Source organism: Dermacentor variabilis, chromosome 7, assembly GCF_050947875.1.
Source record: "Dermacentor variabilis isolate Ectoservices chromosome 7, ASM5094787v1, whole genome shotgun sequence".
Classification (NCBI taxonomy): domain Eukaryota; kingdom Metazoa; phylum Arthropoda; class Arachnida; order Ixodida; family Ixodidae; genus Dermacentor; species Dermacentor variabilis.
Window position 1 is genome coordinate 148,384,869 of NC_134574.1, and position 144,179 is coordinate 148,529,047.

At 47.0% G+C, this 144,179-nt stretch overlaps 1 protein-coding gene across 1 annotated transcript; it reads left to right on the plus strand.

The window, feature by feature from the left end:
• Window positions 1–44,082: 44,082 nt before the first annotated feature.
• Window positions 44,083–99,753, plus strand: LOC142588885 (uncharacterized). Its single transcript, XM_075700702.1, has 6 exons — window positions 44,083–44,116; window positions 58,269–58,331; window positions 65,347–65,442; window positions 80,507–80,623; window positions 87,201–87,305; window positions 99,734–99,753. Exons 2-6 carry the CDS (start codon window positions 58,271–58,273, stop codon window positions 99,751–99,753), a joined length of 399 nt encoding a protein of 132 aa, XP_075556817.1. The 5' UTR covers window positions 44,083–44,116; window positions 58,269–58,270.
• The last annotated feature ends 44,426 nt before the right edge of the window (window positions 99,754–144,179 follow it).

Here is a 144,179-nt window from a genome sequence, read left to right on the forward strand (position 1 = left end):
GTTGACACAAATCCTGTATGAAGGGTTTCAGTCAGCTATGAAGCTAATGTTCTGGTTTCAACAAAGCAGATTTGTCGGGGTAAACTGATGCTTCGAAAACTTTCCTTGGCTGAGTCCTTAAAGAGCACCGACTTTTGGGCTAGTTGGTTACGCACAGCAGGTCACGGTCAAGCACGCACAAACAAGGACAGAGTGAAGAGTAACCAACACAAGCGCTTACTTCGAACTAATCGCATATTTACAAAATTGCATCATACGAATAATTTCCTTCAAGACGTCACAAGTACGTCACGAAGCTGCGTGCAGAGAATATGCCTATAAAGACGTGCTTGGGGCCGGCGCCAGAGTGGCGTAGGCCCAAGCGCGGCTTTACAGGGATCTTCTCTACACGCGGCTTCGTAATCCATCGAAGCCATCCGGTGGTATTCATGATCTACGCTCCTACTTCACCGTCGTTGACCACAGCACAGAATGTATTTGGCAGCAAATGCTGAAGAACCATCGGGGCAGCCAGCCTAAGCGGCCAAATACACAGAAGTGTGAAGTGAAGACTATCAGTCAAGTTCGTCTACCGGAGAATGTGGAGCACATCCTCAGTCTTGGACTGTTTGGATCGGACTGCTGGTACGATCTGTTGGGAACTCGGCGCTGACGCCCGTGGTTGTACCTGGGTCGCAAGCCCCAAGGGTAGCGTTGGCCTGGCGGCCTGGGGTACAACTGCAAGCATCCGAAGGTCCCGGCAAAGCATGAGTCGACTGGTAACAACGAAACAACTTGTTTATTTTAACATCGCAAAGAGTTGGTGGTCAGGTTTGACCGAAGTAGAGAGACGGGAGAGCACTTCACTCAACGGAAGAAATCGGAGCCCTCCTCTGGCGTCCGGGGGCAGCTGTTTTTATACTCTCGCAGTTGAGGGCAAGAAGGAACCCCTCAAAAGACGAGCACGTGAATGTACAATGGGCTAATGGTGACGCACACTGTCGTAGCGATGCCGTAGCACCATGTCGTGGCGCTGCGCACGATCTCGTAGCACCTGGTCGTGGCGCTGCGCAGCACACTGTCGTGGCGCTGCCGGTCGGACACAATGACTGTAACGAGAAGATGGTCCCTGCTTTGGCATCGCCTGTTTCGGGCACAATGACTGGAACGAGATCCCTGCTTTGGCATCGCCTGTTTCGGGCCCAATAACTGGAATGAGATCCCTGCTTTGGCATCGCCTGTTTCGGGCACAATGACTGGAACGAAATCCCTAGGCGGTCGCATCGCCGCAGACGCGCCTGGAAACACCTGGCGATGAGTGTTGCGGTGACGACGATCGGGCCAAAATGTCCGCCGCCCCGCCGCCGTTGCGCCGGCAAAACCACGTGTCGCAGGCGAAACGCAACAGGACCCAAGTTCCCTCAGTCTTGGACCCAAGTTCGCCGCAGAGCCAAAGTTGAGTGCCCCGCAACAACTGTCGCTAGTTCCACTTGTTTCGTGGCATGCACATAGCAGTGAAGCTGAAGGATGTTTTTCGGAAGGAATCGATGCGTTGAATCGAAGTAGAATTACAGCGCCATGTATATATTTAAGGCGTACCGCTTCAACTTCGCGTAAATATGACCTGTGCCTTCTCCCTTCTGATAAAGAAGGAGGGTGTGGGGTTTTGAGACGGAACCAATTTTGTAAAAATGAATTAGATGGGATTTGAGCTGTCATGCGTGGATCACAAAATGTTTCTATGAAAAAACTTAAGTCCGCAGGAAAAAAACCCTTTGCCAAAAGCTTAACCTTACTAAGTTGGCGGAAAACATTGGGAATAGCAATGCTTCTTTCTTGACAGTCATGTTCACCGTGAAAACCCATAAAGTGGAATGCCCCCTAAGGGTGATCGTCACCGAGATTGGCACGTGGCGGAAATCGGTTGCACTCTTTCTACAAAAGAAGCTATATCTTCTAAAAAAGTGATTATCCCTTCAAAATCTAAAATTCTCAAAAGGTGCTAGGTTTTTTGGAAAATAATCTTGACAAAAGGTTTCTGCTCTCCTTGTTGGACATAAAGGAATAATAGTGCTCCTTGCCACAAGAAAAACTCCTTTACGTAGAAGAGTGCATAAATAGCTGTTGCTCCGTAGCATTCCAGAATGCAGTAGGCACTCCCTTAGAAGGTTTCCTTGAATTGCTAAGCTTTTATATGAAGAGTACTTGCGTTGAATGGAATGACCAGATCTTCATTCAAAGGGAGGGTTTCAGTTTAGGCTTATGCATAGCTCCTGTTCTTAGGGACACTTTATGACCCATTGTGATAGACTAATTTTTTGCCACCTCAAAGATTTTCATAATGCGAATGTAGTTAGATATGTGTACGATTTTTTAAATTTTAATGCAAGGAAGCGAAGATGGTTTTCCAGCCTGTCAAGCTCACATTTGCTTAGCGTACTGCGTTTCCTACCACTCGTGGCCTGATATTCGCCTCGTTTCGTGGCGTGTAAAAATACAATGGCAAACTTCAGCTTTTACATGCGGCTTGTTTGTGTAGCCGTCACAATAGCACGTGTATTTTTTATTGCTTGAAAAAAAAATGGATATCCAGCATGCGTAATGTACGGAAGACATTAGAGCCTCGCTGGGAGTGGTGATTCCAGCCGATGTAAATCAACTCGTAGATCTTTTTCGCGAATTTCGCAATCGTTTAATATTAACGAATGAAATTCCAGAAGATGTTGTTTTACGGTTTCTTTATTTGAAGCTAGAACTTTCTAAGAAAGATGTGTGCTGGGAGCACCATCCAAGGGCATATAAACAGCTGTTACATTATCATTCATCCCATTCGAAAGTTCTTAAAAGAGCAATAGCTGGACATTGCTTATACAAGGCCCCGATTAAATATTATTTCATTCCATGGCAAGAAGTTTCGAGAGGCAGGTGACACGACTTTTGTCAGCAATGTATCCTGACAGTGTTCTAGTATATATAGCTGAGGAGAAGTTAAAAAAAGAAACAATAAAAGAACGATGCTATCAAGAAGGAAATAGATTCCACACTGTAGTAGTTCCGTACATGCACAATACCTCGCACCGCCTAAAAAAGATAGGAAATCGCAGTAATATCAGAGTAGTACTTTCCGCCCCTGAGAAGCTTGGTAAACTTTACCAAATGACTAATCCTTTCCAGAAAATAAAGAGCCTTGCACTGTAAAACATCGCGATTCTTTTGTAACGTGAGCGTCTGGCTTGGTATATGAAGTTGCCTTAGCGTGTTGTTCCAGCTATATTGGCCATACTAGAAGGTGTCTGAGTGAAAGACTTCTAGAACACAGGTGAAAGGTGTCGAATTACCCCTATGGGAATTTTGCTGTGCATTGTCATGAGTGTGGAATAAAGAACAAGAAGCCGCGTAAACCCTTGTTCAACATGTGTAGGATAGTAGCCAAAAATAGGAACCAGGATGGTGGGAGATAATTGAAGCAGATTGTATTAGAAAGGCGGGTCGATCCTGTGTCAGCGCACCTTTTGTTTTTCTGTCGTCCAAGAAAACTAAGTGAAGAACGGTAAAAAGAAGGACTCCGACCACTGAAAGAATACAAGAATACATGTGGCTACCCGTGATCGTTTGTAAACTCGGTAGAACGCCATTTGTCTCAGCCCCCAAGGCCTGACTGTGTGCTCCCAAGAAAACGCGCCCCCATATTATATGTGCCCGGTGTCAGCGAGGGCTTAGCCTGCGTTATACGCGGCTATGACGTTCAGGTAGCTCACCTGCCATCCTGCCCCCCCCCCCCCCCCCAAAACAGATATTACGCCATCGGCTGGTAAACGTGAAAGACAAGCTTCCGAAGACAAAGTCCCCTGGCATCGTCTACGGGATTCCATGAGAAGACTGCGACTGCGTATATATAGGCGAGACAGGCAATTTGGAACAGTGGTTGAAGCATCATGTCAACGATGTCAAAAAGAGGGCCCAGTTTAGCAAGCGGGCCCAGTTTAGCAAAAAAGCGCCCACTTTAGCAAGCGAATTGACCTTCGTGCTGCCTCTGTCTTCAACGCGAACTAAGCGACGAGAACACATCGTACACAAAGCTATCAGCACTCGGGACACTCTGTCCCCATCGCAGATTGCTTTCGAGACAGGGCTCGCGCGGCCCCGCCATACGCAGCCGCTGCAGCAGTACGCTTGATCACGGTTGATAACAGTTCGCATCGAGAGCAGGCAGCGTCATCGACCACGTCTACGTACGAGCTCTACCAAACGTGACACTGTCTATTTACGTCACGCACTATACAGCCCGCATTGGCCAGTGCTCATCTTCCACGAAGCAACCGCCGTGGTTGCTCAGTGGCTATGGTGTTGGGCTGCTGAGCACGAGGTCGCGGGATCGAATCCCGGCCACGGCGGCCGCATTTCAATGGGGGCGAAATGCGAAAACACCCGTGTGCTTAGATTTAGGTGCACGTTAAAGAACCCCAGGTGGTCAAAATTTCCGGAGTCCTATTGCCTCCGGAAACTATTGCCTAATCTTCTGAAGTGTTACATAATTGATTTAAAAAAAGTGAGTAAGCAAAAAAAACACAAATTACGAAAGAACATTTAAAGAGCTATTCGTTTAGTTGATTGTATGTAGCCGCAACCAGCATCAAACACGTCCCTGTCGCTGACCCCTATAACTGACGCACCGAAAGGTAGTATGATTTCTGACACTAGCATTAACCCTAATTTAGCAAGCGGAATTTCTAGATATCTTTTTCTTAAGGCTTTGTATCGCCGACATTACAAGCGATAGTGATCTAGGGATTCTGTTTCTTGGCAGTATGGACACAGAGGCAATAACGTCAGACCAGTCCTGTGTAAATATGTATTTAATGGAGGGGCATGACAGCGTAATCTCGTGATCCCTACTTCTGCTTGTCTTGATGGACACCACTTGGTTTTCTGCGGAAAATTGCGGCGCTGAAATTCTGTTCATGTTATTATTGATTCATTGACATCTCTATGGGAATACTGCTGCTGCTCGCCTCTTCTTCGTCGTCTAATGCTGGTCTCAGTTCTTTGTTCTTTCGCGCGGCTTCTCGAAATCATACGAAACACAGCGGCATACAACCACGAAACAGCAGGTGATTAGTAGCAATTGCTGAGGCATCATTTAGACGCCGCGTATTCCACAGCATATTACCCGTGTATTTTTTTTCATTGAACAGCTTTGCTAAGGTTAACTTGGACACGCGGTAGAAGTTTGTTCTATACCGCATGGGCAGAGCATGCGGCATGACCAAGCGTAGTCTTATTGAAACACAGCCTGTGTTTTTTTTTCTTCCGTTTTAGATGCGAAAGCATCAAATGGCCCATTGAGCGCCTGTCACTTGCTGGTGCCTATCGCCTGCAGCAACGAAACGGCATCTAAACTCGCGCTGTCATTAGATGTGACCCCACGTCACGAGCTGCGCCGCGAGGGAGTTGAGGGGGTGAAAGGGGAACAGCTGCTGCTTCGATAGCGCGCCGGGTGTTCCGTGAGGGGACACGTATCGCCGCGATGCCACGTCATCCTACCTCTCGTTCTCGGAAGCCTGTGTTATACGTGCGTTCCTTGTTCGCACGAACTGTCGCCTACGTTCTAAGTACGCCTCAGCAACGTCAAATCACAACGCACCAAGCAATGTCCACATGCCTTAAAAGGGTAATGCAGTTTTTCTCGTTCGGTATTTTTTAGGCCTCCTTATATACGATGGACTAACCCGTCTCGCGAAGATGTAGTTCGTGCAAAACGCCGTCACAAGTTTTTTATGCGATCCGTTTTTGATATTTCTTCTTGAAAGGGAAAATAGGCAATACCGAAGCATAAACGTTGTATACATATTAAACGTCACGTTATATATATATATATATATATATATATATATATATATATATATATATATATATATATATATATATATATATATATATATATGCACTGCGGGTACCTGCCCGCCCCCCTTAACCTAGTTTTTGCATGCCATCCACCCTTGGACATTTTGTAGACATTCCACGAGAAAGAAAGCACCACCATTGAATACACTAGGCAGTTATATTGCCTTATGAATCCTACTGACCCTTTCCGGGGAGCAGTTTGTTCTAGAAAAAGGAGATGGCGCTTTCGGCGGCGCGCCGCTCGTGACCTCAGTCACTACCGCTTCCGCCTTGCTTCTATGCGATCAGCTGTCGAAAATGCAACTGAGTTTTCGCCAACGCACTGTGCTCCAATCATGATGGATTGGATCATGTGGACTGAGTGAGTGAGTGAGTGAAGAAACTTTTATTGCAGGTCCGGCGAGGACGCGAACTCGTCGCGCACCCGGCTAGTCCCACGTCGGGACCGGCAGGTCTAGCCCACCGGCCCGGTCGCGGGCACGCCGGACAGCCAGGATTTGCTTTTCTAGAGCGGGGCTACGCAGAAGCGAGTCCCACTCCTCCTTGATGAACTTGGGGTATGTGGACTCGCACTCCCACAGCATCTGCGCTAGAGTGGAGGTCTGCCCGCAGGAGGGGCAGGCGTCGTCGCGATACACGTCCGGGTAAGCCTCGTGGAGAACGGACAGACACGGATACGTACTGGTGTGCAGAAATCTAAGCGAAACGGCTTGCTCCCTATTCAACTTGGGGTGAGGGGGTGGAAAGACCCTTCTAGACATGTAGAAGAATTTAATAATCTCGTTGTGAGTAGCGGGAGCGTCCCTGTGGCCGTAGGGAGGAGGGGAGTCGGTGCTTCTTGCAGAGGAAGCGCGGTCGGTGAGGTCACGCGCAGCCTCGTGAGCAGACTCATTGAGGTTCGGGGGAGCACCCTCGACCGACCCTACGTGAGCTGGAAACCAGTGGATTGAATGATGCGTGAGAGCACATCGACTCGAGCTGCTAAGAAGACGAGCAGCTTGCTTGGCGATGCAACCCTTCTGAAAAGCCCTAACTGCCGTTTTGGAATCGCTATATATCTCGGACCCACGACCGTCTAGCAGGGCGAGGGCGATTGCGGCTTGCTCGGCGACTCCGGGGTCTGAAGTGCGAATGGAGGAGCAATCTTGCCGCTGGAGTCGACCACAACGATGGCAAAGGTCTTCCCATCGCTGTACTCCGCGGCGTCGACGAAGCTTGCTCTAATGTCTCGTTGTTTGATCTGTTTGAGGATGGCTGCTGCTCTGGCCTTGCGTCTGCCCTCGTTATGGACGGGATGGACGTTTCGGGGCACAGGGGCCACTTCGAACTTGTCTCGAATGCACCTAGGGATCGGGGTACTGACCAACGGGAATCCCGCAGGTTGGTAACCCAGCTCTTCGGTAACCTGCCGCTGTGGTGCTCAGGCGAGTGAGTTGCGCGCGTTCTTGAGCTTCGGCAATCTCCTCGGCAGTGTTATGCACCCCCAGCTTGAGGAGATCCTCGGTATGGGTCCTGATGGGTAGCCCGAGAGCCCTTTTGACCACTTTGCGGATGAGAGCGTTGAGCTTGTCTCGCTCCGCTCTGAGCCAGTTGTGCATAGAAATTGTGTACGTAAAGTGACATAGTACGAAGGCATTGATAAGCCTGAGGAGGTTGTTTTCCTGCATTCCTCGGTGCCGGTTTGCTATTCTGCGAACGAGGCGGAAAGTGTTGTCCGTCTTTGCGATGATCTTGCGGAGAGCCGTTCCGTTGCCGCCGTTGAATTCGACAAACATGCCCAGGACCCGAATAACGTCGACCCTGGGTATCACCCCCCCCCTCCCCGTCACAAGTCCGAAGACTGATGCTGCTTTCGGAGACTGGCTTCCAATCTTTGGGTCTGCCTTCCTTCTCTTTTCTGTAAAGCAGAAGCTCCGACTTGGCGGGGGAGCATCGAAGTCCGGTGGGGCGGAGATACTCCTCGATCACGTCGATCGCCTCCTGCATGGATTCTTCGACTCTGCCTTCGCAGCCGCCGGAGCACCATAAGGTGATGTCGTCGGCTTATATGGTGTGCTTGACGCCCTCTACGTGTGCCAACCTCTCGGAAAGACCAATCATACAGATGTTGAACAGGGTGGGTGAGATGACGGTGCCCTGAGGAGTGCCCCGCCCTCCGAGCGGCACATCGTTGGAGCGGAAGTCCCCAATGCGAAGCTTGGCATTCCTGTCCGTTAGGAAAGAGCTGACGTAGCTATGGAATCTAGAACCGAGACGCAGGTCTGAAATGATCTTTACGTTGAAGCTGTGGAGCACGTTGTCGAAAGCTTTCTCGAGGTCCAGACCGAGCAAAGCCTTGACGTCTCTGGAACGGCCATCACCAATCTGATGCTTTATTAGCTTCATTGCATCCTGCGTCGAGAGTCCGGCGTGGAAGCCGATCATGTTGTACGTGTAAACCTCGTTATCTTCCAGGTACCCGTTGACCCTGTTGAGGACGACGCGTTCCATGACCTTGCCGACGCAGGAGGTTAGAGAAATCGGCCTGAGGTTCTCGGTGTTTGGGGCCCTGCCGGGCTTGGGAATGAGCACCGTGCAGGCCATCTTCCATTCTCCAGGAACAACGCCGCTATTCCAGGACTCGTTGATTTTGTCGGTAAGAAAGACGATCGACGTGTGCTCGAGGTTTCTCAACATTCTGTTGGTGACTCCGTCTGAACCCGGCGCAGACTTGCGGTTGAGCGCGAAGATGGCCTGTCTGACCTCGGCAACGGAGAAGTCTTCATCGAGCTCGGGGCGTGGAGGGCCTCGGTAGTCCAGCAGTTGGGTCACTGGATCTCCGTCGCGACGGACGGGCAAGTACTTCTGTACGAGTTTTGAGACGAGCTCATCGACCGTGTGAGACCTGGTGGCTTCGTGGAGGGCCCAGGCCAACGTATGCCTCTGATTTGACTTTGAGCCGCTTTCGTCGAGAAGGTGCTTCAGCATACCCCAGGAGTTGCCGTTGCGCATCTGTCCGTTGATGGATTCGCAGAGCTCGTCCCACTGCTGCTGGCATAGCGCCTTGCAGTGGTCATCGATGACCTTGTTGAGCTCCGAGATCTTTTTTCGGAGTCTGCGATTGAGCCTTTGAACCTTCCATCGGCGGAGCAGGGCGTTTTTGGCCTCGATCAGGTGGGCAAGTCTGCTTTCCATCCGCTCGACTTCGAGATTGGTTTCCACTTTCTTGGTAGCCTCTGAAGCGTCGTTCCGGACGCCTTCGCACCATTCTTCGAGGGTGGCGGGTGCCCTGGCTCTGCCGGGTTCTTCGCGAATCTTGCGAAAGCGGTCCCAATCGATGAGCGTGAACTCCTTGATCCTACTCCGAGACACCTTGAAGTTGGTCTCGAGAATGTAGTGGTCGCTGCCGAACTCCATGGCAGTGTTCTCCCAGCCCACGTCCTCAACGTTCCTGACGAACGCGAGGTCGGGTGTCGAGTCCCGGCTGACGGAGTTGCCGATGCGCGTAGGAAAATTCTTGTCAGTGACCAGAGTGCGATCCATCTCGTTGGCGTCTTGCCACAGGTTGCGCCCCTTGGTAGTACCGTAGACGTAACCCCAGATGCCTGCAGACGTGTGCAATAGTTGGCTGGGAGCTAGCTACTGTCAAAATAGCTAGCTACTGTCATAATAAGGAATGGAATTAATCTGTGTGGCCAAGTTCGCGGAGCGCTGCTGCAACGGTCAGTACGGGTTACCGGCACTTCCAGATGTATGGCCTTCCTCGAGGATACAAAAATTTGCTCATCCGCCAGCGTTGTATCGCTAACCTTAAAGAAACTGCTTCAGCCCTGGAAAGTCGGCAAGAGTGAGTACCGCTCGTTAAACAATGACAAAGGGAATAGCGCCGCTACCAGTCCCAGTAAGTTTCGCGCACAGAATCAACACACATCTACCTCAACTGGTAGGGAATCTTACGCGCACTCTATGGACAACATGTGAATGAGTGAGCGGGCGCACACTTGAATGTATGCGCACCATATACGCACAATAAATGACGGACTATACACCGATAGCGTACGAATGGTCGAAGCTGTATGTTTCGTGACGGTCCACAAGAGTAAGCGAGTTACTAGCGATGATGCATCTTTGCTAAAGGGCATTGCAAGGTACAAAGCAGGTACGCTTCAAGCCTTGCGTGCAGCAAGAACAAATATATCGGAAGTAAGCACACCCGCGAACGATAAGGCAGAAAATAATCAGGGTTGTGATCGGCCGTTCAACCCGCGACACCCCTCGGTCACGGCTCGCACGATCACGGTGAAAGGGCCGACGGCCTCGTCAAAATGGTTCTCGACACGGAGGAATTATGACCAGCGCGGGAATACCTCGTACAGGAGAGGTTTCAGCAAATAACAATGATAAGGCTGTCACCTGTCAGCAGAACAAACTGGCGTGTCCAAGCCAGAGACGCGCTCAGTGCGATGATCCGGCCATCACCTCTCAGAGTACGATCGGCGTCGGCGAAAAGGGCAGCCTACCTCCGGATTGGTGGGACCTGATGTCATCGCCCTCCTGACACCGGATTAGGGGAAGTGACTAAACAATAATCACGCAAGGCATAAAAGGAGCTAGGGACGGCGGGAGTGACCGCGACTACAACTTCACCATGACTTTTCTGTATTTTTTGCATTATCTTGTACCTATGTAAATATATACGTGTTTGTCCAACGTCCTGAATATCGGACCCAGTCTCCCGTTCACTTACCCCTCCACGAGGAAAGAGGATCCCACGTCTTCGAACAGCCAGTCGCAACGTCAGATAGTGACCGCACCGAGGAAGAAAGAAATGTGACAAGCCGCGGCTTCAAAATATTTGCCAAATAAAGAACGCAGAGGAAAACACGCTAATCCTGATTCAATTCATGAGCGGAAAGTGTGGATAGCTTGCAATACAGATTTAGCCTCGCTTTCAGAACAAGCACGATATAGGATGCTCGCGCCGTTGGACATAGGTCAATCAACTTCAAGCGCGTTTGCATGTTCTCTGAAGCCGTGGCGAAAGCTTCCTTTCAACCACCAAGTAACCGTCTACGATATCTCCCAAAAGAGAGGTTTGTAAAGGTGCACCAGCGTCATACACGCCCAATGTAAAAGCGGAGGCAACGGGGGCAGTTGAGGCAAGCAACGGACGCGTCACTACGTGATTAAACATGGTAGCGCCGACGGGATTGCCGCGAACAGGGTCACTATTGTAGTACATTAGGCTGTTCTGCAATGTTTACTTACTTAAAATCACTATACAGTATCACTATACAGTACGCACTAGAATGCCAAGTGGTGTAAAGACGCAATATTATTCTCCCTTTTTTGTACCGCTAAAAGAGAGAGAAACAAGGAAAGACCAGACAACCGGTGAACCAGACAAACGCCTCCTCTACTACCCCACTTGGGGAAAAGGGAATAAAGGATTAAAGTGCACAAAAGAATGTGCCTTATTTAAGCATGCCCAGCGGAGGGGGGGGGGGGCATGGCCCACCATGTCTGAAGGCCTATGTGCACAGTGCCACAACATTCCGCGAAAGATTGTTAACCTCTGACGCTACCAGGTCACCCAACCCCAAACCTCCGTAGGTATACATAAGCGCTATGACGTAAAACTATTCCGAACTTTTCTATTCGGATTATGCGATCAGCCCTCCGCGATTGGTGAAAAACCGTTTTGGACCACCCCCGCTTCACCTGTCTGTCACGCGACGTCACGAAATCCGCGATAGCTCCCCATCTCATATGACGTGTACACACTGATTATGCATTATTTGACCGAACAAAAGAAAGATAGTTATTTCTGATTCGACGCTTTTCGCCATTATTCCTCGGCCATTGGTCAAAAGTTTTCGGGCTGAACCCACTTTACCTGCCTGTCACGCGACGTCACAAAACCGCAAAAACTCACTGTGTCAAAGTGACGTGTACGCGTTAAAGATGAATTAATATGCCGAACAAAACTTAATTTTCTTCTGGATAGCCACAGGCAGCCCCGTTCCGAAAGGAATAAGATATGGCTGCCGCCGATCGTTCAGGCACTGGCTACTCGCACCTGCTGCAGAGCATTGGTTTATTTGCGTGTATTAGATGTTTTTACGTGACCGTGTAACGTTTTCGAGCACTTTGGGCACGTTTACTACCTCCTTCTTCCAACTTTTCTCTGTTGAGGATCCGTTTTAGCGTGATTGCTAAGCTTCCGTTGCATGCCGGCGTGATTGTCGACGAGCCACCGCAAGCTAAATAAGGGAAAGCGGACCAATCGCAGTCGCCGGCACTACCCCCTTCATCCGGTTATCAATTTTCAGTGCACTGGCTCGGCCCCATCGAATCCCTCTCCATTTGAGCGTGCTCCTCGCCTCTTGTCAGCCAATTAGATTAGACAAGCCGCTCATTGTAGGCAATGTTATTCGTGTTTCAAGCGTACAAAAGGGACCTCCTATGAACGAAGAGAGCGTCTGATTGGTCTGTCCAGGCTTGCCTTGGCGGTTACGAAAAGTTGACGCCAGGAGATTGGAATAAAAACATATTGGAATAGTTTTACGTTATAGGGCCCCATGTGGCATTAACTCTGGCATCACCAACGCCAACAGCAGGAAACAGTATGAATGCGGCAGTATGTTTAACTATATGACACTATCGTCATCAGCCTATATATAGTCCACTGCAGGACAAGGGTCTCTGACAGGCATCTCGAATTATTTCTGCCGTGTGTCAACCCAAGTGACCTCGTGCATGCAATACCCCTTATCTTATATGTCATTCTAATCTTCTGCTGCCCTCAATTGCATTTCTTATCACTTGGCAACTATTCGGTTAAACCACTGAACAGGCCACCACTTATATCTTCTGTACATATCGTGCCACCTGCCCGACTCCATTTGTCCTCATCTCACGTGGAACATTATCTACTGACATCGATCTAAAATCCACATAGCTCTTTTTTATGTCAGCCTTACAGCTGCCATTGCCTGTTCTACTAATTGTGGAAGCCCTCGGCTCCTTTTGTCATCCTGCTAGTCTATAACAGGTAATTGTTGGTACAATACAGTGATATTTGGTTTCATGAGCTATCGGAAAGCTTTCATTCAAGGCTTGAAAGCGTCATATAAATGTACCCCCACCCTTATTTAGGTCGATTTATTCTATTTAGTTCAACATTATAACTTGTCACTTGCAAAATATTGTCCACCTTAAACTAAAGGCTGCCCAATTCACAGCTTTTGCGCATAAATATATATGACTTGCTGCAGCAGTTAACGATGTGGTTTTTGGCATCGTATCACGCAGGTGAGAAAAATGATAGTACATGCCTCTTTATTTGCATCTACCCAATTCATGGAAGTCGCACAATAGTACAAGCACACACTCTTGTACGCCTTAAAGGGGCCCTGAAACACTTCTCAAACTAATCACAGAATGACCTCATTATTAAAGGACGTAAACTTGCGGAAGTTTTGTCCCACGAGGTGGACGCTAAGGTCCACTTCTCTGAAATAAATTGTTCAGAATTATAGCCACATGATCTCGTTTCTTGATGGCCTAGCATCAGAAGAACGGAACGACGCCGGAGCCAAAGCCAGTGGATTTTTGAAACCACAGTCAAAATTCAAGCCATACTTCATCCTCAAGGTCCTGACACTCGTGTTTTCGCGATTAGAAGCAGTGAGCACCACATTGTAGAAAGTAGCGCTGAGATTTTATCAACCAGAGAAAATGGTCAAGGCCGTAAGCAGGGAGAGTCTTGGCGGTGTTAGATACGGGACCGTTTCCTGAGCCTACTTCGAGTTCCTGAGACCTCATCGAATCGCACCACAGCTAATTGAGGAGCGCAGAAATACGGATGCCACATTCCTGAGGCACGGCACGTGCAAACAAGTTGGCGGACCATCTTCGTGTGCAGCCGGTGGAGCTATTCACTGCTTGGCTCTTCGCAAAAGTGAAGGGAAGGGACTCTTCCGTCCTGGCACTGTTGCGGGTAAAGTGGGTCCCGAAGAAAGACGGCTGTAATGCGCCGTGACAACCTGGCGCCGTCGCCCCCTACCCTCTATGCTGACGGCGCATTGCAAGTCAGCAAGGCAAGACCGCAGGGAGAAGAAAGCACTCGGACAAACACCCGAGCAGCGACTCTCTTCGCCGGGTGTGACTCCATCGCACGGGCGCCTACCATTGGCCGAAAATGGCCTCACCTGAGCGGGCTCTCCCATTGGCCGAACGTGACGTGTCTTCGAGGCACCGAAGGGCTTAAAAGACGCAGACTGGAAGCATTCCTAGAGCATTCCTTGATTCATCTCTCTCGAACTTCTTGCGACGGGCCGCAGCGTCCGAGTTGCTGCCGGCCCGTAATGACTCTAAGACTGTTAATTGACTCTCACTGTAAATAATGTAAATAAACCTCCCAAGTGTTTCATCCCGCCGTCCTCCTCAACTCCTACAGCGGACTTCGGAAGGAAGGATTTTGCCGATATTCGAACGAGACACAGGCAGAGGCGCGTGAATTGGACCTTAATGTCATAGAGAAGAAGCTCCTGTGCCAAGTAAAAGGACTTGAATATAACGATTCCTGATATGCTGTCTTTGGGAGCCTTTTTTCTGGAAAATTATCATTGGGATGATGGTGCAGCTGTTGTGGGGGATAGGTATAATTGGATCAGGGTGATTTCGTTGTTAAATTCTTAAAATTTATCTGACTAAATTTCTTTAGCCATTCAAGTTTTCTCGATAGTGATCCTTTTCAGACTCGGATAATCTTTTTCTTAAATCACTCCATTCTTGGCAAATCCTTCATAGTGGGTGTGAGCCACTCTCGGAGGAAAGCAACTCAAAGCAAAGGCAAAGGAAGACTCCACGACGGTATGACTACGGGTCTGTACCTCACGTATTTCCTGCGGCCGAGGACATATACCGCGAGTGGTTCCACGACTTATTGGACACACTAGTTTACTCGCTGGACGACAAGTGTCCGCCAAAAATGTGGCAGCACGTGACACTAATAGAGCAGCATTTGACTGGGAATGATGACAGCACGTACCGTCAACGAAAAAAGTTTACAGACAACGGGATATCAGAAAACGTCCGATTTCCTATAAGCCCGCATTAGTAGTCAGTAAAACCAAGCTTAACAATGCTGTTCACATGCACTGGTAGAAACTGCAAATACGAATACTAGTCTGCGTTGTAAGGCTGCTCGGAAATTGGACGTTTTCTGAGATCCCGTCGTCCGTAAACTTTTTTTGGTTGAAAGTACTTGTTGAAGTTCTTCGGGCTTGATCTTGAACACTTAACGGCTCAGCGTTCACCGTATTATGCTCGTGGATATAACAAGGTAGCTCTGTACACCCTTGAAAACGTTTCATAATGTTGTAGAGATGATTTCGGGCTATAACTGTGAGCAGCTGCGAGATCTTTTGTCCGAGGTTGCTGAGGTTGTCAAAATTGTTTAGACTATCCCAGTTACGTCATGAGCATCTGAGATATCGTTTCCATGCCTCCGTCGCGTCAAATCGTACCTTATGTCAACAATGCGACAAGCGCAGTTAAATCACATAGCAGTTGTCCATGGGCACAAAGAGTTCGCGCGCAAAGTAAATCTCTGTGACATCGTGGACGGGTTTAGTGAGAGATCAACTGATCGTAGAAACACGTTCTCAATTAGGCGGTAGCCTTTTCTTAAAAGAACAGTGGACTTCCTCATACTTAATGCGTCAGCTTTATTCAAGCCGTCAGAGCTCCTGACCTTAAGAGGAAGCTTTAGCTCGGGCCCAACTCCAACGCGGCCTATTCAAATACATGTAAAACGCAAAAACATTTTTATGAGATAACCCCTGGACCGATTTTGATGAAATTTGTCGCATTTGAAAGAGAAAGTTAAATTCTAGTGACTGTTGGAAGCGGAATTTCGATTTAGGGCTTGAATTTTCTTAAAACGATTTTCAAATATTTGACCGTTTCAAAAAAATAGAAGCACGACGTTTATAAATTCATAGCTCTGCATCAAGAACCGATATCGCGGTTCTGTAAACGTTATCCATTAGATCATTCAAAGCGGACAAATTCAATATGTCATTTTACATCTTACGTGAATTTGTTACGTTGGTTACAACGGTTTTGCAAAAGTTGTATTTCTCTATGATTAAATTCTTTTTATATTCATGTGTAACATATCAATTTTGTCCGCTTTAGATGTACTATTAGATGCAATTCACAGAATTGTATTATCATTTTTAGTGGTTAAGTTACATAGTTGTAAACCTGATAGTTTCGTTTTTTGAAAATTTTCGATTTTTGCCAATTTTTAATAAAAAATTGACGATCTAGCTCAAAAATTCGAAACCAACAGTCACTAGATTTTAAGTTTGTCTTTTAAATGCAACAAACCTCGTCAAATTTGGTGCATTGGTTGCCGAGAAAAACGAATTCTCCTTTTACATGTATTTAGATAGGAGCACTTGAGCTAAAGCTTCCTCTTGCGTTACCTCTTCCCATAAAACCTGCATTTGGCCGCTTCGTTATTAAAATCTCTGCCCTTCAAATTTTGTTCTTGTGTTTTAGTTTTGTATCGAGTTGGTCTTTCGATGACATTCTTCAATGGCGAAGAGTTTTGCCCGGGCTAGAAGAAAGTAGAAGGCACTATATTAACAAGCTCATGTAGCTACAACCGCGGATGAAAACAAAAATCATTTAGTGAACCAGCAATGGTGTCTTAATGGTCTTCATAGACTTGCCACGACCGTTCTAACGTGCCATTAACCAAGTAGAAGCAGTGGTGACGCCTAGGCGACCGACAAAGCGAATAAGAAATAAGTTTCTTCGACATAAAGATTTAAAACTCTTTTTAATTTTTTTAATGGCTAGCTTATTGTGGAAATGTTTGTATTGTCCAGCGGTTCTTATAAACGGAGGTTTTGTAATGAGGTTGTAATATTTGAACAGTTAACTTGTTGAGGAAATTTTCGTATTGCCCAGTGTTTTCTCGCACTTTCTAAGTTTTCGTTTTCAATTATTCATTCAGCAGTATGTTGAAAACCATGCGGTCATTCTTTTTAGAATATTCGCTAGACTTTAGAAACAAATAAAGCTGATGTTCACATATATTGCCTCTCCGCCTGTGTACATCTTTTGACAAGGAGCATGCACGGGGGGAGGGGGGGAGGAGGACGAAGAAAAGAAATGGTAGGCGACCCTAATCTCGCACCTCGGCGTTGGTGTTCTTTAGGTTAACTTTAAGCGAACACAACGCACAAACCTAACTCGGAGGTAGGCGTTTATTAATTAGCCGGTTAAATATCATGCCACCTTCTTGTGTGTGACGGCATTACTTCCATTTCGACTTCCGGGTTTCCATGAATTTCGCCAAAGTCGTGCTTACGTGGCGGGTCTCTAAAGTCTACGATTGTATGCTTTGGTGGGCGGTGATTTCTTATTCTAATTTTTACAGACACTTCAGTCAGCCTCCTTGTAACTAAACTTATGCTCTGATATCATATGTGTAATAGAACTCATAAATTTTGTACGGTAATATTTTTTTCAATTTTTGTTTCTGATTTATTTTGAATTTCGTCCCCACTCGTCTCATTGATGATTAATTAATTATAATTATCTTAGACACTTCAGTAACTCACCTTGTAACTAAACTTACGCTCTGATATTATGTCTGTAGTGAAACTCATGAATTTTGTACTGTACTATTTTTCTATCTTTTTTTCTGATTTATTTTCACTTTCCTAGCCAGTCGTCTCAGGAGGTGAACCGGAAGTGCTGCGCAAGAAACAAAGAGTATCACTCGATGCTCCGGCCACTAAAAGAGCGGGTGCAAATTGTAATGTTTGCATTACATGTACACAGACACGTTTATATTTCGAGCAACGAACACGTGTCTTAGGACGTTTTAAGGAGTGTAAGGACGCCTGCGAGAACTGGAAATAAATCTGTTGTTTAAAGTTAGCGCTGTATATTTTTCTAATTTGCCTTTCCGTGTCCCTCTCATTCAGCCTGGGCTACAAGAAAGCAGTAGGCACCATATACCGGGTGTGCGAGCTAAATTGGACGAAGATAAAAAAAAAAACCCAAGAGGTCTAGAGAAATCGTACCCGCGGCATAGTAGCCGAATTCGTGTGTACTTACAGCCAGTATCTTTGTCATCCCGTAGTATTACCTAATTGCTTATGATTAGTGAAGTTTAGTTGATTGGGATTTCGAAGCCGGGAAACCGTGGCGGCGCAATTGGGACTGTAATCTTGCGCACTACCTTTGTTCTGTCGATAGGCGCGCCCGGAACGTGTGTTCCTCTTGTTCGATATAGAATAAGAGATAAGAGAAATAATAAGAGAGATAATAATAGATAAGACAAAGAAACGTTGCGCAGGCTATGTCCATCTAATGCGTTTGGCGGATCTGTACGGCAAGCATATACTGTTGTCGATTACGTAAATCATTTTTGCTTGACGTGTCAGTGCGCAATAATGATAGACGCCAGTACGTACCATGTACATCTTTAGTAAACAATCGAAGATCGAAATTTTGAAAACAGACTTGACTCTGCCAATTGGATTTTCACGAAATGTGAAGAAGAACCGGACTTTCTCACTCGTGTGCTTTGGACGGATGAGACTAATTTCTCCAGAAACGTACACTGAGTTAGTCTTCCCAACTCGCACAACTGGAGTGATGGGAATTCCCACTGGCTGGCACAAACACGACACCTATACCACTGGTCGTTTCACGCGTGGTGCGATATTTTTGATGGAAACATCGTCGGACCCGTATTTTTCGACAACACACTAACGGCGCAACGCTACGTCAACGAAATCACCGAGGGTCACGTGAACGACGTCTGTTGCAACGTTCCACTTGCGCACTTTCAGTACGCCTGTTCAACACGATGGTGCTCATGCGCATAGTACTAGTAAGTCTCGAGCGTGGCTCGACAAGCTTTTTCCTGGACAGTGGATTGGCCGGCACGGACCTGTAGCCTGGCCAGCAAGGTCGCCGGACATGACACCGCTAGACTTCGTGTGGGGCTACATGAAACCACCACACCGGGCGCCCTAAACGCAAAGATAAGCAGAGTCAGCTGCGAGATTTCAACGTCGTTGGTCAAAGCTCCAACAGCATGAGCGTTGGAAAGAAGCAAGTATTGTATTCCTTCAGATGGTCCCCTGTTTGAGCACGTGATATACAGGTGGCAGTGGAAAATAACCATTCAAACCTGCTGTCAAACGTGACTGTTAAAGGCACCTTCATGATATGTCACCCTATCCTTAAATAAAGAAAAGCTTGCCACAAAGACATGAATAGGTAAAAAATTGCTTTGTTTTGCATCTTTTCCGGAGTTCAAGAGACAGAAAGGGTAAATGGCTAAACAAGTTTTAGCTTTGTATGCTTCTTTGTGGGTGGCTGAGCCGCCTTATGTGCTTTTGGTTATGTTTTATTGAAATAAACTCCTGAGTGGATCTTTCTTGTTCTTCCGAGAGCTGCTTTGTTCGTACTCTTTTGCGAGCTGTTTTTTTAACAATGGTTACAATGGTTGAAATTCTTTTGCAGCTTTCATTAACGCGAAGGTTAAAGCTATACCGAGTGCCTCATGATCGAGCACAACAATCTTGCGTCCGCAGATGCTGACGCTTATCGCCGCACGCTATAGGCCGCGAAACCTCTCGTGCCATTCTGCATGACGAAGCCTTGTATGATGCGGCGATAAACGAATACAGGCGTATATCTTTCAAAGGTTGCTTGGAGGCGCTTGAGTAGCGTCGCGCGACCGCGTCTATTTCACATTTCGCGTATTTTGCGGGCTTTTGTTTTTTACGACTGCCGCTACTATGCAGTCGATACGATTTCTCTAGAGCTCTTGTTTTTTTTAAAAACTTGGTCTATGTTTACTGGGGCACCCGGTATAGAAGCTGACGTAGCTACCTTCGCCGATGAGAGTGTTAAAGAAAAAAATTAATTCAGTGAACCAGCGTACGTGCCTTTATGGCCTTTATAGAGTTGCCACGACCGTTCTAACGTGCCGTGAACCGCGTTGAACCAGTGGTGATGTCTAGACGGCCGAAAAAGGGAACAAGTGAAGCGAAAAATAAGTAAAGAAAAGAACAATAGAAACCAACAACAACTTCGAATGAGAATGTGAAAGTAACTGAATAAATGTTTGGTGAGTGCGCAGGCTTTAACCTTCATCCTCTTTAGCATATGTCGAAGTGACTGTCATCTTTTTGATGACACTTTTCTTGATCCCGGCCAAGACAGTCGCATTTCGATGGGGACGGCTTGTTTCGACCACGTGACGTCTGTACAAACAGTCTTTGAATAGTAACAACTTCTGCACTGCATGCTTTGTCGGAAGCCGTGGCACATGAAACCCCGCGTGCAGAAATTCCTTGTATTCTATGAAGTCACGGACTCTTCTTTGTTCTTTTTATTGACGGGTTTGAAGGTGACCCACGATGTCTGCTAAAGACACCTGCTTTGCAAAAAGCTAGCGTCATCACTACCTTTTTCTGCAGCCGATGAGAATAAGCTCGGCGCGCTACGACACTATAACGACACGGACACGTTGTCGGTGATCCTGTGGCGGCCATCATGAATAGAGTCACTGGAAAAAATTTCAGAGTACCGCATTCGTTTTCCCCGCGCCGCCGATGCGTTCATTGGCCCAACCGTATCACGTGACTTTGGGGTGCCATATACCTTCGAAGCGCCGGGCGGGCGAGCTGAGTTAGAGCGCAAGCAGCGCAGGTTCCCTAGGTTTTTTGTGTTCCAATTGTTGCGCTGAGGGTGCCTGCCGTTGGGCTACAGGCCCTTCACAGCCATCCCGGCTAGTGGAGTGTGTCCGTTCTGTAGCGCTCGTGAGGACTCGGTTCATGCCTTTACGCAGTGTTTGCTTCCTGTAGCTCTTCTCTGTAGGATTGCTAGTCTTTTTAATCTCGCAGGCATTCCTTATCAGACAGTTCGATTTTTGCACCCATTGCCTAATCAGGCGGTCAACCAGTTCGTGCTTCTCCTCGCCGAGTGCTCCTAACAAGTTTGGTTGGCACGCCGCGATGCAGTTTTCGGGGGGAGGGAACCGGGCCTTCACGAAGTCCTTGCGAAAGCACGGAAGGAGGTCTGGTTCCATCTCACCCGGGAGCGGCACCGCTTGGGCGAGAAGAAGTGTCTCGAAGTGTGGGCCCGTCCTGCGGTGATTTTTGATGAGTCAGGTGGAAAGCTATCCATTAAGTTGTGATGCATGCTGCTAAGGTCTCTCGACTCGGCCGTGTGCGCCAGTCGATCTACGGGGTTTTGTTTGGCTCAGTGGAACCCAGAGCTGGAACCGGTGGTGGCGCACCCTTGGTTGGTCGCGCTGCCCCGCGGACAGCTTTGGTGCTCTCCATGGTTGTGTGCCTTGGCCTCTTTTGCGCCGAGGCAGTCCGAGGGTCAGTCAGGCTTGAGTCCTGTAAGACCGACATGGCTGTTTGTGTGTTGAGTGCGGTAACTCTGTGTTGCTGCACCACAACAGCCCCCTTGTCCGGGAAGGACCGTTGGCCCGAACCAAGTTCCCCCACCCAGTCAGCCCGGGTTGAGGAGGAGAACCGGGGTTAATGTATCGGACGATGCTGGGTTGATGAGTACACGAAAGCTCATGGACGCGACGCCTTCAAAGGTGCCAAGTCCTCTTCCCATCTGACAACGGTTCGCATTTGACTGCAATGAAATCACCCCTGGCTGCTGCGCCTTCGGATGCAGCAACCAAACTGAGTCTGGAAAGACTTTTATCTAGATTCCGGCCGGGAAAAATGACCGAGAGCGTCGTTCTGCATGTTTACACAGAATCGGCCTGGAGAACTTCAAGCATACAAAAAACACCCGCGTCTGCGAGGTATAAGTACACCTTGCTGCTGCTTTTCGGCACTGTTTTAGAAGATATTTAAGCGAAGTGCACGCGGTGTTAGCGATGCTACGAAAATAGGAGTTCATTGCAAGGATCGTTCGCGTCTTTCACGCTTGATGCGGGTACACGTGTACGCGTTTGTTGCTCAACACACGCGGTTATTCCGTGCTCGTGGCACGCGAAGGCATACTTGTCGCGCGATAAATCCGCGTCCTCACGTGCACCTGCAGGTACTCGCATGATTTCTCCGCGCACGTGAGCGCGCTCTCGCCTCGAGTCACTCCACCCATATGGCGCTTGCTTTTCGCAGATCGTGACGATCGCAGTCAACAAAAACATGGCCAATACGAGGCCCATGATACTTCCTTTTTTCCACTTATCTTTTGCTCATTTATACATACGCATCTAGAGCTTGAATCCAATGACCAGCGGATATTCGCAACACATGCTTCAAATTTTGAGCTTGTAAGCCGAGCACATGCAATGAACTGAAGTCAGCATACATACTATGTTTTATGTTGAAATGCCACGGTGCATATCCAAGTCATGTCGTGCTTGATGCATAACAAGAAATGCAAAATAACAGAACACCCCGTAGCTTTAGTTTCACTCCTTCACTATGCAGGTTACATAAACCGCTCTAAAATCACAAGAATGTTGTGCATCACCTATGTAACTTAGAAAAAAAGAGTGCTGCGTCACCAGCGGGCGTTCCTGCTTTTTTTTTTACAGAGGCAGCAAATCTTGGCAGTCTAAGAAAACAGTCATAAATAAGTTGAGAAGAGTAGCCGCTCATGGAACGCACTAGACAGCCGCGCTCATAAATCGCAATGTAGCAAACTGTCGCTCATTATCAGTGTACAGAAGTACATATACGTTGCTGTAATTACGCAAATGGCTCATATTCCACCTTCCACAAGATTTAGTGCGCAATATGGTCATCGACGTCGGTTTTTACGCCTTCTGTGCACAGATCATCTTAGGATCACGGCCAAACACCGGTGCGCACACGGCAGTCGCAGTGTGTCGTGCGTATACGGCGGACGAAGTCGCCCGCCAGAATCGAGGACGCGCGGTATCCGTTTACAAACTAAATTAAATGTATCCGATTTAGCTTGTGAAATTATACAATGAACGTACGTGCCTGTCACACTGTGAGGTGTTAGTTTCGTCCTGCTTGGAAACATTCAATAGAAGCCGACAGCTGTCCACGATGTTCACACCCGAAAGCACAAGGTTGCCTCAATCCGGCTGAAAGTGACGAAATGTTTCCTTCGTATAGCCAGCTCCGCGGAAGGAAAAAAAAAACGCCTGCATAAGCTCCCTACAGCAGCGCTGATCTGCTGCCTACAATCGTAGCACACTTCCAGCAGTGTACACAATCGGCGTGCAAAACAACCACCGGCTGCATTACTTCGCACAAAATAACATTTTCGTTCTTAGCAACCATTATCTCCGGGCACAATGTATTTGTACTTCAGCAAACACTCAAACCGAATTGTCACCGAATATCAAGCTCTTCCAACATGGCGGCCTTCCCACGACGCAGTCGGCTTGGAAGGTATATGGCGGTGGCCGCTCAGTGTTGCCAGTCAAATCCCGAACTTTGCGGTACTCTGAAATTTTTTCGAGTGACTCTAATCATGCATCACCTTGCGCGCCACCTATACTCCGTGCGCATTGTGCACAAAGGCGTCTACGAGACCCACCGAACACAAATGCGTAATCATCGCCCATATTCACGCTTCTGATGGCGCCAACTGTCATGTTTTCGAAAATATGTGGTCTTATTTAGAATTGGTGGAACCATTTTTCCTCGCAAACAGAGACGACAAAAGGTGGCGATGGTTGGCTTGCTACGGCCAAGACAATCGCATTTCGGTGGGGGCGGCTTGCTTCGACCGCGTGACGCCTGTACAAACAGTCTTTGAATAGTAACAACTTCAGCGCTGCATGCTTTGTCGGAAGCCGTGACAAATGAAACCCTGCGTACAGAAATTCCTTGTATTCTATGATGTCACGGACTCTTCTTTGTTCTTTTTATTGACGGGTTTGAAGGTGATGTCTGCTAAAGACACCTTCTTTGCAAAAAGCTAGCGTCACCGCTACCTCATTCCGCAGCCGATGAGAATAAGCTCGGCGTGCTACGACAATATAACGACACGGACACGCAGTCGGTGATCCTGTGGCGGCCATCATGGATCACCTTGCCCGCCACCTATACTCCGTGAACATTGCGCACAAAGGCGTCTACGAGACCCACCGAACACAAATCGCCCATATACACGCATCTGATGGCGCCAACTGTCATGTTTTCGAGAATATGTGGTCTCGTCTAGATTTGGTGGTACCATTTTTCCTTGCAAACAAGGACGACAAAACGTGGCGATGGTTGGCTTGCTACGGCAGCTGGAGCATCGGTCGAAGTGAAACAGGCGTGCTGTTTGCATGCACGCGTAAACAAACAAATACGGCCGTGCTGCGTACACAAATTTCACTACTCAGCCAACTGACAATCACGAATTTTTGTTTCTTCGCCCAAGCAAGCGTTTACGGGATGCGCGATGCCGTACTTCTCTTCGACCTCGCTAACGTCAACACAGCAATCGCACGCAGTTTTGAAAAGAATGCCACTTTTAGTAGCGACCGCAGCTTCTGCATCTGGTTGAGAGCGAGCTTTTTTATGTAATGGGCGTAGAGTAGTAGAGGAAAGCTACCTGTGCAAGGCGGAGGTCCGAAAATACGAAAGAAAAAGCGTCGCAATGGCAGTTGAACAGCCTTATGGCAACATGTCGAAACGTCGTCCGCAAATCACGCTCTTGAGTTTATTAGTGGTAGCGTGTCTGCCTCAAACACGTTAACGGTGGGTTCGACTGCCAATGTTAACATTTCTGCATTTTCTATGTTGAATGCCATAAACGTTATAAATATTCTATTTACTATATATTCTTTCGAACAGGACGTGCTGGAACCTAGCGGCAGCTCCAGTTCAGCAATGGAGGTGGCAGCGCTTGCTTTTTCCGCGGACCGCTGCAAAGAATTCTTACGAACGTAATATAGAGACAATTGTAAAGTACGTATTATCTATTTACCTGTAATGAGGCTAGTACGAAACCAAAATAACACCGCAAACAGCTACTTCATCGGAAGTGTGTACATTTATATAGGCTCGCCGCAACGCGGCCTATCGCGTTGCTGCGAAGGTGTGTTAGCACACCCTCGCCGCTAACAAACCTTCGCTCGTTGAAAAGAAAAGTGAAAACGTCCCTGGAAGTGATCATTCGTGGATAGAGCCCCTGTGAAACACTCTCGTGGATAGTTTATGTGAGCGTGGCCGTATGTATGAATTCCTCCATTGCGAGTGGCTCCCTTCCACAGCTTGTGCAAAGGAACCAATCGCGGTCGAGGAATTCTATCCTGGTTGGGCTCGACTGTGATCGAGAGCGCCCCGTGTGACTAGGGTATAAGGAAGTAGACGAGAGAAACAGTCATCCACATAACTAAACTGGCACAGCAATTCATATGATGTGTTATGTGCAGGGATTCCATCGGGGATCGCGAATATGAACAACATGAAATAATTGCTGTTTTAATTTGAAACTACAATTTGTGTGTGCCTAGTTTGCCTTCGGTGATCACGGTTATTTTTGTAGCTCCCTTTCGTACCCCATCTGTACCCATACCTGTCTCGTCTCTTATCCATCTGTAGCCCTTAAAAAGCTTGCCAAGATCAAGTGGAATGCTTAATTATATATATATATAATGATGTCAGTGTACATTTTGTGAAAGTGTTTAACTTCAGCAGCCACAGAAACAACCACGCGCCAAATAAGGGCTAATGTTCACATGCACATTATTTAGAAAGGTCGGTGCCAGCGTTAGCTGATACAGTTAAGGCGTTGGGAATCTTGTAAAGCGGATCTGCACCAAGATTTTTTACGGATCCGTCTCTTTTGCAGTTGTCTTCACCCTTAATTCGTGGCTTACGTGCTACAGGGTTTGGTTACTTAGCGTAGTAGAGAAGAAAACAATCCACGGGAAAGTTTAGTTACACAGTACAGTCCCTGTGCATTTCACTTGAAGTACTCCGGTTGCAAGCATGGCTCCTGATTACTTTAGCTTCTTGGGGAAGGATTTACGTGCTAACTTTTTTTCAGAAAGCCACCAAACTTTTCCTAACTTTCTTTATGGCTGATTCGCTGTGATCACGCTTTATTATTGCATTATCAGCAGTTAATTTGAGTTTTCTGCAGTTCCTTACTGTGATTTCTTTCTTCGTGTTTTTCAGGTTTTACCTAGGCAAGGTAACAGGGAGAGCCTATATGAAACCTGGTATTTATTGAAACAGAAGTCAAACATGCTCTTGTCCTTCATGGGACGTGTCCTTGTTGGGTTCAGCTAAGGAAAGAAATCCCAGAGGCCCCGGCAGCAAAGCGTTCTAGTCGAGTTGTGTCCATGCGAGAGAAAGAGGCTCTGCATCTTCCTTGCAATCGTCAGTAGTAAGCTGAAGCTCGGAACATGACTCAGTAGAATTTTCCAGATCTTATTTTTTCTCGAGGTGAAGAAATGTCCAGCAAGAACAAAATTCTGGCATTGTAAAGGACGGCCGTTGTCGCTGAAACCGCCTCACTATGCGCCACCATTTGTAAAACCTAGAGGAGGCAGACTTCTGTTGCGTTTTTTTTTGCCATCCGCGATCTGAAACTATATATTGCAGCTACCTCCCCCGCCCCTCTTAATGTCGTTCTTGCATGCCATCTACCCTTAGATATTTTGCAGACATTCCACGAGAAACAAAGCACCACCATAGGATATAATAGGTATTGATGCTCCCTTTTGACTCCTATTCACCCTTTTCGCAGACCCCTTCGTTCTGGAGAAACGAGAAGGCGTTTTCGGAGGCGCACCACACGTTGCCTCACCGACAGTGCACGAATACGAAAGAACTACCCCTTCCACCTTGCTTCTATGGGATGAGCCGTCGAAAACGCAACTGAGTTTTCACTAACGCACTCTGTTCCAATCGTGATGGATGGAGTCATGGAGACTGAAGGCTGTGCAATAGTTGGCTGGAAGAATAGGTACTGTCATATTAAGGAATGGAATGAATCTATGTGGCCAAGTTCGCGGGCCTCTGCTGCAACTGTCCGTAGATGTTATTGGCACTTGCAGATGTACGGCTTTCCTCGAGGATGCATAAATTTGCTCATCCGCCAGCGTCGTATTGCTAGCCTTCAAAAAAAACTGCTTCAGCTCTCTAACGTCAGCGAGGGTGAGCACCACTCGTTAAACAATGACAAACGGAATAGCGCTGCAGTCACTGTAGCTGTCAGTTACTGTCAGTCACAGTAAGTTTCGCACACAATATCAACGCACATCTATCCAACTGGCATGGAAACTTACGCGCACTCTGTGGCCAACGTGTGAATGAGTGAATCGGCGCACACTTGAATATATGTGCACCATACACGTACAATAAATGACGGACTACGCTGATAGCGCGCGAATGGTCGAGGCTGAATGTTTCGTGACTGCCCACAAGAGTAAGCGTGTTAGTAGCGACAATACATCTTTGTTACAAGGCATTACAAGGCAAAAACAAAAGCTACGTTTCAAGCCTTACGCGCAGCAAGAACAAATCTGTCGGAAGTGAGCACACCCGTGAGCAAGTAGGCAGAAAATACTCAAATAGGGACCGCACCAAGGAAGACAGAAATGTGACAAGCCACGGCTTCAAAATGTTTGCCAAATAAAGAATCCAGAGCAAAACACGCTAATCCTGACTCAATTCATGAGTGGGATGCTTGGATAGCTTGGAATGCACGTTTAGCCTCGCTTTTAGAGAAAGCACAATATGTGCTGCTTGCGCCGTTTGGACATTGCTTAATCAGCTCCAAGCGCGTTTGCATTTTCTCTGAAGGTGTGGCCAAAGCTTGGTTTCACCCACCATGTCACCATCTACGATATCTCCCAAAGCATATGTTTGTTAAGGCCCACCAGCGTCATACACACAATTTGTAAAAGCGGAGGCAATGGAGGCAGTTGAGGCATGCAACAGACGCGTCACCACGCGATTAAACATGGCAGCGCGCACGGGATTGCCATGAAAAGGGCCACTATTTTATTACCTTCGGCTGTTCTGCAAGGTTTACTTGTCTTAAATCACCAGAATATTTACAATACGCACTATAATGCCAACGGGGTAAAAGAAGCAATACTTGTTCTCTCTTTTTTTGTACCACTAAAATAGAAACAAGGAAAGATAGGGAAGATGCCTGCTCTGCTACCCCACTTGGGGAAGAGGGGATGAATGATTAAACCGTCCTAAAGATTGTGCCTTAGTTTTGCAGCAGTATTTAAAAGACAAGGATACACCGGACGTCGTAATTGTGCAGGAAACACACGGGATTGCAAAGCTAGCAGGATACAGATCTTTTGGCTATGCCGAAGGGGACACCAGGGCATTAACTACGCTGGTAAAAAGAAACATAACTTGTGTGCAGCACAACACAGGCATAACGCACATTGACAATATTCTATTGGAAGTCATCCCAGAAAAAAAGACAGGACGTAGCTTATTTATTCTCAACATTTATAGCAACCCCATGCTACATAAACACAAATTCGAGAACCTATTCCAGAAAACACTCAGACTTGCCGGAGAAAATCCCGTAGTTATAGGAGGAGACTTTAGTGCCCCACACACCACGTGGGGATACTTATATACCAGAGCAATAGGAAGGGACTTGTGGAACGACTCAAAAGAATTAGGCCTCACGCTCGTCACAGACCCCGCCACTCCAACCAGAGTAGGCACGGCGCTAAATAGGGACACAACTCCAGACCTAACCTTTGCCAAGAATATTCAAAAGGCGACGTGGCACAACACACTGGAAGATTTGGGTAGTGACCACCGCATATTGGAGTTACACGTCAGAGAAGGGCCGAATAGACCCAAGGAACGACAGATCAAATTAGTAGACTGGGAACTATTTCGTAGAACGCGAAAGAAGAAACGGCAACGATCAATCGCAGACATAGAACAATGGACTAAGGAGCTCAGTGATGACGTCAAAGCTGCCACAAAAATAGCACCACCTGAATCTAACTTGGATAAATGCGACAGCAGACTTCTCCACATGTGGGAAGCTAAGCAGCCGCTTCAGAATAGACTTAGTGGTCAGAAGCATAAAAGAAAGTTAAGAAAGCGCATAGCACTCCTCAACGAAAAATAGAAGAACATGCTAAGCAATTGACCTGGCACATGCTCAGGTTCCTGCTTGACCATGACAATAACAAGAAAAATCACATGCAAGCCATTAATAAGTTAATACACGCATATGAGGGCACATAAGAGGAATTTCTCAATGAATTACTGCAGAAATACTTAAAACAGGCACCCTTTTGCATCTATCCTTGCTACAACGGGAATGCAAATGCAAAATTAGACGAGGAACTCACGGAGGCAGAAATCCTCGCGGCCCTGCAAAAGTTAAACACCAAATCCGCCCCAGGTCCGGACGGTATAACCAACAAGACTCTCAGGAACCTCGATGATGAGTCGATAGCCAAACTAACAGAATACATAAACGAGTGTTGGGTAAAGGGAGAAGTGCCAGCTTAATGGAAGAAAGCGATGATAACGCTTATTCCAAAATCTGGCAAGAAGCTTGAGATCGACAACCTCAGACCAATCTCCCTAACATCCTGCGTCGGAAAATTAATGCAACAAGTAATTTTAAACAGAGTACACAACTTCTTAGAGGATAATAACATATACCCAGATACAATGATAGGATTTCGAAAAACTCTTTCAACACAAGATGCGATGCTCCAACTTAAGCATCACGTAATCGATTATAAAACGCGCTCGACAAGGGCCATCTTGGGCCTTGATCTTAAAAAAGCTTTCGATAATGCCAACCACGCAACCATATTGGAAAACATCGAACGAATAGGACTAGGGCAACGGACGTATAACTACACCAAGAGCTTCTTATCAGATAGGAAAGCAGTCATCTCCGTCGGAGGGCTCAAGTCGCCCGAGATCGACATGGGGGGGGGGGGGCGGCACGCTGCAAGGCACTGTCATCTCGCCGATGCTGTTTAATCTCGTCTTGATAGGACTTCCCGAAAAATTAAATCACATAGAGTCCCTGAATCACACAATCTACGCGGACGATATTACTATCTGGACCTGTGATGGCACCGACGGATCAATAGAACAACGACTCCAGACTGCAATTAATACATTAGAGGAACACCTCATGGGAACAGGCCTCACATGCTCTGCAGAGAAATCTGAACTTCTATTGTACCGCCCCACACTTAGAGGCAGGCCTCCCAAAGGATACGACAGAAACAAGGCTGATGAGGAAATCAAACTACACACCAAGAACGGGCGGAATATCCCAATAGTTAACCAGCTCAAAGTCTGGTAATCGAGAACAAAGGCACAAATAGGGAAACGGTAAAGAAGTTAGACACAAAGGTAACAAACACCATGAAATTAATAAAACGAATTACTAACAAGCACCAAGGTATGAAGGAAGAAAGTATCATACGGCTGATACAATCATTCGTAATCAGTCAGATCACATACATAGCAGCCTTCCACAATCGGTTTGCAGCTGAAAAGCATAATATTAACAACTTGATAAAAAAGCATACAAACTAGCACTAGGGATTCCCATGAGTACGAGCACGGATCTCTTGCTAAAGTTAGGACTCCACAACACACTGGACGAACTCATAGAAGCACAACAAACCATCTGAAGCAGAGCGACTCACCAAAACCAAAACGGGACGGGATATACTAAGCAAACTAGGAATGGATTACCACATACGGGGAAAAGAGGACGATAACGAGAGAAATTCGTGACAAACACCTAGTACCAAATATACCCAAGAACATGCATCCAGGTTACAACAACGGCAGGCGCAAGAGTAGAGCAGAGAAAATTATCCGAAGCTTTGGGTCAGACGACAGAGCAACCTTCGTAGACGCGGCTGAATACCCAGACAGAAATAGCTATGTAGCAGTAATCGTAGATCACACCCAAAAACCCCTTACAAGCGTATCAGTTAATACCAAACATTCTGAGACAGCAGAGGAGGTAGCCATTGCACTAGCATTGGTCTCCACGAATGCTCAGTACATCATTAGCGATTCTCAAGCAGCCATTAGAAATTATGCAAAAGGTAGGATCTCTCCTGAGGCATGGCACATCATGAGAGTCAATGAAGCAAAGTTCTCCATTGCAGAGAAGAACGGCAGGCAATTGCTCTGGTTCCCAGCGCATACGACTCCAGACATTCCCGCAGTCAACCTCAACGAGGTAGCACACCGCGAAGCTCGAGGTCTTACTCGCCGAGCTGAGCAAAGAGTGACTTCCATCGGTCAGGAGAACGCGGAGGAGGAAATCTGGAGAGAAACAGATATATTAACAAGATTTAGCGATATTACCAAATTCTATCAAAATCGGAGGCGAGTATTACCACCGCCTCACACTAAACTTAACAGAGCTGAGCCCTTTACTTGGAGGCGACTATAAACAGAAACTTATACGAGTCCCGTGCAACTAAAAACTTTCTACCCCGATATATACGAGAGCGATATGTGCAAGCTATGCAATTCTGTTAGAGCCACCCTTCAACACATGTTGTGGGGATGTGAAATATATCAAAATAAAATGGCAGTCTCCCCAGAAAATCTACGGGTGCGGTGGTCGGCCGTGCTGCCCAGCTCAGAACTCCAAGACCAACTTTGGGCCGTCCAGCGAGCCAAGGAAGCCGCACGGGAGCAGCAGCTCCCAGTGGCCACCTAGGCGGCCCCAGGCCCGGGCCTCCCAATCGCGGGATTCCAAATAAAGTTATCACATCATCATCACATTTAAGCATGATCAGGGGGAGGGGCATGGCTCACCATTTGTGCAGGCCTATGTGCATAGCGCCACAGCATTCCGCGAAACGTTCTCAACCTCTGACGCTACGAGGTCATCGTCATCATCATCATCATCATCATCTTGCCTATGCCCACTGCAGGGCAAAGGCCTCTCCCATACGTCTCCAACTACCCCGGTCATGTGCTAATTGTGGCCATGTTGTCCCTGCAAACTTCTTAATCTCATCCGCCCACCTAAGTTTCTGCCGCCACTTCCTACGCTTCGCTTCTCTTGGAATCCAGTCCGTAACCCTTAATGACCATCGGTTATCTTCCCTCATTAAATGTCCTGCCCATTCCCATTTCTTTTTCTTGATTTCAACTAAGATATCATTAACGTACGTTTGTTTCCTCTCCAAATCTGCTCTCTTCTTATCCCTTAATGTTACACCCATCATTCTTCTTTCCATAGCTCGTTGCGACGTCCTCAATTTAAGTAGAACCCTTTTCGTATTCCTCCAGGTTTCAGCCCCGTAGGTCAGTGCTGGTAAGGCACAGCGGTTATACACTTTTCTTTTGAGAGACAATGGTAACCTGCTGTTCATGATCTGAGAATGCCTGTCAAATGCACGCCAGCGGCTATTCTTATTCTTCTGATTTTTCCGGATCCGTGGTCACTATCTGCCCTAAGTAGATGAGACTCAACCCTAAAGCCCCGTAAGTATACATATGTGATTGACACTGGCATCACCAATGTCAACAGCAGGCAAAAGTGTGAATGCGGCAGTATCTTTAACTATATGATAGTATTCTTATCAGCCTATATTAGGTCCACTGCAGGACAACTATCTCTGCCAGGTATCTCGAATTATATCTGGCGTGCGTCAACCCTGGTGATTTCGTGCCTACAATGCCCCTGATCTTAGATTTCATTCCAATCTTTTCTGCCCTCAATTGCATTTCTCTGCCCTTGTTAACCACTCGGTGAAACCACTGAAAAGGCCACCACTTATATCTGCTGTACCCATCATGTGACCTGCCCGGCTCCAATTGTCCTCTTCTCACGTGGAATATCGTTTACTGACATTAATCTCAAATCCACATAGCTCTTTTTTATGTCAGACTTATAGCTGCCATTGTCTGTTCTACTACTCATTGTGCAAGCCCTCGCCTTCATTTGTCACCCTGCAAGTATATAACAGGTAACTGTTGGCACAATACAGTGATATTTGTTTTCACGAACTATTCGAAAGCTCTAATTCAAGGCTTGAATGCGTCATGTAAATGTATCTCTACCATTATTTAGGTGGACTTGTTCCATTTGGTTCTGCAATATAACTTGTGAATTGCCAAATATTTCTACGCTTGAAATGAAGGCTATCACACTTCCCAATCCGTAGCGTTTGCGCATAAAATGACTTGCTGCAGCAGTGAACGCTGCGGTTTTTGGCATCGTTATCACGCAGGTGACAAAAAGGATAGTACATGTCTTTTTATTGGCATATATATATATATATATATATATATATATATATATATATATATATATATATATATATATATATATATATATATATATATATATATATATATATATATATACATATATATATATATTATATTATATATATATACATTATATGCCTGGAAGTCGCACAATAGTACATGCACACACTCTTATACGCCTTAAAGGGTCCCTGAAACACTTTTCCAACTAATCATAGTATGACCTCACTATTGGAGGACGTATAGTTGGGGAAGTTTTGTCCCACGAGGTAGATGCTAACGACCACTTCTCTGAAATATATTGTGGAGAATTATAGCGACATGACCTCGTTTCCTCATGGACTAGCAACAGAAGAACGGAACGACGCCGGAGACAGAGCCGGGGAATTTTTGAAAGTGCAGTAAAAATTCGACCCATACTTGATCCTCAAGTTCCTGACACTCGCGTTTTCGAGATTCGAAGCTGTGAGCACTGCGTTGCAGAAAGTAGCGCTGAGATTTGATCAAGCACAGAAAATGGTCAAGGCCGTCAGGGAGAGTCTTAGCGGACTTTGGAAGGGATGATTTTACCATTTTGGAAAGATAGAAAGGCCGAGGCGCGAGAATTGGAACTTAATATCTTTGAGAAGAAGCTCCTGTGCCAAGGCAAATGAATGAAACTTTCCGAACAGTCCGCAATAGTATTCAGTAAAACCGAGCATCACAATGCTGTTCTCATGTACTGGTAGAAGCTGTAAATACGAATACTAGTCTACGTTGTGAGGCTGCTCGGAAATTGGACGTTTTCTGAGATCCCGTCGTCTGTAAACTTTTTTTGGTTGTAAGTATTTGTTGAAGTTCTTCGGGCTTGATCTTGAACTTTAACGGCTCAACGTTCACTTTAGTATGCTCGTAGATGTAACAAGGCAGCTCAGCACACCCTTGAAAACGTTTCACAATGTCGTAGAAATGATTTCGGGCTATAACTGTGAGTAGCTGCGAGAGCTTTTGCCCGAGGTTGCTAAGGTTGTCAAAATTGCTTAGACTATCCTAGTGACGTCACGGACACCTGAGAGATCGTTTCCATGCCTCCGTCGCGTCAAATCGTACCTTATGTCAACAATGGGACAATCGCAGTTATGTCGCATAGCAGTTCTCCATGGGCACAAAGAGTTCGCCCGCAAAGTAAATCTCTGCGACGTCATAGACGACTTTATTCCGAGATCAACTGTTCGTAGAAGCACGTTCTCAATTCTGCGGTAGCCTTTGGATAAAAGAACAGTGATCTTCATCACAGTATAATGTGCCTACTTTATTCAAGCTGTCACAGCTCCTGACCTTAAGTTACCTCCTCCCATAAAACCTGTATTTTGCCGCTTCGTTATTGAAACCTCTACCCTTTGAGTTTTGTTCTTGTCTTTTAGTTTTTTATCGAGTTGGTCTTTCGATGACATTTTTGAATGGCGAAGAGCTTATGAGCTACCTTTAGAGCTTATATTTTTAGCTTATTGAAGGAAATCTAATTTTGCCCGGGCTAGAAGAAAGTAGAAGGCACTTTATTAACAAGCTCATGTAGCTACAACCGCCGATGAAAAAAAAAATAATTTAGTGAACCAGCATTGGTGTCCTAATGGTCTTCATAGACTTGCCACGACCGTTCTAACGTGCCATTAACCAAGTAGAAGCTGTGGTGATGCCTAGGCGACCGACAAAGGGAATAAGAAATAAGTTTCTTAGACATAAAGATTTAAAACTCTTTTTAATTTTTGTAATGGCTAGCTTATTGTGGAAATGTTTGTATTGTCCAGCGGTTCTTACAAACGGAGGTTTTGTAATGAGGTTGTAATATTTGAACATTTAACTTACTGAGGGAATTTTCGTATTGCCCACTGTTTTCTCCCACTTTTTCAGTTTCCGTTTTCAATCAATTATTTAGTAGTATATTGAAAACTGTGCGGCCATTCTTTTTAGAATATTCCCTAGGCTTTAGAAACAAATAATGCTCATGTTTGCATAGATTGCCTCTCCACTGTGTATATCTCTTGCCAAGAGGAGCATGCAAGAAGGGGGTGGGGGTGAGGACGAAAAAAGAAATGGTAGGCGATGCTAATCTTTGATTTAAGTTTCTCTTAATTGCACTCGCACCTCGGCGTTGGTGTTCCTTCGGTTAGCTTTAGGCGAACGCAACGCATGAACCGAACTCGAAGGCAGCAGTTTTTCATTGATTAGCCGGTTATGATTAGCCGGTTATTATAAAGCTGGGACGATATATTCATAGATTTTTCCAAAGCTTTCGATACCGTATTTCACTCAAAACTACTGTCCAAACTAAATGCCATTCTTAACAACCCTCAATTAGTGAACTGGATAGAAAGTTTTTTGTCTCACCGCTCTCAATTCGTAAGCTTTAACTCCATCAATTCTTCGGTGGTGGATGTGTTATCAGGCGTCCCTCAAGGCTCGGTCCTCGGACCTCTACTTTTCTTACTATATATTAATGATTTGCCACACGAGATATTATCTAAAATTCGAATGTATGCAGATGACTGCGTATTGTATGACATCATTTCATCTCTCTCTGAGCATGTTCGCCTTAGTGAATCATTCGTCAGATTTTCTAAATGGTGTGAAACATGGCAAATGCATATTAGCTTCCGTAAGACTGTCGTTATGTCCTTCTCTAATAAAGCTAACCCGTTCCTTTTCAGCCACAGATTTAATGAAAATTTAACTCAAGGCGTTTCTGAATATAAATATCTTGGTCTCACGTTCACCACTAACCTGTCCTGGTCAAAGCACATTGATTCCATTACGACCAAAGCTCTACAAAAACCCGGTTATTTACGTCGTACTCTGTCTAATTCTCCGCGCGACACTAAATTACTGTTATATAAAACTATTGCTCGCCCTACACTTCAGTATGGTAGTATTGTTTGGAATCCCTACAAGCAGTACGAAATAGACAGAGTTGAGGTCATCCAAAGGAAAGCCATTAGATTGGTCCACCGACGTTATGACCACCAGTTCTCACCATCGTCAGTCATGTCTTCACTCAACCTGACATCTCTCGCCTAAGAGCGAAGCGTTCATTCTTTAAAATTTTTTCATGGCATTATTCACTCATCTTGTCGCCTCTCCAGTAATGAATATATCACCTTTGCAAAAATCTCTTCTAGTAGGAGACATCACGCGCTTAACATTACACCATTTTTTGCACGCACTAACGCTTTTAAGTTAAGTGTAGCTTTTTCCCTAAAACAATTGAAGCATGGAATTCGCTACCAGGAACCAACCGTTCTCTTCCATTAAATGAATTCTTGTCTGTACTCCCTCAACACTGCGCCTAAACTTTCTTTGTTGCCTATGGTATTTCTTTCTTGTATTGTATTAGCCACTCCTGCAATAGCCCATGCAGGGGCTGCAGTATGTGTAAATAAATAAATAAATAAATAAATAAATAAATAAATAAATAAATAAATAAATAACAGACCACCTTGTGCGTGACGTCAATACTTCCATTTTCTACTTTCGGGTTTCCATGAAATTCGGCAAGCTCGCGCTCACGTGGCGGATCTCTAAAGTATACGATTCTGAGCTTTGGTGTGCGGTAATCAGTGATTTCAAATTAATTCAGTTATTCCAGACACTTCATTAACTATCCTTGTAAATAAACTGATGCTCTGATATTATATCTCTAATGGAACCAATGAATCTTGTACTGTAATATTTGTTTCTATATTGATGACTTGTTTTGAATATTATTGCCGATCGTCTCACTGATCTATTATTAATTTTAATTATTCCAGAGACTTGAGTAACTCAACTTGTAACTAAACTTACGCTCTGATATTAGGTCTTTAATAAAACCCATGAATTTTGTACTGTACTGTATTTTTATCTGTTTTCTGATTTATTTCGAGTTTTCTACCCGGTAATCCCAGGAGGTGAACCGGATGCGCTGCGAAAGAAACAAGGGTGTCACTCGGTGCTCGTGCCACTAAAAGAGAGGGTGCGAGTTCCAATGTGTACATTACATGTACACAGACACGTGTACATTGGGAGCAATGTACCCGTGTCCTAGGACGTTTTGAGGAGTATGATTAAGCATGCGAGAACTGGAAATAAATCTGTTGTTGAAAGTTACCGCTGTGTGTTAACCTGATTTGCCTTTCCGTGCCCCACTCATTTTGCCTGGGATACGAGAAAGTAGAAGGAACCATATATGCCGGGGTTGTCCCAGTTAAATTGGACCAAAATATAAAGAAGACCCCAAGAGCTGTAGAAAAAATTGTACCGACTGCATAGTAGCCGTAGTCGTACGTTCTTAGAGCCGGTATTTTTTTCATCGCGAAGTATTAATTTAATAATTGTTTTAATTAGTTATCTCCTTTATTATTGCTTGAATCGTGAACATATCAATGACAAAGCTGTAGGGCACCTGAAATAACCTCCGAATCAAGCATTTGTTTCGCGCTCATCTTTGCTTCGTTGGTTTTTCAGAGAAAAAAAAAGCGAGCGAAACATCCAAAATACGAAATACGAAATAGATACGCGCTCGCGCGCCACTACTCAAGCGCTTCCAAGCAAATAGACACGTATACATGGCTTTACTAGCTGCGGCAGTGGCAGCTCTATACAGGGCTTCACGCTGTGCGATGGAAGCGGCATTATGGGAACACGCCGCTGACGCACTGACAAGCATAGTGGAGCCGTAGGGGGGTGCAGATTTCGAAGCTGGGAAACCGTGATGGCGCACTTCGGGCTGTAATCTTGCGCACTCATCTTGTTCTGTAGGTAGGCGCGCCCGGACGGTGTGTTCCTTTTGTTTCCTTTAGCAATAAGAAGAAACCTTGCGCAGGCTATGTCCATCTAATGCGTTTTGGTGGATCTGTACGGCCAGCATATGCTGTTGTATATTACGTAAATCATTGTGGCTTGACCTGTCATTGCGTAGATAATAACGGGAGATCTCAACAATACCGCGCCAGTGACTTGCTCTTCAAGAAGAAAGTCATGGGCTTCATGAATGATCAGAAGGCTAAAATGATGCTGGCTATAGGGACAGCGCACGGCGACAAGATGATGATGAAAACGTTTTATTGACAAGAAAAGGGGAGGGGAGTGAGGAGAACGGGGGTCGGATTCTTATTCCGGAGTTCCGTTGGCTAAGGCCGCTACCTTGGCTCTTTCTACGAGGGCTTGCTGATCCTCGACGATTGAGCTGGACAGGGCTGCCTGCCATCCTTCCCACGTTGGCTGTTGTATAGTGTTTAATACTCTATTAGCCTGGCAGGCTCGTACCATGTGGTACAAATCTACTTTCTGCCCGTACAATTTACACTCGGCTGAAAATGATTGTGGCTCGATAGCGTGTAGCGACAAGAGGAAAGCAGCCGAGCTATTCCGGATGTGGCATCGTGGAGGACACCCTAGTCCGTCAAGAATACTTAGAACGTGCGAAGACCTTTGCGAGACGGGTAGCTTCACAAGAAAGCGACACAAGACTGCTACGGTACTTCAAGAAACGGAAACGGATGTTTTGACATTCTTCGCTGCTAACCCTCACGATAGTGTGCGCGACGCCTAAGCGGAGGCAGGAACCTCAAGGTCATCAGTGTGGATTATTATATAAAAAAAAGCTGATATGCTCCCGTACCATGTACATTTTCATCAAAAACTTGAAGACCAAGGTTTTGAAAACCGACTTCATTTTGCCAATTCCATTTTCAGGAAATGTGAGGAACCGAACTTTCTCAATCGCGTGCTTTGGACGGATGAGGCTAATTTCTTTAGAAACGCACAAGTTAATTTTCACAAGGCGCACTGTTGGAGTGATATCAAGGTATCCACACCGGCTGGCACAAACACGACACCAATACCGGTGGTCATTTTATGTGTGGTGCGGGTTTTTGACCACACACTAACGGCGCAATGCTGCGTCAACGACATTCTCGAAGGCCCCATGAACGACGTCTAATGGAACGTTCCACTTGCGCACATTCGGAACACCTGGTTTCGACACGATGGTGCTTTTCCGCATGGAAGTGTCCGTCTCAAGCGTGTCTTCACAAGTTTTTTCCTACACAGTGGATTAGCCGGCACGGACCTGTACCGTTACCTGCAAGGTCGCCGGACATGACAACGCTAGACTTCTTGTGGGGCTACATAAGCTTCTAAACTACCACACCGGAGGCCCTAAAGACCAAATAAGCAGAGTCTGCGGTGACATTCAAATGTCGTTGGCCAAACCTCCAACAGCACAAGTGTTGGGAAGAAGCAAGTACTGTATTGCTTCAGAAAGTTACCTGTTTGAGCATGTACCATCACTGGCAGTGAAAAATAACCGCTCAAAACTGGTGTAAAACGTGACCGTTTAACGCACCTTAATGATGTAACCCTATCCTCGCATAAAGAAAGCTTGCGACAAAGAAGTAAATAGGTAAAAAACTGCTTTGTTTTACCTCTTTTCGGGAGTTCGAGACAGAAAGAGTAAATGGCCATACAAGTTGTACCTTTTCATGCTTCTTTGTGGGCGGCTGAGACGCTTTACGCGTTGTTGTTATATTTCATTTATTTATTTATTTATTCAAACGCTCTCAGTGCCATTGCTGCGTTAGAGAGGAAGGTGGTGTTACATGTTCGAAATGGCAGTCTTTGGGCATGCTAAGGGTTGCTGGCGACGAAAGCGGGGAGGGGATTGCATTCGGATGACGTCATCGGCACGTAGGAATGAAAGTACACGTTGGTCCGGCGGAACAGCACTTGAAGTTTGAGGTAATAGTCGACGTGGGATGAAAGCTAACAACTTAATTTAAGTAAACTCCCGAGTAGCTCTTTTCCGTTCCTCCGAGAGCTGCTTTTTTTTTCTTCTTTCGCGCTTTTTTGCCCACTGGTCTTTTTAAACATTGGTTGAATTTCTTTTGTGCCTTTCTTTAAGGCGAAGGTTAGAGCTATCCCGAGTGCCTCATGATCGATCATAACATTATGGCGTCCGCAGGTGCTGAAGCTTATCACTCCACGCTTGTTAGGTTGCGAAACCTCTCGGGCCTTCCTACATGACTAAGCCTTGTATGATGCGGCAATAAAGTAAAACAGGCGGATATCTTTCAAAGCTTGCTCAAAAGGCTCTTGAGCAGCGGCGAGCAAGCGTGCGTCTATTTATTATGTCGTGTATTTTGTGGGCTTTGGTTTTTTCATGGAAAAAAAAAAACACCAGGCACACTTCAGCACGAAATAAATGATTGATTCGGAGGTTACCTAATGTGCCCTACAACATTGTAATTGTGTTTGCGATTCAAACAATAATAAAGAGGTCACTAATTAAAAGCAATTAATTATTTCGTACTTCGTGATGAAAAAAAACCATTAGCTGTAAGTGCACACGACTGCCGCTACTATGCAGTCGGTACTATTTCTCTACAGCTCTTGGCTTTTTTTTTTAAATCATGGTCCAAGTTTACTGGGACATCCGGTATACAAGTTTATGTAGCTACCTCCGGCAATGGAAGTGTTAAAAAAAATTCAATCAGTGGCCGAGCGTATGAGTCTTAATGGTCTTCATGGACTTGCCACGACCGTTATAGTGTGCCGTTAACCGAGCAGAACTAGGGGTGATGTCTTGGCGACCGAAAAAGGTAACAAGTGAACGAGAAAATAAAGAAAAGAACAATTAATAGGAAGTGGCAACAGATTCGAATGAGAATATCAAAGTGTTTTAATAAATGTGCAGTGAGCGCGCATCCTCTTGAGCATAGGCTAAAGTGACCGCCAACTTTTTTTATGGTCCTTTTTTTATCCCGGCCGTGACAGCCGTATTTCGATGAGAGCGGCTTGCCGTGACCGTTTGACCTCTGTGCAAGCAGCCCTTGAACAGTAACAACGTCAAGGCTGCATGCCTTGACGCACGCCACGACAAGTGAGATAGCCGGCGTTCAGAAGTTGTTTGTGTTGTGTTAGTCACGCACTCTTTTTTTCTTCTTTTTGTTGACGGATTTGAAGGTGATCCATGACGTCTGCTAACGACAGCTGCTTCGCAGAAAGCTAGCGTCATCGCTACCTTTCTCCGCAGCCGATGAGAATAAGGTCGGAGTGCAACGCCACGGACGCGCTGTCGGCGATCCTGTGCCGGCCATCATGGATCACCTCGCGCGCCACCTATATTCGGTGTGCACTGCGCACAAGGGCACCTACGAGACCCAACGAGCCCAAACGCGTGATCATCACCCACGTACACGCTTCTTATGGCGCCAAGTGTCATGTTTGAGAGAATATGTGGCCTCCTTTTGAATCGGTGGAGCCTTTTTTCCTCGTAGCGTAGCAAGCAAAGACGACAAAACGTGGTAATGGCTGGCTACGGCAGCTGAAGGTTGGGCTGAAGTGAAAGAGGCGTACTGCTTAGATGCACGCGTAAACAAACAAATACGGCCATGCTTCGAACACAACTTCCACTACCTAGCCAACTGACAATTATGAATTCAGTTTTGCGCCCTAGAAAGCATTTACGGGATCCGCACCGCAGTACTTCGAACCACGCTAACGTCAAAGGAGCAATCAGACGCACTTTTGAAAAGACAGGCACCTTTAGCAGCGACCGCAGGTACTGCATCTGTTAGCAAACTTTTGTGGGTAATTTGCGCATAGTTGTAGAGGAAAGGTATCTCAACAAGGCTGAGGTCTGAAACAAAAAACTAGGAAAAAACCTCGCGAAGGCAATTGACCGCCTTTACAGCAACATGTCAAAACGTCGTCCGTAAACCACGGTTTTGTGGTGTAACAGTGGTAGCGTTTCTACCTCACACACGTTAACTGTGAGTTCGACTCCCATTGTTAACATTCATTTATTTTTATACGTTGGGTACCATAAACGTTATAAATATCCCATTTCACTACATTCTTTCGAACTACATCATAGTGAAACTTGGCTTCAGCACCAGTGGAGCATTGGAGGTGGCAGCGGTTGCTTTTTTACGCTGAAGCCTGCAAAGAAATCTAACGGGCGTAATATAGACCAAATCGTTACGTATGCTAATTTATTGACATGTTCAATGCTGTTATGACACCAAAATAACACTGAAAACAGCTACCTAAATAGCAGTTTTTACATTTATTTACTCTCGCAGAAATGTGGTGAATCGGCCCCCGGAGGCGTCCGCCTCTTTTTCGCTTCATGTAGCGCAAGCCAGCGAGCACACCATATCGCGCCACCGCATTATCGTTGCGCGTCGTGAGAGCTAATTCGCTCCGCGAATCTTTATTTTAAGCTGCACTTTTCATGGCGTCTTGCAGTAAATGCATCGGTGGGATGCTGCGAATGGGAAGGAAGGCAGGCGCACCCCCTCCCCCCTATTCACGCCTAGATACATCGATAGTTAATACACCTTACAGGTATCTGGTCTATCTGTACCATGAGTTAACAGCTAATCGCTGTGCGCATTCTGAGGTACCTGGTTGTGCCCTCGAGGGAATGCACAGCCAGGTAACATAGAGAGCGCACCCAGGCAATACACTGCCGTAAACGCAAAGGGTACACCCTACAGGAAAGATTAGGGCGGTACCCTGGAGTCATACCAAAGGAGGAGTAAAACAGCGGTACCACACAAAGCATGTTTCCTGAAGTTCACATAAAGGACAAGGAACCATATAGGTCCCTGGCCATAGGGGAATTGAAGATAACGTTCTGGCGGACGAGATGGCCACGTCAATCACATTGCAAGCTGTTAACCCTACCTCTGCGGTGCCTGTCACAGATCTGAGGCCTTTCTTGCGAAGGAGGCTGCGCGATCACTGGCAACGCATCTGGGACGCGGAAACAGATAATAAGCTCCACCTGATAAAACCACAGTTAGGATTCTGGCCCTCTACTACAAAATCGCGCCGAACAGATGTCCTGTTCTGTCGTCTCAGAATAGGACACACGTTTGGCACACATAATTTTCTACTAACCGGAAGTGAGCCTCCAGCCTGTGGTAGATGCGGGGAGAGGCTGACCGTACTCCACGTCCTCCTGGAGTGTCGGGAAGCCGAATCTGAGAGAAAGAGACATTTTCCCTTAGCATATCGGCAGCACATTCCCCTTCACCCATTAATGTTACTCGGCCCAGAACCGCTATTTGACACCAATGCACTTTTAAGTTATCTGAAAGATGTTGTATTGCATGTTGTTAGCCCCACATGTTCGTAGCGCCTCCTCTCTTCAGAGGATGGCGCTGTGATAGTTCTTTCGTATAGCACGTGCCTCTAGGCCCTTGTGTTTCAAGGGCTCCGGCGAGGCAACAGTGCTCCAGCTATTTTAACCATCTCATATACTTTCAATTCTATGTCATTCTTTTACGATGGATTTTAATGTTCATAGTATTCGTCATTAGTCATCGCCATAATTTTATATCACGTAGATTTTATGCACTTTACAGCAACTATTTTTAGGCAACTTTACAGCCAAGTCACATCTCCATAATACATCGCCAACATCACCACTTGTCATGGCGCTCTTTGGCCACATCTGGCCCTTGCGCCATTAAACACCACATATCATCAAGGAACCATAAACGTCACACAGGGCATAAGGAGGAAACATACATGAAACATAAAAGTCACTACCGTTTTCACAAGCCATGCTTAAATATTTGAATCACTTGTATTTCGCGGTGTAGTGACAAATTTCGAATAACTACCATGTATTTTATATTTAAACAGATTTACGTACATTCACCCATGCAAAGTACGAGTTAGCCAGAACTGTACAGGTAGTCTTGATTAGTATTGCATACCGGCGTGCCTCGTTTAGGGTTGTTGAACTGAGCGCTGCAAGGTCACATTGTTTTCGAACAATGTCTCATGCACGAGCATTCTTTAGTGCTGAATTATTTGAATGACCTTATTTCGCCTTCCATTTTGACATTTGGAATGATTACCTTGTCCCGCCTACTTAAGCAGGACTGAAAGCCTAAACGAACATGTGAGCTACGAGTTTACCAGAAGCTGCACAGGTACTTTCGGTAAGTATGCATGCGTACAGGCGTAGTCTTTTCCTCGTTCATCTAGAAGGGTGCACTTCGTTGATTTTCGTTTTCTGAATAAGGACCTCGTCTTTCGCTTTACGGAAACGCGAAGAAAGTGCCCTTTGCTGACATCAGTCAGGTTGTACCGAGTGTGTGTAGTGACTTTTGAGGGAGAGGAAGAGAGAAGTGCAGTGCCGTAACTGTCTCTCAGAGGAGGACACCTCAACAGCACTGCACAGGGAAAGGGGAGTGGGGAGAAAAAATCCGGGAGAGAAGGAAAAGAAGGCGAAAAAAAATAACAAGAAGGTTGAGGAAGCAATGCGGGGCTTACAGCCGCGCTCTCAGCTGCGTTTCACAACAAAAGTCAAGTAGGGCAGGAAGCACTTTCTTGACAATGGAAGGGTGGGCTGCCGGAAAGAGAAGTGCTCCCTCCGAGTCACAGGGCAGTCCCACACGACTGTATGATGCAAAGAGCGCAGTGCGCTCAACATCGAAGGCCGGGCAGCGGAACAGAAGGTGCTCAAGCGCCTCCTCCTCGCCGCAATCCAAGCACACGGGGCTGCCTCTTCCGTGCAGTCTGTGCATTCTGGCGGCCGTGTTGTAGCAGCCGACGCGCAGCCGAAGGAGAAACGAGCGGTCCCAGCGGGAGAGACCCGCGCGGGGGAGGAGGCGAGGGGGCGTGCCTGCAGCAACGCGAGGATACGGGTGCTGCGCGCGGAGGATGCGCAGTATCGCCGTCTTGGCCACGTCGAAACGGGTGATGGAGCTGGCGAGGGGAAAGCGAGTCGAGAGAGCTTGCTTCGCGAGGGCGTCGGCCGCTTCGCACCCGGGCAGGCCAATGTGCGCGGGGACCCACTGCAATGCAAAATCGCAGCCCTGATTTGCGAGATGGCGCAGTTTTGATCCCACGCGCTGCACAAGCGGAGGACCGGCATAGTCCTTTCTCAGCATGCACAGAGCCGCACGCGAGTCCGACAGTATCGCGGTAGACGAGACTCCGCACTGCTGAAGAAGTAGGTCAGCCGCGAGGTCAATCGCCGCGAGCTCGGCGACTGTCGACGAGGCAGGAAAACGAAGGTGGCACTGTCGAGACGGAGAAATGTCCGGTGCCGTGCACGCGGCAGTGGCGGAACCGTCACTGGACACGGATCCGTCAGTGTACAGTATAGGAGGCGGTCGCGTATATGTTCGAAGATCAATGCAACCGTCTCCAGCTGCATGGCACACAGTGCTGTTTGTCGCTTGCTTTTGACGCCCGGGACGGTGATGTTTACGCCGAGGAGCGCGGAGGCGTGCGGCGAAGGCGGCAGGGGGAGCGCAAGATGTGGTGCGCAGCCGCAGCCTCGGGCGAGCGTGCGGCGCCTGCGGCTTTGCTGGAGTCCCTGCAGAGTTGTGTGGTGGCCGCGTTAAAGTTGAGGCGGCAGTCGATATGGAGGCCGAGGTATCGGACTTTTCTCTGCCACGGGAAGGGCTTCCGCGCAGCAAGAGAGTTGGCACTTCGAAGCGTGCACAGCTTGCACGGGGGTGAATTAGTAGCACCTCGGTTTTCGACGCCGAGAGCTGAAGCCCTATGCTGCCGAGATATTCGTCCACGGCGTTGATCGCCAACTGGAGTGAGTGACGCACTTGGTAGCCATGGTCTGTGGGCCCGCTAGCAAAAAGAGCGATGTCGTCAGCGTAAATCGCCACACGGACTTCGAAGGCTGTCACCTTCGGTATGAAATCAGGGAGCCTTGAAAGCGCCAAGTTAAAGAGGGAAGGGCTGAGGACACTGCCATGAGGAACACCAGAGGTCACGCTACGGGGGGTGCTGAGCGCATCACCCACGCGCACTCTGAGCGTTCGGCCGTTAAGATAGGCCGAGACATAGTCCAGTAGGCGGCCGGTGATACGCAGCTCGCGAAGCGCTTGAATGATGGTGCCGTGCGGGAGGCCGTCGAACACGCGTTCCACATCGAGCAGCACCAGGTATCCGGCTTCGTGGCGGCTTGCCGCGTCCTCGAGCGTAGCGACAACGTCCGCGAGGGAATCAGCTGTCGAGCGCAGTCGGCGGAAGCCGCTTTGTTCAGGGGCAAGTGCGTCTATGGCGGAGGCAATCCATTCAAGGCGGTGCAAAGCCATGGACTCCATTGTTTTGCCGGGTACAGAGGTTAGCGATACTGGGCGATAGGAGTTGATGTTCGAGGCTGGTTTGTCGCGCTTGAGAATGGGAACGACGATCGCCTCTTTCCAGTCGGCGGGAATGATGCCGCTGCGCCAGACCGACTTGAAGACCTCGAGAAGTGACAGAAGCTGAGCTGCGCTCAGGACATGATGAGTAACGCCGTCGGAACCGGGAGCGGAGCGTCGTTTGCGTCTGTTCAAGACGATGCGCAACTCGCTGAGCGTGAACTCAGCAGAACACAGCACTTCTACATGCGCCAGAAATGCGCTCGTTGGGAAATAGCGCATAGGAGCGAGGCGTTCAACCATCTTGCGTGGCGGAAGTTCGACGGCGGCTGTGACAGGGCACACAGACGGCGGAGCGAACGTATGCGCGAAGAGTTCGGCTAACTGCTCGGCACTCAAGCCCCGGGCCACTGCGATGGAGAGTGCAGGGCGGCGGGGGATCTTGGGACTAAGTAGGGCGGCGAGAATACGCCAGCGGCGTGCTTTGTCGCGAGTGTCCTCCAAGGAGAGGCAGAGACTTTGCCAGCTCTGGTTGCGACGCTGCCTGGTATGACGACGGCACGCGGCATCAAGGCGGTTGTAAAGAGTCCAGTGCTCCACCTTGTCGCTTTTGATGGCGCGGCGTTCAGCGCATCGGCGTGCCGCGCGTAAATTCAGAAGTTTGATGTCGGGCGCCGGCGTTCCAGCGGGCACTGTACACGACATGGTCGCGGTGGCAACGCACCTCGAAATGTGCGCGAGGAAGTCGGTGTTCGCCGGAGGGGGCGTTGCACAGAGCGTCCTGAACAGAGACCAGTCGGTGATGCGATAGGTACAGGTCCGGTCTCGGCTCAGACCGAGCGGGTCAAGCGAGATCGGATAATGATCCGACCCATGAGTGTCAGGGCTGCGTACTCACTCATAGTGGCACCGTTCGCTAATCAGCGATAAGTCTTTCACACTACCGCGCACCTTCCGACGCACGAAAGTGGGACTGCCGGTGTTGATGATCAGCAGACTAGAGGAGTGGATGGAGTTCAGCAGGTTCCTGCCATTAGGCTCACAGCGGCTGCTGCCCCATGCCGTGTGATGAGAGTTGAAGTCGCCGCACACAACACAGTCACCATTGATGCGCGCGGTAAGGCTCTCCACGAAAGACGTATCCCATCGCTGCACGGGTTGCACGTACACGCTGGCGACACAAGTGTCGGCCCCCTCAACACGCACAGTCACAGCCACACACTCTACGGAGGTGGAAACGATGTCGGCCACACGAACGACGGCTTGGGCAAGGCGCGCACGGATGTAAATAGACGCGCGGGAGCGACCGGGTGGATAGACCAGATCACAACACTGCACGTTGGCGCAAGTCCGTAACTCGCAGGTGCTCGCACTGTGGTATCCCACGAATCCCGGAAGGTTGCACTCCCCGTCGCGCGTGTATGTCTCTTGCAACGCGAGCACGTCGTACTCGTGCAGGAGTAGGTGTTCGGAAAGTTCGTCGTGTCGTCGGCGCAGCGAGCGCACGTTCCATTGCAGGATGCGCGGCCGACGTTTGGCCTGGCGACTAGCCATGGTGATTGTGTCGCGGTTGACATGCCACTGCCTGCAGGCAGATGGCCCGGAGCGGATGGTCAGCTGGCAGAATGGTGCTGACTGCTTGCATGGTGAGCAGCAGGTTTTCCACCAGCTTATTCATAGTAGTTTGGGCGGGTGGAACAGCAGTATCCGGTGTCTGCTGGCGTTGAGAGGCACGAGGGGCTGGTACCGGATGCCTGGGTGCAGGGCTGGGGCCCTTCAGCACGCTCGCATAGGACCGCGCCGGAGATAAGGAGGACTGCTGCGGCTGCTTCTCCTCCCTGACTGCTGCCCTGACAGCACGCCTCGACAATGCCGAGGTGGAGGAAGCCATGATGGTGGCCACCTCCTGTTTTTCCTGCCAATTGGGGCAGGCGGGAGTGTCGGCCCTATGGGGGCCCCCGCAGTTCCTGCAACGGACTTTCTGGCAGGAGGCGCCCTCCGCGTGGCTCTTGCCGCAGGAGATGCGGTCGGTCGGCCATCTGCAGGTCTCCAGCACGTGCCCGAAGCGGCCGCACTGCCGACATTGCACTGGACGGGGCCTGGTAGGCCTCACCCTGAACTCGAGCTTGAAAAGGCGCCCGCGTTCAGTGGGGACCGGTCCTGTGAATCGGATGGTGATGGTGCTCTCCTCCCTCGTTGCCGACAGCACGGGAACGCTCGAATCGATGGCTCCCGGCACGTCTATGTCCGCGGGTAACCGGACCACCCCGTGCAAGAAGCCAGTGCTCTTGCCGCGCTCGGCTGGTAGTCGTGTAGTCACTGGGATTCCGTGCAGCTCAGTGGCTGCCAGAGTTCTTCCAGGCACTCCCGGATGGTAGTATCGGCGGCCACGATGTTGCGTTTATGGTTAACGCGAACCACTGCAACACCGGGCCGCGAAGAGAGGGTTGCAGCGAGTGAGAGGCGCGGTGCTGCTCGGAAGGTTCCACCGGACCCCGAGGGAAGGAAAAGCGCCGTACCGACGACCGCAGGGTCAACCGGGAGTGCAGTAGTCTCCAGGGCTCGTGCACGCCGCCGGTCCCTCTTTGACTGCACCAGAGTGAAGTCGTACGTGGTGGACTCGAGGGCGGATGGTGTCGCTCTCCGTACTGCGTCTGTAGGCACGCTGGGGTTGACCAGCGCAGCGCGTCGGCGCCGCGAGTTGTCCGTTGCCCCGGGAGACGAACGGGAAACATGGGCAGGCTCCTCCCTCTTCTTCTGCTTCTTCTTCTTCCCCTTTGGCTTCGGCCGCGAAGCAGGCTGGCATGGTGGGTCCTTTAGAAACCACGCCGCACGGTGATCAGGGCCCTGATGGGACCAAACAGTGGGTGTTGCGTCCGTCAGCTCCATCACGTCGGCAGTGCTTTCGTTTGTAGCTGGTTCGCTAGCAGACGCTGCAGGGGACACGCCGCCATCAGGAGCAGACGGCGCGTCGACGGTGGTGCCGGGCGCGCCCTTGCTCGGAGGGGGCGCGGAGTAGGCGGCTGTAGACTCGGGAAGATGTCGAGAGGTGGCGCTCGCCCTTTTTGGAGGGCCTCCGTCTTGGGCGGCAGGCGGAGAGGAGGTGGCGGCTGTTTCGCCCGAGTGTGGGCAAATGGCGCTGCCGTGGTCCGGTTGCTGCACGTGGCAGCTGGCTGCCGTGTGCTGCTCCGGGCTGGGGGGAGATCTCGACGGCTGCTTGCGTCGTCCGGTTGGCTCCTCGTCCTCGCTCTCCGTCTCGCGGGCGCGTTTCCGGGAGCTGGACATATCCTTGTCCTCGTCGTCGGAGGGGGGGAGCGGGATCGATGTATCGGGCTCCTGTACTGGGGGGCCGTCCTGGAGAGGCTTCGAAGCGGTAGTAGGCAGGGGGGGACCCACAGGGAGATCGATGGGGGTGGCCTGTTGACTGAGCCACTGGCCCGGCATACGAGTGGCACGAAGTTCCAGGTCCTCCCTTACCCGGAGTTCATCGAGGGATGCAGGGCCGAGTGTCACCAGGCTCAAGCTGGCATGGCGACGGTGGCGAACGCGCGGCGGGCGCTCTCCGGGCGAAGCGAAAACCATCTTGGGCCGACACTTCAGAGCGACACGCAGCCTATAATATCTTCCGCGAAACGACCTTCAGGCGTTGGATGCGTCGGCTTCGGCTTACAGTGCACGTGCAACGCCTTTTGCTCGTGCGGCATCGAGCGCTGTCGGACTCCTTTCACGCGCCGTGTGCCTGCTGCACGTGCGACAGCTGTTCTCCCCGGCGGACCGCCGTGGTCTCGCGCGGCGTTAGGCGTAGCAAGGCGCGGCGTGGTCGGCGAAGATGAAGCTCGAAATCTTGACCAAAACGCACTCACATTTGATGTAGGTGGTATCCGCTGGTTCCTTGAATCTTGCCGATTCTATCGGTGCAAAATGAAAGGGGTGAGTGGCCTTTCTGCAGAAATGAGCCCAGGACGCAGGAGCCCGTGTGAGGCACGTCAGTACTCCACGTGTATCGAGTTACCCATTGTTGCGTTTCGCCTGCGACACGGGGTTTTGCCGGCGCGACTGCGGCGGGGCGGCGGACATTTTGGCCCGATCGTCGTCGCCGCAACACTCATCGCCAGGTGTTTCCAGGCGCGACTGCGGCGATGCGACCGCCTAGGGATCATCCTCGCATTCCAGTCATTGTGCCCGAAACAGGCGATGCCAAAGCAGGGATCTCATTCCAGTTATTGGGCCCGAAACAGGCGATGCCAAAGCAGGGATCTCGTTCCAGTCATTGTGCCCGAAACAGGCGATGCCAAAGCAGGGATCTCATTCCAGTTATTGGGCCCGAAACAGGCGATGCCAAAGCAGGGATCTCGTTCCAGTCATTATGCCCGAAACAGGCGATGCCAAAGCAGGGACCATCTTCTCATTACAGTCATTGTGTCCGACCGGCAGCGCCACGACAGGGTGCTACGAGATCGTGCTCGACATGGTGCTACGGCATCGCTACGACAGTGTGCGTCACCATTAGCCCATTGTACATTCACGTGCTCGTCTTTTGAGGGGTTCCTTCTTGCCCTCAACTGCGAGAGTATAAAAACAGCTGCCCCCGGACGCCAAAAGGAGGGCTCCGATTTCTTCTGTTGAGTGAAGTGCTCTCCCGTCTCTCTACTACGGTCAAACCTGACCGCCAACTCTTTGCGATGTTAAAATAAACAAGTTGTTTCGTTGTTACCAGTCGACTCATGCTTTGCCGGGACCTTCGGATGCTTCCAGTTGTACCCCAGGCCGCCAGGCCAACGCTACCCTTGGGGCTTGCGACCCAGGTACAACCACGGGCGTCAGCGCCGAGTTCCCAACAGATCGCTCCAGTGTCGCGATCAAAACATCTGGTTGCCAGCGGTGAGATCACCTCCGACTTCAAACATCTGTCTGCCAGCGGTGAGACAGCGACAACGGAGGCCAGCAGCGAAGAGATGCAGTTGACGGTATGCTGAGCAGCTCAACGACGATCCGGGAGCAGTGCAACGAGCCCTGTGTGACGACTGGTTGCCTGCAGCGGAACGACTGCGCGGAATTCCTGCCTGCGAGGTTTGGTGAGTGCGGGACTTTCTTCTTCTGAGCTTTGCCAGGCTTTTTGTTAGTGTTAGAAACAGAGCTGGTAATTGTGGTTGTCGTTGCTGCCGGGTTAGTTTGCGGCAAGACAATAGTAAGCAGTAGAGAAAGCAGCATTCAGAGCAGCCATGGATTTGAAGTCGTTGCGCAAACCGAAATTGTTGGAGCTTGCAAGAGAGTTGGGTCTGGATGTCTCAGACAAACTAAGAAAACCTGAACTGCTAAAGGCTATTCTTGAGTTAGAGGCTGAGGATGACGAGCTGTCGGAATGCCTTGAGACTATTGAAGAGAGGGAGACTGCAAAAAGACAGGAGCGCGAACTTAAAGAACAAAAAGAGAAAGAAAAAGAAGAGCGTGACCATCAACACGCTTTGGAAATGAAGCGTCTCGAGATAGAGATGGAACGCGCTCGTAATGGAAGTCAGGCACACGGTGCAGGAGAACGCGTATTGTTCAAAATGACTGACCTAATGCGGCCGTTTAAGCTTGGAGAGGACATTGGTTTGTTCCTGGTTAACTTTGAGCGAACGTGCGAGAAGCAGGGGTTCTCTCGGGAAACGTGGCCACAGCGCTTGCTCACTTTGTTACCCGGCGAGGCGGCCGACGTAGTCGCTCGCTTGGATAGAGAGGAGGCAGAGGATTTCGACACAGTGAAATCGAGTCTTCTAAAAAAGTACCGGCTGTCTGCGGAGGCGTTCCGTCGGAAGTTTCGGGAAAATGAGAAAGGCAGAAGTGAGTCATATACAGAGTTTGCGTATAGGCTTATGACGAACATGCAGGAGTGGCTCAAAGAAGAGAAAGCGTTTGGTGACCACGATAAAGTTCTGCAGTGTTTCGGGCTAGAACAGTTTTATAGTCGGTTACCGGAGAACGTGCGATACTGGGTCTTGGATAGGCCAGACGTGAGTACGGTGGCTAGAGCCGCTGAGCTAGCCGAGGAGTTTGTGACGCGTCGAGCTCGCGGAGCTAAGGACGGTTAAAAGGGTGAATTTGGCTCGAAGTTTGAGAGGCCGAAGTTCACGCCGATGAGATTAAAGGGGGACACGCGTAGTGAGGATGCGAGTGAAAGCAGTCCGACCAAACGTAAAGAGACGGCGGCAGCCAAACGCAGAAAGCGGTTCGAGATGAGGCGAGCGGGCGTTTGTTATACGTGCCAGAAGCCGGGTCACTTTTCGGCGCAGTGTCCGGAAACAACACCAAAAGTTGTGTTTTTTTCAATAGGCAGCACTGACGAGAACATGAAGCTTCTCGAGCCTTACATGCGAGACCTCCTCGTAAACGGGAAAGAGTGCCGAGTGCTTCGCGATTCCGCAGCTACGATGGATGTAGTTCACCCGTCTTACGTAGAACCCCATATGTTCACGGGCGAGTGCGCATGGATCAAGCAAGCCGTGGAAGCTCATAGCGTGTGTCTGCCAGTAGCAAAGGTGCTTATTGAAGGACCTTTCGGAGCGCTTGAGACGGAGGCGGCAGTGTCATCTATGCTGCCACCCCAGTACCCGTACCTATTTTCAAACAGGTCCGATCACCTCCTGCGCGAGAAGGGGCTTTTGTTTGGTGAAGCTAGTGTTCAGGCCTTAACCAGATCGAAGGTTCGGGAGCTCGCTGCAAAGGCGATAGTTGCGGGGCCGACGTTATCAAACAACGAAAAAGGGTCAGAGGCGCAGCAAGCTGATATGCCGAGCACGCCCGAACTGAATAAACTAGAGTCTGTAACGTTAAAGGCGCCAGATACTGGAGAGGAAACGCCCGACGCGGGAAAGTTAGAAGAGCTATCTACTGATTTGCTCATCGCGCCTACGTCAGACGGACTTGATAGGTTGCTAAAAGTCAGCCGGACGGCTTTGATAGCCGAGCAAAAAAAGGATGGCAGCCTGGAAAACGTGCGCTGCAATGTCAAAGAAGGTATCGCCAGGAAAACTGCGCGTTTTGTGGAAAGGGGTGGAGTCCTGTACCGGAAGTATCTAGACCGAAGAGGAGTGGAGTTCGATCAGCTGGTCGTGCCTCAATGCTATCGTCAGGATCTGTTGCGCTTGTCACACGGGGGTTCGTGGTCCGGACACCTAGGAGTTAAGAAAACTAAGGACCGTCTCTTGCAAGAGTACTATTGGCCAGGGTGTTTTCGGGACGCAGACCATTTCGTGAGGACATGTGACACTTGTCAGCGGGTGGGCAAACCAGGGGACAAATCGAGGGCGCCGTTGAAATTGGTACCTATCATTACGGAGCCTTTTAGACGGCTCGTTATTGATACAGTGGGACCTCTGCCGGTAACAGCCACGGGGTACAGACACATTTTGACTGTGATCTGCCCAGCGACAAAGTTCCCTGAAGCAGTGCCGCTTAAAGAACTCAGCTCAGTTGAGATAGTTAATGCACTACTGTCCATATTTGCGCGAGTTGGTTTCCCTGCGGAAATCCAATCAGATCAGGGCACAGTGTTTACTAGCGCTTTGACGACAACTTTTCTCGAAAGGTGTGGGGTAAAGCTGTTACACAGCTCAGTGTACCACCCACAGTCGAATTCCGTTGAGAAGCTCCACTCCGTCATGAAGCGCGTGTTGAGAGCGTTGTGTTTTGAACATCGAACTGACTGGGAGCTGTGTCTGCCTGGGGTGATGTTTGCTTTAAGGACCGCGCCGCATGCGGCTACGGGGTTTTCGCCAGCTGAACTGGTGTACGGTCGCTCGCTTCGATCTCCGCTTCGCATGCTTCGAGAATCATGGGAAGGTAGGGGCGACGACCCAGTCGTGGTGGAGTACGTGCTTAAGCTCCTCGAACGCTTAAGAAGGGCACAGGAGTTGTCAGGTGAAGCAATGGCAAAGGCCCAGCAGAGGGCCAAGGTTTATTATGATCGGACAGCCAGGGCCCGTCGTTTTGAGGTTGGCGATGAGGTCATGATATTGCGCACATCGCTAAACAACAAACTAGACGTGCAGTGGGAGGGCCCAGCACGAATTGTTCAGAAACTGTCGGACGTTAACTACGTGGTAAGTCTGCCAGGAAAGCGGAAAGCACAGCAAGTTTACCACTGTAATCTGCTCAAACCTTATAGACAAAGGGAAGCAGTGGTGTGCATGATGGTAAACGTTCCTGAAGAGCTTCCGGTCGAGCTTCCGGGACTAGGCTCAGTGACGAACAGGGAAGACACCGGTCAAGTCATTAGTGACCTTATCAGTAAAGCACCGCTGTCGCCCGAGCAGAAAACCGAACTACACCAGCTATTACAAGAGTTTCAAGGTCTGTTCTCTGAGAGGCCTGGTAGGACTTCTGTACTTACTCATGATATTGAACTTACCTCCCCAGAGCCAGTACGATCCAAGGCGTATCGGGTGTCACCCCGCCAGAGCGATATTATGGAGGCTGAGGTAAAGAAAATGCTACAGCTCGGTGTTATTGAGGCAGGTGAGAGTGATTATACCTCCCCTTTGATTTTAGTTGAGGTACCGGGCAAGGAACCTCGTCCTTGCGTCGACTACCGCAGGCTTAATTCCATCACTAAGGATCAAATTTATCCGATCCCTAACATCGAGGAGCGCCTTGAGAAAGTTAGTAGCGCTCAGTTTATTTCCACCCTAGATCTTGTCAGGGGTTATTGGCAGGTTCCACTTACAGAAGAGGCTAGTAGGTATGCGGCGTTCATTTCACCAATGGGAACATTCCGTCCTAAAGTGTTGAGTTTTGGTTTGAAGAACGCGCCATACTGTTTTTCAAGTCTCATGGATAAAGTGTTGCGGGGACAGCAAGAATTCGCTTTACCGTATCTAGACGACGTAGCGATATTCTCCGCATCCTGGTCTGAGCATATGGCACACTTGCGGGCAGTGCTAACCCGCCTGCGCGAAGCGGGCTTGACAGTCAAGGCTCCTAAGTGCCAGTTAGCACAGGCCGAGGTTGTCTACCTCGCTCACGTGATTGGTCAGGGTCGTCGCCGCCCCTCTGAAATAAAAGTGGCCGCTGTGCGAGACTTTCCGCAACCGCGCACCAAGACCGATATTCGGTCGTTCTTGGGTGTCGCCGGCTACTATCAGAGGTACATCCCTAGGTACTCTGATATCGCGGCTCCCCTGACGGATGCTCTAAGAAAAACAGAGCCTCAAACAGTCGTCTGGGACGAGACCAAGGAAAGAGCTTTTTGCGCCCTAAAGAGTGCCCTAACAAGCCAGCCTGTGCTACGATCGCCAGACTATACAAAAGGGTTCATTGTTCAGTGCGATGCTAGTGAGCGAGGCATGGGCGTTGTACTGTGCCAACGGGAAAATGGAGAAGTAGAACACCCCGTCCTGTATGCTAGTCGTAAGCTGACCAGTCGTGAGCAGGCGTATAGCGCCACCGAGAAAGAGTGTGCATGTCTCGTGTGGGCCGTTCAGAAATTGTCATGCTATCTAGCCGGCTCGAGGTTTATCATTGAGACGGATCACTGCCCTCTCCAATGGCTGCAGACCATCTCTCCCAAAAATGGCCGCCTCCTGCGCTGGAGCCTCGCTTTACAACAATATTCCTTTGAGGTGCGTTACAAAAAGGGGAGTCTCAACGGTAACGCCGATGGCTTAAGTCGAAGCCCCTAACGTAGGAATCAGCCTCAAAATTGTTTGTTACTGATGTTTTTCTTCCTGAGGCAGGATTTTTTTTTAACATATTGCTTTTGTTTAGTGTTTCAAAGTGATGATATGCTTTCTAGTGCAATTTTTCAATTTGTGGACGCGTTCTGAGTGATGCTAGACTACTGTAAGGAACTAGGCAGTGGTATAAAAAGGGGAAAGAGCCTGGCAGGGCTTAGTGAGGGTTGTGCCGTGCTTGCTGACTGAGCGGTTGAGTTTCAGCGTAGTTCTAACGCTTGCCGGGAACGAGAACAAAAATGTGAACTCTCCCGAAGTCACTTTGCAGTGTCCCGTGCGAACCTGAACAAGAGAACGAGGCCTTCTCTGTGCGCTGCGCTCAAGAAACGTCGAGGGACGCCCGACTTCGATTATGAGCATCATCGAGCGACATCCCTCCGGACAGCGGATGCAGTCCCCTGTCCATCGGGATCTCCTTCCCCCGGCGGGGCGGTCTGTTGCGTTTCGCCTGCGACACGTGGTTTTGCCGGCGCGACTGCGGCGGGGCGGCGGACATTTTGGCCCGATCGTCGTCGCCGCAACACTCATCGCCAGGTGTTTCCAGGCGCGACTGCGGCGATGCGACCGCCTAGGGATCATCCTCGCATTCCAGTCATTGTGCCCGAAACAGGCGATGCCAAAGCAGGGATCTCATTCCAGTTATTGGGCCCGAAACAGGCGATGCCAAAGCAGGGATCTCGTTCCAGTCATTGTGCCCGAAACAGGCGATGCCAAAGCAGGGATCTCATTCCAGTTATTGGGCCCGAAACAGGCGATGCCAAAGCAGGGATCTCGTTCCAGTCATTATGCCCGAAACAGGCGATGCCAAAGCAGGGACCATCTTCTCATTACAGTCATTGTGTCCGACCGGCAGCGCCACGACAGGGTGCTACGAGATCGTGCTCGACATGGTGCTACGGCATCGCTACGACAGTGTGCGTCACCATTAGCCCATTGTACATTCACGTGCTCGTCTTTTGAGGGGTTCCTTCTTGCCCTCAACTGCGAGAGTATAAAAACAGCTGCCCCCGGACGCCAAAAGGAGGGCTCCGATTTCTTCTGTTGAGTGAAGTGCTCTCCCGTCTCTCTACTACGGTCAAACCTGACCGCCAACTCTTTGCGATGTTAAAATAAACAAGTTGTTTCGTTGTTACCAGTCGACTCATGCTTTGCCGGGACCTTCGGATGCTTCCAGTTGTACCCCAGGCCGCCAGGCCAACGCTACCCTTGGGGCTTGCGACCCAGGTACAACCACGGGCGTCAGCGCCGAGTTCCCAACAGATCGTACCAGCAAGTCCGATCCAAACACCATTCAGCTGTCGAAAGGTGAACTGTGCGTTGCAAAAGTCTAACCGACGCTGCGTTGCTTGCCCAGAACATGGCTTCTCCCCTCCCTCCCCTCATTTAATGTGGCAGCTAGAGGTAAAAGGTGCCTGTTTCTGAAAGGTTACCGGCGCAGTATACTCCAATATTCGTGCTTGCATTTATTCGGCGCCGTCGTTGGCGTAGCCTTCGACGTGGTCCTGTCAGGGTATCTGCACGAAAGACGTGCAGTGCATTTGGATGCGAAACGCGGATGCCACGGGGGCACTACTTCGGCTCTGTTCACCCGACTCGGCCACACAGCCAGGACAGCGTCCGGCCTCCCACTGCTGACGTGCAGCGTTGTGCGCACGACCTACCAAGCAGCTTTGTGTGCACCATGGCGGTGCATGGAGTTGTCGGAGCGGAGCGGACAGTAAGCGCAAAGCTAGAAAAAGTGCTGCCAGTTTTCTTCGGTCTCATCTCGGGCAGCATTGAGGCGCGACGCCTAAATGCAAGTGGCTGTGCTTCTCTTCAAGCCAGCGTTGTGAGACGCGGAACAGCTGCACTGTTTGTGCTGCGCAGCCGCAGTTGCCTCCCGTGCTGTGTCGCTCCAAACATGCAGCTCGTGCGAGGAAACATCGTGAGCAGCTTCAGCGCAACGCTAAACCCTGCTATCACTTTCAATGCATCGTCCTCTGGTCGAAACTATCCAATATTTACAATTACTTTCTTAATTAATTATATTACTGGACAAGAACAGGTGTCTTCGTCAACACCAATAAAATTTTCGCTTAAGCTGAATCCCACAGCGAACGGGATACGGATTTCCTTAATTTGCGTTTCTCACAGCATGTAGCACTGCAATATTTGGCTCACATGTTCAAGACAGTAAAGTATTATCCCGTGTGTTAAGGTGAGCATTACATTTGTTCGATGTTTATCAAACGTGTCAATAAGCACTTTTTAAATGTATTTTTTTTCAGCCATGAACTCGCTTACCGTTATCTTACTGCTGGGCTTTGTCGCTTCTGCCAGTGCCGGTGCAAGTAAGTCCACGTTGATATTTAAGTGTTCACTGGAGGATATTAGTGTTTTGGCGTGAATTTTTAGTGAACGGAGAGGTTATGCAACGCCATTCAGTTGTGCTTTTACTGGGACAGCAGATAAGGGATTGAAATTGGGTTTGGCATTTCCATCCAGTCCATCCATTCCGTTAGGCTGATGACAACCGTTGTCGTCATAGCCGGCACATAACAGTTTTTCTCATCGTCAGGCCACCTTGCCATTCCCAGCTCCACCATCTCCTCAGGACGAAGGACAAGACCTATCCGCAACCGTCACCACTGGTGTTTCAAGCCAAGTTAATAGAGTAATATTCATTTGGGGGTCGGTCGCAGTAACCACTATATCGCGCAACCGGGCTCTGAAATCGGTGGCACCTGTGCATGCATTTCGGAGGCCAGAGAAATTGAGAGTAACGAGGGAAGGCCATGGAGGTTGATCAGACGAAGATCCGGTTTCCTACCCTGCGCGGGAAAGAGGTAATGAGGGATTAAAAGAAAAAAGAAGGCCAGAAGAGACAGATAGTTCACTCCCGCAGGATGTCTCTAGTATATAAGCGTCTTTTCAGGTCCGTTGATTTGAGAACAGTCATTAAAGCACGCCTAGCGTTCTAGGTTGATAATGGTTGAGGCCAAGCATCCACGATATTTGCCTCTGTAAAGGGTCGACCGCCCAATTGTACGAGTGCGCTTCGAAGAGACTGACGTTGGACGTCAACGCGGCAACGGTGGCAGAGGAGGTGCTCGATAGTCTCGGCACTGTTACAGTGGTCGAATATAGAGGAGTCGGCCATTCCATAAGGAAGGAGTATGAATTTGTGAAGGCTGACACCCAGTCGTAGGCAGCACCGCAGTGCAATGACACACCAGTCATTGTACTGCTCAAGGAGCCAGCGTGATGTCGCGAACAATTCATTGAAGTTCTTTGGTGCTATCCGTTCTCGACTGCAATCTGAGCATATTGTGTGCATCATCAAGGGCTGATGTGGCATTTCATCAGCAAGATTGTTGACGATAATGCTGCAATGACCAGTCACCCACAGAAAAATAATATGTCCTTTTCCAACAGTGCAAGCGTGGATTTATGTAATGTTTAAAGTAAACTTTTCTATTCCGATGTGCTATCAGCCGTCCGCGATTGGTCAAACACTTTTTTGGACCACCCCCACTTCATCTGTCTGTCACGCGACGTCACTAAAACCGCGATACCTCACCATCTGATAGGATGTGTACACACTGATTATACATGATTTGACCAAGAAAAGAAAAAAACTTTCTGATTTGACGCATTTTCGCCATTGCCCCCGGCTATTGGTCAAAAGCTTTCGGGCTGCACCCACTTCTCTTGCCTCTCACGCGATGTCACAAAAGCACGAAATCTCACCGCGTCAAAGTGACGTGACCGCATTAAAACGTATTACAACGGGGGTGTTCGCCTAGCAGCACTAGTTCTAGGTTGTAGCGGTAGGCTTAAACAGGTCGGCGCTGTATGATGATGATGATGATGATAATGATGATGATGATGATGAAGCCTCAGTTAATGGCACAAACCCACTGAGGGGGATAGGCCACGAATCGGGTGGTAATGTGATTCAATAAATAAAGCAAAATAAAATAAATTGGTTAATAAGTAAATAACCCGAAAAAGGAAAAGAAAACAAATAATCCAAGATGCAAAATAAACTATGAATACATGAGATAAAGTATTGATCAATACTAAAGTAAGCCTTACGTTGATAGGAATGCTAGTATATATATATATATATATATATACTTAAACTTCAGTAAGGTAAATTATGAATAATAATAGTAAGATTTAAACTGTGAATTTGTGCTTTTACTTTTTGAATTTTCTATAATGTAGTAGAAATAAATCAATTCTTGAAACTAAAAACTATTAGCAAGGCATTCTTTTTGTGCCACATAGAAAATTATAAATGGCTAGGCAAACGTTCCTGTGTCGACAACGGGAAAGCCAGCAATTCTCGTCGTCTTCTCTTTCACCGGCACAATGCCCCACTGCCCTGTGCCTTCAGTACAGCATTATTATGCCGAACAAAACTGAATTTTCTTCTAAATAGCCGCAGGCTGCCCGGTTTCGAAATGAATAAAAAATCGCTGACGCCGGTCGCTTAGGCGCTGGCTACTCGCACCTGCCGGAGAGCATGGGTTTATTTGCATATAGTAAAACTTCTTGCGTGGTCGTGTAACGTTTTCAAGCAGTTTCGGCACGTTTACGACCTCATTCTGCCAACTCTTCTTTGCTGAGGATCCGTTTTAGCGTGGTTCTTAAGTTTCCGTTGCATGCCGCCGCGATTTTTGACCAGCCACCGCAAGCTAAGTAAGGGAAAGTCGACCAATCGCGGAGTCCAGCACCACCCTCTTCATCCGGTTATCGATTTTCACTGCACTGGCTCTGCCCCATTGAATCCCTCTCCACTTGAGCGTTCTCTTCGCCTCTTGTCGGCCAGTTATATACGACAAGCCGCTCAGCGTAGGCAATGTTATTCCTTCTTGAAGGAAACATAAGTGATTTCTTATAAATGAGGGGAGCGTTTGATTGGTCTCTTCAGATAACCCTGCCGGGCACCATCCGATGCTTGCGTCGGCGGTTACGCAAATTCGACGTCAGCAGATTGGAATAAAAACATATTGGAATAGTTTTACGTTATAGGGCCCTTGTTAAATATATGCAGTAGCGACATGAAAGGCAGGAAGGTTGACCAGAAAAGTTTGGCCACAGCAAGCAGTACTCCCCGCAGGGGCGTCTCCGTCAGCGGGCGTTTGGTGTGTTGCGACGCCACTTACCCGAGCACTCAAAGGTTGGACCATACGGATTCTAACCCTACGCGGCTTAGCCGCGTCCGGGGAAAAGGGTATCCTGGCGTTTGAGGTAATGCCGGATGTTTGGAGCTTTACGGCCTCTTGGCGCCGTAAACACATCTTTTCGGCCTCGGCTTCACGTAAACGGCACCCCTGGACTTGCCCAACCGGAGGAAATCGGTAGCTGCCTTTTCCTGTCTGTCCCCCCAACCTTCGTCTTTCTCTCACTTTCCACCTGTCCTGTCTCCTCCTGGCCTCCCCTTATTTCTATTTTTTCCACGCCGCAAGGGTTAGCCTTGTGCGTGATAGCCAATCCTGTTTATAGCAGATTAGGTTGTAGTGGCTGCATACAGCTGCCGTGGGAAGGCCTTGTTTGAACACAAATCCTGTCACGTCCCTGTGATGTTATTGGGTGCAGGATCACTCCAGCAAAAGGCAGAAGCAGCACGCAGAAGCACAAACACGCATCAGGCTCGTATTGACGCACACAACGTATATAAACGGCATACACACGCGACAGTTCCCCAAAATACCTCAGACAACATGCAGCTATATATAGGTATCGTTTAATTATAATCGGCCTACAGTTCAGGCGGAAGCGCGTGTCGCCGTGTCGGAGACCTCGTGGAACCGATGTCGGCCAGCGGGGTTGGACAGCAGTGTCGGCCGGCCGGGTCGGACGGCCGGGTGGGACAGCCGCGTCGGACGGCCGGGTCGGACCGCCTCGCGGGGCTCAGGTGGCCGGCCGCAGTCGCCGGGTCGCGTCCGCAGCTGGCGGGGTAGCCCTGTGGCCGCTCATCCGAACGCTCGACCGGTTCAGGACCTCCAGCCCTCCAGGGACAGTTGCACAGCGGAAGAGCGGGGTGCGGTAACCTCTCAGCGGGCGACAACGTTGACTCGGGTGTGGCGTAGTGGCGCGGGCGGCGATAGCTCCCATGGGCCAGACGCCCAGCGAGGAAGCTCTTTTTCGTCCAACGCCGAACCTCGCGCACTGCTCACGCCACGGGCCACTCTCTCTCGCGCCACGCTTTTCGAGGCGCCACTGTCGACGCTCCCAAATCGGCGCCGATGATGATGATGGCACTCTCGCGGGTACTTGCAATGAGTCGGTGTCCTCTTCGTCCCCGCACGGTACACTGCCTTCCTATGTTTATACTTTCGACTCCCACGTACCATATAATATAACAGTCCCCTTGTCGGGCTCCATGGTGGGCGGCTGGCACAACTGCCGAAAATTACATGTTCAAGCTCTTTCAAGCCCTTTACCCCACTTCTTGATCGCCCGCAGAAAAGAGGGTGCACCGCTGGAGAGTTCCAGTTTTTTGGACGGCACATAATAACGTTCCAAAATATCACGTAATTCATTCAGGGAAACCAGAAAAGCCGGTGAGAATGATCTCACCTTTCGTTGTTGCCAAGTGACTGATGTTCTTGGCACAGGCTATAAAGCATCAAAGATGGTGAGCGGTGATTTCCTTCTGGAGGTTGGTGAACAGAAGCAACATGAAAGCTTACCTAATCTAGTGTTATTCGGAGACAGCCCGTTGACAGTGACCCCACACCGTACCATAAACACAATTCGAGGTGTCGTATCCGATAGTTATTTGATGGACTTGACCGAAGCTTCACTTCTAGGAGGATGTTGACGGCGAAGGCTTTCGCCGTCAACATCGATTCCCACAGTGCGTAGGATCTGCATATTTTTAAAAGCATGAATAATCCGACGCTAGCTATGACAGAATAATATTTACCACAGTTCGATGTGAAACGTGCAACTGAGCAGGAAACTCGCATGAAAATTGCATTAAAGCCTTTGTTTCATACTACATACGACCATAACGTTGCTTTTATACTCTCAAGATAGGTCTTTATTGTGTCATTAGTGCCGTTTTAATCTCTCGAAGGTACTCTGAGCGCTAGGCAACTTATTGATTGGACAGTATGTTGCCGTCTGAGGGTTGCGAAAAAATGTAAACACGCGGCTACTGCCGCTGTTTCTTTTGTTACAGCGCAGCTAGAGTTGTCAAAGACATGTCAGCTAGGCATGACTTCTCAGTTACTGCCCACAAAGTTCTGCCACGACACCTTATGTCAAATACAGTTTCCTTATTTGCAGTTCACAAGATCCGCGGTGGCCCTCATAGCAATTTGCATTACCGCCAGGCGTGGTTGAAAGAATAAGTTGCAAAATGGCATTCATTCGGCTCTTCAGTCATTGAGGATGGCTACCTTCAAAAAATAATTAAATGCAATTTAGGAAAGCTGCCATAGACTTTGAAATATTTCATTACATTTAGTTTGCATGCAGGTTCAATTTACATAAATTAGTTCCTCGGAACACAATTTCACCACTGCTCGCTGTTTGTGTCTTCACCACCAGGAGGCGCTGCTTCATCGGTGGCATTAGGAAAGAAACCATTTATAATAACTCAAAGGGAAGCTCATTACTTTTCGAAGCGAGATCGGGATGCCTTAGAACACGCACCTATAAAGCGAGATACAAGAAGGAAGAAGAAGCATGTGCTTGCTGCGGTAAAGCTAGGGAAACGACGGAGCATATTTTATTAGAATGTGAAGACGTCTATCCAGCGGTCGATTTAGGCACCACTGGCCTCCTTGAAGCCCTTGGGTTCAGCGGGAGCAGTGGTAAAGCAAACAGGTCCGCAATAGACATCAGTAAGAGGCGATTGGAGGATTGGTGGAAGAAAAGTAGGGAAACGACAAAAGACGGAGACGTACAAAAGCACAGTTCGCAATAGGGTATCAGAAAATTTGGACGTGGTAGGTCATAGTGTTTTTTTTTTCATTGGTTAACCTAGGTAGGATATTAGGCAGCATAGTAGCAAGAGCTTGGTGGCGCAAGTCACCGCCCCGTTCCAAAGGGGACGCTCATAACATCCATCCATCCATCCATCCACAGGCAGTGTCGGCGCTTCACTTTGGCCGCCTTCCTTCTGTTCTTATTTTGGAGTCAAATTGAGTGCAACGACAAAATATGCTGCAAACACCAGAAGAGTTTTCAACGTTCATCGCCCTCACAGGCAAAACCCATTCATGCCTGTACCGCCGGTTTTCACAACCTCGCAAAATTTTGATGCAAAGCATTAGAGCAGAAATAGAGCCTACACAAAATTAGCGCTCTGCAAAAGTAGAAGGAAAGTGCTGTTTTAAAAGCTAGCTATGATGAGGGGAGAATCCAAGCAGCCTTTCCGGGAGCAGTTCGCATCCTGCTTTCATCCTTGTTGCTGTCTCAATCTCTATGCTAGAATGGAAAACATTTCAAGTGACAGAGGCTCACACGACCTTTCGTATTGCCCATAACGAGGCTCTTGTTGGATCGTTCTTTAAGAATACAACTTAAATGGATAGGTTGCAAATAGGGTGCCTCAGTTCGTGGAGCTTAGCGTCACGAACAAAGCGCCTACTGCATATTTTTGCCTTCTTTGTGCGTAGCTAGATTTTCCCGTTCCTGCTGCTCAAAAACAAAATCGTAGAAACAATCATACATATAAAATGATGTAAAAAAAGAGAAAAAGAAAAGAAGCACGTAATTGATAAATCGGTTATGTTGATTTGACTAGATCGTACTGTAAATAGAAGATGCGGGGATTTGGAAACTTTCTCGAGCTACCGAATGCTCAAAAAAAGGTCACATTTTCAAATCAAACCGGGAAAACGAACCACTTTTTACGACGAACCAACTGTATCCAACCCTTGCGACCGCAATTTGCGTGTCCCAAATCCATGAAAATTTGTCCCCTACGCATTGTTGTACAGGCTCACGCATCCCGTTCCTGCTTCAACCTAAGCTCATGCAGAGAAGAAAAGGTGCCAGACGCTGCGTACAGTAATGTGCACTAATAAATTTTTTTTAGAATGACGGAGCTGGATATTATGCAGTTAACGCTTTTCAGAATATCATCAGAGGGTGTACGAGTCATCAACAGCGGAATTAAACGTGCCGAAAAGGACCATATTTAGTGGCAGTCACGAAAGTTGCGCTACAAAAGCGTGAGAGACGACTTTCTGTGAATATCGTTTGCATATTGTCAATAGATTCATTTAGTTCATTTTATCTGAGACTTTTTGCCGATGTCCATGTCTAGCACATGCTTGTCACGGAATCCCCCTCACTTACAGGATAGGTCATATTTCCGACGGCAATTTTTTGTTCCAGCTAAAGTATGCCAGGCTCAAAGTGGGGTGGAGTGTGGCAAAGGTCTAGGAAGGGCCACTCTCTCTCAAGGAGGAAAACCATTTTCCACTTTATGCAGTGAGTGTTTGCTTGCATTCGAAAATTTTTTATTCATTTTTCATGCGCGGCCATGGCGTTATGGCAAAGTTATCAGAAATAAAACATATGTTTATGAATGTTATAATGTACAAATAGACGCGACTAATATTTTAATTAATGTGATAATTTCCACGCGTTTCTGTGCACTAGAATTAAGGTATTCACGAAAGTACGTAAGCGTTAAAATTTTTCAAAGCTAAAGCCGCACATAATAAACCTGGCATTTCAATAAAGAGTTGTTCTCGTTTTTAAATTATCAATACTTCTCTGCTGTTAGGTTCAAAGCACGGTAATAAACGATTCTTTATTCGCAAATTTGATTTCAATGAATTCGCACACGTATTCCTCAATAAAGTGCAAAAAAAAAAAATTCTGGTGCCACGCACTACGCAGCCTACTTTGAAAGCGCTCCACCGTTTCTTCAAATACGACAGGCTTGTGTGAAAGCACGTGACTGCATACGGCTGTAGCTCCTGTGTTCCATACTTTGTTTAGACTCCGTCACTATTTTCGCGTTCTCCAGCGTGGTAGAATGGGAGGCACGCTTTCCTCAAAATTTCGGGGCGCGGGCCTTACATGAATCAGCCTTGCGTAGATACTCACTGAGTATTTATATAAGAGTGAGTTGATTATGAGTTAGTGAGTATATATATAAGAAGATACCCACAGAGTACGAATAATAACTTTATGCAGAATAAGTTTCTGCGCATTAACCCGTCAAAGACTACATTTGTAATTTTTCATTCACAATTACTAAAAGGGACTCCCGTTGTGCTTACGATAGACAAAATTTTACGCGTGACTTTAGACAAGCAGTTAAAATATAAAATTTATTTCATTGACTAATGCAGCAAATTTCTTTTGGCATCCGTGTAGTCAATAAATTCCATAAATAATCTTAGAGATACATCATTCCTTCACTGTATAACTCTTACATTCGTAGCCATCCCTCTTATTGCATATCGTCTTGGAGCAACACTTATTACTGTCATCTAGACGTCCTTCAACGCCTTCGAGATCAATCGCTCCGACTAATGACTCTTCATAACCGTTTTACGCACTCGGAACCACTGTGCAAAAGCCTGAATATTCTACCACTAGCAGAACTGTTGAAATGAAGGCTTTATTCATTCTCTCCAAGCTAAAGTGTTATGACACGTTAACCTCGGTTTTCCAAATTATTTCCTAAAAAGTACGGACATTACAGGTTTTCTGGAAACGATAATTTACATCTTAACCCCTTTGGTTGCGTTATCTCTTTGGTTAACGCAACCAAAGGGGTTAAGATGTAAATTATCGTTTCCAGAAAACCTGTAATGTCAGTACTTTTTAGGAAATAATTTGGAAAACCGAGGTTAACGTGTCATAACACTTTAGCTTGGAGAGAATGAATAAAGCCTTCATTTCAACAGTTCTGTTAGTGGTAGAATATTCAGGCTTTTGCACAGTGGTTCCGAGTGCGTAAAACGGTTATGAAAAGTCATTAGTCGGAGCGATTGATCTCGAAGGCGTTGAAGGACGTCTAGATGACAGTAATAAGTGTTGCTCCAAGGAGATAACGGAGGGCTCTGCACTGGAGATAGCGGACAGCCACCTCCTCCATATGTGGGAAGCTAAGCTCAGCATGGAAAAACGGCTCAGGAGGCAAAGGTGGAACCGCAGTCTCAGGAGACGGATCGCTAGGCTCAATAACTATATAGAAGATTACGCGCTCAAACTAACCAGGCAGAACTGGGAGTCCACCTGCGATAGGATGGACGGAAATATAGGCCTAGCTAGGACATGGAATCTACTCCGCTACCTGCTGCATCCACAGGGCTGTAAAACAGCGCAGCGACAGAACCTTCAAAATATTCTTCACTTGTACGAAGGTACGGAGGTAGATCTAATGAAGGACATACAGGAGAGATACATAGGGGACACTAGCAAGGAACCCCTACCTAACTATGAAGGCGTAGGCAACTCCAGCTAAGACGAACCTATCAGCGAGGCGGAGGTCCGGGCGGAGACTGCCAAGCTCAAAACCAAATCAGCTTCAGGCCCGGATGGCGTTAGCAATAAAATGCTTCGCAATCTAGACGATAACTCTATAACTGCATTAACTAACTTTATGCAGAAGTGCTGGGAAGAGGGTAAACTACCAAATCAGTGGAAAACCGCTAAGGTGGTGACGATCCCAAAACCAGGCAAGAAACTCTAGATAGAGAACTTAAGACCTATCTCTCTAACCGCTTGTGCAGGCAAGCTTTTGGAGCACATGTTTTCAAACGCGGCTCAATAACTACATGGAGGATAATGACCTCTATCCGCATTCGATGGTGGGCTTTTGGCCCAGGCTCTCCACCCAGGACGTGATGCTGCAACTAAAACACCAAATCATCGATGCGGAAACGGGGGACGCAAATGCAATCCTAGGGCTTGACCTAGCGAAGGCCTTTGATAACGTCACACATAAAGCCATTCTTGAGAACCTTCAGGAGTTGGGAGTAGGCGAACGAACCTACAATTACATTAGGGACTTCTTGTCAGACGAGAAGCAAAAATCCAGATTGGAGAATGCCAATCGGATGACGTTAAATTAGGCAGCGAAGGGGCCCCACAGGGCTCTGTGCTCTCACCCTTTCTTTTCAATGTGGCCATGATCAAACTCCCTGAAAGACTGGAGGCTATTGAAGGACTAAACCACAGCGTGTACGCTGATGACATCACGTTGTGGATAGCTAGGGCCAGCCATGCCCAAATAGAGGAAACCCTTCAAAGGGCTATCCAGGCATTTGGAGGTTACGTCGGCCCTAGGGAACTGAAATGTTCACCGCAAAAATCGGAACTGCTTCTATACCAGCCGAAAGGCAGGGCCAGTAAGGAGGAACCGCGAATCTCCCTCACAGCTGGGGGGACCCCATTCCAAAAGTGGACAGAATCAGAGTTCTGGGACTTTTGATTCAGGCCAACAGCTTTAATGGCCAAACAATAAGGAAACTAGACGGCTGCGCACTGCAGACCATGAGGCTGATCCGCAGGATTGCCAACAGGCGGTCCGGGATGAGAGAAGCGAATCTAGTTAGGCTAGTCCAGGCCTTTGTTATAGGTAGAATAGCTTATGCTCCTCCCTTGCTCAGTTTTAGGTCATTCGAGAAGAAGATTGAGGGCATCATACGTAAAAGTATAAAACAGGCACTTTTCTCCCGAGGCGAACAGAATCCTGCAGACCTGCAGAGATAGCAGGAAAATTGAAATAATCTGGGCACCTGCGCATGCCTCCCTCGCTGGGAACGAGGCGGCCCACGAATTAGCTCGAGGACTTACATTCCGAGCTGGTGGGCTAGCCGAAGGCTTCACGGGGCCGGACCGCTTAGTGTGTTACAGAGAGATCACACAACACTACAGACTAGGGCGGGTTAAATATCCTCCGTCTGATAGATCCTTAAACAAGAGCCAGGCCTCCACTTGGCGTCGCCTGCAAACCAACTTGTTCCCAAGCCCGGTGTCCTGCAGCCTCTACTACCCGGGTCAGGACTCCAGCCAGTGTAAGCCATGTAAAGCCAGGGCTAATCTTAATCACATTCCGTAGGAATGCCCACAAACTTCCTCTGAGGGCAGAATAAAGTATTTAGAACAATGGGAGACCTTATTACTCAGCTCCGATCCGGAGATTCAACTGAAGACCGTCAAACTGGCCGAAACCGCCGCTAGGGTTCAAGGATTCCTGGCCGTCGTCTAGGTGGGAAGGCTTAAAGCCTTCCCTACATCTGTTGGACAAATAAAGTTTTACAATCCAAAAAAATCTTAACCCCTTTCAAACAAACTACGAAAGACTAACTGCCGTGGTCTATCTTGCATCATTTTGGAATGCTATATCATACGAAATTCAATCATCATTGGTACAAATGTTTCTATACCTCCACAAGCGATATCTACTAGATGAGGTATCTGAAGAATTGCACTATAATTATTAGTTCTGACAATCTAGTTCTATCTATATTACCTGTTCCTACGGTTTTCTTTCATTCTTCTGCATGCTTAAATCATGCAAAAGATAGTTGTATGTGTACATAATGTTCCTGAAAGCATCAATTTTGCTTCCGCTTATTGTGGCGCCCCTTTTTACAGTGTATTTCTTCTTCGGTTTTATTGAATTTGTTATTTTAAATGATTTCATGAATCCTACGATATCTTTTAAGTTGCATATGTTTTCCAGCTTATACTAATGTTGTATATCGTTACAAATTTATATAATGTTTTCATTTCATTTATTTGCTTCTAGTTTTGTACTATTGCGTTTCCCCAGCTTTTCTGTTAATGTTTATTACTTATGTATTTCTTTTATATTTTGCTGCAGTCAATATTGATACGTATAAGATTAGCTGGTCGCCCAGACAGTTTCATAACTATGGGATTACCAAGTGTGTTAAAGTCGCTAATTGTGTTATCATATGCAAAAACACGTTTCAATACACTTTAACTTAATGCCTTCAACTACGTTACGACTGCTATGAAAATTATTTATGAAACCACTGACGGCCGACTGTGAACACTCACGCTGTCGGCGGCTGATTTTCGGACAGTGGCAATGCCTCGAAAGTTTAAACATTCATCCTCTTCACCAGCTTTTTCAGTTCAAGTTAACAATCGTGATCTATAAGTTATTTCGCAATATTGCACATATAGATGGCTTTGTTGCTGAAACGTTTGTAAATACTAACACTACTAGGTTCTCTGAACTGGATAATCGTCTTTTACCTAAAGTGCGCACAAAATATGGTAAGTTCGCTACCACATTTGCGGGAATAAAACTGTGGAATTCAGCTCCACATACCATTAAATCATCCCCCACAGAGCATATATTCAAGAACCGATTCAAGAAATATTTTATGCAGCCACTCTTTTCATCATAACAACTGACTTTTGTGATTGTAATAATAATTCACTTGGCTATTGTACTATGTTATATTACTCCTATTTTTATTGTGTTGTAAATGTGCATTACTTGTTCAGTACAGAAGTTTTCTTCGCAATTTTTGTCTTACTAAACAGCTTTATATTCTTGTTTTTTCGCACTGTTCCTTATTTTTATGAAATTGTTTGTAAAGTCCCCGTAACCAATGCTTGATCTGTATCTCGTTTTTTTTATTTTGTTCATGCATGGGAGTCCCCCTGACAGTTTCTAACTTTGGGACTCCCTGTGTAGTGCTAATTCTGTATACAATTCTTTGTAAAACTCGCATCGTTGATGAATAAACTTGAACTTGAACTTGAACTTGAATGTTCGGACATTGCGCTAAATAGAAATGCGAGGAAAAATTGATTTCGTTGTTTTCTTAGAGTGCCAGCTCAGCATAAGAAAGTTGTTTGCAGACTTTTGCTGAGTGTAGGGCTTCATTAAAATAAAGCTTACTTGATATTTTGTGTTGGTGCCATGGGTTGGTTTTCGTTCACCCATCGCTCTGCCCAATGTGCATCGTGGGTCGTCACTAGGCGCAGATACCTCACAAGTGACCTAAGATTCCTGTCAATGTTGGCTCAGGCTGTGCTGCCCAAAATTAGATTGGAGCTCTATCAGTTTTGTGCCACACGCTAGTTGACTCTGATTTACCCGGTAAGCGCACATACAAACTTTCTAAGCGTTCGCGATAGCTGCCAGCTGTTCACCCGCTGACCCTAACTCCACTTCACGATCGTGGCCCTCAGTCGAGCCCCTGTGCGCGATCTCACACCCGATCGCTAATGTGGTTTATTGGTACAAACATTTTAACAACGAACTTCCTGCAACGGCTTGACGTCGGTGGCACCCACTGGTTAGGCCTAACAGCACCACTTCGACAAAATCGGCGAGCAAACTTGCGGTTTGATGGCGAGTCTGGGCTACGAGGATGATATAATGCAGGACCGGACAACAAGTGCAATCTAGTACAGGCTCAGAAAATGAATCAGCACTGGGGTGTGCATATGACGCTTAAGCTTTTTTTTTTAAATTTCCGCATTACAATGAGGGGATGCAGGCCTTAGACGAGTGAGGACCCTACACGAGAAAATATGGTACGCTCATTTTTCTCAATATTGTAATACGCAGGGTGCGCGAGGTATTTGGGCATAAATACGGATTAGCATTCTCATTCCGTCGTTGAAGGCCCTTGCCTACGTCTTCTCCAACAACCCTGTAAAGCGATTGTGAGGGTAGCAGCATCCAGTCTGGCACAGGAGACAAGAGCTCTTATGCAATCGTAACTCGTGATGAAGAGGAATGAACTCATCGAGTAGTAATACGTCACTCAGGTGAATGAGTTTCTTCAATAGGCCGAAGCCATAATGAGTGAGAAGCCTTTAAATCCAATGATCGGCAGTGCCCAGCATACTTCGAGCGGCATAGTCAACAGTCAGAATTTTTGAGCAAAAGGTGAAATGACCTCCCGGGAAGGCACAATCCAAACCCTTAACTACATGCCTACCACGTATCATTACTTTTTATTTAAACTCGGCGCCTGCTGGGGTTGTAAAGGAAGTGAGATAGCCAGACGCTTCGTACATTAGGTAGCACAAAGTTACACAAAGAAGCACAACGCATGCAATACATTGAGAAGCACAACGAATTGGCCTACGTAATACAAATAAGCGTACACAGAAGACTAAACAATGCCAACGTCCTCTGCATATGCATTTTTTGTGAAGTATGCTCCGGAAACAGAGTTCATAATATAAGTCGCGTTAAAAAGGATCTCATCTCATGCTGTACGAAGACGACCTGCCTTTGGTTTAGAAACAAAGTTTAAGCTTTGGCAAAGGTATAATGGAAATGACGCACACACAAAGTGAGGAGAACGGCCGTTTTCCCACTTTTGAAAGGGAGGCGCCTTTAAGCCAAGTGAGTACGGAGGCGGCAATTTCGGCCAGCCTGCCAGAGAAAATCAGCTTTTTTTTTTCGAATATGTCCTAGCAGATGCTGAAGGACAACCTACAATTTTGTACAGAGAAATGAGAAGAGTTTTTGTCTAAAAAGCAGCAGCGCGATTTTTTTTATATCTCGAGTAAGGGAGCTCTTAGGGCACAAACACTTGAGGAGACTCGGAAACTGATATGCGTGTACCCTATGGAGTAGCGGTCCATGGACCAAACGTATTAGTAGCTGTAAGTGAGGGAAGGCAGTTGCTGAAGAGAGCGGTGGCGCTCCCGCGTTTGAATTAGTGGACAACTGTGACGGCAAAGGCGAAAGAAAGCCAAGCCTGCCGTAGATAAAGCTAGCCTCGATAGAGTTAGTTCAGGGAGCACTGCAAAGAATGTCATGCCAGTGGTTCGCACATGCAGGAACCAGCGCGAAGATGCAGTTGTTTCGCCATTTCATGAGGCTGTTGAAGAAACAGAGGTCGATTTTGAAGACCAAAGAGACGTTTTATATGCAGTCGACGGTAGGGATAGAGCTATGCCCGCTAAAGAGAGACTTCATGACTATTTCACGTGCTGAAATGTCAAATCTGGGTTGCTATGTAGGATGTGGGAGTTTTTCATTCGTGCGAGTTTTGCCCGAGTTTGCTCTGGCAAAACTAACGCAACGCGCAAACAGCATGGAACGCACAAAAACAGCAGGCGAAAAAAAAAGACCAAACCTTCCCCTACCGGAAAATGGCGTGTACATCACCTTCGTCAATGTTAAGTAATCCACAGGGAACGGTGCCGGATTGCTTCAGCCTCCCGCTCCCTCAGCTCGGGATATTCTTTTTGCTGTGGGATTGCCTGGGCTCGGGCGGCTGTAACGTCTGGATCGGTGCGCCGACGGCGAGCCATTTCACGGACGAGTTCTCACCGCTGCTCATCGATCGCTGCCCCTTCCTCGGGGCAGCACACAACGCGTAGCCATCGCAACCCTTTTCTGAAACTGATTTGAAGTGAAACGAAGCCGACGCAGCGCGAGCGAAACCATTTCCGGCACTTTCCCTCCCCGATTCAAGCAAGGCGGCTCCGATTGGTTGCGCGCGTGGCGTGAGCGCGCGCCTATGCAGCTGCAGTCATTGATAATGACTCACGCTCTGGCGCCGGCGCAACTGTCAACTCATCGCACTGCCCTTTACCCTGCTCTGCTCTGGGAGCAAGTGGGTTTTGGCGTGACCATATCGCTACTGAACCTTGTTAGCCAATAGAAGCTTCGCTTGAAGAATGACCAGAACAAGCCGAGCTTGGCAACATGAGCAAGAGCCCCTATGAGGCCGACCACTTGCCAATTAGGTTAAGCTTAACAAACGAAGATACATGCTCGCCACACGTTCCCTTATGGAATGTTGAACCAGCTGACTGAAAGCTTTTCAGAAAACTTACATACTCAAGCCGGGATAATATTGCCTCTTCTAATATAGACTATGATGTGGCGTATATAACAGGCTTTATCATTGAGGCTGCCACCACATGAATCCGTCAAACTAATGAACTGGCGAATAAACGTTGTGTCTAGTGGTGTAATGAAAAATGTAAGAAAGCGCGGGAAATCAAAACAAAGCACGGTGACGACTTCGTGACTCTCCAACCGCCGAAAACTTGATTAGTTTTAAATGTCCCAAGGCACAAGGGCACGTCGACGAGCTGAAATAGGCACTTGGGAAAAGTATATCTCCGGCACATATTCATGCACGAACGAGACGAAAGTCTGGAATAAGGTAAATAATAGGCCGGCAGACACATCCCCTACTCTTAGTAAGTACCAAAAGTGATGGCACGGAAGACCCAGACGGATTCTTTATGCGAACACTTTCAATACGTCTCGAGTGCATTGCAGATACACAAACTTTCTGAAGTTCAAGGAATGCGAAGAGCGGCAGCCCCTTAATCGCAAAGATTGAGCGAGTGAGGCTTAAATCGCCCATTTAGCTTAGATGAAGTCATCTCTAACTTGTTGCAACAACTCAGCGCCAGGTGGCCTTTGCGTTATGTATAAAATATGACAGTGAAGGGGAAGAGAAATGCATCTATAATGAAGCCCAGAGCGCTATGGGGATGCAATACGTACGAGGTCCTCCGAGGTATGTGGAAAGGTGTAATGGTTCCAGGACTTACTTTTGGAAACGCGGTTGTTTGCTTTAAATCAGGGGTACAATTAGGACTCGATGGGAACCAAAGGTCAGCGGGTGGCCTCGCGTTGGGCGCTCACGGCAAGACTACAAATGAAGCTGTTCAGGGTGATATGGGCTTGACTAGTCTTGAAGTAAGGGAAGCTCGCAGTAAAATTAAGTATGATAGAACGACTGAGGAATATGGAAGAAAGTAAATGGGCTGGGAGAGTGTTCAGGTATCTGTACTGGAAAAACATTTATTCACAGTGGAGGAAAAGAACTAGAAAGCTCACCAGCAAGTATGCGGTCTGTAGGGTGGGAAACACAGCAACAAAGAAAGTCAAGCGGAAAGTCAGGGAGGCTGAAATAATTTCATGGGTGGCGGCAATGGAAAAGAGACCTGCCATGAGTATCTACTTAAGCGGAAAAAAACCAAACCAGGAAAGAAACAATTTATGATGACTCAAAGGGAAGCTCATTAGTTTTCGAAGCTAGATCGGGATGGCTTAGAACAAGCACCTATAAAGCGAGATATAAGACGGAAGAAGGAGCATGTGCTTGCTGCGGTAAAGCTAAGAAAACTATGGAGCATGTTTTATTAGAATGTGAAGACGTCTACCCAGAAGTTGAGATAGGCACCACTCGCCTCCTTGAAGCCCTCGGTTTCAGCGAGAGCCGTGGAAAAGTAAACATGTCCACAATAGGCATTAGTAAGAGGCGATTGGAGGATTGGTGGAAGAAAAGTAGGGAAACGTCAAAAAATGGAGACGTACAAAAGCACAGTTCGCAATAGGGGATCAGAAAATTTGTGTGTGGAAGTTAATGGTGTTTTTTTACTTCATTTTTATATTTTTTTAACCTGCGTTGTACATCTATAATAGTAGTATAATAAATAATAGTATAATAAATAGCAAGAGCTTGGTGGCGCAACCCACCGCCCCGTTCCAAAGGGGACGCTCATAACATTCATCGATCCATCCATCCATCCAAACGATTAGATAACTACATCCTGAAGCTCTGAAAACCCACCTGTCTTTTTTCAATGCCATGTGGGCGGCTGGTATATTCCATCCTCATGGAAAGAAGCCATGGTCATCCCGATGCTTAAGCAAGGCAAAGACCCATTCTTAGCCAGCAGCTACCGGCGAATAGCCCTAACAAGCTTTCGGTGCAAACTGTATGAAAAAATGATAAACTGGTGCTTAATTTGGTACCTAGAAAAGAAAACTAAATACGGGGTACTTTGCAGTGTCGTTTTTGAGAAGGTATGTCCGCAAAAGACCACCTTGTCCGCATGGAGGCATATATTAAGGATGCTTGTCTACATAAGCGATTCTGCCTATCAGTATACCTAGACCTAGAGAAAGCTTACGAGACGACATGGCGCTTCGCATTTTTGCGAGATCTTTGAGCGATGGGTGTCCGTGGCAACGTGTTAAACACAACCGATAGTTATCTTTCTAATCACACATTTCGTGTAAGAGTGCGGAGAGCGTTGTCTAGTTCATTCATACAGAAGATCGGTGTGCCACAGGGTGGTGTGGTTAGCTTCAGCTTACTTACTAAAAACATGAATTCCCTGCATGCAGTCAGTCCACGCACAATGTTTTATTTTGTTTATGTCGATGATGTGCAGATAGGCTTCAAGTAACGTAAAATTGCCATCTGCGAACAAGTGCACCTTGGAATAAGCAGATTGTCCAAATGGACGGATGAAAATGGTTCTAAAGTAAATTCCCAGAAGAGCACTTGCGCACTTTTTACAAACAAGAGAAGAGTAACGCCAATCCCAGGAATTGAATTCAGTGGAGATGCGCTCTCTGTGATTAGTGGGCATAAGTTTCGAGGAATTATTTTAGATTCTGAACTCACGTTTATTCCTCTTCTTAAAGATCTGAGGACAAAACGCGTGAAGAGGATGAACCTTTCAAAACTTCTGTCACGCACAACATGGGCAATGATCGCAAGTGCCTTCTGAATTTGTATAGTAGTGTTGTCCGCTCACACCTTGATTACGGAGCTGTAATTTATCATTCCGCTACGCCAAGTTCATTAAAAATTCTAGACCCCGTTCAACATTCGGTAACCATCTCGCGACCTGTTCTTTTAGGACAAATCCGATCCATAACCTCTGGGCTGGATCCAATTAAAGCATGCTTCATCTCCAGTTGTCCCCCCCCCCCCATATGCCAGTCTTACATATCTTTTGAAAGTACACGAGAACATTGAACATACTGCTTATTTAACTATAAACGATATGATCGCTGCCACCCTCTTCCATAACAGGCCTGCAGTGAAAAAGCCATTCGCTTTGCGTGTAATTAACTTTAGTGAAGAAATGAGTGCTCCAGTGCTTCAACTTTGCCTACGGCGCCAGCGAAACTGCTACCACCGTGGCATTGGAAGCTCACAGCATGTGACACATTCTTTGTAGAGGCCACTAAACACGTCCCAGAGGCGCATATTAGAATGCATTTCCTGGAACTCCAGTTCATGTACTCGTGCACAGAGTTTTGCACAGACGCTTCTAAGGCACATGCCGGGGTGTCTTATGGTGCCGTCGGTCCGTCCTTTTCAGAATAAGGCGCACTGCACCCTGATGCAAATATCTTTACGGCTGAGACATATGCACTATTGACGGCTGTAACCCATGTAAAGAAATCAAAAGTCCAAAAAGTGATAATATTTACAACGTCCCAAAGCGCCATGAAAGCATTGATGTAGCTCTGTAAACTCAATCATCCTGTGCCTATCGAGCTCTGTTCCGTTCTGTGAAAAGAGTATATATTGTCACGTAGTAGTGACGGCGAAGAAAGCAGCAAAACTGAGTGACGAAACTAGCGTCTTATTGAACAAACCTGTGCCCACAAAATCAGGCTAGACTCAAAGAGCAACGACAGCGGCGAACGGAATCGGTGATGGTCGAAATCTAATTTGCCTGTCTAGCACGTCGGCTTTTATACACGAGTAATCGAAAGTTTCAGAGTATTGGCTGGTGCCAGCTTACCTTCCAGAGAGTTCTACACAATTGCAGTCGCACATGCAATCAGATTACACAAGTTTCCGTGGAACCCGCCGTGGTTGCTCAGTGGCTATGGTGTTGGGCTGCTGAGCACGAGGTCGCGGGATCGAATCCCGGCCACGGCGGCCGCATTTCGATGGGGGCGAAATGCGAAAACACCCGTGTGCTTAGATTTAGGTGCACGTTAAAGAACCCCAGGTGGTCAAAATTTCCGGAGTCCTCCACTACGGCGTGCCTCATAATCAGAAAGTGGTTTTGGCACGTAAAACCCCAAATAATATTATTAGTAAGTTTCCGTGACAACATATAGCAGATAGAACCATTCATAATATTCGAGAAATGTCCCATACATGCGGGCGCGTCCTGCCTTCCGCGATAACATTTGTTAACGGAGAAAAGCGGCCAGTCGAAAAAGTTGAACAAGTGCACGTGTCAGTGCCCCCCTCTTAAAAAGCATCGTCCCGATGCCACAAACGTTAGAGCGAATAACAAAAGGCCGCTTATTAAACAAAAGTAACCAAACAGCAAGGGCATGAAGCCCAAAGTAACACACTAAAAAAAATTGAAAGTCAAAGGTTCCGCTATACACAGTCCTAAAATTCGTTAGCGCTGGTAGGACGGCTTAAGTCACACAGCATGGACTATTTCAGGTCGTGAGCGGCGCCTCTGTGATAGCGGAATTCCATCTGGCACGACCTCCTAGTCGAATGCGTCAATGCATCGGATGATCTTGTGGGGTCCGAAATAGCGGCTTAAAAGCTTCGTACTAAGTCCTCGTCGGCTTACCTGGTTTTAAACCAAACACGGTCGTCACGCTCGTATTCGACGTATCGTCGTCGAAGATTGTAGTGCGAGCTATCGGTCTTCTGCTGATTCTTGATGCGCAGGCGGGCGAGATGTCGGGCTTCTTAAGCATGCTGTAGATAGGCGGCGACGTCGAGATTCTCTTCGTCAGGGATGTGCTGCAGCATGGCGTCGAGAATCGTCGTCGGGTTTCTTCCGTAACCAGCTTGAACCGCGTTGTCTGTTTTCTTGCACTGTAGTGTTACAAGCGAAGGCAGGGCCGCATGCCATGTATTGTGCTCGACGTCGACGTATATTGCTAAGATGTCGGCGAGGGTCTTGTTCAGGAGCTCCGTAAGAGCATCCGTCTGCGAGCGGTAGGCAGTTGTCCTCCTGTGGTTTATCTAGTGGTATTGCAAAATGGTTTGGGTGAGCTCTGCAGGAAAGCCCGCTCCTCTGTCGGTGTTAAGCACTTCTGGAGTACCATGTTGCAGCAGAATGTTCTCGACGAAGAATTTAGCCCCTGCAGCTGCGTTACCTATCTGCAGAGCTTCCATTTCAGCGAAGCGGGTTAGGTAGTTCGTCTCCAGGTCGATCCACTTATTGCCGGATGTTGACGTCGGAAAGGGTCCGCAACAAACCCATCGGAATCTGCTTAAATGGTCGGCAAGGGGGCTCGACCGGCTGTCGCGATCCCGCTGACCTTATCAGTGGTGTTTGTGACGCTGGTACCCGCCGCGGTTGCTCAGTGGCTATGGTGTTAGGCTGCTGAGCACGAGGTCGCGGGATCGAATCCCGGACACGGCGGCCGCATTTCGATGGGTGCGAAATGCGAAAACACCCATGTACTTATATTTAGGTGAACGTTAAAGAACCCCAGGTGGTCGAAATTTCCGGAGTCCTCCACTACGGCGTGTCTCATATACAGAAAGTGGTTTTGGCACGTAAAATCCCACAATTTAATTTTGTGACGCTGGAAGTCTCGACATGTCTTCACGTAACAGGCGACGTCCGCGGTCAGGTGAGGCAAATAGTACTTCTCTTGTATTCTTGCGAGCGTACGGGAAAACCCAAGGTGTCGGGCTGTCTTATCATCGTGCAGGGTGTGTAGGACTACTGACCGGAGTGCTTCGGGCACAACGAGAACGTGGTTTACGCGGGCTGGTGAACAGTTCTTGTTCGCCAGGACGTCATTTTATATATATATATATATATATATATATATATATATATATATATATATATATATATATATAGAAACGAAGACAAACCGCGCCTAAATAGCCTTGGGGCAAAGCTTGCCTTGCAAGTGCCCAGAAAGGCTTCTTAGCTCCGGGTCTGCTCATTAGTTTTCAGCGAAGTCTTCCGAGCTTATTATTCCAAGAAATTCATTGTCATCCTCGTCGTGTTCTATCAGCGGGTCAGTGGGAGTGCGTGATAGGCAGTCGATACCAGAGTGTTTTCGTCTCGACTTATAGATTTCAGTTATGCCATAATCCTGCAGGCTGAGGCTCCACCACACCATACGTCCTGAAGGGCCTTTTAAGTTCGCTAGCCAACACAACGCGTGATGGTCGCTAACGACTTTGAACGGCTTGCCATTACGTAAGGGCATAATTTTGCTGTAGCCCAAATGATGCCGAGGCGCACCTTTCCGGTTGTAGAATAATTGCCTTCCGCTTTTGACAGCAACCGGCTAGCGTAAGCTATCACCCGTTCAAGTCCGTCTTTCCTCTGGACTAGGACGGCACCGAGGCCAAGGCGACTGGTGTCAGGGTGGATTTCTGTATCGATGTGCTCGTCGAATTGCGCAAGTACCCGTGGCGATGCATGCTTCGTTTGGGTTCTCGAAATGCGTGGGTCTGCGGAATATAAACAAAGCTCATAATAAGAATGTGTGCAGATTAAATGAGAAACCTTACGCCTTACATCTGTTTCTGGATAAGCAGTACAAGTTTGTACTTATTTACGTCGTACAGCACTTATTTTGTTCGCAAGCATTGCGAGCCGCTATGAATGTTATGCGCTGTAAACGATGAAAACTTTAAGATTTGACTTTTGCTGGCCACGCCACTCGGAACTGTTCACTGGGATTTTTAGGTGCGTGTGCGTGTGCGTGTGCGTGCGTGTGCGCAGGGGAGCGGAAGTTTTCTACCTTACTATATTTATTCCCTTTAAACGTGATCATAATTTCTTAATTTTACAGTGACGACTCTCGGCGTGCTGGAAGCTGGACATAAATTTTTGCCCACATGCAAGAACAGGAACGGCACAAGTGTGCACTGCAAAAGGGACGATGGAAACCACATATGCTGCGAGTGCTGTGAGTTACATTATATGTTGTTTGTTTAAGTTTTATTGGGACAGCAGTATGCACGATGCCTTATTTTTCGGACCATGCATACAGATTTCTTATGAAAAAGGCAATTATTGAAGGCATTGTAATACACCCGTATCTTTAAATCTTGATAAGCGAATTTCGACGCTCACTCCATGCAATAGCTGAGACCGAGCGTGCGACGCAGCTACGTTTTACAAAAGCACTGTGCGACGATGTGTGCGCCGAACTTTGAATGATGGACAAAGTGGCGCAAATACTGATGCAGTGCGTCACTGCAGATGCTTGCCGCGCAGAACACGTCGCATCAGAATCTACCGAACGTTCAGTGTGAAACTTCAACGCTACTTTGGTCATGGGGTGCTTCTGTCTGATTTATAAAATTCAGGCCACGCTCGGTTTCGGTATTGCCTGGATTGATTGTCGAAATTCGATTACGAATTCTTTATATTTGCTGCAGTTCTGAGGATTAAAAAAACGAGGGCTCAATGACATGTGACTGCCTCCAAGTTTGACATTTTGAACTGTCCAGAGGGTTCAAATAAAAAGGTGATTTAGGATTGTTTGTTATTTATTTCTTTTGATACGTTATTAGCGCCAAATGTGCTCACCTCGCCGAAATATTTATTTGCAACAACCACACGTGCGCTAAGCTCATTCTATATTTATGAGAAATCCGTATGTACAGCTTAAAAAAAGCATTCTGTGGGGATGCTCCAGACGAATGTTCACTATCGTCGCCATCGTTACCGTCACTGATGTTCTCTATAACGCTTCGGCATGTTCGAGTTTAAAGAAGTTTACCCCCTTGAGGGTGTTTTGCTGTGTCTGTAAAAAATATTATTACACCCTATAATATTAAATTTTGCACCCTTGGGGGCTTATCTTGTCCCACAACAATGATCGTCGTGTCTTGCACGCGTTTCCTTTCTTTAAAGCTGCGAGCCCGGTATTTCCAGGTCACGAACGGCATGCGCGTTATCAGCTTACACAGCATTCTCGACAGGAAAGTTGGGGGCGCAGAGTTTTCACGGAAGGAAGCGCATATAAGGCAGATGACGATTATGGTTTTGGGACAATATGCACTCTTAAAATGTTCGCACCCTTTGAGGCTTACCTTGTCCCGCAAAAATAAGCGTCATCTTCCTTGTTTGCGTTTCCTTTCTTGAAAACTCAGCGCTCGCTACTTTCTTGTCGAGAATGTTGTGTCACGCTGATAACGTGCAAGCCGTTCGGACTTGCATTAACAGGGCCCGCAGCGGTAAAGAAAGGAAAGGAATGCAAGACATGACGGTTATTGTTGTGGGGCAAGATCAGTCCAAAAGGGTGCCAATTTTTTAAAGTTTGTAAGTCCCAGAAGGTGCAAACTTTGTTGAGAGTGCATTAAAAAGGAATTTCCACAAGCCAACACGTCCATTCTATAGGTGCGTTGAGTTCCACCCCATGACACCTTTTACGTTAAAGGGGGTCAACCATGCCATTACACTCATGTCTCAGAAGCCATGCATGCAAGTTCTGTTCATCGCAGCACTTTGCTATTCCTGCGAATAATCACCAGACAGCGCCAGCTAGAAAGAGAACCACTAAAGCGTGGTAGGTGCTGTATGGACCAATATATGCCACTAAAATCTTCAAAAAAGGGCAGAATTTTTTTCTGTTTAGTTCCTCAAATTTGTTCTATGATTAGGCCACCGTGAAACACAAGAGCACAACCTGTAAGCATGAGAGCAACCAAAATACACCGCCCCACATAAGCACGGAACGTTCCATTAGAGACTCTGCTCGCGCTAGCAATACCCATGTATCTTTCTGACAGGCTTATATAGCCATGGTGTCTTGGCGTGCAGCGCAGTACCAATGCGCCTCGTTATATTATGTATCTAAACAATAAATCTCCCCAAAATGTTTGTTTCGATAGGTCAGCTGACAGGCCCTTCATAAGCACACATGCCTATTAATATAAAATCGCGCTACCTTTCAACTAGCTGCTTCCAATTATCAACACGGCGGTTACATGTGCTAAGCATAGGTACTTTACTCGCTCCTAACAGCCTTAGCATCAAAAGCTTGTTTTAGGGGAACAATTACATCCGTGCAGATACAGAAAGGTTGTTTCAGTAAATAAAACAGGCTAGGTAAAATATTTTTGCAACTTGCTGTCGGGCAAAATGGTGTTCTTGATGCTGAAAATTTTCTTAAGGGTTCAAAGTGATTTTCAGTGCACATAGATGCATTATTCAGCCGCTAACATGGCTATGACCAAGTTTTACGGCCTTGATTGAATGATTCCTCTCTTTTTTTACAAATGCAGCTCTCAAGGAACAGTCATAAATGAATTCATGCATAGCTTGTCTGTTATCGTACATATTTTAACTCAGACATGAAACAATATTAGTGCTCACAGTCTGAAACTGATCTTTCGCTGGCGCCGGCGAGATTACATTGCAGGTCCTACGAGGCTTCCTAAGACATTCACGGCTGCCAGAATTGTTGGCTCGCCAACTGATAAAGCGAAGCTTTCTTTGCATGCGATTCGATGGTTTTGTCTTGTTTGGTCGCTCGCTTGTGATCTTGCCGAGTATATTCGCACTCACTTAAAGAGGAAACGTGACCGGCGGCGGCATTCAGCTTACGGCCCGCATCGGCGAAGCCCAATGACCTAACCACGACCGCACATACGCTTATCTTGTGCGAACACCAACTAACACTTTCAGACGGTCGCAACACGCTGATTATGATGGTTATTGCTATACTATGGTGCATACCCCCCACGGGGAGATAAGCCATATATCGGGCCTAGCCCCAACTAGATCTCTGAGATCATCGTCACTTCTTGATCATTATGATTCCCCGTACTCTGGCATGCACATACCCACAATTGTGGATCGGCGAAGAAGCGCGTTTGCATGTTGATTGTGATGACATTAATTCGTTAATTAACCTCTGGCGCTTTATATAGGTGCCCAAAGGAGGGTAAGAATATTACGCACGCCATAGTGGGGGATTCCGGATTAATTTTGGCAACTCTGGGTTCTTTAACGTGCATCCACTGCGCGTAACACGGGCGTTTTGGAACTTCGCCCCTATCGAAATGAGGCCGCCGCGGGCGAGATGCGAACCGCCATCCTAGGCCTTAGCAGCACAACCTCATAGCCAGGTCATCAGGGCGGGCTATGACAGCGATAATGCCCAAACGGAGAGATTGACAAATGCGGGTGATACATATCGTACCAACACCCACTCGCTCTTTGAGCTGATCACTGCGAGCTGTTGACTACGATATCGACAATATGGCACATACCCTCGAATGGTGAATCGGTCGAGAAGCGTGTCCACATGTTGAGTGTAATGATGCTTATTTCCATGCAATTGCGCATGCCCACAATATGGTGTTGGCCAAGAAGCGACTGGTAGATTGAGAATAAGTAAGAATAAATACAAGCGGTTACGGTTCACTGTGTGCGACGATGAAGGAAACGGGTGCGAAGTACCTGCGATGCGACGTGCCAAGTCATCAGGCTCGTCAACATGGAAAGGCTTGCCCATCGGGTGTGTGCGACGGGATCACGCGCCAGTGAAAATCGTGCACTTTTTTGTCCTACGTTCACCCCTTCTACACGAAAGACTGGTTTCTCTACGAATCGCTGTGTGTGGGTTGCCCAGTCTGTGGACCCGACGTCGCCTACGCTCCCCCCCTCCCCTCCCCCTCTACACCAGTGAGTGGTATTTGTCCGAATTCCTGCGTGTGAACTGACCAGCATGCTGACAATACCCTCTACCAGGAATCAAGAGAGAAAGAGGTTGCCCTGATGGTGTGGGGCATAAGAAGGTCAGCAAGACGCCACGTGCACGTATTCGCTGCCCTGGCGTGCAGGGGCACGAACACTGAACGTGTTGGTACTTTTTTGTCTTGGAGCGCCCCGCTCACTTGTAATAACGTATGAAACTTCTGTTATTGTTTTTACTTCATTTCGTCTTCCCTGCCGAACCCTCTTCAGTGGTCAGTCTGGTTCGAGCTCCAAGCAGAGGCTGTTCAAAGTCGTCGTAACTTTGTGCCCATAGAAACTGGAGGTGCCAACTCGCAACAACTGGTGGCCGCCGTAACAAAGCCTAGCATAGCACGGCTGCGCGAGAGCACATGTCCGGGCTAGTTTCCTGCTTGAGCCAGAAGTTTCCTGCTTGAACCAGGAAACCAGAAATGCCGGTGAGAATGATCTCACCTTTCGTTGTTGCCAAGTCACTGATGTTCTTGGCACAGGCAATAAAGCATCAAAGATGGTGAGCGGTGATAACCTTCTGGAGGTTCGTGAACAGAAGCAACATGAAAGCTTACCTAATCTAGTTTTATTCGGAGACAGCCCGGTAACAGTGACCCCACACCGTACCATAAAGACAATTCGAGGTGTCGTATCCGATAGTTATTTGATGGACTTGACCGAAGCTTCACTTCTAGAAGGATGTTGACTGCGAAAGTTTCGCCGTCAAGATCACCGCTAATTATTGTCAATTAAAGCAACCAGTACAGAAACCTTGGCTTTCATCGATTACCACAGGGCGTAGGATCTGCATATTTTTAAAAGCATGAATAATCCGACGTTAGCTATGACAGATTAATATTTACCACAGTTCGGTGTGAAACGTGCAACTGAGCAGGAAACTCGCATGAAACTTGCATTGAAGCCTTTGTTCCACACTACATATGACTATAACGTTGCTGTTATACTCTCAAGATAGGTCTTTATTGTGTCACTAGTGCCGTTTTAATCTCTCGAAGCTACTTTGAGCGCTAGGCAACTTATTGATTGGACAGTATGTTGCCGTCTGAGGGTTGTGACGAAATGTAAACACGCGGCTACTGCCACTGTTTCTTTTGTTACAGCGCAGCTAGAGTTGTCAAAGACATGTCAGCTAGGCATGACTTCTCAGTTACTGGCCACAAAGTTCTGCCACGACGCCTTATATGAAATACAGTTTCCTTATTTGCAGTTCACAAGATCCGCTGTGGCCTTGACGGCAATGTGCATTACCGCCAGGCGTGGTGGAAAGAATAAGTTGCAAAATGGCATTCATTCGGCTCTCCGGTCATTGAGGATGGCTACCTTCAAAAAATAATTAGCTACAATTTAGGAAAGCTCCTATAGACTTTGGAATATTTCATTACATTTAGTTTGCATGCAGGTACAATTTACATAAATTAGTTCCTCGGAACACAATTTTACCACTGCTCGCTGTTCGTGACTTCACCACCAGCAGGCGCTGCTTCATCGGCGGCACACACAGTGTCGGTGCTTCACTTTGGCCGTCTTCATTCTGTTCTTATTTTGGAGTCAAATTGAGTGCAACGACAAAATATGCTACAAACACCAGAAGAGTTCTCAACGTTCATCGCCCTCACAGGCAAAACCCATTCATGCCTGTACCGCCGGTTTTCTGAACCTCACAAAATTTTGATGTAATGCACTAGAGCAGAAATACAGCCTACACAAAATTAGCGCTGTGCAAAAGTAGAAGGAAAGTGCTGTTTTAAAAGCTAGCTATGATGAGGGGAGAATCCAAGCAGCCTTTCTGGGAGCAGTTTGCATCCTGCTTTCATCCTTGTTGCTGTCTCAATCTCTATGCTTGAATGGAAAACATTTCAAGTCACAGAGGCTCACACGACATTTCGTATTGCCCATAACGAGGCTCTTGTTGGATCGTTCTTTAAGACTACAATTTAAATGGATTGGTTGCAAATAGGGTGCCTCAGTTCGTGGAGCTTAGCGTCGCGAACAAAGCACTTACTGCATATTTTTGCCTTCTTTGTGCGTAGCCAGATTTTCCCGTTTATGCTGCTGAAAAACAAAATCGCAGAAACAATCATAGATATAAAATGATGTAAAAAGAGATAAATGAAATAAGAAGCACGTAATTGATAAATCGGTTATGTCGATTTCACTAAATCGTACTGTAAATAGAAGACGCGGGGATTTGGAAACTTTCTCGAGCTACCGAATGCTCAAAAAAGATCACATTTCCAAGTCAAACCGGGAAAACGAACCACTTTTTACGACGAACCAACTATATCTAAGTCTTGAGTCCGCATTTTGCGTATCCCAAATCCGTGAAAGCTTGTCCCCTACGCATTGTTGTACAGGCTCAAAGATCCCGTTCCTGCTTCAACCTAAGTTCATGTGGAGAAAAAAAGGTGTCAGACGCTCCGTATAGTAATGCGCACTAATAAATGTTTTTGAGAATGACGAAGCTGGATATTATGCAGTTAACGCTTTTCAGAATATCATCTGATGGTGTACGAGTCATCAACAGCGGAATTAAACGTGCCGAAAAGGATCATATTTAGTGGCAGTCACGAAAGTTGCGTTATGAAAGCGTGAGAGACGAGTTTCTGTGAATCTCGTTTGCATATAGTCATTACATTCGTGTAGTTCATTTTATCTGAGACTTTTTGCCGATGTGCATGTCTAGCACATGTTTGCCACCGCAACTCACTCTTGGACGTTTGTGCACGTAATTCCATCTCAGTTACAGGATAGGTCATATTTCCGACGGCAATTTTTCGTTCCAGCCGACATCACCAAAGAATGCGAGGATACAGTTCCGGTGGCATGTGGCGGTGGTCTAGTAAGGGCCACTCTCTTTCATGGAGGAGGAAGATATGAATCTACATGCTGTGAGTATTTGCTTGCATTCGAAAATTTTTGATTCATTTTTATTCGCGGCCATGGCGTTATGGCAAAGTTATCAGAAATAAAGAATATGTTTATGAATGTTATAATGCACAAATAGACGCGACTAATATTTTAATTAATGTGATGATTTCCACGCGTTTCTCTGCACTAGAACTGTAGTATTATCGAAACTACGTAAGCGTTAAACTTTTTCGAAGCAAAAGCCGCACATAATATACTTGCCATTTCAATAAAGAGTTGTGCTCGTTTTTAAGTTATCAATACTTCTCTGCTGTGAGGTTCAAAGCACAGTAATAAACTATTCTATATTCGAAAGTTTGATTTCAATGAAGCCGCACACTTATTCCTCAATACACTGCAAAACAAAAAAATAAATAAATTCTGGTGCCAGACACTACGCAGCCTACTTTGAAAGCGCTCGAACGTTTTTTCAAATACGACAGGCTTGTGTGAAAGCACGTGACTGCATAGGGCTGTAGCTCCTGCGTTCCATACTTTGTTTAGACTCCGTCGCTATTCTCGCATTCTCCAGCGTTGTAGAATGGGAGGCACTTTTTTCTAAATATTTCTGGGCACGGGCCTTACACGAATCAGCCTTGCGTAGATACTCAATGAGTATTTATATAAGAGTGAGTGGATTATGAGTTAGTGAGTATGTATATAAGAAGATACCCACAGAGTACGAATATTAACTTTATGCAGAATAAGTTTCTGCGCAAAAGCCCGTCAGAGACTACATTTGTAATTTTTAATTCACAATTACTAAAAGGGACTCCCGTTGTGCTTACGATAGACAAAATTTTACGCGTGACTTTAGACAAGCAGTTAAAATATAAAATTTATTTCATTGACTAATGCAGCAAATTCTTTTGGCATCCGTGTAGTCAATAAATTCCGTAAATAATCCTAGAGATACATCATTCCTTCACTGTATAACTCTTACATTCATAGCCATCCCTCTTACTGCATATCGTTTTGGAGTAACACTTATTACTGTCATCTAGACGTCCTTCAACGCGTTCGAAATCAATCGCTGCGACTAATGACTTTTCATAACCGTTTTACGCACTCGGAACCACTGTGCAAAAGCCTGAATATTCTACCACTAACAGAACTGTTGAAATGAAGGCTTTATTCATTCTCTCCAAGCTAAAGTGTTATGACACGTTAACCTAGGTGTTCGAAATTATTTCCTAAAAAGTACGGACATTACAGGTTTTCTGGAAACAATAATTTACATCTTAACCCCTTTCAAACAAACTACGAAAGACTATCTGCCGTCGTCTATCTTGCATCATTTTGGAATGCTATATCATACGAAATTCAATCATCATTGGTACATATGTTTCTATACCTCCAAAAGCAATATCTACTAGGTGAGGTATATGAAGAATTGCACTATAATTATTAGTTCTGACATTCTAGTTCTATCTATATTACCTGTTTCTACGGTTTCTTTTCATTCTTCTGCATGCTTAAATCATGCAAAAGATAGTTGTATGCGTACATAATGTTCCTGAAAGCATCAATTTTGCTTCCGCTTATTGTGGCGCCACTTTTTATAGTGTATTTGTTCTTCGGTTTTATTGAATTCGTTATATTAAATGATTTCGTGAAGCCTACGATATTTTTTAAGTTGCATATGTTTTCCAGCTTATACTAATGTTGTATATAGTCATAAATTTATATAATGTTTTCATTTCATTTGTTTGCTTCTTGTCTTGAACTATTGCGTTTCCCCAGCTTTTCTTTTAATGTTTATTACTTATGTATTTTTTTATATTTTGCTGCAGTCAATATTGATACGTATAAGTTTAGCTGGTCGCCCAGACAGTTTCATAACTATGGGACTACCAAGTGTGTTAACGTCGCTAATTGTGTTATCATGTGCACAAACACGTTTGAATAAACTTGAACTTAATGCCTTCAACTACGTTACGAGTGCTATAGAAAATTATTTATGAAACCACCGACGGCCGACTATGAACACTAACACGGTCGGCGGCTGATTTTTGGACAGTGGCAATGCCTCGAAAGTGCCCGAATGCTGGGACATTCCGCTAAATATAAATGCGAGGTAAAATTGATTTCGTTGTTTTCTTAGAGCGCCAGCTCAGCATAAAAAAAGTTGTTTGCAGACGTTTGCTGAGTGTAGGGCTTCATTAAAATAAAGCTTACTTGATATTTTGTGTTGGTACTACGGGTTCGTTTTCGTTCACCCATCGCTCTGCCCGATGTGCATCGTGGGTCGTCACTAGGCGCCGATCACAAGTGACCTAAGGTCACTTGTGATCACTTGTGATCTTGTGATCACTTGTGGTCACAAGTGACTCGGTCACTTGTGACCTAAGGTCACTTAGGTCACAAGTGACCTAAGATTCCTGTCAATGTCGGCTGAGGCTGTGCTGCCCAAAATTAGTTTGGAGCTCTATCAGTTTTATGGCACACGCTAGTTTACTCTGATTCACCCGGTAAGCGCACATACGAACTTCCTAAGCGTTCGCGACAGCTGCCAGCTGATCACCCGCTGACCCTAACTCCGCTTCACGATGGTGGCCCTCAGTCCAGCCCTTGTGCGCGATCTGACACCCGATCGCTAATTAGAGGTTGGATTGCGCAACGTTTTGACGAGGCACACAGAAGAGAAACAGACACCAGAGAGCGCTACTTACAACTATTGTTTTATTCCCTTGTCAATGGAATAAATACAGGAAGATACTCAGGGGGGGGGGTGCGGTTTCTTTTTGTCGCTACCGCCCTAGCCCCCCTGAGTTTCGTCCTGTATTTATTCCATTGACAAGGGAATAAAACGATAGTGGCAAGTAGCGCAGCGTGGTGTGTGTTTCTCTTCTGTGCGTCTCGTCAAAATGTTGCGCAATGCAACCTCTAATATGCTATACGAACACGCCCAGTCGTCAGCTTTGGCAAGTTCCGATCGCTAATGTGGTTTATTGGTACAAACATTTTAACAACGAACTTCCTGCAACGGCTTGATGCCGGTGGCACCCACTGGTTAGGTATAACAGCACCACTTTGACAAAATGGGCGAGCAAACTTGCGATTCGATGGCGAGTCTGGGATACGAGGATGATATAATGCAGGACCGTAGAACAAGTGAAATCTATTACGGGCTCGGAAAAATGAATCAGCACAGGGGTATGCACATGACGCTTAAGCTTATTTTTTGTTCAAATTTCCGCATTACAATGAGGGGATGCAGGCCTTAGACGAGTGAGGACCCTACACGAGAAAATATGGTACGCTCATTTTTCTCAATATTGTAATACGCAGGGTGCGCGAGGTATTTGGGCATAAATACAGATTACCATTCTCATTCCGTCGTTGAAGGCCCTTACGTACGTCTTCTCCAACAACCCTGTAAAGCGATTGTTAGGGTAGCAGCATCCAGTCTGGCACAGGAGACAAGAGCTCATAGGCAATCGTAACCCGTAACGAAGAGGAACGAGCTCATGCAGTAGTAATACGTCACTCAAGTGAATGAGTTTCTTCAATAGGCCGAAGCCATAATGAGTGAGAAGCCTTTAAATCCAATGATCGCCAGTGCCCAGCAGACTTCGGGTGGCATAGTCAACAGTCAGAATTTTTGAGCACGAGGTGAAATGACCTCCCGGGAAGGCACAATCCAAACCCTTAACTACATGTCTACCACGTATCAATACATTTTATTTAAACTCGGTGCCTGCTGGGGTTGTAAAGGAAGTGAGATAGCCAGACGCTTCGTACATTAGGCAGCACAAAGTTACACAAAGAAGCACAACACATGCAATACATTGAGAAGCGCAACGAATTGGCCTACCTAATACAAATAAGCGTGCAGACAAGGCTAAACAAAGCCAACGTCCTCTGCACATCCATTTTTCGCGAAGCATGCTCTGGAAACAGAGTTCATAATTTAAGTCGCGTTAAAAAGGATCTCATCTCATGCTGTACGAAGACGACCTGCCCTTGGTTTAGAAACATAAAGTTTAGAGAGCTTTGGCAAAGGTGTGATGGAAGTGAAGCTCACACAAAGCGAGAAGAACGGCCTTTTTCCCACTTTTAAAGCGAGGCGGCTTTAACCCAAGTGAGTACGGAGGTGGCAATTTCGGCCAGCCTGCCAGAGAATATCAGCTTTTTTTTTCAAGTATGTCCTAGCAGATGCTGAAGGACAACCTACAATTTTCTAGCGAGAAATGAGAAGAGTTTTTGTCTAAAAAGCAGCAGCGCGAGTTTTTTTTTCTTTCTCGAGTAAGGGAGCTCTTAGGGCAGAAACACTTGAGGAGACTCGGAAACTGATAGGCGTGTACCTTATGGAGTAGCAGTCAATGGACCAAACGTATTAGCAGCTGTAAGTGAGGGAAGGCAGTTGCTGAAGAGAGCTGTGGCTCTCCCGCGTTTGAATTAGTGGCCAACTGCGACGGCAAAGGCAAAAGAAAGCCGAGCCTGCCGTAGATAAAGCTAGCCTCTATAGAGCTAGTTCAGGGAGCACTGGAAAGAATGTCATGCCAGTGGTTCGAACACGCAGGGACCAGCGCGAAGACGCAGTTGTTTCGCCATGTCGTGAGGCTGTTGAAGAAACAGAGGTCCATTTTGAAGACCAAAGAGACGTTTTGCATGCAGTCGACGGTAGGGATAGAGCTAGGCCCGCTAAAGAGACTTCAGGACGATTTCACGTGCTGAAATGTCAAATCTGGGTTGCCATGTAGGATGTGCTGAGTTTCTCATTCGCGCGAGTTTTGCCCGAGCATCTCGGGCAAAACTCATGCAACGCGCAAACAGCATGGAACGCACAAAAACAGCAGGCGAGAAAAAAGACCAACCCTTCCCCTACCGGAAAATGGCGTGCACATCACCTTCGTCAATGTTAAGTAAGCCACAGGTAACGGTGCGGGATTTCTTCAGCCTCGAGCTCCCTCAGCTCGGGATATTCTTTTTGCATTGGGATTGCCTGGGCTCGGGCGGCTCTAACGTCTGGATCGGTGCGCCGACGGCGAGCCATTTCACGGACGAGTTCTCACCGCTGCTCATCGATCGCAGCCGCTTCCTCGGGGCAGTACACAACACGTAGCCGTCGCAACCGTTTTCTGAAACTGAACTGAAGGGAAACGAAGCCGACGCAGCGCGCAGGAAACCATTTCCTGCACTTTACCTCCCCGATTCAAGCAAAGCGGCTCAGATTGGTTGCGCGCGTGGCGTGAGCGCGCGCCTATGCAGCTGCAATCGTTGATAATGACTCACGGTCTGGCGCCGGCGCAACTGTCGACTCAACGCGCTGCCCTTTATCCTGCGTAGGACATTAAAGCAGTATAATAAATAGCAACAGCTTGGTGGCGCAACCCACCGCCCCGTTCCAAAGGGGACGCTCATAACATTCATCGATGCATCCATCCATCCAAACGATTAGATAACTACACCCTGAAGCAGTGAAAACCCACCTGTCTTTTTTCAATGCCATGTGGGTGGCTGGTATATTCCATCCTCATGGAAAGAAGCCATGGTCATTCCGATACTTAAGCAAGGCAAAGACCTATTCTTAGCCAGCAGCTACCGGCGAAGAGCCCTAACAAGCTTTCGGTGCAAACTGTATGAAAAAATGATAAACCGGTGCTTAATTTGGTACCTAGAAAAGAAAACTAAATACGGGGTACTTTGCAGTGTCGTTTTTGAGAAGGTAGGTCCCCGAAAGACCACCTTGTCCGCATGGAGGCATACATTAAGGATGCTTGTCTACATAAGCGATTCTGCATATCAGTATACCTAGACCTAGAGAAAGCTTACTAGACGACATGGCGCTTCGCATTTTTGCGAGATCTTTGAGCGATGGGTGTCCGTGGCAACGTGTTAAACACAACCGATAGTTATCTTTCTAATCACACATTTCATGTAAGAGTGCGGAGAGCGTTGTCTAGTTCATTCATCCAGAAGATCGGTGTGCCACAGGGTGGTGTGGTTAGTTTCAGCCTACTTACTGAAAACATGAATTCCCTGCATGCAGTCAGTCCACGCACAATGTTTTATTTTGTTTATGCCGATGATGTGCAGATAGGCTTCAAGTAATCTAATATTGCCATCTGCGAACAAGTGCAGCTTGGAATAAGCAGATTGTCCAAACTGACGGATGAAAATGGTTTTAAAGTAAACTCCCAGAAGAGCACTTGCCTACTTTTTACAAACAAGAGAGGCGTAACGCCAATTCCAAGAATTGAATTCAATGGAGATGCGCTCTCTGTGAGTAGCGGGCATAAGTTTCGAGGAATTATTTTAGATTCTGAACTCACGTTTATTCCTCATCTGAAAGACCTGAGGACAAAACGCCTGAAGAGAATGAACCTTTCAAAACTTCTGTCAGGCACAACATGGGTCAATATCACAAGTGCCCCCTAAATTTGTGTAATAGTGTTGTCCGCTCACACCTTGATTACGGAGCTGTAATTTATGATTCCGCTATGCCAAGTTCATTAAAATTCTAGACCCCGTTCATCATCTCGGTAACCGTCTGGCGACCTGATCTTTTAGGTTAAATTCGATCCAGAACCTGTAGGCAGAATCCAATTAAAGGTCGCTTCATCTCCAGTGGTCATATGTCACTCTTACATATCTTTTGAAAGTACATGAGAATATTGAACATACATCTTATTTAACTATAAACGATATGATCGCTGCCACCCACTACCATAACAGACCTGCAGTGAAAAAGGCCTTCGCTTTGCGTGTAATTAACCTTAGTGAGGAAATGAGTGCTCCAGTGCTTGAACTTTGCCTATGGCGCCAGCGAAACTGCTACCACCGTGGCATTGGAAGCTCACAGCATGTGACACATTCTTTGCAGAGGCCACTAAACACGTCCAAGAGGCGCATATTAGAATGCATTTCCTGGAACGCCAGTCCATGTACCCGTGCACAGAGTTTTGCATAGACGCTTCTAATGCACATGCCGGGGTGTCTTATGGTGCCGTCTGTCCGTCCTTTTCAGAATAAGGCGCACTGCAACCTGAAGCAAATACCTTTACAGCTGAGACATATGCGCTATTGACGGCTGCAACGCATGTAAAGAAACCAAGAGTCCAAAAAGTGATAATATTTACAACGTCCCAAAGCGCCATAACAGCACTGATGTAGCTCCGTAAACTCAAAAATTCTGTGCTTATCGAGCTCTGTTCCGTTCTTTGTGAAGAGTATATATTGTCACGTAGTAGTGACGGGGAAGAAAGCAGGAAAACGGAGTGACGAAACTAGCGTCTTATTGGACAAACCTGTGTCCACAAAAACAGGCTAGACTCAAAGAGCAACGGCAGCGGTGAACGGAATCGGTGATTGTCGAAATCTCATTTGCCTGTCTAGCGCGTCGGCTTTTATACACGAGTAATCGAAAGTTCCAGAGTATTGGCTGGTGCCAGCTTACCTTCCAGAGAGTTCTACACAATTGGAGTCGCACATGCAATCAGATTACACAAGTTTCCGTGACAACATACAGCAGATAGAACCATTCATAATCGAGAAATGTCCCATACATGCGGGCGCGTCGTGCCTTCCGCGATAACATTTGTTAACGGAGAAAAGCGGTCAGTCGAAAAAGATGAACAAGTGCACGTCTCAATGCCCCCCTCTTAAAAAGCATCGTCCCGATGCCACAAACGTTAGAGCGAATAAAAAAAGGCCGCTTATTAAACAAAAGTAACCAAACAACTAAGGTATGAAGCCCTAAGTAACACAGTGAAAAAAAGAAAGTTTAAGGTTCAGCACACAGTCCTAAAGTAGAACGGCTTAAGTCACACAGCATGGACTATTTCAGGTCGTGAGCGGCGCCGCTGTGATAGCGGAATGCCATCTGGCACGACCTCCTAGTCAAATGCATCAATGCATCGGATGATCTTGCAGGGTCCGAAATAGCGGCTTAAAAGCTTCGTACTAAGTCCTCCTCGGCTTACCAGGTTTTAAAGCAAACACGGTCGTCACGCTCGTATTCGACGTATCGTCGTCGAAGATTGTAGTGTGAGCTATCGGTCTTCTGCTGATTCTTGATGCGCAGGTGGGCGAGATGTCGGGCTTCTTAAGCATGCTGTAGATAGGCGGCAACGTCGAGATTCTCTTCGTCAGGGATGTGCCGCAGCATGGCGTCGAGAATCGTCGTCGGGTTTCTTCCGTAACCAGCTTGAACCACGTTGTCTGTTTTCTTGCACTGTAGTGTTACAAGCGAAGGCAGGACCGCATGCCATGTCTTGTGCTCGACGTCGACGTATATTGCTAGGATGTCGGCGAGGGTCTTGTTCAGGACCTCCTTAAGAGCATTCGTCTGCGAGTGGTAGGCAGTTGTCCCCCTGTGCTTTATCTAGTGGTATTGCAAAATGGTTTCGGTGAGCTCTGCAGGAAAGCCCGCTCCTCTGTCGGTGTTAAGCACTTCTGGAGTACCATGTTGCAGCAGAATGTTCTCGACGAAGAATTTAGCCCCTGCGGCGTCGCTACCTATCTGCAGAGCTTCCATTTCAGCGAAGCGGGTTAGGTAGTTCGTCTCCAGGACGCTCCACTTACTTCCGGATGTTGACGTCGGAAAGTGTCCCAACAAAGCAATCGCAATCTGCTTAAGTGGTCGGCAAGGGGGCTCGACCGGCTGTAGCAATCCCGCTGGCCTTATCAGTGGTGTCTTGTGACGCTGGCAGTCTCGACATGGCTTCACGTAACAGGCGACGTCCGTGGTGAGGTGAGGCGAAAGTACTTCTCTTGTATTCTCGCGAGCGTACCGGAAAACCCAAGGTGTTGGGCTGTCTTATCATCGTGCAGGGTGTGTAGGACTTCTTACCGGAGTGCTGCGGGCACCACGAGAACATGATTTACGCGGCCTGGTGAAAAGTTCTTGTTCGCCACGACGTCATCTTATAAAAAAAGAAAAAAAAACGCAGACAAACCGCGCCTGTATAGCCTTGGGACAAAGCTTGCCTTGCAAGTGCCCAGAAAGGCTTGTGAGCTTCGGGTCTGCTCATTAGTTTTCTGCGAAGTCTTCCGAGCTTATTATTCCAAGAAATGTATTGTCATCCTCGTCGTGTTCTATCAGCGGGTCAGTGGGAGTGCGTGATAGGCAGTCGATACCAGAGTGTTTTCGTCTCGACTTATAGATTTCAGTTATGCCATAATCCTGCAGGCTGAGGCTCCACCACACCATACGTCCTGAAGGGCCTTTTAAGTTCGCTAGCCAACACAACGCGTGATGGTCGCTAACGACTTTGAACGGCTTGCCATTACGTAAGGGCATAATTTTGCTGTAGCCCAAATGATGCCGAGGCGCACCTTTCCGGTTGTAGAATAATTGCCTTCCGCTTTTGACAGCAACCGGCTAGCGTAAGCTATCACCCGTTCAAGTCCGTCTTTCCTCTGGACTAGGACGGCACCGAGGCCAAGGCGACTGGTGTCAGGGTGGATTTCTGTATCGATGTGCTCGTCGAATTGCGCAAGTACCCGTGGCGATGCATGCTTCGTTTGGGTTCTCGAAATGCGTGGGTCTGCGGAATATAAACAAAGCTCATAATAAGAATGTGTGCAGATTAAATGAGAAACCTTACGCCTTACATCTGTTTCTGGATAAGCAGTACAAGTTTGTACTTATTTACGTCGTACAGCACTTATTTTGTTCGCAAGCATTGCGAGCCGCTATGAATGTTATGCGCTGTAAACGGCGAAAATTTTAAGATTTGACTTTTGCTGGCCACGCCCCTCGGAACTGTTCGCTGGGCTTTTTAGGTGTGTGTGTGTGTGTGTGTGTGTGTGTGTGTGCGTGTGTTTGCCTGTGCGTGCGTGTGTGTGTGTGTGTGTGTGTGTGTGTGCGTGCGTGCGTGTGCGTGCGTGTGCGTGCGTGCGTGCGTGCGTGTGCGCGTGCTTGTGCGCGTGCGTGTGCGCGTGCGCGCGGAGATGGAGGGGAGCGGAAGTTTTTTACCTTACTATATTTATTCCCTTTAAACGTGATCATAATTTCTCATTATTACAGTGAAGAATAACGACCGGGAGGATGCTGTAGGTTTGTTTTTGCCCAAATGCCAGGGAAGCGGCGGCAAAATTGTGCTCTGCAAGAGCGCCGGTCCAAGCCACATATGCTGCGAGTGCTGTGAGTTACATTATATGTTGTTGCTTTAAGTTTTATTGGGACAGCAGTATACAGGATGCCTTATATTTCGGACCATGCATACAGATTTCTTATGAAGAAGGCAATTATTAAAGGCATTGTAATACACCCGTATTTTAAAATCTTGATAAACGAATTTCGACGCTCACTCCATGCAATAGCTGAGACCGAGCGTGCGACGCAGCTACGTTTGACTAAAGCACTGAGCGACGATGTGTGTGACGAACTTTGAATGATGGGCAAAGTGGCGCAAATACTGATACAGTGCGTCACTGCAGATGTTTGCCGCGCAGAACACGTCGCATCAGAATCTACCGAACGTTCAGTGTGAAACTTCAACGCGACTTTGGTCATGGGGTGCTTCTGTCTGATTTATAACATTCAGGCCACGCTCGGTTTCGGTATTGCCTGGATTGAGTGTCGAAATTCGATTACGAAGTCTTTATATTTGCTGCAGTTTTGAAGATTAAAAAAATGAGGGCTCAATGACATGTGACTGCCTCCAAGTTTGACATTTTGAACTGTCCAGAGGGTTCAAATAAAAAGGTGATTTACGATTGTTTGTTATTTATTTCTTTTGATACGTTATTAGCGCCAAATGTGCTCACCTCGCCGAAATATTTATTTGCAACAACCACACGTGCGCTAAGCTCATTCTATATTTATGAGAAATCCGTATGTACAGCTTAAAAAAAGCATTCTGTGGGGATGCTCCAGACGAATGTTCACTATCGTCGCCATCGTTACCGTCACTGATGTTCTCTATAACGCTTCGGCATGTTCGAGTTTAAACAAGTTTACCCCCTTGAGGGTGTTTTGCTGTGTCTGTAAAAAATATCATTACATCCTATAATATTAAATTTTGCACCCTTGGGGGCTTATCTTGTCCCACAACAATGATCGTCGTGTCTTGCACGCGTTTCCTTTCTTTGAAGCTGCGAGCCCGGTATTTCCAGGTCACGAACGGCATGCGCGTTATCAGCTTACACAGCATTCTCGACAGGAAAGTTGGGGGCGCAGAGTTTTCACGGAAGGAAGCGCATATAAGGCAGATGACGATTATGGTTTTGGGACAATATGCACTCTTAAAATGTTCGCACCCTTTGGGGCTTACCTTGTCCCGCAACAATAATCGTCATCTTCCTTGTTTGCGTTTCCTTTCTTGAAAACTGAGCGCTCACTACTTTCCTGTCGAGAATGCTGTGTCACGCTGATAACGCGCAAGCCGTTCGTGACTTGGAAGAACAGGGCCCGCAGCGTTAAAGAAAGGAAATGAATGGAAGACATGACGGTTATTGTTGTGGGACAAGACAAGTCCAAAAGGGTGCCAATTTTTTAATGTTTTGTAAGTCCCAAAAGGTGCAAACTTCGTTGAGAGTGCATTAAAAAGGAATTTCCACCAGCCAACACGCCCATTCTATAGGTGCGTTGAGTTCCACCCCATGACACCTTTTACGTTAAAGGAGGTCAACCATGAAATTACTCTCATTTCTTAGAAGTCATGCATGCAAGTTCTGTTCATCGCAGCACTTTGCTATTCCTGCGAATAATCACCAGACAGCGCCAGCTAGAAGGAGAACCACTAAAGCGCGGTAGATGCTGCAAAGACCCATATGTGCCACTCAAGTCCGTAAAAAAGGGCAGAATTTTTTTCCTCATCTTTACAATATGAATAGGCCACCGTCAAACACAGCAGGACACCCTGTAAACATGAGAGCAACCGAAATACGTCGCCACACATAAGCACGGAACGTTTCAATAAAGACTCTGCTCGCGCTAGCAATACCCATGTACCTTTCTTACAGGCTTACATAGCCATGGTGTCTTGGCGTGCAGCGCAGTACCAATGCGCCTCGTTATTTTGTGTAACTAAACAATAAATATCCACAAAATGTTTGTTTCGGTAGGTGAGCTGACAGGCCCTTCAAAAGCACACATGCCTATTAATATAAAATCGCGCTACATTTAAACTAGCTGCTTCGAATTATCAATACGGCGGTTACATGTGTGAAGCAGAGGTGCTTTACTAGCTCCTAACACCCTTAGTATCAAAAGCTTGCTTTAGGTGAACAATTACATCCGCGCAGATACAGAAAAGTTGTTTCGGTAAATAAAACAGGCTAGCTAATATATTTTTGCAACTTTCTGCTGGGCAAAATGATGTTCTTGATGCTGAAAATTTTCTTAATGGTTCAAAGTAATTTTCAGTGCACATAGATGCATTATTCAGCCGCTAAAGTGGCTATGACCTAGTTTTACGGCCTTGATTGAATGATTCCTCTTTTTTCACAAATGCAGCGCTCAAGGAACAGTCATAAATGATTTCATGCATAGCTTGTTTGTTATGGTACATATTTTAACTCAGACACGAAACAATATTAGTGCTCAGAATCTGAAACTGATCTTTCGCTGGCGCCGGCGAGATTACATTGCAGGCCTTACGAGTCTTCCTAAGACATTCAAAGGTGCCAGAAATTTACGCTCTCAAACTGATGAAGCAAAGCTTTCTTTGCATACGATTCCATGGTTTTGTCTTGTTTGGTGGCTCGCTTGTGTTCTCACCGAGTATATTCGCACTCACTTAAAGAGGAAGCGTGTCCGGCGGCGGCATTCAGCTTACGGTCCGCATCGGCGAAGCCCAATGCCCTAACCACGACCGCAAATACGCTTATCTTGTGCCAACGCCAACTAACACTTTCAGATGGACGCATCACGCTGATTATGATGGTTATTGCTATACTATGGTACATACCCACCACATGGGGATAAGCCGTATATCGGGCCGAGCTCCAACTAGATCTCTGATATCATCGTCACTTCTTGACCATTATGATTCCGGGTACTCTGGCATGCACATACCCATAATCGTGGATCGGCGAAGAAGCGCGTATGCATGTTGAGTGTGATGACATTATTTCGTTAATTAACCTCTGGCGCTTTATATACGTGCCCAAAGGAGGGTAAGAATATTACGCACGCCATAGTGGGGGATTCCCGATTAATTTTGACAACTTGGGGTTTTATAACGTGCACCCACTACGCGTAACACGGGCGTTTTCGAACTTCGCCCCTACCGAGATGAGGCCGCCGTGGGCGGGATTCGAACCGCCATCCTAGGCCTTAGCAGCACAACGTCATAGCCAGGTCACCATGTCGGGTTATGACAGCGATAATTTCTGTATATGCCCAAACGGGGAGATTGGCCAATGCGGGTGATACATATCTTGTCAACACCCGCTTGCTCTTTGAGATGATCACTGCGAGCTGTTGACTGATATCCACAATATGGAACAGACCGAGAAATGGTGAGTCGGTAGACGAGCGTGTCCACATGTTGAGTGTAATGGGGCTCATTTCCATGCAATTGCGCATGCCCACAATATGGTGTTGGCCAAGAAGCGGCCGGTACATTAAGAATAAGCAAGAATAAATACAAGCTGTTACGGTTCACTGTGTGCGACGATGAAGGAAACGGGCGCCAAGCGCCTGCTACACGACGCGCATAGTCGTCAGGCTCGTCAATATGAAAATATTTCCTACGTTCACCCCCTCTACGCCAAAGAGTGGTTTCTCTCCGAATCGCTGTGTTTGGGTTGCCCAGTCTGTGGACCCGACGTGGCCTACGCTTCCCCCACCCCTCTACAGCAGTGAGTGGTTTTCTCCGTATTCCTATCTGTGAACTGACCAGCATGCTTACAATACCCTCTACCGGGAATCAAGAGAGCAAGAGGTTGCCCTGATGGTGTGGGGCATAAGAAGGTCAGCAAGACGCCACGTACACATATTCACTGCCCAGGCTTGCAGAGGCACGAACACTACAGGTGTTGGTACTTTTTGTCTTGGAGCTCCCCGCTCACCCGTAATAACGTATGAAACTTCTGTTATTGTTTTTACTTCATTTCGTCTTCCCTGCCGAACCCTCTTCAATGGTCAGCCTAGTTCGAGCTCCAAGCAGAGGCTGCTCAAGGTCGTCAAAACTTCGTGCCCGTAGCAACTGGAGGTACCAGCTCGCAACAACTGGTGGCAGCCGTAACAAAGCCTATGCAGTATTTGTTGCATTACATAGCACGGCTACGCGAGAGCACATGTCCGGGCTAGTTTCCTTTGCGCCAAAAGGCGAGAAATGAAATAGGCGAACTTACAGCATTTCCTTGCCAGTTTCACAAACTCTTTGCATCCCATGGATAAGTACCGTGTATTTGCATAATTTTCATGCCGACAGAAATTGGCGCATTGAGATGCACTGAACAGGCCTGATGAAGTTAGCTGATTGAATGCTTTTAGTTCGATAGCAGTTATATGGGGCCCTATAACGTAAAACTATTCCAATATGTTTTTATTCCAATCTCCTGACGCCGAATTTGCGTAACCGTCGTCGCAAGCATCGGGCGGTGACCGGTACGGTTATCTGAAGAGACCAATCAAACGCTCTCCTCATTTATAGGAGGTCACTTATGTTTGCTACACATTGCCTACTCTGAACGGCTTCTCTTATCTAAGTGGCTGACAAGAGGCGAGGAGCACGCTCAAGTGGAGAGGGATTAGATGGGGCCGAGCGAGTGTACTGAAAATCGATAACCGGATGAAGAGGGGGGTGTCGGCGTCTGCTATTGGTCCGCTTTCCCTTACTTTAGCTTGTGGTGGCTGGTCTAAAATAGCGGCGGCATGCAACGTAAAGTTAAGAATGCTGCTAAACTGGATGCTCAGTGAACAATAGTTGGCAGAGCGAGGTTGTAAACGTGCCGAAAGCGCTCGAAAACGTTACACGGCCACGCAAAATTTTTTTTTGTACGCAAATAAACCATGCTCTCCGGCAGGTGCGAGTAGCCAGTGCCTGAGCGATTGGCGGCAGCCATCTTTTGTACCTTTCGGAACGGGGCAGCATTCGGCTATTCAGAAAAAAATTCAGAAAAGAGTTTTGTTCGGCATAGTAATGCATCTTTAACGGCTAAACCTTACTTTGACGCGGTGAGTTTTCGCGGTTTTGTGACGTTGCGTGGCGGGCAGTGAAGTGGATGCAGCCCCAAAACTTTTGACCAGTAGCCGAGGTCTAATGGCGAAAAGGCGTCAAATCATAAATAACTGTTTTTCGATTGTTCGATCCAATCATGCGTAATCAGTGTGTACACTTCACGTCAGCTCGGGAGCTATAAAGTTTTTGTGACGTGGCGTGACAGACAGGCGAAGTGAGGGCGGTCCAAAAAAGTTTTTGACCAATCGCGGATTGCTGATTGCATGAAAGGAATGGAAAAGTTTGGAATAGCTTTGCGCTATAGCGGTCATGCACTCTAGAGGCACATTCAAGCTGTCGTCGCCCCCGCCACAGTAGTCGTGCTGTCATAGTTACGGCGCATGCGGGTAACGTGTTCGGATGTAACGCGGAGTCCGTTTCCCTGCGAAAGCGACGATCGAAATGAAGTGGACGCATGACGTATTATTGTCAAAGCTACGCTCAATCGTCAAGGTGGTGGAGGAGAAGCAAGGGCGCTATAGCCGAAACGTATTCCAACGTGCTCCTATTGCATTTCTGCCATTATAGCGCTCCAAGATTGATAAAAAAAAACTTTCGAGGCACGCCCACTTCGCCTCTCTGTCGCGCGACGTCACGAGAAGGGCGAAGACCTCTTATCTGATATGAGTTGTACGTACTTATGGCGCACAATTAAGCCGAAAGAAACTAAGGAAATGTTTCTGATTGTACGCCTTTTTCGCCGTTGTATATAGCCCTCCGCTGTTGGTGTGACCACTTCGCCTTACTGTCACGCAGTCGTCCAAAAACCGCATTAACTCACCACTTCAACGGGACCTGCACGCACTAAAGATGCATTATTATTCCAAACACAACAATCCATCAACAGCCATTCATGACTTCTGCGCTATAGAATTTTTTTTTTGTCAGCGCGCTTCAGAAATTAAGACCCAGGACACATCACGCGTCCACTCTCAGTAACTCTTTACTTTGATGATGTGAAACGCCCTTTCCTCACTTAAACTTGCATGGTCACCACACCATTTCCCGCTCTGGCCTCAGAACGTCCGCCTTCCCTTACCTCACGCTCAGCAACCTTCCCGAAAGCGATCCTCACCTCACCACGTGAGAGTGAGGGCAGATGAGGATGAGGAAGGCCCTCGTGAGGGTACCCATGTCTAACAAATACAGTTTTTAGAACAGTCCCATATACGCACTTTGTCGCTCTCGTAAAACATTGAACATCCAGAACCAACTTTCATAGGCTTCTTTTGGATTCCCATTTCTAGAATGTCTTTTCAGAAAGTCTTCGCTATCGTAATACATAATCTTTACCTTCGTTAAAGGCATCAGTTTTCTATATCCTACCCATATTCTAAAGTTTCTCAAACGACTCCTTAAGGTAAATAATAAAAGTGGAATGCATGAGCTGCGGATTAGAATAGGCCAAATATTACGAGTAATGACTTATTTCGGCTTTAACTTACACGACTATCTCTTTTTCTGTATTTCATTGCAGCCTAGGTATAACATGGATGATGACAATGACAGATTATGCATCTGTGATGACGGTACTTTTACGATGGTGATGGGGACCTATCCTGGACGATCCTTTTGAAGAAATTAGAAGAAATAAATGTTTGGAAGCATAGCTTGTTCATAAATGTATTCGTTATCTGGCACGAGGTTACGAAAATATTATTATGCAAATGGGTTCATTGTTTCGGTATCTTTATATGGATGCTGTCCTCGTTGCAGCCAAACCTGTACCATATATATACATTTTAATCGAGCCAGGAGAAAAGGCCTAGCAAGTGGCAATTGGTGAGCCTTTCATCCTCTCTGGCTTTTGAGAGCCGGCGTTGTCCTGCTTGAATGTGTTGTCATTTGTGAATGTGTTGTAGCGTGCTGGGGAACAATTTGGAGATGCTTTAGCTCGTTCTGCGAAAATATCTAGGTCTTGCATATTCATGACCATTACGTAGCGTTCAGGTGCAGCAGAAATTACGTACAGCATGCAGAAATTTGTCTTGGCTGCGCTAACGTGCGACGTCCATCGCCTGCCGCGGTATTTGTAGCTACGTACGTACTGTGATGTATATTGGCTGTAACTCTCCACGATAAGCAGCGGGCTTTGTGGACTGCCGGCGTGAATTCGACAATCTTCCCAGTGTCTGATCGCTTGGCGTAAAAACGTAAATGCAAATGTGTTTGTACAGCCAATCCATTGCAACTCGGAAACACCCAAGCGCCACTTGTTATAGAACATTTGAGCCATCGTTCTCACGCATTTGAAGTCTAGTATGCTGTGACCGCGTTAGCGTCCTGTGTGACGTCGATGAGCCAACACAGTCGTTGGTAAACCAAAATTATACAGAACGTTTATGCTTCGGTATTGCGTATTTTCCCTTTCAAGAAGTAATATCAAAAACTGATCGCATAAAAAGCATGTGATGGCGTTTTGTGAGAACCCAATCTCCGCGAGATGGGTTAGCCCATCGTATATAAGGAGGGCCAAAAAATACCGAACGAGAAAAACTGCATTACCCTTTTGAGGCATGTGGAGATTGCTTGGTGCGTTTTGATTTGACGTTACTGAGGCGTACATAGAACGTAGGGGACAGTTTGTGCGAACAAGGAACGTACGGATAACACAGGCTTCCGATAGCTAGAGGGAGGGTGACGTGGCATCGCGGCGATACCCCTCCCCTCACGCAACACCCGGCGCGCTATCGAAGCAGCTGTCCCTCTTTCACCCCCTCAACTCCCTCGCGGCGCATTTCGTGACGTGGCGCCACATCTAATGACAGCGCGAGTTTAGATGCCGTTTCGTTGCTGCAGGCGATAGGCGCCAGCAAGTGACAGGCGCTCAATAGGCCATTTGATGCTTTCGCATCTAAGACGAAAAAAAAAACACGCTAAGTTGCAATAAGACTACGCTTGGCCATGCCGCATGCTTTGCCCATGCGGTATAGAACAAACTTCTACCGCGTGTCCCAGTTAACTTTAGCAAAGCTGTTCAATGAAAAAAAAATACACGTGTAATATGCTGTGGAATACGCGGCTTCTAAATGATGCCTCAGGAATTGCTGCTGGTTGTACGCCGCTGTGTTTCGTATGATTTCGAGAAGCCGCACGAATGAACAGAGAACTGAGACCAGCATTAGACGACGAAGAAAAGGCGAGCAGTAGCAATATTCACATAGAGATGTCAATGAATCAATAATAACATGGACAGAATTTGAGCACCTCAAACTTCCGTGGAAAATCCAGTGGTGACCTTTAAGACAATCAGAAGCAGTGATCACGTGATTACGCTGTCATGCCCCTCCATTAAATACATATTTACACAGGACTGGTCTGACGCTATCGCCTGTGTGTCCATACTGCCAAGAAATAGAATCCCTAGATTACTATTTTTTGTTATGTCGGCAATACAAATTCTCAAGAAAAAGCCATCTAGAACGTCTGCTTGCTAAATTAGGTTTAATGTTATCATCAGAAATAATACTATCTTTCGGTGCGTCAGTTATAGGGGTCAGCCACAGGGTCGTGTTTGATCCGTTTGAGGTTACATACAATAAACTCAACGAATAACTTTTTGAATGCTCTTTCATGATTTGATTTTTGTATGTTTGTTTTCTCTCTCTTTTTAAGTCAATTATGTAACACTTCGAAATATTAGGCAATAGTTTCAGCACACAATTCTTGGCCAATCCGCCAGTGTGGGTATGAGCCATCATCATTGCCAGTGTGGGTATGAGGTCGCCGTCATCATCATCATGATCATGATCATCATGATCATCATGATAATCATCACGATAATAATAATAATCATCACCATCATCATCATGATAATAATCATCATCATCATCATCATGATAATCATCACCATCATCATAATCATAATCATTATCATCAATTGTTGCATGATGGTACGTTTGGATGATGCCGTTGCTTCGTGGAAGATAAGCACTGGCCGATGCGTGCTGTATAGTGCGTGTCGTAAATAGACAGTGTCCCGTTTAGTAGAGCTCGTACGTAGGTGTGGTCGATGACGCTGCCCGCTGTCGATGCGAACCATTATCAAGCGCGATCAAGCGTACTCCGGCAGTGGCTGCGTGTGGCGCGGCCGCGCGAGCCTTATGTCGAAAGCGATCTGCGATGGGGACAGAGTGTCCCGAGTGCTGATAGCTTTGTGTGCGCTGTGTTCTCGTCGCTTAGTTCGCGTTGAAGACAGAGGCAGCACGAAGGTCAATTCTTTCTTGAAAACGATCACCTTAGGTGGTGGACGGGCAGACAGGCAGACGAGTGTTCTCATTGGGTAGCATAAAAATGCCTACGCATTCAAAGACGCTTAAAACATGGTGCGACATAAGGCACCCTAGATTGTGAAATTGTACTTTTCACCGTGTTTTCAAAACCTTTTTTTAAGTGCAACCACATTACTTGACTCATTGTGCGACCTCGCCGATATCAGAAAGCAGTGGCAGAAAAAGGGCACACAAACTACGTCATCTTCATCTAACTGAAAATTTAAAACATCCGAGGACACCTAAGCACGTCCAATGGCCAATCGAACGCCGCTGAGTGGTCTTTTGCCTCTGCCTCATTGCCACTGCTACCGCTTCGTAGCCGATCGCGCTAACCACTGCGCCACCGTTGCAACACACAAACAGTGATGAAAATATTCGAGCCTGTGCAGGCGGTTGGGCTCTGCCTGGCAGGCCATACCATAGATGTAACAGTGAGCGCCAGCAGAGCGTGCCATCGACTTCTATATATCAGGCCTGTGCGCTCTGCTTTGTGACATCATGCTACTCAAACCGCAGTTTTCATTGTCAATTGGGAATGGAAAGCCCGTCACGCAGGGCTTAAACCCGCTGTGACGAAAGCGGTGACGACAATATAACCTCGGCATACTTGGGAGCGTCCCCATTAGATTTTATGGCAGTTGGGCAAGGTAGCATGACGTCATGGATCGGAGCGCACTGGCCTGATGTTATTTAGGAGGTGCTGAGCAAGCACGGCGAGCTGCAGCCGCTCGCTCTGCCTTTCTCGTTGTCGGGGGCCCACAGACTCAGACGCCGGAGCGCAAGGGCGACGGCGACGAATGAGATGCAACGCACTTATTCGTCGACTACGACGTCCCCCCAGAGTATGAGGCGGAGGAACCAACGAATGGAGAAAACCCAACGAATCCGATGAATAAATGTGTTGTCAACAAATGGTGTCGCCCGCAAACGTACTATCATCGGTCGACAACGTGGCGTCATCGAAGAAAGAACACTCAACGCAAAGTGCGTGCGACACTACTTTAATGACAACTGTGCAAATAAAACTCAGCTGAGAAATAGCAATATGGCCGGTTTGTCGTCTTTGCTTGTTGCGATCTACTAAGCAGGAACATTGCACACGGAAACACAACGCAACGGCACTGAACTCAGCAACATTTCGCCGCAACGCTAAACGCAGCGACACAACTCAACAACACACCCAGCGATGAGTAATGCTCTCGCATTTACACATCATAATAATTGCTTAGGTACTCCCACAATTTCGTTTTTATTGAAGAGCTTGGGTTATGGTAGAGCTGGGACAATGTATAGAATCCAGCAGCTATAGCACTGCTTCGTGTGTGTGCGTGTGTGTGCGTGTGTGTGCGTGTGTGTGCGTGTGTGTGCTTGTGTGTGCTTGTGTGTGCTTGTGTGGGCTTGTGTGTGCGTGTGTGTGCGTGTGTGTGCGTGTGTGTGCTTGTGTGTGCGTGTGTGTGTGCGTGTGTGTGTGCGTGTGTGTGTGCGTGTGCGCGCGTGTGTGTGCGCGTGTGTGTGCGCGTGTGTGTGCGTGTGTGTGCGTGTGTGTGCGTGTGTGTGCGCGTGTGTGTGCGTGTGTGTGCGTGTGTGTGTGCGCGTGTGTGTGCGTGTGTGTGCGCGTGTGTGTGCGCGTGTGTGTGCGTGTGTGCGCGTGTGTGTGCGCGTGTGTGCGCGTGTGTGCGCGTGCGTGTGCGTGCGTGTGCGTGCGTGTGCGTGCGTGTGTGACCTTTAGGAAGGGTGAAGAGATAAGTGGAGCAAGAGAGGGGCCCGTTGAACTAGAAATGAAGGTCAAAAGCGTGGCAGTTTGGGCGAGTTGGTATGTCATGACTGTTTTAGGCTTTTTTGCCTCCTTCCTTTTTTGCTCGTCCTGAGCTGCGCTACAAGCCTAAAACAGATAAGTGCAGCTCGGTAACTGACTCCCAGGCGAGGTCACCTCAACAGCACGGCACGAGGAAAGGGATGTGGGGCGTAAAAAAAAGTGAAAGAAATAGATAGCCGAGTGGGGAGGAAGGAAGAAGGTAGCAAGTAAAAGTAATGAAAAAATACATATAGTAGCGAAGTGGTTGCGGGGCCTAAAGCCGCGCTCTGAGGTTTGTTCTGTCACATAATTCAATCAGGGCCGAAAATGCACGCTTGGTGAAGGAACTGTGAGCATAGGGGAAGAGTATGCACTGCAGGGTTTTGGATGGCAGGCCGCATCGGCGGTAGGAGGCGTACAGAGCCTCCATATTGGTCCCGAAGTCTGGGCAGTGAAGCAGAAGATGCTCCAGTGTCTCCACGCCGTCGCAGGTACCGCACATGGGGCTGCCGATTCTCGTGAGCTTGTGTGTGCGCGCCGCTGTTGTGTAGCAGCCGATGCGTAAGCGGAGAAGGAAGGTGCAATCAGCCCAAGAGAGGCCCGCACGCGGGAGTAGGCGCGGGGACGTTCCCACCACGACGCGCGGGTCGGGGTGTTGCGCAGTGAGGCTGCGCCGAACTGCCGTTTTCGCCGCGTCAAGACTCGTCACCAAGTGGGTGAGTGTGAAACGCCCACCGTGCGCCGCCTTGGCGAGGGAGTCGGCCTCATCGTTGCCTGATAATCCGATGTGTGCGGTTACCCACAAGAGCGCCAGGTCGCAACCCTGATTGACGAAGTGCCGCAGCTTGCAGCCCACTCGAACAACAAGGGGCACTCCGGCGTAGTCCTTGGCCAGCATCTAGAGCGCCGCACGAGAGTGAGGATAGCCGCTGACGCAATGTCCCGATGTTCTAGAAGAAGGTCGGCAGCGAGGTCGATGGCGGTGAGCTCGGCCACCCAGGGCCGGATTAAGAAAAATGGGCGCCCTGGGCTAATGCACATGCAGGCCCCCTTTCCCTATACTGACCTCCGCCCCCCCCCCCTGTTGCCTGCTACGCTACTGGAAATATGTGATGTTTCATTTTAATTCTACCAAATTAAAAGGAACGAAGTGCGATCAGCCGGGTTATTATTTTTATTATTATAAGGAAAACAATAAAACTTGCTTGAAACGTGGGCTGTTGTAACCACCAACACATATGTTCACTTTATGATTAATCTGCATTCTGTTTTCAGGAAAAGCTAGGCTTTAAGGAAAAGTTTAGTGCACTCAAGACGAACAAGAACGTAGAAAAGACAACACAGCTCAGATGTCGATCCTTATGAAGCTAGGCTTTGCTTGCATCACTAAGTTTAATCCTGTGAGTAGACGCATAATTGCATCCAAAACATTCTTTATTAAAATTCAACCATCAGATTTCAGTATTCGTTATACACGTTACTTTATAAATGCGCAATAGATACATGCAATACTTAAGGCAAAGCAAACACCATAAAATGTACTAGAATACACATGAAAATTACCAACTGTACCTACAAAACATTGTTTGAAAATATTTTCGTTAAAGGTAAGACAAGCAAGGACGACACCAAATAAACGTGGCACTATCAAAAAGAACAAAAATATAGTTATTTACAAGCGCGCTAAATATCACAAGAACAAACAAGAGACGGACAACAAAGATTTGAATATCTTGAATTACACTGCTCAGCGTTTCATTCGCAACGTGGAGGCTGGGAGGCGACACAACGAACTTATTGGAACTATTCATCAGTGACGTCATCAGTGACATACGCGTCAAGATAAAGACATTTTGTACAACAAAATACGCTATTCAAATGATGAGGAAGCTTTAAACACCGTGCTGTCTACAATACAAACATGGTGCTCGAAATGGGAGATGAGTATTAACCTCAAAAAGACTGTTGCAATGACTATTACTCGCAAAAAGAATCCCTTAACCCCTACTTATAGCATTAACAACCAGTCTTTATCAGTCGTATCTACGTGCAAATACTTGGGAGTAGTAATAACATCAGATTTTAGATGGAATGAACATGTAACATACAATTATAATAAAGCAACCAAGAAACTAGGCTTTTTAAGGCGATCAATAGGAAACGTTTCACCTGAAATAAAACTCTTAGCATATAAAACATTCATCCGACCCATTTCAGAATACGCTGCGATTGTTTGGGATCCGCACACACAAACCAACATCACTAAAATTGAGAAAGTCCAAAGAAAATCAGCCAGGTTTATTTTCAATTCGTACAGCTGGCGCACATCCCCATCATCTTTTCTAGAGGCTGCAGAACTGGAAAACCTTGCAATAAGGCGTTACCGGGACAGAATGAAATTTTTCTTCTTACTGTATAACAATCAATTATGAATAGATAAAACGTCATATATTCTACCGGCTAGTCACCGCTGCACGTGCTCTTATCACAACAAAAAGGTCAAAAATGTTTCCTGCAGGACCAACGTATTTAAAAATTCTTTTTTCCCGCGCACGTTTCCCGAATGGAACGCACTACCTGCCACAACTGTCGACTGTCCAACGGTTTCATTTTTTCTTTCTGCTCTTTGTCAATAAACCATAGCGTTCATCCCTCGTTTTTACCAGTCAAATCATGATTGGGAAAAGTTTCTCTTATCTTATTTGTTATGCAGATTCTTGTTCCGTGTTTGTTATCTTGTTTGATCTTATTTCATATTTCTTTAAATGCCTACTCCTGCCGAAGGGCTGGTAACAAGGCTGGCAGTACTTGTAAAATAAAATAAATAAATAAAATAATTCATGTACAGCGCACACAGTCCTATTTTAAAATGGCGTCTTTCGCGCTTTTGCTTTGGCGAAATCAGATATAGTCTGTTTGAAAGATAGATCGGTGAGGAGGTCACTTTCCATGGACATGATAGCAAACGAGTTTACCTTGTCGCCAAGGAGGCTCGAACGAACGCGATTTTTTATCAGCGAGAAGTTGGAAAACGATCGTTCGGTCTCGCAGCTTGACACGGGTATGCTTAAGTACATTCGCAAAGCAATAGAAAGGCTCGGAAACAGATCAATACGCTTTCTTTCGTGCAGCAACTTCATTATTCCCAGGGGCTCGTGTCCTGGCACACACAGTTGTGCAGACAGTTCGCAAACCGAACGATTTCAGTGGAAAATGCTGGCTACAAATCATTTTAATAGGTTTTCACGAACTTCTCAGCCAGCTGTGCCAAAGAGGCCTCGTTCCCAACTTCTGTCTGCAGTTTTAAGAATCCGAACCTTTCGCAGAGTTCAGTGTAGGCAGCCTTTCGGAATTCCAAAGCAGAGCCTAGACTGTCAAGTACAACATTGTAGGTCTCTACGATAAACATTTTTCTACCTTGTAGCGCACTATCGCTTTTTTCGCCCGGGTGCTTACTCAAAACAATGTGTTTGCCCTCATCCTGATAACATTTGGTACTGGATAACATTTGATTGGTACTTAGCGTGCTTGCTTTCTCTTCGAAGGTATAAAAGAGAGGTCGCAAATAATTAACAAAGCCTTTTAGAGAGCTCAGCAGGTCTACAGCAGTTGAAATGTCTAGGCTTGGTTTCTGAAGTGCTACGCTCGTTTTGCGAAGCGCTCCAAGATTTCACTCCAGAAAATCGCCATGAATGCAGTCTCTCGTTTTGCCATTTTTTTGAGAGAGTGCGCTTCGTTCCTAGTGTCACCGTTTTCTTCCTCGTTCTTTGATATAGCTTCAAGGCAACACAAGACTGCATTAACATTTTTCAAAACGGTCTTACATGATTCAGCATGCCTTGACCACCTGGTCACAGATAGACTTTTCAAAACAAGCTGCTGGCCAGTTCCGCCCATGCTGTCCAAATGCTGTCCATGCTTAGGTGAGGCAGCAAAGAACACATACAGTCTCTACAGTGAAAAATTTGACTGCCTCAAGGCAACTGTCAACGCTACACACGCCAACTAAGTTCAGTGAATGACCAGCACACGGGACGTAGACTGCCGATTTGTTCAGGTGTTTGATTTGAGCTTGCAGTTCTTTGTATTTTCCTGACATATTACTCGCATTATCATAAGCTTGGCCCCTACAATCATCAATTGAGATGCCATTGGTCGTCAAGAGGGACATCACGGTATAGAAAAGATACAAGCCGGTATGCGATTCAATTGGAACAAATCCAAGAAAGCGTTCGTACACTTTCCCATTGAAACAGTATCGTAAAACAACTGACAGCTGATTAACGTGAGTAAGGTCTGGAGACGAATCAACAATTAAAGAAAAGTATTTTGCGCGTTTCACTTCGTCAACGAGACAACGTTCCTTGACAGTCTTTGCCATATGCTCGATAAATTCATCACAACTGGTTTTTGACAGATGCGATGGGTGACCTTTTCCTTTGTTCCGCTAGCATTTGATGTGGTCCTCTAGAAAGGGATCAAACTTGGCAATGGCCTCAAGCACTCCCACATAATTGCCATTTCTCGGTGAACCAAAAATCTCCTCACTGCCCCTAAACGCTAGGTTGCGCTCAGCTAGAAGCTTAACTACAACGACTACGTGCTTGGACACCTCTGTCCAGTAAGCGGTCTCAGTGACAAGATGCTTAACCAGCTCCTTGTCAATTGTGCTGCTCGAGTTAGAGCGGGCGAGTCATGCTGCCACGTAGTTCCGGTGCTCGACGCTATTTTCATGTGCGCAAACTTTTTCTTCTGCCCTTTTCCAATCATAAAAGCCATGCTTGGTGAAAGCACTGGGGTTGCTTGAAATCGAAAGTAGTTTGCACATGAAACACTAAACGGAACTTTTGGACTCCGAGTACATTAACCAGTGTCGCTCGTACGCCTCCCCAGTTACAGCCTTTCGCACGAAAATATTAGGGGACATATAGCGTTTCTGAGTTTTGTATTGCTTTTCGGAAGACGGGAAATTTTCTGCCCGATCTTGAAAATACAATGGCCTTTTCTCAAGGCATACACTCCGAAAGCTGTCAGTAGTAACGTCCGGCCACTTAGCAGGGTCACTTCGGAGAATCTCGCAACGTACCTTTTGCTGCGGGGGTGTCTCTATTTCTCTGTTGCCGCAACGAGAAGCCATCTCATTCGTCCTCTCGAGGCACACTTTGTGGGTGGGAACAGGATTATTTGAAGCCAAACTAACAGGAAACAAGTGAGTCGGTTCTTGGAGTGTTGTTTCCTGGCGCTCGTCATTAAAGGAGGCTAATCGGGGAGGTTTGGCATTTGTTGATCAGTAGTAGTAGAAATCGGGCGTGGCGGACCAGACACCTGGAGCTCTGGGGCAGGGGCCCGGCCGAGTAGCATAGACGTTGCTGACTCAGGAACAGGACAGGGCTCGGTTGGCGTCGGTTGCTCAGAAATATGGACGAACGAGGTTGGCACCGTTTTCACAGGATCCAGACAACCAAGATGAGTCAAACCTTGCTTCTTGCCAGGAAACCGTGGTGATGGAGCTGGCAAGTCCTGCACAGAAGCACAGTCGGTACTATTGGGAGTTTGACACGGACTCTGGGTAGAGCGATCATACTGCTCTGCGGAAGGTGCATTCAGTAGGTACTCTGTCATCTTTGGTAGCTTGATTTCACGCTCTGCTCATTCTAACTTCGCCTTTCGTTTAGACGCACCACTTTGATGCTTCCGACAGAGCATTTTCGCATGAATGGATGTTAATTGTTCACCGGGCATTTCGTCAGTCCGACGCGACCGCAGGTCTCCAACGGTGGCCGTCTCGATGACTGGCGCACGTTGCTTGGATGGTCCGTGATGGCCGAGAGTGGTGCGTCCCCCGGGAGCACCTCTACGGGCGGGCTTATGCAAGCTTAACCGGCGGCTCGGGGCTGAATCGCAGCCAGCGTTCAACTTCCTTTTATAGAAGCGCGCCGTGTCTGTCTGTTACTAGCGCCGAAGCGGGCGTTCGCATACGCATAGAGTTCCTTGTACAAATTCCCTCCTTCTCCGTACAAACTCACTCCTCCCGTTTCGGTCTCACCTTCCTATTGGCTAGGAGTAATCGTCTGTTCTGGGAGATTCTCGATTTTTTTCTCGGCCCGGCGACGCCGAGCGCGAGAACGAATGGGAGAGGGCGATTCCTAACGCAGGCGAAGTTACGCGCCCTCCGTCGCCTCTGAGTCATCTTTTTGTACTTCTTTCTGGAAAGTTCGGCGGTCAGTCTGACCTACTTTTTTCGTCGAGCGCGCGCGAGGGTGCGCAGCCACTAGGCAGGAATGGGCCCTGGAAGTAGGCCTTAGTGTCTAGCTTTGTGGCTAGTGTCTAACCCTAGCCCGAACCGTGGACATTCCATGCCCCACGGCACACGTACAAAAACACGTGTGATGTCTTCTATCCTTTCCTGCCTAGACTCTGCCATCAGACTCATCATCCTTTGCTATCGGACTCATCATCCCCCGCCCAAATTACCATCACGGTAAAGAAAAGTCGAATGGGAGGCACTGTTGGGTACTGCAGCACATCCTTGCTATGAGTACAGCGGCGGAACTATTTGACAGGTGGAGGTTAGCGTGGTGGTGACGAAGGGCAAGGGAAATTTAGGTCCTCATCCCACATTACATGTTTTGGGTGCTTCCCCCTTGCCCCTCCTCTCCAGACAGGACTGAACAGACGGACTGACGGGAAACCACGAAAACTCTTCCAGCAAACGCATCTCGCTTCTTAAGAAAGAGGGCCCCGCTGAGGTGGCGAGGATTCCTGTTTTTGCAAATCGACAAGCTCTCCCCAAATGATCAGGCTAAACACATGCTGTTACATTAGGCGGCGGGCCCCGACTGCTCGTTCTGGTTTTCTCGCTTCATGCATGTCGCTCGAAGTTCCGTTGCCCATGGTTCCATATACTAAGCAGGCTAGAATAAATGGGCCCCCTTCTGTCTGCAGTTTTAATAGCCGCCTCACTATGCGCCACCATTTCTAAAAACCTACGAGAGCCAGACTTTTGTTGTGTTTTCTTTGCTGACCACGTCCTCAAACTACGAGTATATATTGCAGCTACTTCGCTCACCCCCCTTAATCTAGTTTTAGCCTGCCATTTACCTTTGGACATTTTGCAGACATTCCACGAGAAACAAACCATTACCATAGAATATAATAGGTATTGATGTTTCTTTATGACTCCTATTGACCCTTTTCACGGGTCACCCGCAGGGGCGTCTGCGTGAGCAGGCGTTTGGTGTGTTGCGACACCACGTACCCGAGCACACGAGGGTTGGACTCCCCCCCCCCCCCCCCCCCACCCCGCGTCTAACCGTGCGTGGCTTAGCCGTGTCCGGGGAAAGGGGTATCCTGGGGGTTGAGCCAATGCCGGGTGTTTGGATCTTCGCGGCCACTCGGCAGCGGCAACACACCTCTTTGGCCTCCGCTTCACGTAGACGGAACCTCCGGACTGACCCTCCCGGGGGAAATCGGCAGTCACCTTTTCCTGTCTTCTTCCTCCACGCGCTTTTTCTTTACCATCTTCTTTCACAACTGTCCTGTCTTGTTGTATCTTCGATTCCCTTCAGTTTTTCGTAGGTGGCAAGGATTAACCTTGTGTGGCTAACCTACCTTGGTTATGTCGTATTAGGTTATAGTCTCGACGTACAGCTGGCGTGCGCAGGACTTGGCGTCTTCCTGTCGCGTCCTCTCGTTGGGCTCCATGGTGGGCGGCTGGCACCGTGGCTGAACACAATTCTTCCATGGCTCCTCCTTTCCCCCAACATAATCGCATGCCTTATAAAAGAGGGCGGACCGAAGCAACTGAATTTTTACAGAAAAGAAAAGTAGCTTCCCAAAATACCATGTAATACATAGTGAAGTACAAGAAAAGCCAGCAAGAATCTTGTCCCCATTCACTGTATCCAAGTCCTTGACAGAAGCCCTCGGCCCTGGCTACAAGCTTTCAAAAATGTCTAGTGGCGAGTTGCTGCTCAAACTTCGAGACAATGTGCAGCAATACACAAAAGTGTCAAACCTTGCGTCCATTGGGGACATCCCTGTCTCGGTTACATCCCACCGATCCCTCAACACGGTCCGCGGGGTAATACTAGAAACTGACTTCGTACACTTAATAGAACAAGAAATGCTTGGAGGGCTCACAGACCAAGATGTCATAGACGTTCACCGGATCAAAATCCGGAAGGACAACAAAGAAATCCACACGAAACACCTGATCCTCACATTCAACAAACACACTCCCTGAACAAATAGAAGTCAGCTACTTGAATATAGAAGTAAGGCCCTACATTCCCAACCCCCGCATATGCTTCAATTGTCAGAGGTTCGGCTATGGCTCACAGAGTTGCCGGGGCCGCAAAACTTGCACAAAATGTGCTTCGAAAGAACATGCTTTTGAAAACTGTGATGGTGCAGCGCATTGGTGTAAACTGCGAAGGAGAAGATGCCGCGTACTCAAGGGCGTGTCCTGAAACACACACGCGCGCGGTGTCGTGGAGCTCTAGCGCCTCAGTAGTGGGCATGAAAACAACTGCCAGTTCGCCCCCGCAACCACGGAGGCACAACTCACTCGAAAAAAAGAAAAAAGAAAGAACCCCAATAACGGATCCCCCAAAACAAGGAAGCTAATTGTTTTTAGCCACATCCCTACAAAATAATTAAACATCGCGTTCCTGATACATTTGAATTGTCGTGGACTTATTAAAAACTACAGCGACATAAAAGATATCCTAAACTCATTTTCTCCTGTGGATTTATGTTTACAAGAGACTAATTTAGGACCACAACATAAGAACATTTAAAAAAAACAACAAAGTATTTCGTTGTGACAGAGAGCAAGTGAGTAGGCTCTCTGGAGGGATCGCGATTGTAGTGCAAAATGGTGCTACTCCTCATGAAATCAGGCTTCAAACGAAATATGAAGCTGCAGCAGTGACTGTCCTTGATATTAAAACCAATACAATATGTACTGTGTATCTAGAAGCATATCTAAACGTTACACTTCATGATTCAGAAGCGCTTTTTAAACAACTACCAAAGCCATATTTAGTAGCAGGGGATATTAATGCACACTTATATTTTTGGGGTAGTGACCAAACAGACACTAGAGGCCGTATCCTAGAAGATTTTATTTTATCAAATAATGTCTGCCTGCTCAATACAGGAAAGCACACATATTGCTCTCCGAGCTCAGGAAAAATGAGTTGCTTAGGTTCCTGGCAACGAGGTCGCCAACCACGTGGCTCGAGATCTGACCCACTGAGCCGACGCCGAGGAACCTGAACCCGAGCGCATGCACCCTCTAGTCTCTTACCAAGACATCACACCACACTAAAAGCTAACCCGCAGAACATATGCACCACCACACAAGTCCCTACATAGAGAGCAGGAGCGATTCTTCCGAGCTCTACAGGTTAATACATTCCCCCACCCAACCAGAAATCACCTCAGAGACCCTACACAATTCTCTCCGCAATGCCGCTTCTGCGCAGAGCCCGGGTCCCTCAGGCACATAGTAGGGGGTTGCAGAGCGGCACCATTAAATCCTCCGAACCCTTACCCCACTAACGAGCTTTGGGAGAGAGCCGTGGCCAGCTCCGACCTCGACGATCAGCAACGGCTGATTGCGAGGGCCCAGGACGCGGCCCGAGCTCAAGGCATTCTGGAATGAGGATGCCTCTCCAAAGCTTCATTCACCGAATAAAAATGTTTATTCTCTCTCTCTCTTAGATTTATCTTTTAGTTCTCCATCACTTTTTGCAGATTTTAAATAGGATATTGTTGACAACCCCTACGGAAGTGATCACCTTCCCGTAAAAATAAACTTATCATACCCATCACAAATCATCCCAAGCAAACCACGTCGTTGGAAGCTACACTTAGCAAACTGGGCACTGTTTCAAGAACAGGCCAGCCTGGAAAAAGTTTTTGCAAATAATCTAAATGTCGACGATGAAAACAAATTATCCACAACCTGTATTATTAATTCCGCGCGGCTACCTATTTCTCAGTCGTCAGGAGTGGTCCGACATAATCACAAAATCTGATACAAGCAAGAATGTAGTGAAGCAAAAAAAGAAAAACAATACCTGGGGCATCTTCCGTAGATACCCAACCCATGATAGTCCTGTAAATTTTAATAAGGCGAAAGCCAACGCACGCTGCATCCGTCTCGATGCTGAGAAAATTTCCTGGAAGAACTACATATGAGCTATCAACAGTTCAACCACATCCAAAAAAATGTGGGAACAAGTCCATAAATTAAATGGCAGCTTCGCCCGTTTCACAATTCCGTTTTTAACAGTTCCTGGCACACAAACAAGTATAGAGGAACAGGCAGATGTACTAGGGGAACACTTTTCTAATGTTTCAAGTTCCTCACACTACACTCAATCGTTACTGAAGCACAAACACACAACCGAAAAACAAAAACCTCCTACAAGTGGCTGTGCAAATGAGCCCTATAATACATTAATCACACTTCACGAAATACAAAAAGTACGGTCCGCAGGTAAACAGATGGCACCCGGCCCTGATGAAATACACTATGAAATCCTGGCTCATCTCTCAGACGCTGCTGTGAACGCACTTTTACAATACTTCAACAAAATATGGGTATCGGGAAAAATACCAGAGGCTTGGAAAAAAGCCGTGATTGTGCCGTTTCTGAAGCCTGCAAAACCACCAACCACTCCTGGCAGTTATAGGCCTATAGCTCTCACAAGTTGTCTCGCAAAATCATTTGAAAGTATCCTGAACATTAGGCTGGCGTTCACTTTTGAATCACGTGAACTCCTTGACATTCACCAGTGTGGATTTAAAAAAGCGTGTTCGACAACTGATAATCTCGTCCACCTAGAAAATACAGTCCCAGAAGCATTCGTACAAAAGCAACATTGTTTAGCAGTCTTCTTCTATATCGATAAGGCTTGCGATACCACCTGGAGGTTTGGTAATCTCCGCGACCTAGCAGAACTTGGTATTCATGGTAGGATGCTGAACTGCGTGAAAGATTTCATGTCCGAGCGTTCATTTAATGTACGCCTGGGTGCAACTCTTTCGAAGAAATTCGTCCAGGAGAATGGAGTTTTAGTTTATTCAGTTCATTCGTCATTAAAACAATAAGTAAACAAGAAATAGTATGCAGACGAGGGTGCCAAAGTCCAAGACTGCAACGGGACCCTGGGTTCTAAAAAGAAAAAAAGAGAGATGTGTACAACACGTGGGTTAAGGCAGCAAATATAAAAAAAGTACAAGGAAAACAAATGAATGCGCGTAATGCAATACATTAGTAAGAGAAAACAAACAAAAAAAGTACATGCATCAACAAGCTTAATTATACAGAGAACATGTTATAGGACATGAAACTATTTACAATAAGAAATAAAGCATCTTGACTCATGTTTGAATACATTCAAAGATGACGTTAGTTTAAGTGAATGGGGTAGGTCATTCCATATTTATAAAGCTGAAAACGAGGATGCCATTTTCCCATAGTTTGTGTTACATTTAGGTAATAAAAAGTTGTAATTATGCGCAAACCTAGTGTGGTTGGTATTAGTGAGTAATTTGTAGTCCACAAGTTCGTAAGGAAGCTGATTGTTAAGTAATTTAAAAAAGAAAACACTTAGATGATACTTAAACAAGCCAGATACAGGTAGTATAATGTTTGCCTGGAGTAGCGGGAGAGCATTTGAGTAAAAGGCACTGTTGGTGATTATGCGAATAGCCTGGTTCTGTATGTGTTGAATAGACGAGAGGTGGCAGTTATACGTATTTCCCCAGGAAGCAATACCATAGGTGATATGACTGTGAATGAACGCAAGGTATAAAAATAATAATGCGTGTTCTGAAAAAAATGCACGTTATTTTGTCAGAGCTCTTATGCCGATAGCTGTTTTCTGTTTAACAAACGCAATATGATTAGTAAATTTCAAGTGAGAATCTAATTTTATGCCAAGGAACAAAACACAGTCCGCTGCAGGAATAAGGTGACTGTCTAGAGTTACTCGGGGGAAAAACGGCACGATCTTCTGCTTTGTTTTAAGTAACATGAACTCAGTTTTGAGAGGGTTTAAAATGAATTGATTTAAATGACACCATTCAACAACTTTTGCTAGTTCATTGTTCAGTTTAGGCAGTAAGGTTGCTAAAGAGTTATCCGACATGGAAATAGTGGTATCATCAGCATATAAAATGGCATTAGAAAGGTCAAGAACATTGGGTAAGTCGTTAATGTAAATGCAAAACAACAAGGGTCCCAGTATTGAGCCCTGTGGTACCCCTTGATTAACAACTTTCGACTCGGAATAAGCGCCCCCTACACAGACTGTTTGCTCATGGTCATGTAAGTAATCTTTAAGAAAAGTTAAAGCTGGACCTGTTATACCTAAAGATTCTAGTTTGGCAAATAATATGGTATGGTTCACAGTATCAAAAGCTTTAGTAAAATCTAAAAACACTGAGCCAACAAATTTACCACTGTCAATAGAACACCTTATGTAATCGGTTGAGGCAATAGGAGCTAGGCTCGTCGAACTGCCAGGACGGAAACCGAATCGGCAAGATTTCAGCAACTTAAACTTTGTTAGGTAACTGTTTACACGTTTCAGAAATAATTTCTCGATAAGTTTACTAATGGAGGACAAAAATAGAGATTGGGCGATAATTAGACACAAGAGATTTATCACCTTTTTAAAGGCAGGAATTACTTTTGCCTTCTTAAGCGAACTTGGAAAGGTACCGCATTTAAAAATTAGATTAATTATGCTGCTTAGTGTTTCCGCAATGCAAGGGGCAACAAGTTTTAAGTGAAAGGCAGAGACAACATCTAGACATGGGCAAGTGTTTTTTAGATTTAATATGGCAGAACAGACCTCATCGGCTGTGACGCGAAAAAGAAATTGCAACGGTTACATGAATAGGAAGAGGCTATCGGGCTATTACTGTACACTTCATGGAAGTAATCACTGAATGAGTTAGCTATGCAAGACGATGCAGTGCAAGTGTTACGTTTATACGTTATTTTATCAATAGTTCTACTAGCCTGAGGTGCATTCAAAAAGTCGTTGAATAGTTGCCATTGTTTCTTAGGATTATTTTCAGCTTTGCAGAGTTCTTTCTCGTAATAAAGCCGTTCTGATTTTTTTAGTAGGTTGTTCAACATGCTACTGTCTTTTTTATAGCGATGCGCTAGATTCACATTGAACGGCTGTTTTTTAGTCTTCCTGTAAAGATTATCTTTTTTACGCATGCTCGTTAACAAACCTTTTGTTATACAGGGATTACGGGGAAATTTAAACTTTTTTTTTGCATTTGACAGTTGTAGTGCTAGCGCACGCAGCTTTCAAAAATAATGAACAGAATTTTTCGAGTGCCTCTTCAGGATCACATAGATTACCAATTGATGACCAGTTGGTACTATTTATTGTATTAACAAAGTTATCCCGGTCGAACCTGGATGTGAAGTAACTAGTGTCATAGTAAGGTTTCTCTGTAACAAAGGTAACGAAAATGGGAAGATGATCTGTGATAGACATTTCAATGACACCCGCACTTGGACATGGTGTGATATTGCTTAATGCGTGAACAAGAAGAGTATTAGTTCCAGAAGCGGAAAATCTAGTAGGAGAAGTAATTAAAGACTCAAGCCCGAATCCAACAAAAAGATCGCTATATGATATTACTGAACTATTATCTGTATCCAGTAAATTGATGTTAATGTCACCAACTATTACAATCTGTTTATTTTCAGCTGAAACTTTATGAAGAATTGTGGAAAGGTTGTGCAAGAAATCAGGAATAGACGAAGATGGGGAGCGATAAATGCAGCCAATGATTAGACCATTGCGATTACTAGAAGGCGACAGGTTGGTTTTGATCCACACTGATTCACATTTAGATACGTTTAAACATAGGTCAAGCCTACGTTCGTACTTGATTTTCAATGATATGAAGATAGCCGAACCGCCATACCGATCCGAACTGCGGTGACAGTATTCGGAGTGGAACGACCGAAAACCATATAAATTGCCATCAGAAGAGTCAAGCCAAGTTTCGTAAAGAAAAGGAATGACCAAGTGAATCAATAAAGGCAGTAATGCTATCTTAGTTTTTGCATAAACTTCGCGCATTGACGTGTAGTAATGAGTAGTTAGAACCAGCGAGTAACGATTTTGTTGCTGCTGTTGAGAGCAATGCCATAGAAGAAATGTTGACAAGAACAGATTATGAAAATGACAAATGTTGCGAATTGATATCTACGTGAAGATGCGCAGATCTGACTCGGCACTTATTCTGAAGACCTTGCTGTCATCAGTCTTGCGCGCCTTGATATGGCAATTCTCGGTCCAAAGGTAACGCCATTTCATTTCTTTTTTGAGGGCCAGCGCTTTGCTGAATAGTCGTTTGTTGTCAATGGTCAGATGTTCATTGACGTAAATAGCGCTATCCTTGCTTCGTGTCAGACCTATCAGAGACGTACGCAAACGTGCTTTTCGAGCTTTCGGAAGGAATTCGTTTTTCTTGTCACGAGAACAAAAACGGGCGATGATGCTTTTTTCTGGTGTCTTGCTCGCGAAACAATGAACTGCGTCTATGTCTGTCGATGCAATGGGGCATTCAACAACTTCTGAAATTGTGTTCAAAATGACAGCGCAGTCTTCGCCCTGTGTACAGGGGATGCCTTTGATTATAATGTTATTTAGCCAGCTGTATTGTTCCATTGCTGCAATCCTCCTGGCGAGCGCTTCGTTTTCGGCCCTAAAATCTTTGTTTGAATTCAGCAATTCATTGACAGTTGTCTGCACTTTATCGTACTGGTCACTCATGTGACGCACACTGTCAGCCAGAGATGTAAGGTTAGCAAGACCCTGGTCATCAAGCTGTTTTGCAATTTTAGACGCAAGTTCATCAACAAGGTTATCAAGTTTGTTATTAAGGACTGATTCAAGTTGCTCAATTGTTTTTAGCCAGTTCAGCATTTGAAGGCATGTTATATAGCACAGGCAATAACCAAAGAAACACTAGTGAGCAGCAGCCGAAGGCAGAAGCACAAAATGGGAAGAAATAACGTAAAAAAAAAACAACCTGCAGTGGAAAGGTAGATAGATTTTCAATGAATGTCCTAATTCCAGCGACTGCTGCTCACAAGTGGACCGAGTGCCTCAGTGGTTCCTTTTATACCCCTTTCAAGCCAGGCAGCGCAGGCGCACTGGTGCTCAGGGGGAGGCGCAATAAGGCCGCACATGCAGGCAGGAGAGCCACAGTCGTGAGTCCCGTAGATCCTTTTTGTCACCCTGAGGCCAGGCAACGCAGTGGCACCTAGGGAGAAGCGCAGTTAGGCAGCACGTGCAAGCAGGAGTGCAGCTGCACGCGGAAGAAGGCTGCGCAAGACGGTGACAGCAGGAACCACGTATTCGACAGCACTGCAGTGGAAAGGTAGATAGATTTTCAAAGGATGTCTTAATTCCAGCGACTGCTGCTCACAAGTGCCGCACGGCTGTATTTTAAGTACGACAAATTTCATAGTAAAAGTGAACTCCACAGCAAAAACTATTCCTAGGTCCACAATGCATCCTGTATATGTCGATGACCTTCAATAGCATGCACATCCTCCAGCTTACCAACATGCGAGAGACAGATACAGCTCACATTGAACAAACTCGCGATTTGGGCAGACAAAAATGGTTTTAAGTTTTCACCCCAAAAACATTTGCTGTCCTCTTCTCACTCAAAAGAGGCCTACAGGTTGACCCCACCCCACACCTAAATGAAACCGTACTTCCAGTAAAGAAGGAACAAAAATTTTTAGGTATACTTTTTGACAAAAAGCTCACATTCACACCACACATAACCACCCTCAAAAAGAAAACTGCCCAGTCACTAAATATACTCAAAATACTGTCATATAAACATTGGTGGTCTCATACAACATGCCTTCAACACATTTATCGTTATTTAGTACGTTCTTCCTTAGATTATGGCTGCATAGTGTATGGCTCAGCAAGACCGACATACTTGAAAAAATTAAACCCAGTACTAAGTCGGGCTTGCGTATTTCATGCGGTGCATACCGAACGTCTCCTATAACCAGCCTTTACGAAGAAACAAATGAACCCCCACTAGAAACTAGAAGAGCCGCTCTAACCTGTGCATATATTCTTAAGGTACAATCTCTACCAAAACACATTTGCTATCCCCTTGTAACATATTGCCCTTCACGAGTACTTTTAAACAACAAACCACAAACTGCAAGACCACTGCTCCTGCTATTTGAAGAGATGTGTCGGAATCTTGGCATAGTGGACACATTACCTGGCATTACCCACAGACAAATCCACTACCGCCATGGTTCATCCTTCCGAGAACTTGCGATCTAACTTTCAGACAGTTCCGTGAAGCACAAACTCCGCCACAACACATTATTCAGGAATTCCAGGCACTAGCAGAAAAATACAGCAGTTTCAGAGACATTTATACTGATGGTTCGAAAACGAATGACAATATTGGAAGTGCAGTTGTTTAAGTGAACTGGGAAGAAACACTAAGACTTCCGCAGTGCGCATCCATTTTCAATGCTGAAGGTTACGCCATTCTATAGCCATAGAGAAAATAGTAAAGGAGAACCTCGCAAATAGTATTCTATACACAGACCCCCTAAGTGCACTCACAACTCTTCATGCCAGAAATGCAGTCACACCATTATTAGGAGGCATTATACACAATTTAATAAAAGCCTCCACACAAGGACTGAACATTAAGTTATGCTCGGTTCCGAGCCATGTCGGAATTCGTGGCAACGAGAGAGCAGATGCATGCGTGGCACAAGCCCGGCCGAAACAAATCTCAAAAATAGATACCTCCTAACGACTGCATGAAGTTAATAGATTATAAACTAAGAAAAAAATGGCAGTCTGCTTGGAACAATGAAGTAAACAAAAATTAAACTTGTTAAAACCAGTGTTAGGCGAATGGAAATCTTGCACACACCAGGAACGTTTCAAAGAAGTGATTCTATGCCGTCTTCGGATAGGATACACACAGCTAACACACAACTTCATTCTAACAAAGCAAGGCAAGCCCCGACGTAAATGTTGTGGAGATGAACTAACAGCAAACCACATCTTATTTTCATGCAGAAAATTTGAACCACTGAGGAAGAAGTTTTTTATAATATTTTACAGTGAACACATTCCTTTTCACCCAGCTTTGATTTTAGAAGTTGCGCTTGTTGATGTGTCATGTGTTCTTAGCTTTTTGAAAGAAGCAGGTGTTCTCATAAAACTGTAAAACGTTGCAGAGTGCTTAACTACATATTACAGAACACCTCATCCACTTTCTCATCTCTGAGAAGAAGGCCGAGGTCTTTAGTTAATTTGTTGGGACTCTCTGGATTCTTGCCCAGACAAGGACTCACTGAGGTGTCCCGACTTTTTAAACAATCTATACCTAGTGTTTGGCGCATGATAGCCTTAGCGGTTTATGTGCCATTGAACTCAACTCAACTTTTCGCGGATCACTTTGTTCTAGAGAAGCGAGATGACGCTTCCGGCGGCGCGCCGCACGTTGCCTCACCGGCAGCGCACGAATACGAAACCACTGCCGCTTCCACCTTGCTTCTGTGCGATGAGCTGTCGAAAATGCAACTGAGTTTTCGCTAATGCGCTGTGTTCCGATCATGCTGGATTGAATCATGTCGACTGAAGACGTGTGCAATAGTTAGCTGCAAAAAATGGGATGTCATATTGAGGAATGGAATGAATCTGTCGGACCAAGTTTGCGGAGCTCTGCTGCAACTGTCCGTACGTGTTACCGGCACTTCCAGATGTACGGCCTTCCTCGGGGATTCTCGATAGTGATTCTTTTGAGCCTTGGATAATCTTTCTCTTTAACCACTCGATTCTTGGCCAGTCCTTCATAGTGAGTGTGAGCCACTCTCGGAGGAAAGCAAATCAAAGCAAAGGCAAAGGAAGACTCCACGATGGTATGACGACGGATCTGTGCCTCACGTGTTTCCTTCGGTCGAGGACATGTACCGCCAGTGGTTCTACGACGTATTGGACACGCTAGATTCCTCGCTAGACGACATGTGTCCGCCATATATGTGGCAGCACATGACACTAATTGAGCAGCATTTGACTGGGTATGGTGACAGCACGTACCGTTAACCAAAAAGTTTACGGACACGGGGTATCCGAAACCGTTCAATTTCCGAGCAGCCCTCAATAGTAGTCAGTAAAACCGAGCGTCACAATGCTGTTCACATATACTGGTAGAAGTTGCAAATAAGAATACTAGTCTGAGTTGTGAGGCTGCTCGGAAATTGGACATTTTCTGAGAACCCGTCGTTCGCAATCTTTTTTGGTTGAAAGTACTTGTTGAAGTTCTTCGGGCAAGATGTTGAACTTTAACGGCTCAGCATTCACCGTAGTATGCTCGTAGATATAACAATGCAGCTGAGTACACCTTTGAAAACGCTTCAGAATGTTGTAGAGATGCTTCGGACTATAACTGTGAGCAGCTGCGAGATCTTTTGCCCGAGGTGGCCCAGGGTTTCAGAATTGCTTTGATTATCCGAGTTACGTGATGGACATCTCAGAGATCGTTTGCATGCCTCAGTCTCGTCAAATCGTACCAGAGGTCAACAATGGGACAAGCGCAGTTAAATCACATAGCAGTTCTCGATGGGTACAAACATTTCGTCCACAAAGTACGTCTCTGTGACGTCGCGGACGATATTCAGAGATCAACTGATCGTAGAAATGCGTTCTCAATTGTGCGGTAGCTTTTGCAGAAAAGGACAATGAACTTCATCACAGTTTAATGCGTCAGCTTTATTCAAGCCCTTAAAGCTCCTGAACTTACTTTATTTCCTCCCATAAAACCTGTATTTTGCCGCCTTGTTACTAAAACCGCTACCCTTTGAGTTTTGTTCTTGTCTTTTAGTTTTTTATCGAGTTGGTAGTTCGATGACATTTCCAAATGGCGGAGAGCATATGAGTTATCTTTGTAGTTTATGTTCTTAGCTTACTGCGGAAATCTCATTCTGCCTGGGCTAAAGAAAGTAGAAGGCACCATAGAAACAAGCTCATGTGCGGAAAGATGGCCAGCTGTCTCTCACACTAGAAACCTTTGCGGAACCCGTGCTGAGCGGGATTAAAAAAAGTGATTCGAGTCAAGGAAATCCGCAATAAGAGTAGATGACATGTTCCATGGCTTCGTAAGAGACGCTTCTTTGGGAGATGGGGTGGTAATTTAGCGGCGAGTTTCTGTTACCTGATCTGTTTACTTGAACGACGTCTCCAATTTTCGAGTCATCTGGAATGAGACCTGAAGAAAGAGACCGGGCAAATATCAGAGAGATATGCTGCAGCAATATGCTTTGTGTTTTTAAAAACTTTTGAATTCATCTCGCCCGTGCCGGAAGACGACGAACATTTGATTTTGTTGATGACCGCACAAATACCGCCGACAATGAAAACGATCGCTGGCATTAAAGAGTATATAGTAAGCGATGGCGTAATGGGAGGTGTATCAGATGCGTTAGTGAACACAGTAGCAAAGGCAGAATTAAACACGTCAGCTCAATCGGAATAATGAATAATTCCGTTTCATTCGCTCGTTATCTTAATAGTGTGCATTCCGCTTTTCTTTATGACACTCCAAAGTTGCCTAGGATAATTTATTACTAGGTCATTGTAGTGAAAAGAGCGTATAGCATGACGCAGTGCGTCAAAATAGTTCATTTCAGCTTCGCAATATTTGTCCCAAGAGCATGGGCGTCCTCTTTGCTTGACGGCGCGATAAAGACGCTCTTTTATTTTGTAGGCGTTTTACGGCTATCGTGAACCGTAATTTTTGCATAGAGGTACGAAATGTCACTTCAGGAATGGATTTCTTTGTAAGTTCACTTATATTTCCTTTTGAATCGCGTCCTCTTCTGTTAACGGTATGGTTTGGAAAGGGAATTCGTATACAGGGAATAATGTTTTCATCTCTTCTGTTATTGCTTCGTAATTTTCTTTGTCGTACAGACATATTGTTTTTCTGAAAGGATCCTTTGCTAACAAACTGAGCAAGAAAGTGGCATGAATGACTTTGTGATCATAGATCTCAGGTAAATAGCAACAGAATGAAAGTCTGTCAGGGCGGTCGGTTAGTTCGAGAACGACGACATTTGCTGTTTGCAGTGAAATCCTGGTTTGCTCAGTTACTAGCTGGGAAAGGTTAAACTTAAGGCAGAAATCGACAAAATTCTCAGTCTGTCCGTGTCGGGATAGGGATGAGAATTCTACGTTACACCAATCCATTTGCGGGAAGATAAAATCGGCGAAGAGCAGGATTTACGCGTTTGGTTAGGCTGTTAACAGTTCGCTTATGACGTTGTTGAGTTTATGGCAGAAATAAGGAGTGGCACTGGGGGTCTGTAACAGACACTATGTAGCACATTTTGGAGCGGCATGTGTTATCACCCATACAATCTCAAGAAATGACGTAACGTTCATTAACCAGCATGGTAACTGCTCGCTAATACATGCGACTAGTACACCACCACCACGAGTTGGTTGGCTGGTTTTTTCTTAAGCACCACCACAAGCTGCCGTGCGGTCGTTCGGATACCGGGAGAAACCGGGAAGGTCTGTTAGAACTTCGCTATCAGTAACGTTGCTGCTTAGCCACGTTTCAGTAGGTAATGTCACCACCGGTTGATAAGTCTACGTTAGACACCGATTCGCGCATTGGGAGGAAACAGCGCACGTTGGCGTATATTATAGAAAGCGAAGCGTCATTTGGTGGTCTTACTTTCTCGGCATTATATTTCGGGAAACCGTGAAAAGCAACGGGAGAAAGCTCATCAAGAGGAACAGAACCGTGAAAAACAAGGGCAGATACTTCATCATGAAGAGACCACCCAAAGAAGATGACAAAAGGTCACGCAATCGACTTCACCTTCGATGTTCGCTTCTGAACCTACCGAGGCTTGCCTTGGCGGCACAGGCTCGACATCTACCACCGTAACCACGCCCTCCACACACGTGCAAATTGTTAGTGAGGATCCAGTCCCCAACATTAAAGCACGGCAGAAACGACATTACCAACCAGCTTGGAAACATGCCTACAAATGGCTTCAGTATGACGCGTCAGTGGACAAGGTATTTCGTGAGACCTGTTGCGCTGCTTATTAGATGAACATTTTTCTTGCAAATACTTCAAGTTCCAGGGATAAGGACTCTTGCTTGACGTTTGTGCGAAATGGATTTCCTAACTGGAAGAGAGCTCTTATAACATTTAAGCCTTCAGGCGTCGAATCTGCACCGTGCGGCCATGAGCGGAACCGTAGATGTCAAAAGGGGGTTGAATGCAGCGACTGCCTGTGTAATTGGGAAGCAAGAAGAAATGAAAGACGGAACGAAAGCGCTGATAGTGACATTATCGTTATTGTAGTAGTTACCATGCCAGGTATTGGCAGTGCATGCCATGAAGGTGGAGAAAGTAATCGAAGACAGCTTCTCGAGCTTCGCGCCAGTGACACTCAAGAACAGCAATTATGACTTTCTCGAATGAAGTACAGGTGGCTCTCTCACGACATATTAAAAGAAATGTTGGAATTTTGGGCTCATGATGTTCTCCGATCACTCACAAATGAAGTTAGTGAAATGGGGCACTACGTCATGATCATGGATGAGACAGCGGACCTATCTGCCAAGGAGAAAGTGTCGATCTGCTTACGCATTCTCAAAAAAAAACATAGAAACACATGACCCGTTCCGTGGATATTATAACACTGCGGACATCAGAGCGGCCGGTGTTCTTACCCTTCTAAAGAACGTCCTCTGCCGTTGTAATCTTAGCACTTACAAATGCCGTGGGGAATGCTATGGTAGTGCTGCAAATATGAGACAATAGCACTGTGGGCTGCTAATGCAACACGAGGAGCCACGAGTACTGTGCGTACACTGCTTTGCGCACGTACTTATCCTAGTGCCGCAGGATATGAGTCAGAAGGTGGAAATGTGTAGCGATTTCTTGGGCATGATATAAGAGATGGTAAACATTGTTACGAGCTCCCCAAACCGCCTAGATATGTTCAGAGTACTTCAGAAAGAAGATGATAGCGTAAACTTGCGGGAGTTTTGTCCCACAAAGTGAACGCTAAAAGGCCACTTCTCTGAAATAGATTATTCAGAATTATAGCCTCATGACCTGGTTTCTTGATGGCCTAGCAACAGAAGAACGAAACGACACAGGAGCCAAAGCCAGTGGATTTTTGAAAGCGCAGTCAAAATTCAACCCATACATGATCCTCAAGCTCCTGACACTCGTATTTTCGCGATAAGGAGCAGTGAGCGCTGCGCTGCAGACAGCAGCGCTGAGATTTGATCAAGCAGAGAAAATGGTCAAGGCCATCAGCAGGGAGAGTCTTACAGGACTTCGGAAGCAAGGGGTTTGCCTATTTTGGAACGAGACACACGTACAGGCGCATGAATTGGAACTGAATGTCATAGAGAAGAAGTTCTTCTGCCAAGGCAAAGGAAATCATTATAAGGATTCCAGATATTTTGTCTTTGGGAGCCTCTTATCTGGGACATTGTCATAGGGATGTTGGTGCGGCTGTATTGGGGTATACGTATAATTGATTCAGGACGATTTCCATGTTAACATATTAAAATGTATCTGACTTCGTTCCATTAGCTATCGAAAAATTCTTAATAGTGATTCTTCTCAGACTCGGATAATATTTTTTCTTAAATCACTCGATTCTGGGCCAATCCTTCATAGTGGGTGTGAGCCACTCGCGGAGGAAAGCAAATCAAAGCAAAGCCAAACGAAGACTCCACGACAGTATGATTACGGATCGTTACCTCACATATTTCCTTCGGCCGAGGACATGTACCACCAGTGATTCTACGACGTATTGGACGCACTAGATTCCTCGCTATATGACAAGTGCTGCCAAAAATGTGGCAGCACATGACACTAATTGAGCAGGATTTGTCTGGTAATGGTGACAGCACGTACCGTCAACTAAGAAAGTTTACGGAGCACGAGGTTTCAGAAAACGTCAAATTTCCGGGCAGCCCGTAATAGTAGTCAGTGAAATCGAGCATCACAATGCTATTCACACGTACTGGTAGAAGCTGCAAATACGAATACTAGTCTGAGTAGTGAGGCTGCTCGGAAATTGGACGTTTTCTGAGAACCCGTCGTTCGTAATCTTTTTTGGTTGAAGGTACTCGTTGAAACTCGTTAATTTGGAACTTTAACGGCTCAGCGTTCACCGCAGTATGCTCGTAGATATAACAATGCAGCTGAGTACACCTCTGAAAACGTTTCAGAATGTTGTAGAGATGTTTCGGACTATAACTGTGAGCAGCTGCGAGATCTTTTGCCCGAGGTGGCTAAGGTTGTCTGGATTGCTTTAGCTATCACAGTTACGTTATGTACATATGGCGATCATTTCCATGCCTCCGTCTCGTCAAATCGTACCAGTGGTCAACAACGGGGCACGTGCGGTTAAGTCATATAGCAGTTCTCCATGGGCACAAAGAGTTCGCCCGCAAAGTAAATCTGTAATATCGCGGACGATATTCAGAGATCAACTGGTCGTAGAAACACGTTATCACTGGTGAGGTGGCCTTTGCATAAAAGGACAGTGAACTTCATCATACTTAAAGGGACACTAAAGGTTACCAGAAACTCAAGTTAAAGTGGTAGAGCAATGTTCTAGAACGTCTAAGTAGTCAATATAATCGCGAACAGAGCTTTAGTAAGCGAGAAATTGAGGTAAATGCATGACACGATTTGAGACCCCCCAGCGACATTCCGGTACTAGCCCGATGACGAAAGCACTCCTCATAATTTGTGTTACTAATACTCAACTACTCGTATTAAAAATAACGTTTCATTCGATGATAAGACGGAAAAAAATGCTACTTGTCTACGTCCATTCAATTCTAAGAAAAAATAACATTTTGACGTTACCCTTCAGTAATATGGGTGGTCGAAAGGTTTCGTTTTCGCTCGACTCTGCGCGCTCGACTCTGCGCCGCGCACGCTTTGGAGTTTCAGTAGTTTCATTATCGCGTCGTGCTGTGAGGGTTCTGCTGGCTCGCGAAACTTTCATTTGGAGCAAGCAGCGAGAATACCACGTCCATGTGATGTCGTGGGAAGTCCTCGTTGCTTTCCCGCTCCGGAGAGCCGGTGTCGAGGCCGCCGTCGTAGTACGCAACGACGCCGGCAAAGCCCGTCCCCACGTCGCTGATGTGGTTAACACAAAACTGGCAAAGTTCAAGTGGGAAACGCTGCAACATCAGCCATACAGCCCAGACCGGTCGCCTTCGGATTTCCACATTTTGGAACATAAAAAAACAGCTAAAGGCAACCGGATTTGTTTCGGACGATGACGTCAAAGAGTCAGTTACAGAGTTTTTGAAGCAGCAACCCAAGGAGTTTTATCAAACGGGAATCACGCGACTCGTTAGTGAGTGGGACAAATGTCTAAATGCTCATGGATACTACTTTTAAATAAAGTCCGCCGTTAATCATATATTCGCATTGGCTCACTTTCATTTCCCTTGCCCGCACATTTTTTGCAGAACTCCTCCTTTTCGTACGTGCTCTCTGTTGCGACCATAATTTTGGTCCAATTGCTTACAATACACGACCGATGACAGTTGCTCCTGCGAAATACATTCTAACAAAGGACAGCGTCATTGAGATTTTTCCCTGGTCGTTGCAGATGTACAAAAATGTAAACAAGATTCTTAGATGAGAGAGAGAGAGAGAGACAAATGAGAGAAAGGCAGGGGGTTAACAAAGTTTCATTAAAATATTTGTCCTCAACTTGTTGATATCATGCCCTTTACATTTTTCATACCAGCGGCACGCACTGCTTCGCTGGTTTCAAACTGATATATTTCTAAAGTTCTTGTGATATCTTATTTACCTATTAAATAGACAAAAACATAGAAGCATTGAAATAAGTTATTTCTAGCACACTTTTTGATACATACGAGTGTATTCGTTTAAAAAAGACTACATATTTTACTTGTCTTGACGGCGTGTGGCGTTCAAGAATTGGTTTGCAGCATCTTTTGCAATGGCAATGCGGTCATTTATCTATTTGATCGCTCAACAAATTCTATAAGGAGGAGGCCGAGCCGCAACGTGAGCCCCACCCCGAACGAAATTTCTGGCTACGCCACTGATCAGTAGTTATACATCTTACAGGTAGATGATCTATCTGTAGCATCACTTAACAGTTAATCACTGTGTGCACTCTAAGTTACCTGGATGTGCCTTCGAGGGAATGCACATTCAGGTGAACATAGAGAGCAGATGCAGGCAACACCCTGCCGTGGACACAAAGGGTATATCCTACCGGAAAGATTAAGGTGGTTTCCTGGAGTCGTGCGAAAGGATGAGCAAGAATGCGTTGCCCACAAAGCATGTTTCCTGAAATTCACATGGAACAAGGAACCATAAAGGTCACACAGAGCACAAGACGGGAACATACATGAAACATAAAGGTCTTTGCCCTCTTCACAAGGAATACTTAAATATTTGAATAACGACTACTTCGCCTTGTATTTAGACATTTCCAATAACTACCATGTCTCCTCTGTTTCCTCTATTTAAACAGTTTTACGTACATACGCACATGCGAATTACTAGTTAACCGGAAGCAACACGGGAAGCCTCGATTAGTATGCGTTATGGGGTGTCTTTACTTGTCTCGCTTAAGTTTATTGAACTAAGTTCTAAAGGTCAATATATTTTCGAACTCTCTCATGCAAAAATATTTTTTTCATGCTGAATTATTTGGATTGCTTTATTTCGCTTTCCATTCTGATATTTCAAATAAAACCTTGCCTCTCCTATTTAAGCAGCTCTACATGCCTATACGAACATGTCAGCTAGAAGTTTACTAGAAGCTGCACAAGTATTTTCGGTAAGTGGGCATGCACACAAGCACACTCTTTTTGCGTTCATTCGGAAGGATGTACTTCGTTGATCTTCATTTTCTGAATGAGAACTTCGTATTTCCATTTATGGAAACGCGAAGAAGGCGTGCTGTGCTGATATTAATGAGGTTGAACGAAGTCTCCTATTCAGCTGTCGAGAGTTAAACAGTGCGTCGCAGTCGTCGAACCGACGCTACGTTTCCGAGAACGTGTCATTCCCACCAAATTTATTTTGGCACCTAGAGGTGAAAGGTGCCTGTTTTTCCAGAAATGTGACCGACGCAATATACGCATACATTCATGCTTGCATTTATTTGGCACCGTCGTTGGCGTAGGCACCGTCGTTGGCGTAGCCTTCGTCGTCGTCCTGTCATCGTATCTGCGCGAGAGACGTGCAGTGCATTAGGATGCGAAAACGAGGAAGCCAAGAGGACACCCACCGTCGTGTTCCTTTCAACCGACTCTGCCGTGTAGCCAGGACAGTGTTTTGTCTCCTACTGGTGACATGAAGCGTGGGGCTCAAAACCTACCGAGCAGCTGTGTGTATATACCACACTGTGATGCATAGAGTGGTCGGAGTGCTGCGGACAGAAAGCGTCTAGCTAGATCAAGTGCTGGCACTTTTCCTTCGGTCTCATCTCGGGCACCATTGAGGCGCGCCACCTAAGCGAAGGTGGCGCCGTTCTTCTTCAAGCCAGCGTTGTGAGACGCCTGGCACTGCGCCGTTTATGCTGCGGAGTTGCAGTTGCATTGCGTGCTATGTAGCGCCAACATGTCACCCCTGCGACGGAACACCGTCTGAGGAGCTTCAACTCAATGATAAACCTTGCTATCGCTTTCAGTGCATCGTCCTTATGATAAAACCGTCCAATATCTTTATTTACTCTAATAATTAATTCATTAAGAACAGGTTTCTTTGTAAACACCAATAAACGTTTCCCTTAAGGCGAATCCGACATCACGGGGAACGTTTTTTTTAACAGCGGAGCTGTATTCCTCTAGCGTCCAAGAAAATTTTCGTGTCGTAAGTGGGCCGATCGTAAGTGGGCCGATCGTAAGTGGGCCGATCGTAAGTGGGCCGATCGTAAGCGGGCCGATGTGGGCGGATGGCGAAGATAGTGCAATACCGGCCCGACCCACGGCGAAGGTGAAGCAGGCGTTAAGCACTCCCCATAAGTGGGCCGATCCTGAAGATAGTGCAATGCCGGGCCGGCCAGTGGCGGAGGTGCTGTTCGTCATTAAGCGGCCCACATACACAGTCTGTGGGCCTGTCCAGATGACCAGAAGACTGGTCATTCTTCTTCCTAGAGTGGAAGGGCACTGAGATCTTTCTTAGAGCGCAGCTCTTTGGCGTCCGTTCCTGGGTTTCGCGTCGTCGTCGGCGTTGTCGTCGGCCTCGTAACCAGCTCCGCCCCCCTTTCATCCCCCCAGCGCTAGCAGCGACCGACTGATACCGCTGGATGCCGCTGACGCCGCTAGAGAGTCAAGATAACGTGACTGCATAGAACACCGTCGCCGCCATGCAGAAAGAGGAGGAAAGGGTCCCCCCCCCCCCTGTTCTTGTGTGGCGGATAGGGTGCTCTTCAGTTGCCGACGCGCCGGTTATTTCACGTAGGCCCCGGCACGTCGACGAATACGTGACCACCTTCCCACGGCTAGACCTGGTTCTTAGCGCTGCGGAAGCGAGGGTATCATATTGTTTGTGTCGGCATCGGCGGCGTTCTCCCTGAAACCAACTCGGCAGCTGGGGTTGACTCACTATCGGCGTCAGCGGCATCAGTCAGTCGCTGCTATCTCTTCCCTCCTCCCTTTATCGTGTTGTCCGCTTGCTGCGCGCGCTTCTGCCCCCATCGTTTGCCGCTGGGTGTACACGCCGCCCCCCTCCCCCCTCTTCCTGCGAGTCTCCGGTTGTCAAAGCGCCGGCTCGAACTTAATTCCTTTCTTCGCTCCTCCTCCAATGCAACCCCTGTGCGGTGGCAATCAGAGAGCCAGATCGGTGGCGGCGGATCTGTATATGTGCACCGCCCGAGCCGAAATTGCCGCTGCCGTTCGCCACTGCGAAATTATCTGCCAGTTCTTTCTGAGCCATGAGCGAGACGACCGATGGAAGTCCTCCGTCTGCTGCTGCTGCTGCTGCTGCTGCTGCTGCTGCTGCTGCTGCTGCTGCTAAACGAGCTGCCAGAGCAGAGGCCCCGCGCCGTCGCCGTCAGAATCCAGAGGTGCGTGCCGCCGAAGCAGAAGCTTACCTAGTGGAGTCTTTGTTAAAGGAATACGTGTGAAAAATAAAAAAAAAATTCTGTGATAGCGCATACATGTGTTGCTCGATTTCTTTGCCTCAATCTATCGAAAAGGTGAAACAGCTTATTTGCTGCGCTCAAATTTCGCATTAGGAAGTAACGTAATCGTCGGTAATTTTTTGTGTTTCTCACAGCATGTAGCACTACAATATTTGGCTGACATGTTCATGACAGTAACATAATATCCCGTGTGTTAAGGTGAGCATTACATTTGTTCGATGTGTCTTAAGCGTTTGAGTACACACTTTTTTATGTATTTTTTCAGCCATGACCTTTCTTACTGTTATCTTACTGCTTGGCTTTGCTACTTCTGCTTTTGCGAGTGCATGTAAGTACACGTTCAATATTAAATCTTCACTAGAGAAAGTTAGCGTTTTGGCGCGGATTGTTAGTGTTAAGAAGAGGTCATATAAGAAGAGGAAATCATATAAGAAACTGAGGCGGCAGTGTCGTGACCAGAAAAAACATGGAAGGACTCTGGTAAAATGCTGAATTGCCTTTAACAAAGAAACAATGTGCACATAAGTCCTTGGCCAAACTTCTGGGAACAAAAGGTCCAATAAATCTTTATGTTTAAACTAAATAAATATAGGCTAATTAGACATGAGGAGTCTGTGAGTGCTAATTGAAGTCTGTTCATGTACGTATATCGAACTCCACGGCATGTCCTACTATGTCATGAGAGGACGTGCCCACACTGCAAACAGCGTAAAGGAACAAATTATTCATCTAATCCAGAGTTTTATTTCCGTAAAATCAGAAAAATATCATTATAGTTTAAATATTAGATATCGCTTACACTTTTCCATATACTCAGTTAAATACATTTTTACACAACGACGAAGATCCCCACATCACACAACCCTATAGAACCATTGGATCCCTGTCCTATTCCGTGGATCGGGTGAGCGCAGTTATTTAAGGAAAAATCAAAGAAACGTAAGCTGACTGTCTTCACAGTGGCACAACTCTGCCGTCGCAGTGGATTTCAGAAGTGAAGAAATTAATCGCTGAAGTCAGCTGCTTTCTTGAATTTACTACCATTTTTTCTCTATAATATAAGTATTTTGTTACTTGTATTGCCCATCCTTCTTATATCAGTTTGATCTGCAGTGTGCAATAAATAAACAAACAAATAAATAAATAAATAAATAAATAATTCCCAGGCGAACCTAGATATCGCCTAGGAGACGCAAAGATGAGAGCCTTGTAAAAAATTAACCTTAGTCCACATTAATCCACCTTAATCCTCCTTTATTCACTTCAGTCAACCTTCATGATCTTGATCCTCTCTAGTCACCTTAATCCACCTTAAACGTTTATCCATCTTAATCCGCCTTTATCCTACTTCTTCGAAGTTCATCAAACCTAATTCACCTCAATCTTCCCCAATTCAACCTTATTGCCCTTAATGCATCCTAGTCCGCCTTAATCATATTTGATCGACCCTAATTTACTATAGTGAATCCTAATCTACCTTAATCCAAAACTAATCAATCGTTCATCTCTTTTGCTAATTATTGATCTCTGACGCACGGCTGGACATGCTTTGGTTCGCTTCTGCTCTTCCTTGGGACACGTTATATTTTCTGGACTTCACAACGCAACCTTGAAACAGATTTAAGGTTTTTGACTAAATAAATAAATAAATAAATAAATAAATAAATAAATAAACATCCTGTTAGGAACAGAACTTCAGTCGCCCGAGATGGAATATCTGTTCGTGAAGAGCCCCAAAAATACTTTGGAATACCGACTGGAAACTTCATTTGTCAAGCGCGTCGGAGGAGGAGGAGGAGATAACTTTATTGAGTCCTGAGGAACCCCTCCCCACCCATTCTTGGTTTAGTGGTCGGCAGGGGTCGCGGGCCGCACCCACGTTGGGACAGGAAGCCCGTGAGCCTCCGCCCTTTCGTGAGCCCTCTGGACGGCCCGGAGCTGGGTCTGGTGGTCGTCGCTTCGCAGGGCGTCCATCCAGTCTTCTTTACTGAACACGGTGCCGCTTGATGCGGAGCATTGCCAGAGCATGTGCGCTAGCGAGCAGTACGATTCGCCACAATCCCGACATTGCGGCTCTACTTCTGGTGAATAAAGGCTCAGTCTGCCTCTCGAGGGGAATGACCTTGTCTGAAGCATTCTGAATATAGATCACTGGTGGTCTAGTGCAGTTTAGTGTGGGGGAGCGGGAAGGTCCTCCTCGACAGCTGATAGTGCGCTGTTATTTCATTGAAGGTGAGCAGCGGGTCTCGGTGCTCCCCTCCCTCCCCGCCACTTCGCTCGCCACGATCGCCGCGGTGCGTGAGTCCATGCGCCAGCTCGTTGGCGTTGGGAAAGTAGGGGTGCACGTCGGCCCCCATGAGGGCTGGAAACCATTTGACGATGTGATGACCCGTGGATCCCTCGCTGCCGAGGACGGCGGCCGCTTCCCGCGATATCGAGCCTGAGGCGAATGCTCTGGCCACCGATCGCGAATCTGTGCACACGTAAGGACGTTCGGGGTCCCTCATTGCCATGACTATTGTCCCCTGTTCGGCCACCGCGGACGTTACCCCCTTGACCGATGCTGCGTTAGTGATCGTACCATCCCAGCGTATCGAGACGGCCGCTTACCGGTCGCTGCACCCGTACTAGGCCGCGTCTACAAATGCCGCCAGTACCGGGCAGTTGGCGGTCGATTTGAGCAGTGCTCGGGCCCTCGTATTCCGACGCCCCTCGTTGAATTGAGGGTGGACGTTTCACGGAAGCAGTTCTACCTTGAAAGTTCCCGTGACCACCGCGCTGAGCGCGACCTTGCGTGCGTTGCACTTTGCCTCTGCATTTATCTCTGCTTCTTCTAGGATTCGTCTGCCTGCCCTGGTGATCGACAGGCGCACGACCTGTGCCTTGGTCTGTGCTTCGATGATTTCCGCTAGTGAATTGTGGACCCCTAACCGATTGAGCCGCTCCGTGCTTGTAGTGATCGGAAGACCTAGCACCCTTTTGATGCTCTTGCGCGTCAGTGTCTCTATTTTGACCGCGTCTCTCTTGGTCCATTTTAGCGCCGAGGCTACGTAATTTACGTGACTCATGAGGAAGGCGTGGTAAATTGTGATGAGATTGCTCTCGCTGAGCCCTCCCCTGCGGTTCGTCACCCTGAGGATCAGCCGGAGCATGTTCTCCGTTTTGGACGTGAGTTTCATGACCGTTTGCGTGTTACTGCCTTTAGCTTCAATTAGCAGTACCAGGATTCTTATAGTGTCCACTCTGGGGATCGGCTGGCTGGCACTCGTGTGTAATTTGATCGGTATTTGATCGATCGGCGTCAAATTCCTCATGCCTTGTATCGAGGGTTTGTACAGCAACAGTTCCGATTTGCTGGATGACAGACGGAGTCCCGTTTCCTTCAAGTACTCTTCCGTTGTGTCCAGCGCCTCCTTAAGAGCCCGCTCGATTTCTGCGTCGGACCCTCTCGGGCACCACACCGTAATGTTGTCTGCGTACAGGGCGTGATTGACTTTGGTCACTCTCGTCAGCCGGTCCCAGAGCCCTTTCATTGCTAGATTGAATAATAGTGGGGAGAGCATCGCCCCTTAGCTGCAAAGAGCTAATCGACTGCTTAATTCTCAATAGGATGCTACTGGACTCGGGTTCCGCCAGGTTTCCCTCCTCCGTCAGGGGAGGGGCCCTGCGTTTGACCGAGCGAACCGACTGCTCCCCTTGCGGGGTCGGTGTACTTTGCGGCTCCTGCTGCTGCTGCCGTTCGATTAGCTGGGGAGTGGAACCTTGTTTCCGAAACGATTCGAAATCCTCCCTCATTTGCTGGATCTCCGCCTTGAGGCGCGCGTTTTCTTCCGCTAGCTGAGCTATTCTAGGGTCTTCCTTGTTATGCTTTGGCAGTGCTACCTGCGTTACCTTTGATTGTGATTGCGGCTGCGGCTTTGGCTTGGCCCAGTCCGCCCAGGTCGGCCCCTCTTGAATGCGCACTTGGGAGCGGGAGCGCCTCCTGGAGCGGGAACGGCCTCTCGATCGGCTGCGCTGTCGTAGTGACGGCGTTGTCGAACGTCACCGTCTGGGGGCGCTTGGCACGCTGGAATAGCGTGATCTACTCTCCATCTGTTGCGGCTGGCTTTGCAGCTGCGATTTTTTCTTATTTCTGCGTCGGCGCCTCCTGCGCAGCACGACGTAAGGGATTTGGCATCGTTGCTTGCACTTGCCCTCCGCCGTCGGGTGTTGGCCCCCGCAGAGGGCGCAATTGGGCGAACACTGGTGGTCTTCAGCCGGGTCGTTGACTCTGCAGCCGCGGCGCCTCTTCTTGTCAGGATTTGGACAGACGTCGACTCTGTGGCCCAAGTCACCGCACCCGTAGCACACGTAGTTCTGCCACCTTTATAGCGTGCAGCGTATTAGGCCTACGCCACACATGACATAGTTCGGCACTTTCATGCCGTCGAAGAGCACTACCATCGTCGATGTGTTTTTGATACGCTTGGCTTCCAAGGACATGGGATTTCTTTGGTTCACGATCATGGCCTGAATCTGGGTCTCTTTGATTTCGGGGTCCACTCCTCTTATGACCTCCTTGCGCATGTTGTCCGGCGCCGCAATGTATGCGGCCACATTGTATGCGCCTTCTCTTAGGTGAAGCTTGTGAACTCCGTCGTAGGCGTTCGCGTTCTTCTCGGTAGGCATGGACACGACGAGAATGTTCTGGGTTGCGTTTGGACAAACGATGTCTTCCTCAATAGACAGGTCTTCGATTACCCAGTGCCACGTATCACCAAGGCCCGAGCAGTGCCGTATAAGGGGCTCCAGGTTTGCCGCTTCTGGACTGGGCACCGGGGACATGCGTCGCGCGGATGTGCTCCTGATTGTTTTTGAGTTTAGTGTGCGACGTTCGTCAAGCTTTGCCATTGTTGGCTGACATAGAAATGGATCTTCATGTCCCTGCTGGTATGCATGCCGCTTACTGATAGTCGAAGAGCGATCGCTTTGCGGTATTTATGGCTATGCCGGTCCTGATTTTCCGCAAAACGGACCATTGCTTTCGGCCATAGCCAGTGGACTGTGGGTCCTCTTCAACGGGATCACATTTCTGACCACGGCTTTCCGTTCAACCTCCTCGCAGAGAGACGATTTTTCGAAGTCCAGTTCTTGCTCGTTGCAACAATCTTGTCAATGTCAGGCTGATGGGAGGGAGATTCGCACGGTAGTGAATGCTTGATGTGTTTCCTGGCTTGCATGCGTCTGATTCGGGGTCTAGAAGGTAGTCCCTTGTGGTCTCATGGGCTACCTCGTTAAAGGGCATGCCAGCGTGTGGTAATGGCGGGACTTGTCTTCCTTACTGTAAGAGGACTCTAGATAGTGCATGTATTCGTCTGATTGCCCCGGAGTATACATGGACTGACTGCTTCCCTCGAATATGAATATATTTCAATTAACTACGTGCTTTTTAGGCGCTGCGCTCCTTCGCTTAATGCCCAGAGTATGACTCTGAGTTCCGCCTCTCTTAGAGTGCATCGACTATGAAGGTATATGCATTTACGGGTTTGCGTGTTTGCGCAATGCCACGCAGTGGTAGATCGGTCGTCTCTATTATGAGCAGCGTCAGTGTATATACGCACTATTTGGTGTCTACAAGGGTGTCCCAGATACATTAGGTATGTTGGAGTACTTCTTGTTGGGTGTGCTTAGATTTAGGTGCACGTTAAAGAACCCCAAGTGGTCAAAATTTCCGGAGTCCTCCACTACGGCGTGCCTCATAATCAGAAAGTGGTTTTGGCACGTAAAACCCCAAATATTATTACTATTACTTCTTGTTGGGCTAGTTGGTGACGCATATCTATTAGAAGAAAAGTGAAAGGTAACCTTGTCTCCTTCGTCTGTCTATGTGTTAATTTTTGCCCCTCTTCTAGTATTTAAGTGTGTTGCTGCAACTCGACAGTGACCTGCAGCGGCGGCGGCACTGTTCATGCGGGTGAATGAAAAGCAAACTAACAAGAAAGCTCGCCTTCGCGCTTACGTTCGCCGCAAGCGTTTCCGGGTAAGGATTACGGTTGAATAAGCTGCGGTCGCCGGGAAGCACCAACTGCAACATACGAAGCAAGGAGGGACGTCACTACACCTTCATATGCATAACAAGAACCTGCCTAGCGAATGGTTTTATTTTTGTTGTGATAGCGCTATGGAAAGGTCAGGCATAGTTAGGACTTCGGAAGGGCAGCGCGAATACGATGAGTGGCGAACGGAACAGTAACGCCAATATGCACAACGTTGTCGTACTGAGAATCAGCAGGGCCCACTTCAACCCTACGTCAGTTTGGTCTATCGGATCAGGTGATAACCAGAGCTTCGCCGGTCGACCATCTTGATATGACAGCCTGGATTGGAGCCTAATTTTTCTAAGGCCAAAGCCTAATATGCCCCATGAAGCAAAAAATGCGGCGAGCATCCGGCTTAATATTCGATGGCAAGAAAGCCTACGTGGCCAAGTGATCACATCACGTTCCTGGCGCAGGCTCTGCTGAGGCTTGCACTGCGAAATGCCACGGTCAACAGCCATCACGTCGGACAAACAGCGTGCCCACACAGACAGAAAAACTGGCTTTGCCCAATTCTTAAATCGACTCAGGTTCAAAGCCGACCTTGCCCACTCCTAAATTCAATTGGCCCACTCTGAAAATTTAGGTTGCCCACGCCCAAAAATTTTACTTTTCCCTATTCGAAAATTGTGTTACCAACGTTTGAAAGCGACCTGGCCCACTCCCGAAAATGACTTGGCCCAGGCCCAAAATTGACTTTACTCAGCCTGAAAATTGACTTAGCCACGTTCAAAACCAACCTGGCCCACTACCAAAGATGTTCTGGCGAACCCCAAAATTAGGCCGGCCCATCCCAAAATTGATTGCCCAATTCGAAAATTGTGTGACGTACGTTCAAAACCGACTTGGCCCACCCCAAAAATTTGGGTGGCCTATACTCAAAATTGATATTGCCTAATTCCACCACATGACCAAGTGAATAGTATCGCGCGGAAGAGTCATAATGCTCCATTACGCATTGCACGTAAGGCGACCTAAATGCCTCTGTAACATTTTTGCTTCGCACACACGCATTTGGAAAGTGGTTTGCGGCCAACGATGGCGATGATCTTTCATAGCGGCTGAGCGGCAAGATTTCTGACATACGGGACACATCGTAGCCGTCCATGTGCAACATGTGTCTCCAATAGCGTCCATGCTTGCATACGCTTGCAGGTCCGTAATTTTCGTTGCCTTTGGGAGTCCTGTGTGTGACCAGACGCATCACTTGTGTTAAGCAGTTGGAGTCCGTTGCGTTGTGCTGTCGTGAGACAGATGTAGTTGATGCCGTACAGGATTTTAGGAATTATGAGCGCGCTTACAAGCATTTCGGTTTGAGAGCGCAGG

Bases quoted from the DNA above. Each gene is read 5' to 3' on its own strand.
- LOC142588885 (XM_075700702.1), top strand. From the start codon at position 58,271: ATGAACTCGCTTACCGTTATCTTACTGCTGGGCTTTGTCGCTTCTGCC. The intron at 80,624-87,200 runs GTGAGTTACATT...TTTTCGTTCCAG, and splicing joins CCACATATGCTGCGAGTGCT to CCGACATCACCAAAGAATGC. The intron at 87,306-99,733 runs GTGAGTATTTGC...TCACAAATGCAG, and splicing joins AAGATATGAATCTACATGCT to CGCTCAAGGAACAGTCATAA.